The sequence below is a fragment of the Engystomops pustulosus genome, chromosome 7, assembly GCF_040894005.1.
Source record: "Engystomops pustulosus chromosome 7, aEngPut4.maternal, whole genome shotgun sequence".
NCBI lineage: Eukaryota > Metazoa > Chordata > Amphibia > Anura > Leptodactylidae > Engystomops > Engystomops pustulosus.
Genome location: NC_092417.1, coordinates 91802407 through 91908211, shown reverse-complemented (window position 1 = coordinate 91908211; position 105805 = coordinate 91802407). Strand labels below are relative to the sequence as shown.

Sequence of the window (105805 nt, the reverse complement as noted above, 5' to 3'; positions counted from 1 at the left end):
GCAACATATGCAGGATATCAGGCGCACGCTCGTAGTGAATCGTGGCAGAATTCATCCTCGTTGGACATTCCGGACTGGGGATCGCGCAGGGACCGGGTAAGTAAATGTGCCACATTGTGTCATATGTTTGGATGCATCAGTCATTATCTATGACAGCTGGAAACCTCTCAAACTCTTGTCATACTGTCTGTGACTGTAACAGACTGCAGGATGATGTAAAGTGCATTTTTACTATATAATGCATATATTGGAAATTATTACACGAATAATCAGGCCCCATAGGCCAGCGGTCTCCAAATGCCAGGCCATGGCCCAAGACCGGGCTGGGGAACACCCGGTTCCAGGCTGCAGTCTGGCAGTGAAGACCACTTGTATATGGTACTTTATGAACATCGTAGCAGGAAAGCATAAACGTGCATCTGCCTGCACTGCCGAGAAGCTGCAGGGTGAAGTGGAGTGCCGGAGAAGAGTGTTTTCTTTATTTTTATGGGGCCTCTGATGTGTCGCTGCTGGACATGTTACTAGTGAGGGGAGACCACTGCTGGACATTTTATTAAAAAGTAGCAGCTGCATTTCCCACCCACTTTACTCAAGGTCAAGTTTTCCCAGTTTTTTGGTTGTAAAATTCGGTTTACACTTGCATATATGGGTATATTTTTCTTCTCAGTGAAAAGCCCAAAGACAAGGGGACATTATAGGTGTGTGCACGCCTATAGACAAAGGGCTATTATGATTTCATATATAATGTAATAAATTTCTGTAGCCGTCTTCTTATGAAGACATTAAAAGGGGGCTACAGGGGAAAAAAAGGACAGCAGCAGGAAAAGGGGGCATTTGAGTCCAGGGGCTGCAGAAAATGGCACACTATATGGGTTGGGGTTAGATCTGGACTTTTTGCAGAACAAACAATTTTATTTTCCAGGGACCATTATGAGAGGGGTAACTGGAAAGAAAAAAAAAAAAAATTTGGGTGCAGCCGGTCCCCAGATACAAAAAGGTTGGGGAACACTGCTACAGTCACACAAAATGTATGTTTTTGTACGGCCACTCGCTGGAGAGGAGGAGGGGTGAGTGAAATATGGGACTTGTCATATATTTCACCCTTCAAGGTCATGGTGTAGTGAGACAATGTGTGGTCACCGCACAGTGACCAGGCACCAATATGTGGCTGCAAATGGTGTGGCTATATATCAGTTTCCATTACATTCGCGTAAACGAGCCTTTACATAGAGCATGCTCTATCTTTATAGCGGGCATGGAATGGTGAACCATTACCATCTCTGTGGGCAATGTGCAGCAGGATATACATCTCCTTAACATTTTTCTGGCATGAAAGCTTGTCTAAATTTACTAGAGTATAATAAGCATAACATCTTTTTAATCTGATGCAATAAAAGTAACAAACAGAAAAGAGTCCACCCATGGTTAAATAACTAAATATACAAGTTACAGTAAGCCTGTATAGAGGTATAGTCCTCAGTCAAGAAACTTAGCTTACATACAATTATTGCACATTACCCAGAGGAATAACAGAGGACAAGAGACACATACAAAATACATATACAGGCACCACCCGACAAGTGTTCCACTTGCTTCATCAAAACATGAACAATGAAGCTTATTATTACAGCTTTGCTGGCCATTTTGACATTATGAAGAAATCCGACTCAACAAAAGATAGATTTTCAGGTCTCAGTAAAGAATAAATGGATGTTGTTGGCAATTCCTCGTCCCACCACAGCCTCTAAGTCCCTTAGAGAGGCATTTGACAGTTGCTGGATGCTGGGAAAATACTGGAGAAGCTGAAGAGCCTTTACTCGTCCAACACCTGGTATCCTCTGTACAGTCTGCAAAATACTGGCTTCAGAAAGGTGGCAGCGCTTCTTGCTAATAAAAGGGTTGCTGCCTCCTTCTCGGCTACGCTCCTGTACCTGTGGGGAATATTTATTTTTAGTTCCACTGCATTGTTGTCTGGTTTGGTATTTTATACACTTTACCCAGTGACTTTACATTCAGGAATTAGATAGTGCCTGACTCCAAAGACTATGAACACCATCATAGCACTTCAACACTAAAGGAAAAAAGGAGATACTAAAATACTTTGGAGCCTCATAAACCACTCGGCTGTCCTTTACAGCTGATGGTCTAGGTCAGTGATGGCAAAACTATGGCAGTTGCCAGAGGTGGCACTCGGAGCCCTTTCTGTGGGCATCCAAGCCATCACCAGAGGGGACTCCAGGTATCTTCCTGCAGTCCCAGACACCCCAGGACTTGCTGTGCACAGAGCTATTTTAAAGTCCAATGTAACAATAGAAAAAGTAGAAAACAGCTCACCCCAAAGGCGTCCTATTAAGCCTCAGAACGACAGTGTGCACGGAGTCCAAAGGGTATGAGTAAGGACTAGGTTGCGTTAGTCCAAATCGCGTTACCGCAAGCTCTTTTTTTGTTGTGTCTTCCCCTAGTGTATCCATGTTCGTCCTTCTTGCACTTGCAAGTGCTTTTTTAACCTGGATTAAATAAACTCTTTTTTGACAAATTTTAAGCTACCTGGATTTTTCACCTTGCTGGAGTCCCTCAGTTTTTCTATTTTAAAGTGACAGCTCTACCTGGGACTACTGGAGGAGTGGGAAGGTGCGGACAGATCTGGATTATCATTGTAGCTCCTGCTCCAGCCCTGATAATTCTTCCTGTTTATGGGGCCCTGAAGGGAAGCTACAATCATCATCCAAATTTCTCCTATTTTCTGCTTTATTGATGTCCTCAGGATGCTGATATGAATGAAAGCTGTAACAGAGCAGGGAATGTAAATCACTAATTAAATTTCTGTGTCGGCGCTTTGCAATAGATAAGTGGGTCTTGGTTGTAGTTTGGGCACTCTAAAAAGTTCGCCATCACTGGTCTAGGTCCTAAAGGACTAAATCAGACTAAAACAGATAACCGATAATAAAACAGACTAAATCTTTGGCACATATTTTTTAATAATTTTCAGAAGGTATTTACTTACTAAATGAAATATAAGCTGTGCTGCTTCACTCTGACTAGTAACAGGGAGTAATGCCATGCCAAGCTCCAGAACCACAAAGTTCTGTACTGGAGGAAAGTACTGATCACTGATCCGGGTCCTCTCAGCAATAACAACACCTTTCAAGTTGCTGGCCTTGAGAGAAAATAAAAAGGAGAGGCAAGGTGGCGAGTATTTGACATGTGAAGTAGCAGGCGCTTATCCAAAAACATTTTTGGGATGAAATGCGCTTTGACCATTTGGTCACATCAACATGAGGCTACCACCATCAGGCTACAACTAAGAATCCATAGGTTTGAAACGCATCAGACTCATGTATTAGTGATGTCCTAGATTTTAATTTTTCTTTAATAAAATGGATTTTTAACCTCAAAGATTTTCTCTACAAAACTTGTAAGCTGGATTTTTCCTATTCTCAATTTCTGATGACTGCTGGTTCCCCAATCCAGGCATCAGTGCTATCCTCGTGTAAACAATAATTCATCCAAGAGGTGAGCTGAACCTAACACGTTTTTTCTCAATGTACCAGCACAGGAGCTTGTGCTGTTCTCAGGCTTGGGACAACGGAAATGTGGTGCGATTTTCAGTCCGTACGTCATCAGTGTGTAATCCATTGCCTAACCCCATGTTCACAAAATCAGCTTGTGTGTCATCTCTATATCATCATGTGTTGCAAAAAAACAAACAAATACACACTACATGCACCTGTGTGTCATCTGTATATTTCACCCTACAGCCTCCAGACAGAACCATGAAAAACATGTGCATGTGATCTCCCTATACTGTCTCCTTACATAAACAACATGATGAATAAACTAATTTTGACTGGGCGGTAATATAAAGGACTTACTTTTCGAAAGCGGACAAGTCTTCTTTTAAAAGCATTCCCTGACACCAGGTCACTCTCTGATATATACAAGACACAGGCTCGGTTTGACATATGGAAGTCTACTAGCCCCAATCCATCTTCAAACACCAACTTTACTTTTCCTGCAGAAGGAAGATCTAGATTTTCATTGTCATCTGGAAAAGGCTGGGTGACAAACTTTTTTTTAGTAGTAAAGTAGCAGTCATTTTAGAGGTCATTAAAGGGGTTTGCATATGAAAGAATATTCTCAAATTACAATCCCCTAGTGATATATATGTTTACACAATATAGATAACATTTTTAACCCCTTACTTTAGAATTTTAAAATAGAAAGAGCAAAGATAGAAGTGACAAATTATAGTTTATGGCTGTTTACATCGCAGTATAATCATGTATTTAGTGGATAAAAAAAAATTACAGGATAAAAAAAAAAAAAAAAAAAAAAAGAAATGCAAGCAAAAGATACTCGTCCAACATGAGCTGATAACATTTAGCTCTATAAGAGTAGCTACTTGTGTATTTTTTTTTAATTTATCTATTCAACAAAATGATCAAATCATGATATGAATGGACCCTAGATGCTGCTCAGCTCCACCTGCTCTGTAACATGCTGTCTGCAAAGCACAATGGGGTGAATACATCTGGACTGGCACAACGTGGACAAGTCTTCATATTCCCTTCTGGCACATGATGGGACTCCTGAATGATTTCTATAAGAAAGATTCTACACATAACAGAAAGATAAAAATGCTCAGAGCCTCTCCATGCACCAGATATATCTTGCTGTGTTTCCACTTGAAAGCAAACTTTGTTATCCTCAAAGGATACTTACCGTATATGCTCTTTATCTGTATAATGCAGAAATAAAGAATGTACCATTTCATACATCAGGATAATATAATAATCTTTATATTCTGTAACACCATACAAATCATGGGGAACATATACAAATAAAAAACAGTCATATGGAACTATGGGAGTGAGGGTCCTGATCTCAAGCATTAACAGTCTGAGGATGGAAGGGGTGACACAAGAGGTATAAGAGTGTGATCAGCTGCCATCTTACATACCAAGCCCAAGGTCAAAGGGGCTGAAAACAAGCTTGTAGCTTGGCATCTGGTGCTTGCCCGATAACAGACAGGAGGAATGCACAGGGTGGATTAGTTTCATGAGAGTTTCATGCAGCTAGTGAATGTGACAGGCCTGCCCAAAGAGATGGGTTTTAGGAGCTTTGCAATTTGGGTATTAAGCCCATTGCCCACAAGGAAGTCTGATGCATCCAACTTGCATCAAGTGTTAGCTGGAAAGTGCAAGCAGAGCGCTCAGCAACCGGAACTGTACTCAGCGTGTCAGTTCAGTTCTGGTTGCTGTCCAGCAAATACATGATGTTTGTGGGCAATAGGTCTAATAGCCAACCTGCAAAGCTTAAAATGTGCTCCTAAAACGCATCGCTTTCCTTCGTGGGCCTTGGTCTGATGTAGAGCATTCCAGACAAATTGTGTAGCTCTGGAGAAGTCCTGGAGACGTGAGAGGCCCAAATTAAGGAAGAAGAGAATAGTCTAGGATCACTGGCAGATTGAAGAGTGCAGGTTGGGAGACAGACTGAAATGAGAGAAGAGAGGCAGGGAGGTGCAGCATTATAGAGAGCTTTGTGGAGGAGGGTGATCATTAAATTGTTAGAGCAGTCTAAAACGAGAGTGAATCAGTTCAACAATTAGTGTTTTAGGGGTTTCAGTTGTAAGAAAACGACGGATTCTAGAGAGGTTTGAGACACATGCAGCAAGAGATACATATATATACACATATATACACACACACACACACACACACACACTCACCAGCCACTTTATTATGTACACCTGTCCAACTGCTTGTTAACACTTAATTTCTAATCAGCCAATCACATGGCGGCAACTCAGTGCATTTAGGCATGTAGACATGGTCAAGACAATCTCCTGCAGTTCAAACCGAGCATCAGTATGGGGAAGAAAGGTGATTTGAGGGCCTTTGAACATGGCATGGTTGTTGGTGCCAGAAGGGCTGGTCTGAGTATTTCAGAAACTGCTGATCTACTGGGATTTTCACGCACAACCATCTCTAGGGTTTACAGAGAATGGTACTGTTAAAGATATTACACTGGACTCAGACGCCATCTTACATATTGTCGGACATTTTAAAGATTTAGTATCCATTTCATATAACTTTGTGTAGTGATAACTAAGTTTGGGTGTTTCCCTCAGAACACAAAGACTTAGTGCTCACTAGCAGCACCTAGTGGAAGGTATCCAGGCAAGCACCTGGGAAGTTTCAGTATTTGCATGTAGCCAATAGTATCAGACTCCTTTGTGTGCTTACATCCAATAGTGTTACATTTCCTGGGTGAGAACACCCAAATTATAGTTGCTGCTTTCCTAATTACACGCCTTATGTAAAGTGCCTTATGGTTTTCTATAAATGTCGGTCCCTCAATAAAACTTGTCAGTCTTGTTGCTAACTTCCTGCAAGGACAGGTCTTGTCTTTTCTTCAAGTTAGTCAAATTCCAGCGCTGGACACAGACTCATTTAATTTGAAAGTCACCTTACAATGATTAGGGGTTTGAGCCCCAGATATAAATCCATAAGAGTACGAAAAAGAATAAACGTACAGTGAGCGGCAGTTCTGTGGGCGGAAATGCCTTGTTGATGACAGAGGAGAATGGGCAGACTGGTTCTAGCTGATAGAAAGGCAACAGTGACTCAAATCGCCACCCGTTACAACCAAGGTAGGCAGAAGAGCATCTCTGAACGCACAGTACGTCGAACTTTGAGGCAGATGGGCTACAGCAGCAGAAGACCACACCGGGTGCCACTCCTTTCAGCTAAGAACAGGAAACTGAGGCTACAATTTGCACAAGCTCATCGAAATTGGACAGTAGAAGATTGGAAAAACGTTGCCTGGTCTGATGAGTCTCGATTTATTCTGCGACATTCGGATGGTAGGGTCAGAATTTGGCATCAACAACATGAAAGCATGGATCCATCCTGCCTTGTATCAACGGTTCAGGCTGGTGGTGGTGGTGTCATGGTGTGGGGAATATTTTCTTGGCACTCTTTGGGCCCCTTGGTACCAATTGAGCATCGTTGAAACGCCACAGCCTACCTGAGTATTGTGGCTGACCATGTCCATCCCTTTATGACCACAATGTACCCAACATCTGATGGCTACTTTCAGCAGGATAATGCGCCATGTCATAAAGCAGGAATCATCTCATACTGGTTTCTTGAACATGACAATGAGGTCACTGTACTCAAATGGCCTCCACAGTCACCAGATCTCAATCCAATAGAGCATCTTTGGGATGTGGTGGAACGGGAGATTCGCATCATGGATGTGCAGCCAACAAATCTGCGGCAACTGTGCGATGCCATCATGTCAATATGGACCAAAATCTCTGAGGAATGCTTCCAGCACCTTGTTGAATCTATGCCACGAAGAATTGAGGCAGTTCTGAAGGCAAAAGGGGGTCCAGCCCGTTACTAGCATGGTGTACCTAATAAAGTGGCCGGTGAGTGTATACGGCACAAAGGAGAGGTCTACGGCCTGTTGCCTCGGGGCTATGATGATATCACAGACAGATTGAGAGTTCAGGGTTGGGTCAGTTAGTAGATGGTGGAAAGACAAGAAGTTCAGTCTTAGAAAGATTAAAGGGGTTTCCGATAAAAGAAAATTCTCAGATTTCAATCCCCTAGTGATGTTAACACACTAAAGATAAATTGTGAAGCAAGGTTAAAAATTTACTCAGTTTTATTGCTGTTTTAGCTCCTATCACTAAGTGATGGTCAGTGTAAGTTTCCAGAGGATTCTCTAAGCAGACATCAGATTATGATCCATCAATGCTGTGTTCTGACAATGGTTAGATCATCAGGGTACAGGTTTATATACACTTTCATCTGGCTTCTGAACATTGTCCTAACAGACTGACACAGAGAGATTAGACAGATCAGAGATGAGATCCATTAGATCCAAATTGCACACAATTACACTCAGTTCTCTTACATCTCTGCTATTCCACAACACACTAGATCTGCTGTGCCTCCCCAGATAAAGAACAAATCTGTCTGTAGCTTGTAGTTCTCCTCTGGTTGCTGCAGGAAAACAGATTCTGTATCAGTGTGCAGTAGTGAGTGAGCTCTGTCCTGGACTGCAGGGGCCGGAGCTACAGTGCAGGGAGCAGAGAGAAATCTCAGCTCCATGGCTGTCACACACAAATCCAAGATGGCTTCCCCAACACTAAAGTCGGAAGTTACAGGGTCGTGTCTAGGGGCAACTGAAATTGTGCACACCAGGACTGATAGACAGGTCGGACTTATATCTGAGAAATGCTGTATTTTTGTTAACAGTAAATTAGAGAATGAGAATTTAGGAAACTTGTCTTCGTGGGAATACCCCCAAGTTTAAAGCGGACATGTTAGAGACTCGTGGCAGGGCTGATGTTAGGTGCAGATATATACAGCTGGGTATCATCAGCATAGACATGATACTGGAAACCAAATCTGATGCTTTGTCAAATGAGGGCATTATAAAAGGGAAAAGAGAAGTGGACCTAGGACAGAGACCTGAAGAACACCAACAGTAAGAGGGAGGGGGGGGGGGGGGGGTGAAAGATCCACAAAAGGAGACACTGAAAGTGCAGTCAGAGAGACAAGAAGAAAACCCAAGAGTGCAGTGTCCTTCAGGCCAATAGAGCAAAGCATCCTGAGGAGGAGCTGGTGGTCCACAGTATCAAACATCATACTATGGACTTGTACACATGGCGTGTAAGCCAACTGCCAAGATGTAAAACTCTGAACAAGATTGGCCCCTGGAAATGGAGCCGTATGCCTGATCCCATGGACTGCACACATTGCATTTATTACTGCATCATACAGAAATAAGATGCAAGGACTCCCCGTCTGCCAGCTGGTTACAATGTCTGCGCTGCAGGTCGGTTTGCAGACATATTTTTGTATGATGCAGGAACCCTAGTCTAGTATTGATGAGCAGTCCCAAACTATAGGTGAGGCAGCTCTGCCTGACCTGGACATGATGCTTGAGCCAATCAGGCAGCTTTTCGGCACTAGCAACTATGCTTGGAATAGTGATGGGAATTCCGGCTCCTCTTAGTGAGCTGGCTCATTAGGCTCCACTCACTAAGAGCCAGCTCTTCTGGCTCCCTAATAAATATAATAGGGAGCCGCAGGCCTGTCAGTCACCCCACACCACTCTACTTTTAACCCGATTTTATTTTATTGGCTCTGCTCCTGGCCAGTGCACTGTGTTCAGCCCGTGGGTTCAGCCCAGCTTACATGTCTATTACCACAGGTCGGACACGTGTGCAGCCCAGGTCCTGGCCATGTCCATGTTTGAAGCGAGTAAGCGGACTTCACCAGCCAATCACACACGAGCTTACTTCGTTACAGGTGGCTGCACGTTAGAGATATGGAGCCTCCTGTAACATTGCTTCTCATACCTTGTAGAAAATGTGCCAGTTGAGTTCCTCTCCACTTTTCACTCCCAATGACATGCCCATAGGGCACAGCGGACGCCCCAGCCCTGACTGGCGTGCTCTGCGTTGCTGACATTGTTATTGTAGATTGATCAATAGAGACATCCTGAGAGAATGAGAACACATAGGAATCACGTGCAGCTCCTCGCGTATAGAGAATGTCTGTCACGTGGCCTCAGTATTCTGTATCATGTGAGGTGAAATGGTGCCCGGTACTGACCTGCACCGCTGCCTTTCAGTTCTGGTTAAATAACCGCCAATATCACAATGTTAAAGCTGATTGGACACTGGAGCTTCGCTCGCCATAGAACGGCCCAATCATTGTATCGCTCCACATGAATGGGCGGGCTTTCTCGTTTGACGCCCTTGGTAAACTTTTTCTCCGTCAGCAACGCGTCGGGTTTCCAAGGATACCAGTATCCAACAAGATGATTGGTCGGAATGGAAAGGCTGACCAATGCGAGGCGGCCATAATGATGGGGTGTCACTAAGGAAGCGGTCGCTGCAGTGATCGGGGGCTTCTGAGGAGAAGTAACGGGAACTACTGACGAGACAACATGTCGTTCCCGTTCAGGAGACGAGGCGCCAACCAGTTTGTAAGTATCTCCCAGAGCTCTGTCCTGTCAGCTGCCACATGTTATACAGCGCAGGCCACACGTATACTTATAGTGTGTAGTAGAGACTGGTACAGTACATGTAATTCCCATCTATAATGGTGAGGGAAGTGTGGGAAAGATTGGTCGTCACTATCCAGTCCCTCCGCCTCCCACTACCTCGGAATGACATAGTACCAGAAAACCAAGGCGCAAGAACAAGTCCTAGAAGTTGTGCAGAGGCTTCTGGGAGAGGTCATGGCTTTGTTGTAAATACTTGTACAATATAACTTCATTTTATATTATATATATATATATATATATATATATTATAATCTTTGCATGGTACCCTTCCTCTGGCCCCATAGAAATGTATGAAGTGATTGACAGCTGTATATAGTGACACTTTTCCATGTATCCTGACATACGACATCACTTGTGTAATAATTCATTGTCTTCTTGTACCCTTACATGTTCTATGAGTCATAATATTGTGTAATGCCCTCTTATTCCATATATTATGACTTTATTTTCTTTGGTATTGTGCCTCTTCTTCATATTTCCTACCACGTTACATTGCTCATATAATTGCTCTTCCTTTTTCTATCCTGACAGGACTATCATGGCGTTGCGTTACTTGTTGTATCATATAAGAAGAGACTATAGGAGACGATTATACAGGGTGTAACAAAAAAGGTTGGGATGGTGGAATATCTTGTAAAATACACAGATCGAAAAAACTAAAAATATCCAATATGTCCAATATTTTTCAAAAATATATCCAATGATAACAAACTTTTTTTTGCAGATTCCGATACCCCAGGAAAAAATCACATTGATTTTTCAGTTTTGATGACCAATGGTGCTGTAATCGGCAAAACTCTAATTGCATGCAAAACCGTTTATTTCAATAAATACACATCAGATCCAAGATCTGAAAATAGATGTATGCAAAATTTTTCTTAAAGCTATCAAATGTTCCCAAATTTGTTCATGATAGGGAAACTTACTCAAAGATCCAGGCCCCCTTACTGTGGTTATCTTCTTTCATTTGTTATTCATGGCCTCCTTTCTTCTAAAATAAACTTTTAAAATGATGTACAGGTGGTCCCCTACTTAAGGACACTCGACTTACAGCTTGGCCTCTAGTTAAAGACGGACCCCTCGGCCAACTGTGACCTCCGGTGAAGCTCTCTGGATACTTTACTAAGGTCCCAGACTGCAAAAATCAGCTGTAAGGTGTCTGTAATAAAGCTTTATTGATAATCCTTGGTCCCATTAATATTTTCACTAAGTAAGACTTGAGAACAAACCTATGGAACCTTGTATGTAACCCGGGGACTCCCTGCATTTTCAATGAGCAGAGCAGGTTCTGCTAATTGTAAACAGCCTGTGATGCTACAGCACCTAGACTCATTAGCATCATTTTCAAAGTTAATTTTAGAAGAAAGGAGGCCACAGAAGATTAGCACAGTCACAATGCCTGGATCTGAGTAAGCCCCCTGATTTATTCATTCTTGATATTTATGGCCGATTTTCTTTAGAATCAGACTCTGGCACTCCAGCGTGTCAGTGCTAGGGCGCTCTGTCTATGCATAATTTTGCACACCTCATGTGTGCATAAGCATCTGCTGCTTCTTCTTTGGTAGCAGGCTGTGTGATGTTGCTATAGAATTGGCAGAGAGGTGCGTAACGCGAAAGGGAGAGAGGTGCAGATGCTTATGTGCATATGAGGTTTGCTTTTCTTCATGTTTGTAGAGGTTCGCTGCTCTGATGGATTCTATAACTATACATAGAATATGAGGGGAAAACTGTTTTCTAGCATCTCAAACACAAATGCAGAAACACTATAGGTATACCTTTAGTACTATAGGTATAGAAACCAAGCCTACATGTTATCTAGCACTGAAACACTTAGTGAGCTGTTCCCAGAGAAAAGCCTGATATTGAAAGTTCACCCGTTCAGCAAAACTGATCCTCTATATCCAGAAATTGTTAGATATGTGTGGTTACTGCATTGCCACCTACCCAAGTCAGTGTAGACTGTATCTAGCCTTAAAATAATTGGGTCAGACTTGAGGTCATTTATGAAGGAGGATCCGATGTAGGCGATACTGTTTCTAAGAACAAATTCATAGAATTGCGGGCAGCGCAAGAAAAGTTATTCTTGTGCATCCACAAGATTTGCAGAGGGAACCCCTGACGTCACCGGCTCTCGGAATGCTCAGTAGATGGTACCCAAAAGGCAGGGTCGTCATCAGGATATCTGATGGTAGATGTCCTTGAAAGTTGCTCCCGCACCCGCTGGAGGTGGGGTTTTTGAAAAATATTTGACACAAATATATTTTTAGTTTTTAGAACTGATGTGTATTTAGCGAGATATTCCACCGTCACCAGGACAGTAGCACTATACATTGTAAATAAGCATATTTAATAAGACAAGTCTCTTTATATCTAATTGTTTTTTGTTATCTCTTGTTGTTTCATATATACTTAGAAACACATAGCCCATGGCCTCATTCCTGCAGCTACTGTAGCACCCAGATCTGCTGTCCCTCGCACCCCTCCCCCACGTAGCCCAAATCCATCGCCAGAGAGACCGAGGTTGGTGTTATTTATGGAATGTTGCATTAACAAAAAATAGCCTTCAACCATTTTGTTATTTGTATATTTAGATGTTTTTAGGATTGAGATGATGGGACTGAATACTTTTATAGTAACTGTTATGAAAACCAAATTGACCATTTCAAGATTCTCCAAGAGGGCAAAGGTATCTTGCATCTTCAACTTAACTTTTATTGGTATTGAACAAATTTCTGTGGAACAACATTACAAACAACACACTGGGCTACGTTTATCAAAACTAGTGCAGTCTGTACTATGCACAGTTTGCTTGTGGAGTGTGCAGAGTCCGCCAGATTCACCAAAACTGACGCATGGGCGCACATTTACTAAGGTGCTAGTGCCCGTTCTTGATGAATTCTTTGCACTCTGCAGTTTGCACGTAAATGTAGGCCATGGTCTTCATTAATCTGGCACCCCCCCCCCTCCATACACCCACTGCAGCACCAGTACGTAATAGAATGTAAGAAAAGTCCATTCGGCAAGTGTGTTTTGAAGGAAATCCTTACACCTGTGAGCATTTGGTGATCCTCCCCGTCCTCTTGGAAGTTCAAAAGAATACAGCCTCTGCTTCCAGGTTTTTGCAGACAGTGAAAAGATTCAAACAATCCAGCACTTTTTATATGAAAAATTCTTGCTTCTTTATTAAATCATCATCTAAAATCGATCAGCACAAACGGCTACGCGTTTCAAGTGAAAAAACTCAATAATACACAGAAGAGGACAGACACTGCCAGAATCAAAAATTGTCCATGCAACCTAAGCAACATGTATAACAAACACCAGAAAAGATAGATGCATATACTGGACAAATGTACAAATATGAATTTTATTAATCAAAGCAAGACAAGACAAAAAGTACAATAAAAACACTAAAAGGGTACAACAATAATATGTACCCAGCTCTCACGAGTCCAAGAATGACCCAAACCCCCCTGATTCAAAACTGCCCACCAATACAATATATTGGAGTATCAAAACTAGCACAGTAGAGTAAACAGATGCATGAAAACCTGTAGTGAACAAATGTGTGTGAAGGTGTAAAACACGTGCCCTACTGATACAATACCCAGCTAAATCAACCGCATGAGAACGAGTGTTGAGGGTGATGGAGGTGGACAGAGAGCTAGGAGGGTGCAGAACCCCACGCGTATCATCAATGCAAGGTGACTTCCTCAGGGGTAAGTAAAAAAAAAACTCTTCATCATAGTACGTCTGTGTGAAAAGGGGCTAAACAATTTAGAACAGCCCATGTGAAGATTTTATGCTTTTGGAAGCTTATGGTTTAGTAGAGACACACCTGAAATACAGGAAGGAGAGGGGTTCTGTGTCCCAAAGATGAACGTGCTTTGGTCCGAAATGTGCATGTCAATCCAAGAACAAAAGCAAAAGATGCTGGCTGAAGCTGCAAAGAGTGTGTCATTATCCACAATGAAATTAGTACCGCGTGGACATTGGCTGGAAGGCCTCTCTTCCAGGAGGAAGCAATTACTCCAAAAGAAACATAAACAAGGCAGATTAATGTTTGCAAATGCACACACTAGTGCATTTTTAGAGACACGTTCTGTAGTCTGATGAAACTTTATTGAACTGTTTGTCGATAACGGCCATTGTTACATTTGGAGGAAAAATTTGGAGAAGCTTGCAAGCCTGAGAACACCATTCCTACTGTGTAACACTGGGGGTGGCAGTATCATGTTATGAAGAGACCGGTGAACTTCACAAAATAGATGGCATCATGAAGAAAGGACATTTTGTGACAATCTTGAAGTAACATCTCAAGACATCAGCCAGGATATGGGTCTTCCAAATGGACAGTGACCCGAATCTACTTCCAAACTGGTAACAAAGTGGCTTAAAGGATCAATGTTTTGGGTAGCCATCATAAATCCTGATCTTGATCCTATTGAAAATGTATTGGCAAAGCTAAAAAGGCAGTTGTGAGCAAGTGCCTACAATCATGTCTCAATTACACCAGTTCTGTCTGGAGGAATGGTCCCAAATTCCTATCTACAATTGTGAGAAGCTTGTGGAAGGATATAAAAACCATCTGACCCAAGTTATACAGTTTAAGGGCAATGGTACCTAATAATAATGTATGTAAACTTTTGACTAATGAAAATTCCTTAAATTCTCTCTCAATATTCTGGCATTTGGCAAATATAAGTAAGTAATTTTGTGAATCCTAATTACACTTTATATAATGTATGTAATCTTCTGGTTACTGTATGTACCGGATTTGTGTTCCCCCGTTTGGGGGAGATCCATTTTTCTCGGAGATCCATTTTTCTTCTTTCTTTTACTAAATATACGGAGTCTGTATTGGCTCTAGGGAACATCATTTTCAGGCGCTACTAATTGTTATTCACTCAAAAGCGAAAGGTGAGAACCGCTTATGTACACGAATATGGAGAAGTCTCCTTATGACCATTGTACCCGCTTTATCTTCTAGTACTATCCTTTGGAAATGCACTTTTTAATGAGGCTTTAGAAAACACCATGGGGCATGTGCAAGTGATGCTAAATGTTTTCCCTTCAACTGTTAACCTGAGCTGAGGGTGTTACTCACTGCATACTTGTTAGTGGTGCTTTATAGTATATCCTATTATGAGCTGTGTTACAGCTTACTAAGATTCTATTAAAATTACATTTTTCCCCCTTATAAAGAAAGTGCAGAGGATCATCACTTCCGAACTCCACTGAGTAAAAGTCAAGAGAACCTGGCAGAGTCCAATGTAAGCTAAGTCACAGAATACAGCAGGACTCCAGAAAAAAGTGAATTTATACTTGTGGTAATACAAAATCATTCAATGACAATATTCCAAGTTAAAGAGGTATTCCCACGAAGACAAGTTTCTTAAATGTACTCAGGATAACAAATAAACACATTCTGTAATTCTATATTCTTAACAAAAATACAGAATTTAACAGCTATAATTCCAACCTTCCTCTATCAGTTCTGGTGTACACAATTTTTGTTGCCCCTGTACGTGACCCTGGAGATTCTGATTATAGGTTCGGCAGACATCTTGCTCTTCTGTCTGACACTGAGCTCCTCTCTGCTTCCAGCCCTCAGCCTTGCATTCCTTAGACTTGTAAAGAATAGATACATGCTATACTTTTTATCTACCCCAAATTTTAGTAAAATAAACTGCTGTCTTCCTTTGCCTCCAGGTCTGCTCTGGCTGCTGCTATTTTGATGACTTCTTTAACTGGTCGCACAGTTGCGATACCTCAACCACGCCAGAGATCCTATTCTGAGAATGACAGCACTTACATTGAAGAGAGAGATCACATTGAGCCTTATGCTACAGCCAGAGAACTAGGAGTAGAGTAAGTTTGCTTCCATTTTTGTATCTCTAGTATTACTTACTTTATTCCTTATCTCCACTGGTTTCATTTGGTATACATATACGATACATATATATATATATATATATATATATATATATATATATATAAACATTACTATAGCAACATCCAAGTTAAGTATTACTACTTTATTAATTTTAGATGTCCTGGAGCCCATAGTATGACAATTTTATGAAACCTGACAACCCCTTCAAAGGACATCTACCATCAGGATGAAGGATTGTATTGGCTTGTACTGGCTTGGATTGTAATGGCTTTGAATTATGGAAATAAGCCTGGGGGGGCCAATTCGCCAGGCTTCATTAACATCTATAAAGCCTGGAGCCCCTCAGACTCATTTGCATAATTTTTAAAGCTTTTAAAAAAACAGGGCATATCAAGCTAAGAGAAGAGCAGATCCTACCAGAGTGTGCTCGGTTTACGTCCTGCATTCTGGTGTTAGATGACCTTTCACATGATCACTCTTTCCATTAACAGAGGCGCTAATACTCTAGATTTTTTTTTTTTAAAAGGTAGTTTCAGACTTTGATCTAATGTATGTGCTCATCCTCAGCTTTACCCCTGTTCAGATCTGTCCTCAGATCTTTTTGATGTTTTGACCTTTTATTATTTTTTAGACAACACTGGAAGTCCTATGCAAATCGTGAAAACGTGCGCTCGCCAGTCATGTCTTTTGAGTTTCAGGATGATGACACGGAGGAACAGATGTCTGACATTGAGAGGGAAAATACTGAGAAGATGTTTGAGAAGAGAGGTGATGGTGTATCACTAGAACCACTGTATGCTGTTCCTCATAAGGATGTACAGGTAAATCTATATACTATCTATAGCTATGTTGTATCTAAATAGCAGTTAAAGGGATTTTCTTGATTTTTACAAAAAGGGAATGTGGTACTTTGTGTTAGCGATGCACACTCTTCATTTCAGGACCACTGAGGGTCTCCGATGGTTGACAGCTCACAGTCATTAACAGATGGCATATGCGAGTGATACGCCATCTATTTTGATGTTGGAAATCTCTAGTAGCATATGATATCGAGTAGAAAAAGTTGTATGTGGTCTGGTAGAAATTATGATTACATGTACTATTTCTACACTTTCTCTGGTGGAGCTGCATTTAATTTCCACACTTGCTGCTTTGTTTTCTTTTGGGTCCCCCCCCCCCCCAAAAAAAAAAAATTCTCACATCTCAATCCTCTAGTGGTTAACACAATAAAGATCATTTTTAACCCCTTACTTTACAATTTTACTCAGTTTTATTATAATCCATCTAGTTCTGTGGGGTTTACATTATCAGGGTAAAAGACACTTAGACAGAGGCATGACAGACTTTTACACACTTTTAGCTCTGCCACATCTCACAGATATGTGCCTGCCTCCCCCTCCCTCCGGATCACTTATATCCTTGTAGTTTGTAACTTCTCTCTGCTTACGATCTCCTGGCAGGAAGTGATCAGTGAGTATCTGTGAGCTCCGTACAGGGGGCGCAGCTGCAGGCTCAGAGCAGAGACGGACAGAAATCTCAGCAGCACAAAGTCGCACAGAAATCCAAGATGATCGCCACGCGACCATAAGTTAGAAGTTACAGGGTCGTGTCTAGGGGCATCTGAAATTGTTTACAGCAGGACTGATAGAGTCAGTTTGGAATTATATCTGTGAAATGCTGCATTTTTGTTAATAACAGTGAATTTGAGAATGTGTTATTTTGTTATCCTGAATACATAAGTGCTGCTGTTCAGTATTCACTGTGAGTTAACATTGCCCTATAAACATGCATTTTCAGTGTGTCTTTTTTTTTCCATGACCACTAATTAAATGCCAGAGGTCGCATTAACGCCTCACCACGCTTCATAGACGCGCGATGAGGCGCCATTAACCCCCAAAATAATTGCCATGCGTAAAGTTACGCTTGGCAATTATTCCCTGTAGCGTGCAGGCTGAGCGCTCAGCGGGACACGTGACACCGTGATCAGTGTCAGGGCCGCGCCAGAGAGACCCAGAGTGAGAGCACCGGCCCCGGGGGAGACACGTGGGCCGCGAAGATGCTGCTCCCCGTCCTGCTCCAACTCTCCCTGCCCACAGCTGCCTGCGTTTATGTGATCGACGGGACCGGGTGAGTGTGTGCGCAGTGTTCTGTGTGCAGTGTCCTGTGAGTGTAGTGTTTGTAGTGTGCAGTGTTCTGTGAGTGCTGTGCGTGTGTGCAGTGTCCTGTGAGTGCTGTGCGTGTGTGCAGTGTCCTGTGAGTGCTGTGCGTGTGTGCAGTGTTCTGTGAGTGCGGTACTGAGCGGTGAGCATGTGCTGTGCTGTGAGCGTGTGCTGTGTGAGCGTGTGTGTGCGGTGTTCTGTGTGAGTGTGCTATGTGTGCGGTGTATTACTGAAATTTTCATACTCCTCCTCGGGTAAAAATACTCCTCAAAAATGGTGAAAGGAGTATTTTTACCCTTCTTGAAAAATGTTAGTGCAACCTCTGGATCATGCATGCTAAAGGAATTGCTGCTACAAAAAAAGGCTCTGAGACATTTTAGAATTATGATACAAGTTGAAACATAGATCATTATCTAATGGTGGTTTCATTGCTCCAAGATGGAAATATTCTGTGGATGTGATTTACAGATCAAGTTAATGCATTTTGTAATGCTGACTCCATGTATGCAGTGCATGCTTTTGTACTCTGCTGACTAACATGGTTATTGAAGGGATCCTGTCACATGGAAAATGCTGAGTTATCTCCTGGCGGTCTTTTAAAGAGACTAATTTGTACAGTATAATTTGTCACTCAACTATGTCTGCTCTTTCTTTGCTGAGAACACGTTGGGTTGATACTATCCTTGATTGGTCACCGTCATTGATGTTTCCATAATTTTCTTTAAACTTCTATATAAATCTGCTCATTTCCACCTGCTCTAAAACACGCCACAGTGCCCAGAAATATAAGTTAGTTTTATTAGATATTGGATTACTAACTACCGTATTTTCCGGACTACAAGGCGCACATAAAAACCTAAGATTTCCTTAGAAATCCAAAGTGCGCCTTATAGTTTGGTGCGCCCTATGTATTGAGGAGGGCAGTGACTGGAGGAGGGCAGCGGACCCTACTTACATTTGTCCCCGCTACCAGAGACAGCAGATCTCCAGCGGGAACTGCAGACCACGTGGCACGAACAACAGGCGCCATAGCGCGAACCAACTTCTGCTGCGTGGTCTGCAGTTCCCGCTGGAGATCTGCTGTCTACGGTAGCGGGGACCTATGTAAGTAGGGTCCGCTGCCCTCCTCCACCTGAACGGACCCCTTCCCCATCTCCCTGGGGAGACCGCTCACCTCTTGCTGGGTCTGTGGAAAGTCGCTGGTTGCGACCTCTCCGCTCGGGTTGCAAGCCACGCCCCCGGACCTCCTCCACGCCCCGGACCTCCTCCACGCCCCCGGACCTCCTCCACGTCCCCGGACCCTGCGCCTTATAGTCCGGTGCGCATTATATATGGAATTATTCCATATATAAGGCCTGTATTAGTAATGCGCCTTATAGTCCGGTGCGCCTTATCGGCCGGAAAATACGGTATTCATACATGACCAGGGCAAAACCTATAGTTAACCACTGAATAGAGGTGGGGCCGGTTACAAGATGTATAACCAAGTTAGTACAGCATAATAACCTCTAGAGCCGTATACAACACCACAGCCTAGGGCTGAGAATAATACATATAAGCCTATTTTGTCCACCTAAAAAGGGGGACGGGCCCAGGACATGAAATACATAATTCAAATATGATAAAGTATTGCTTTATTGAATTCGACATACAAAAGACATAAAAAAGTATATGGGTACTGATTAAAAGGGCACAGCCACAGATGGTGGTATGCAGAAAAAGGAGTGGCACCACTTGGACACAAAGGGGGAACCACGCATATTATGTTGTCTGGGGCTCAGGCAGATAAAAATAAATGTGTGCCAATATGATTGTAACGTAATGTTAATGCATATATATAAACATATTGCTCTTTGCCCCAAATGTTTTAAAGTAAACAGGGACTCTTACCCATGATTAGGTTGCAGGTTCCCAGGTCCAGGGTGACTCCAGGGGAAAAGTGTTGGAAGGTTTGTACATTTCCTTTAGGTTTCTGTCCTACACATTCTGGGAAGCCAAAACCCGGGCTGGAATACTGGGCTGCTGGACTTTGAACAGATGGGGTGGGTCTCTACTTCATTAGCCACTACAGGTATTTGGGGGGATTGTGGCTAATAACCAGCATCCATGAGGTGGCCTTTAAAAAGGCAGAAGGTGTGCAATGTCTACTGATTGTCCACGTAGGAATTTGTGGCTAAGTTAAATAATAATTGCATGAATTTGAAGTCTCATATCAGAAAATCATGAAAAAAATTCTTGTACCTCTTGATCACCAAAACCCCAACAGGCTGCATTGAAACAAAGACAAGATTCTTGAATATACTCAGGATAACAAAATAATACATTCTCTAATTCACTATTTTTAACAAAAATCCAGCATTTCACATATGTAATTCCAACCTGTCTCTATCTGTTTTGGTATATACAATTTCGGTTGCCCCGGGAGCTGACCGTGAATCTTTTGACTATGGTCAGATTTTTCTCATGAATATCTTCTGAATATCTTGTCTGCACAGTACAGTGCTCTATGCCTCCTGCCCTTCCCCCCTGTATTACAAGACAAGCTTAGACACTTCCTGAAAGCAGCAGTGTGCAGAGACTTGCTGTACAGATAAGATAAGGCCTTTATCCAAGTGAGGGAGGCACTGCGTGGGTTAAAGCTAAAATGTAGCAGAGCTGAAGTGTGTCATTGTGTGTTCTATCCATCTCATGGATCTCCTCTCTCTTTTTCTATGTGTAGTAGAATGTTCAGAAGCTAAATGAAAGTGTAGCTAAACCCTGTACCCTGATAATGTAAGCACATTGTCAGCACACGGCATCTCATAGCAAAGAGGAATCATGAAATGTTTGCTTAGAGAGTCCCCGCCCACACTCTGGAAACAGCCATAAAATAAGGTGTTAAAATGAGCTTTATTGTGTAAACCTCACTAGGGTGTTATAATTTAAAAACTTTCTTTCATGGGCAAACCCCTTTAAGTGCCTGTACGTAGTGAATGCATTTTACCAACTGCTGTTACAGTATATGCAGTTTCCCACTTAGGCATCATGTGTCCCCTAATCATTTTTATGGAACCTGTTTACAAGAGAGTCACTTGACTTACAAATCTTGCGTGGCTTTCTAATGAAAGATAATCTTTAGATTAGGGAAACATGTGGGACAGAAAGCCCTAGAGTCCTATGTCCTTCTGTAGTAATAAGCTAATTATATGGTTGGATACAATGTCCCTGCTGTCTGATTTTTCAAATTCTGCAATTGCTTTTCGTGAAGTTGCACCATTTCTGAAAAGTCTTATCCCTTTTCTTTTAAATTTCTTAAGTGTCTTAAACATATAAAAATGCACAGCAAGGCATTTCAGAAATTGGAAGAAATTGTACCAGAATGGTGTATTTTTAACCCTCTTCTTGTGCGGTCATGCTGAAGATGCTGCTGCTTGTCCAATGCTGTGTCTTCGCACTCGGCATGTGTTTCTTTTTACACTTTTGTAGACTGACAGTATATTGCTTCACAGCTGTGTTAGCGCTTGCTGCAATAGAATCATTAGCATTCACACAAACTTAGCAGACAAACCGTTATCCTGCATTCACAACCCTGTACCTGAGTGCCACCCAATGGTGACATTCTGTCTGTAGTAGGATGCTGGTCACTGCTAGAAAGAAGCCTGCAGGTTCTAAGAGGGAGATTTTAAAGGATATGTCTTTTCTGTCCGTTCCCCAATCTGGCGCAGCAGAAAACTGTCTAGTACTCTCCCCCCAGTGTTTTGAAAAAGGTTGGACTAGAAGTGACCCCCGACACCTGCTAGAACGGTCACTTGACCTCCAACACCTCCATGCCAGCTATAATTTTTAAACTGAGTGGAGGGATGCGCTATAGTAACAACTGGAATACCCCATTTCAAATATACTGATGGCGGTGCTGTTCTACAATAGTAAATGACATTTGTTGTCCGGTTCAGTACAATGTCTCCTTCCAGTTCCGCTGTATCCTAATACTAGGCTCAGCCACAGCAGCTTCTATGTACAGAGACCGGTTAGTGATAGGTGTTGCTTTGCCACGGAGCAAAGTAGAAAACCGGTTATTTTTAACTTTTTTACTCTACCTCATAATTTTACATTGGTAGTTATATATCCTCAAAAATCCCTTTTACAGAATTCAAACTTGATTTTCTTCCAGAGGACACTAACAGCAATGAAACAGGATTCAGAAGAGGGACGATCATCTCCTGATATCAGCAATCAGCCAACAGAGTCAACATTTCACATCAGAGAAGGTATGATGCTGGTCGGGGTCATGCCTGTGTTTGGAGTCTGATTTGTATATAGAGATTGCCAGTGTTTCATGTTTTCAGTCTGATCACCTGTTTGGAGCAGAGTCTATCCTCAGTGGTGGCTACAGACAGCATGTACAGTTGAAACCAGAAGTTTACCAGCTTACCAGTTTACCAGCAGTATATAAAAAGGCAAATATGCATGTTTTTCTCACTTTCTCTCGCCTTATTCAAACTGCCGGTGAGCATTCCTTCCCCCTCCTCCCTCCATCGGCAGAAGAATGGGCACGTTGCGGTGATGTACCGCATGCTCACTATGCCATGACCGGGAGCCATTGCAATCTATGGGGCCGTGATCTTGTCACAAATCATGTGACCAGATCACGGCCCCCAATGCAGCCGTGTGAATGTGCCCTTACATAAAATCAACATAAACTTTTTCCCTTTTAGGTCAATTAGGATTACCAAAATGATTTATGTTTCTGCAAAATCTAAAGTTTACATACATTTCATTAGTGTTTGGTTCCATTGCCTTTAAACTTGGGTCAAATAGTCTCTGATAATTTGTTACCATGTGCTATTGGCACATTGTAATAGATGATCAGTAAAATCCCCACATACAGCCATATCTAGGGTTAAAGTATCCTAGGCGGTCTAAAAAATAGAAAGGAAAAAAAAAAAATTTAAATTGTAATCCCTGACATAAACCTGTTAGTTCAGACAGTTAAGGACATGGTGATACCTATCAAAATATAATAACCATTATTCCTGGTGGTTAAACCCAAAACACCACTTTTGTAATTACCGTAATCCCTTTCTGCCTTCATGTAAGAGCTTATGGACACGAATGTTGATTTGGGACATGTGTCAGGCATTACAAGGACATGGTTCTCATGGCTCTGGGTATGAGCCAACTGCCTGAGCTAGAAATTTTGGAGCAGATCCATTCCTGTTCATGTTTGTACCAAGGGTCCATGTGTGCAAGTACGGGAGGCTCCAACTGTAAAAAAAAAAAAAAAAAAAAAAGATCTAAAAAGTATTTTATTATTTTTAAGCAGCTCTTGTGGCCTTTCCTTTCTGGACTTGCCCTTCCCCTGCAGCTTGTTAATCCAAATAGCAGGCATCATGGAACCATGCAGCTCTGTATATTCGAATAATATTGAACTGAAGTTTAGGAGATCTAATGGAAGGTGTGTGTAGATGGAGAGATAGAATGTATATAGAAGTAAAAAACTGCACTTGGGTTGAAATCCAAAATAAGTGATTGTTTGTATTCCATACTCCATGAAAGTGACAGCTTGAAAAAGGCTTAGTTGCAGCCGAAACACTGCTATCTCTAAGTGTGGAATTTGCAGAGTGCTGTTTTTTCACCTGAGGCCTGACCCTATCTGCTTGCACCTTTTGAGCTAGTATGGCCATGAGTCTTGGTTATAATGTAAGTCTTTCACAACTTGATTTGGGGATCCTTTGCCATATTTCCTTGCAGATCCTCTCCAGTTCCCCTTGGTTGGATGGTGGGCTTTGGTGGACAGTGATTTTTTTTGTAGTGATTTCATTCACTACCGGAACTCTATACGCAAACTTTGGGATGCCGAAATCGTTCTGTCACGGGTGCTCCTTTCGGGTCACAGGCGCACCAGTGTGCCTCTGTGTGCTCCCTCTCGCCGGCAATCTTACTTATCTAGCCACGCTCCAACGACAGCCGCCTCGCCAGTTGTCTGAAATTTAAAGGGACAGCGCACCTCTAATTGGCGCTGGCCATCTGACAACCAATGATTGCTCAACCTCTTCCTGTGACCCCTGCCAGATCTTTGTGTTTCTATGCCTAAGAGAAAGCTGTATTCCAAGCCCTCTGCGATTTTCCTAATTTCCCTCGATTCTGATCCTGATCCTTTGCTGCCTGTCCCTGACCACAAGTTCGCCTTACAATTCTGCACTACGCCTTGGCTGCCACCCGCCAAAAAAATGTCGCGCCTGTGGAACGACCTGGTGGTACCACGCCGCAACCAGTCCAACCTGCTTTGCAGCAGGCTCTGCTGAAGACCGGGTGCCACTTAGAGTCCGGTCCCAGGTGTCAGCTTACGTCATCGTCCGCGGTGGTACAGAGGATCCACTACCTCTGATCCTGACACTTACCGGGGTTGCTGGGCAGTGAGTATATATTTATGTGTATATCGACCCATACATAACCAACACAAGCCTCTTAGTTGGTTAATTTTTACAAGCCTAGACATATATATACCTGAACACAAAACAAAAAAAGGATAATGTAGGGATATATATATGAGAGAGATCTCTGAGATCTATCTCCTATATACCAGTGCATGGAGCTTGTTTCCCAGTGTAATTCTGTCTAGTGACATAAAATCCTCCCATTGACAATGAGTAAGCCCATAGTTTAGTGGGTATGTATTGCTGTATCTCTATGGTAGGTGGAGAGTGGAGGTTGTGAGTTCAAATCTTGTCTGAACTAAGAATTATTTTGCTTAGAAAAGAAGGAAATCGTAGCACATCCAACTGGATAAAAACACTTTATTCTTCATTCTTAAAAAGGCATACATCGGTGTGTAAGTAGGCAATGGAGACCTACGCGTTTCAGCTTATGTAATTTAGAGACTTGTGTCTGGGGAAACCCTGAGGATGTAGAAACACCATGTAAGAATATTTCCCTTTTGACGTGGTCTGTGCTCTGCTGCTTGTCTTCACGATGTCTCCTCTGAGGATTCCCCTGCAGACAAACACTAAGGGGGAGATTTATCATTAGTCCTATGTAGCTTCTTGGCGTATAATTGTTGCAAATTTTTCCACAAACATAGTTTTTTGCATATTTTCTTAGCAAGTCACGCAATGGCGGAAAAAATACACCACAGAGTGTGCAACACCACATTTATCAATTGAGATAAAGAGAACACAAATTTAATTGCAAAACTACACCACATAGGAGGTGGTGCATGTGGGTCCATTGCTATTTCAGGGGGAAGTTTTTGCTCAGTTTTATGTTTGAGGTATCTGAGAATTTCCTGTGCAGAAACATCACAAGAAGGCAGAAATTAGCAGATGTGGAACATACGTGTGACTGGTGCAGTCTATTTGCATAGAGCACACACAACTGACACATTGGAAGGCATTTAACACAGCACATACACCAGACTATAAATCCGACTGTTGGAAACCTGACAGTCTAACACATAGACAACTGTACTGAAAATGACAAAAACCCAGTATTGAACTGTTATGAGTTTGAAATTATCAAACAAGTATTGAGGTTTCGATACATCCCCTAATACCTACACATGCACACATACATATTTCCGTGCATGCACACACACATGGAATCCGGAAACTTTTCAGAACAAACGGGTTGGGGGTGCATAAAGGGATTTAGCAACGTATTGGCTTCACTGCTCTACCTATCCATTTCCTAACTAGCTTCCACAAAATCTATTTGAATGTGAACAGACATCTAAATGCACTGCATTGCAAATTTTAAGTGTTTTACTTACCTCCGCCAGTATCCCTCCATATGATTGCAGGTTTCTGTCTAGAATGTACAACTGTGGGTCTATTGAAGGCCAGAGACGGGGTCTAATAGGCTTCCTTTCTGTAACCAACTTTTTTTTTTTCAAGTTGCTCCTAATGCTACTCTAAGCTGTCACAATCATTCAGTGCAAAAAGGGATACATTGTGCAGTGTCCTAAAACTGCTCGCCTCTGTACAGTAGTGACATTATGCCATTATAAAGTAACCAAAACATGGCTGAGCAAAGTCTACATATAACAGATTTCCAATTAATGTCAGGATTTGTGGTGTTCACAAGCTCCAGGTGCCAAGTAATCTAATCTTTGGCCATCTTCTTAACTTTCATCTAATTAGAAAAGTGAAATTACCATTTTATTTTTTTTAATTCCCAGTCTCAGATCCAATTCTGATCATTAACAGTATTGCAGTTCTGGGGTAACTTAACATAGTGACTATGACAAAGACATGAAAAAGATCAGTCTCTATTCTGGTGTCCGTATTTGTGTGTCTACCGCCAGGCGCCATAGATTTTCCTATTGAGTCTTTTAATTTTTGTTTTCAGAACACCATATTTGCATTTTATGTGCCATTAAAGAGGACCGGTCACCCATAATTTCGGCAGTAGGAGCGGCTTACTAAAGTAAGCCGCTCCTAGTGCTTGAACAAACGCTGCAGTGTTAGAGTGATAGCGTTACCGGAAACCTCCGGTAACGCTATCAAACACTGCGGCGGGGTACAGTGTAATTGTCGGACAGCCCGCAAAGCTGTCTGACGTATTCATGAGGGGGCGGGGCTAGGGGTGGTGCCTGGAGCGCGGCAGCCAATGCCGGCCTATGGGGCAAGCGGGGCGGTCCGGGGAAGAGGCAGCTCCCTGACCCCGCCCCCTCATGAATACGTCGGACAGCTTTGCGAGTGGTCCGATGATTACACTGTACCCTGCCGCAGTGTTTCCGGTAACGCTATCACTCTAACACTGTGGCGTTTGTTCAGGCACTAGGAGCCGCTTATTTTAGTAAGCGGCTCCTGGTGCCGAAAATATGGATGACAGGACCTCTTTAAAGAGAACCCGTCAGGCAAAATAACCCCCCTAAACTAAATATATTTTCATAAACTGCCATTAAAAAGCATTGCCTCTATTCCTTCATTGTCCCTCTATATACTTGTAAACTTAAGCAATGAGGTCCTAAAGCTGTATGCAAATGACCTGTGAAATGTCCCATGAGTCATTATCATATTCAAGCTGTCCAGCTTATTCATGAGTGGGAGGCACAGGCTCACATGTCAGGTACTACTTGTGTAGTTGATGTCTGTTCCTCTCACATGTGTATAGCAGAACATGTCAGGTACCTGTGTAGCTGATGTCTGTGTCTCTGTGTATTAGGAAGGAGAGCATGTCAGCAGATGCAGCACACACTAGCAATGCTTTACTATACACACAGACATGAGCAGGGGGAGGAGAGGGGAGGGGGGACAGGAGTGACATCACTGCCTCTGACCATGTGACCAGCCTCATTTACATAATAAAGATGATTTTGCATTGATTAATGGATGAATTGACTAGATAAAGGCTGGGGTGGATCCTTGTGAGCTGCTCCAACAGGTAGAGGTGACAGGACAAGTGACAGAGACCTGATGACAGGTGTCCTTTAAGAGCTGTATTCCGGAAAGGATGGTAAACCACTAATAAATGGAGCAGTGCCGTCCTGTCATGCCTTTCTATACATAAAGTACATTGGCTTCTCCCTGCATTTGTTGTCACAGAGACTATTATAACTATGAAAAAAAAAAGTTAGAGGATAACAGTAGACCCACACCCTCCTTCATTGGAATCACAGAAGCATTTTTTTTTCTTTTTCTCACCTAAATGTGGAATGTTTACGGGGATACCACCTTTGTATATATTTTAGAATGTAAGGCAGCGGTTCTCAACCTGTGGTTCGCGACCCCAGCGGGGGTCGAACGACCAAACCACAGGGGTCGCGACTCTATTAAGTTTTTGCCGCGATTCGCGGCAAAAACGGAATAAAACATGTGTGCAATAAGCACACATTAACGGAGGACCTGTGGGCTGCTGTATACAGGGGAAGCTGGAGGACCTGTGGTGATGTCATCATCACATGACCCTCTGGCTTCTCCTCTACACAGACTCCCGCGGAACAGACTGTTCTGCTCACAGTGAGGAGAAGCTACAACTTCAAGCAGCAAGGGGGCAGGAAGGGGGGCACTAGACCTGGGGGGCAGGAAGGGGGGCACTAGACCTGGGGGGCAGGAAGAGGGGCACTAGACCTGGGGGGCAGGAAGAGGGGCACTAGACCTGGGGGGCAGGATAGGGGGGCACTAGACCTGGGGGGCAGGATAGGGGGGCACTAGACCTGGGGGGCAGGATAGGGGGGCACTAGACCTGGGGGGCAGGATAGGGGGGCACTAGACCTGGGGGGCACTAGACCTGAGGGGCAGGATAGGGGGGCACTAGACCTGGGGGGCAGGATAGGGGGGCACTAGACCTGGGGGGCAGGATAGGGGGGCACTAGACCTGGGGGGCAGGATAGGGGGGCACTAGACCTGGGGGGCAGGATAGGGGGGCACTAGACCTGGGGGGCAGGATAGGGGGGCACTAGACCTGGGGGGCAGGATAGGGGGGCACTAGACCTGGGGGCAGGAAGGGGGGCACTAGATCTGGGGGCAGGAAGGAGGGCACTAGACCTGGGGGCAGGAAGGAGGGCACTAGACCTGGGGGCAGGAAGGGGGGGCACTAGACCTGGGGGCAGGAAGGGGGGCTCTAGACCTGGGGGCAGGAGGGGGGGCAAAACTGGGGGCAGAGGTGGGGGGGACCAAAACTGGGGGCAGCAGGGGGGCACTACAACTGAAGGCAGAAGGGGGGGCTAGAACTGGGGGCAGCGGGGGGGCTAGAATTGGGGGCAGAAGGGGGGGCAAAACTGGGGGCAGGAGGGGTGACTAGAACTGGGGGCAGGAGGGGTGACTAGAACTGGGGGCAGGATAGGGGGCACTAGACCTGGGGGGCAGGATAGGGGGGCACTAGACCTGGGGGGCAGGATAGGGGGGCACTAGACCTGGGGGGCAGGATAGGGGGGCACTAGACCTGGGGGGCAGGATAGGGGGGCACTAGATCTGGGGGCAGGAAGGAGGGCACTAGACCTGGGGGCAGGAAGGAGGGCACTAGACCTGGGGGCAGGAAGGGGGGGCACTAGACCTGGGGGCAGGAAGGGGGGCTCTAGACCTGGGGGCAGGAGGGGGGGCAAAACTGGGGGCAGAGGTGGGGGGGACCAAAACTGGGGGCAGCAGGGGGGCACTACAACTGAAGGCAGAAGGGGGGGCTAGAACTGGGGGCAGCGGGGGGGCTAGAATTGGGGGCAGAAGGGGGGGCAAAACTGGGGGCAGGAGGGGTGACTAGAACTGGGGGCAGGAGGGGTGACTAGAACTGGGGGCAGGAGGGGGGGAACAAGAACTCGGAGCAGCAAACGGTGGGCAAACTAGAACTGGTGGCAGGAGGGGGTGAAAACTGGTGGAAGGAGGGGGAACTAGAACTGGGGGCAGGAGGGGGGACTAGAACTTGGGGTAGGAGGGAGTAAGGCAGCACTATAGCAGTTATATACTTGTACATAGGGGGCAGTATTATAGTAGGTATATTCTTGTACATATGGGGCAGTATTATAGTAGTTATATTCTTGTATATAGGGGCAGTATTATAGTAGTTATATTCTTGTACACAGGGGGCAGTATTATAGTAGCTATATTCTTGTACATAGGGGGCAGTATTATAGTAGGTATATTCTTGTACATAGGGGCAATATTATAGTAGTTATATTCTTGTACATAGGGGGCAGTATTATAGTAGTTATATTCTTGTACACAGGGGGCAGTATTATAGTAGCTATATTCTTGTACATAGGGGGCAGTATTATAGTAGTTATATTCTTGTACATAGGGGGCAGTATTATAGTAGTTATATTCTTTTACACAGGGGGCAGTATTAAAGTAGCTATATTCTTGTACATAGGGGCAGTATTACAGTAGTTATATTCTTTTAAATAGGGGGCAGTATTATAGTAGTTATATTCTTGTACATAGGGGGCAGTCTTATAGTAGTTATGTTCTTGTACATGGGGAGCAGTATTATAGTAGGTATATTCTTGTACATAGGGGGCAGTATTATAGTAGTTACATTCTTGTACATAGGGGGCGGTATTATAGTAGTTATATTCTTGTACATAGGGGGCAGTATTATAGTAGTTACATTCTTGTACAAAGGGGGCAGTATTATAGTAGTTATATTCTTGTACATAGGGGGCAGTATTATAGTAGCTATATTCTTGTACATAGGGGCAGTATTACAGTAGTTATATTCTTTTAAATAGGGGGCAGTATTATAGTAGTTATATTCTTTTACATAGGGGGCAGTCTTATAGTAGTTATGTTCTTGTACATAGGGGGCAGTATTATAGTAGTTACATTCTTGTACATAGGGAGCAGTATTATAGTAGTTATATTCCTGTACATAGGGGGCGGTATGATAGTAGTTATGTTCTTGTACATAGAGGGCAGTATTATAGTCGTTATATTCTTGTACATGGATTGGGGTCACCGCAACATGAGGAACTGTATTGCGGGATCACAGCTTTAGAAAGGTTGAGAACCACTGCTATAAGGCCCTTTGATCACTTTTTATTGAATGTTTATCTTTTTCAAAATGGTAAAGTGCATTTTTTATTTTCCGTAGGCTAAACGCAGTAAATAACCGTTATTATATTGATAGATCGGACATTTTCAAATGCGGCGATACCTAATGTGTTTATGATTTTTACTGTTTATTTATATTTGTATCAGTTGTAGGGAAAGGGGGTGAGTGATTTGTATTTTTTATACTTTTTTTTTTTTACTATTTTTCAGACCCCCTAGGGTACTTTTAACCCTAGGTTGTCTGATCGATCCTACCATATACCGCCATACTACAGTATAGCATTATATGGGGATTTTCCTCCTCATTCATTACAATGTGCTAATCGCACATTGTAATGAATGAGTTAAAACAAGATAGCTTCGGATCTTGGAAGACCCGAGGCTGTCATGGCGACTGATTGCCACCCCCCGATGACATCACAGGGAGTGACGATCTTGGTCGCTTTTCCGGTGGCAATGGACAGGTTAACACCCACCATCGGTGCTAGCACCGATTGCGGGTGTTACCGGTAAGTCTTTGCTGCGATATGCAGCAAAGACTTACCGGCTATGGAGAGGGCTCGGCCCGTGAGCCCTCTCCATGCACCTGCACCCAACATGTGACGTCCTATTACGTCACATGTTGTGCAGGTTTTAAGATTAACAATGTTTTAACCCTTGACCCGTAATATTTTTGTTTATTAAGGAAGGCCTTCAGGTCTGTCCTGAATATGTATAAAATATCTACCATAACCATCTCCTGCGACAGAGAGTTCCATAGTCTCACTGCTCTTACAGTAAAGAGCCTTTGTCTATGTTGATGGTAGAATCGTCTCTCCTCTAGGTGTAGAGGATGCCCCCTTGTCCTGGTCACAGGCCTAGGTATAAAAAGATCTTTGGAGAGATCCTTGTACTGCCCGTTCAGGTATTTGTACATTGTAATGAGGTCTCCCCTCAGATGCCTTTCTTTTCTAAGCTGAAGGACCCCAGGTTTAGTAATTTGTCATTATATTCAAGTTCGCCCATTCTCTTATTAACCTTGGTTGCTCTTTTCTGCACCTGTTCCAGTTCGACTATATCGTTTTTGAAAAATCTCCCCCATTGATTGGGATTGTCTTAACTTGGGATGTAAACCCAGGTTGACTTTAGAGGATCTTATAATGAAATCTTAAAATATAAGTTAGCTGTGGGGTTGTGTATTTTATAAACAGATTATACAGCATGAATACTTACAGTGTGAATAGTGAGATCAATTCAATGTCTTTATCTGTCATATATAGTCAATATATGATACGGAGGCAAACCTGTTAGTTGTAAACATGAGTACAGTCACACAATGTAAAATGCCTGCTGTATTGATTTTGGTTGCTTGATTTCTGTACAGTTATATATACTGTAATGATATGATACACAATTAACACACTACTGTTTTCTATTTGACTCCAGGTACTACTACCAGCTCAGGGGCACACTATGGGGAGCCCATTGCGCTCCCACTTATGCCAATTTGCTCCTGTGCTGGTGAGATAACTAAAACATCTTCTCTTAGAGTAACTGATGTTTGACTAAATACATTACACTTTGGAAACTATCCATTGATGATTTGGTTTTTGGTGAAGTACACAGGACACATGTGCACATTTTATCTCCGTTCTTAATAAAAACGAAATAGACTTACATTTCCATCACAATTCCATAACGAAAGTATTTCGTTTTTAGACATTCTTAAAAGTAGAACCTTTATACCTTTTTAGCCTTGTATCATAATGCATTATGGCTCAGGGTAATACTGTATGTCTGTTCTTACCTACCTGTAGGCTTAGGATTAGCCATTAAGCTTGCCACACATTTCTTTTTATACATTGTTGTTTGTCCATTGTTTGCCTTCATTGTATATATAATGCTTATCTCTAATAAAGAATGAATTTGATGTATATGTATTCTTTTTGAGTGTTACACCACTTGTCTTCAAATTGTTGGTTTTTGCTTCTACACCCAATTAGGGCTGTCCCTTCTGCCCATATTTATTGGGTTTACTATTTTGGTGTATACTCTAGTATAAGCCAACCCGAGTATAAGCCGAGGTACCTAATTTTAACACAAACTGGCAAAACCTATTGACTTGAGTATACGTCTAGGGTGGGAAAAGCATTGGTCACACCCCCCCCCCCCCAGTATATAGCCTGCCAGCCCCTGCCCCCCAGTGTATAGCCAGCCCCCTGTAGTGTATAGCCATCGCCCCTAGTATATAGCCTGCCAGCCCCCCCCCCCCAGTATATAGCCTGCCAGCCCCCTGCCCTGAGTATGGCAATTATATATGATATTATTGTGTGTGTTTTCTTTTAGAATGTAAAGTTGATGCAGCAATAGAGTCTTCAACTCCTCGTCCTGATTCAGAAGAAAGCAAAAAGGAGACAGAACGTCTGATAAGATCTGGTAATTTAGATTTTATTTGTTACTACTGTAGGGGTACTGGTCAGATGTCAGTAACGTTCAACGTCTCAGTTTTTTTAATCATCCGATTATGGCTGTATACGTAACAGTTTATTTATATGGAGCTACAGTTGGCATCATACACTTCCATGGGGTTATTGTTTACCTTCCTATATCTTTGATTTCTGTAGGACGCTGCATTATGCAACTCCTTCTGGTTGAGGTTGTTTCCATAATATGCCATTAGATGAATGCACCATACCTGGTAAACAAGAAATCTTACAGCCACTAAGTGTAGAGATTCATTACTTGATTGTCTATCTAAAGATCTTACTACAATTCCATCCTCCGACATTGCGCTATACAGAGTAGAAATGGAATTTCTCAGCATGCCATTTAAATTACCCCCACGAAATAAAGACTTCATTAAAAACCATAATTAAAAAGCACTTCTGTTATCAGTAAATAGTTCCTAAATCGGTTTGTAAATATACATGCAACTCACCTTTTTGAGTCCTACACTGAATGAGTCTTGCATATTAAATTTTACTTGCATTGCCCTGCCTCCTTGTTCCTGATTGACCAGTCTCTCTGCTAGGGCAGGATGCTGTGTGGAACATTGAGAGAAACCTCTGTTGCATCATTGGGCACATCCTTGTCATGTGACCAGGTCCTTTACCCAGTTACATTTGCAACATCAACATTTGCAGCCGCACCTCAACTGTATTAAGTGTTAGAGTTCTGGCATGTCTGTTTGGCCAGCAGAGAAGGTCTTTGCATTATAGATCTATATAATGCAGGGGCTCCCGTCCACTGCATTGTGTGCAGCCCATGGGATTGTGCCACCATACGCCGCATTTACATGGGCTGCATGGTGTAAAAGAGCCCTTACTCCTATCTACCTGTCCTGCCTGCCAGCCTTAGCAATTCCCCCATAGCAGCCCCAGGAGCTTTGCTGCCAGCAAGTCCCATGACAATTTATGGAGTGCAGCATAAAAACACATCCTGGGCTTAATTGAATTCTCTTTGGTTAGGGAATAAATGTTAATAATGTTACAGTCATGAACATGTATGTTGTTTTACTATGGTGGTCAGTGTTACAGATATTCTTCCTGTTTTATTACATAATAAAGAATTGCCTGTGTCCGATAATCAGAAGACTCCTCAAAGGCTCAAAAGCCAAGAAAATGACATAAAAAATTCTGCAGCTCTGGAAATGACAAAAAGGAACTTGGAGCTTACCTCTCTAGTGGAGGAGCTGAAGCAGCAAATAAAGACCATGCAGGAGAAGATTAGGAATCTGAAGAAAGAAAAAAAAGGTCTGCAACAAGTGTTGAAAACTTCAAATTCAGAGGGCAAGTATCAAAAGTGGTGAACCTCTATTGAGGGGTATTAATGGAAACTTGTTTGAAAACATGCAGTAAAAATAAAAAAGTTTTTAAAGTATAACTAAACCTTTTTAAAGCAATTTTTTTTACTTTCACAAACAGTTGCAGGTGGTAATTGTAAACTTTGTAATATATTTTGTAAAGGCAGCTTCTTTTTAGCTTAAAGATTAACTTAGAGCTTAATGATTAACTCTTTCCATACCAAAAGAATATTGATTCAGCTCTCTAATGTGATTAGGCTATCCACGGGCTGTTTGTTAACTGCCTGTCAAGGGGTATTTCCATTTCAGCAAATTAATGTTATTGTTTATATAATGAAAAGTTGTACAATTTTCCGAATATACTTTCTGTATCAAACCAACATGGGGAGAGAAAAAGAAATGGACCGCATATCCAAACATCGCACAATGATCTACTGCCGCTTGGCTACATTATATAACGAACTCGAGGTTCTTGGTTACATTTTGATCAAATTGTGTAAGCCCACCAACCACTTCACGGTGACCTCGTTGTATTGGGTCCCTACTCTGTTATGTGCGGAATCACATGGTCCCTGCCGGTGCTGTTCTGCAGCAGCCGTAGATGCCAAGACCCGGTTGCCCCCCAGCACCCATATTGGCAGGCCTAGCCCCCATGGCTTCGGGTCCCAACCCCCACCGCACAACAGAAGCAGCGAATGCCATGCAACTCCCCGATATGTGAACAGGAAAAAAGGCTCACCATGTGTGAACAGGTGTTGAATAGTCACTGTTCCATGTGGTCTTAGTCACTAGCTGAGAGGAAGTAGGCGGCCATTATATGCAGTCTCCTGCTAATTTAAAAACACATGGGTCGAATGGGGCGGAGTGCTGGTACCAGCAAAAAAAAAAAATTTGATACTTTCTGTATCAATTCCTTACGATTTTCTAGATCTCTGCCTGCTGTCCTGCTATAGAAATCTTCTATGGTTACTACCACTGGACAGAAATCTGATCATGGTTACACAGGTGCACAGCAAGTGGGAGATCTAGAAAACCATGAGGAATTGATACTGAGTATATTGGTAAATTGTATAACTTTCCATTATGCAAACTATAACATTTATTTGCTTTAATGGGAACACCCCTTTAACAGGTTCTCTCTCTGTAGCAGAAGAAATGCATGGGAAAAGGGATACAGGACACATTTCAAAATAGCTTTATTATTTGCTAAATATTTTTTATACTATGAAAAATAAAGCAGTGTCAATATGTTCAAATATTTTTCTCCATTGTGAAGTAGTTGCCAATGTTGCTTGGTTGCATTTATTTTTTCAATGATCTATCCTACCACTCATTCTTGAAATATGTACTTGACAACCATAGTTTCACTGTTGACATTTTATTGTTTATACTATACATCATAAAGATGAATCATTGCCGTTGAAGTAAGTGGTGAACTGAATGTTTTAGAAAAAATCTCTATTATGTTATTTTTTATAGGTTACAGGCACTATATAGAAGTGGTAATATTCATCTGCTTAGCAATCAAAAGTTTTCCCTTTTTTTAAAGAGAACCTGTCAGGCAAATGAACCACCCAAAATGAAATATGTTTTAATGAACTGCCATGAGAAAGCATTGCCCCTATCCCTCGACTTGCCTAAACACAAACTGTCAGGTCCAAAATCTGTATGAAAATGACCTGAACTGGGTCCAATAAGTCCAACTTATTCATTAGTGGGAGGCATAGCCACACCTCCAGTGCTTGACTGACAGCCTGTATAATGATGTGACACTTCTGGTGCTGGCTCCTCTATGTGCTTCCTTGTGCTGGTGGCCACGTCCCCTGCAGCCTGTGTGTGTATGAGATACTCCTATACACGTGACTGACAGCCTGTATAATGCTGTGAAACTCGTGGTGCTGGCTCCTCTATGTGCTTACTGGTGCTGGTGGCCACACCCTTGCAGCCTGTGTGTGTATGAGATATTCCTATGCACATGGCTGCAGCTTGTATAATGATGTGACACTCCTGGTGCTGGCTCCTCTATGTGCTTCCTGGTGCTGGCAGCCACACCCCCTGCAGCCTTTGTGTGTATGGTATACTCCTATACACATGACTGACAGCCTTTATAATGATGTGACACTCCTGGTGCTGACTCCTCTATGTGCTCCCTGTGTGTATTAGATCCTCCTATACACATGACTGCATCCTGTAAGAGCTGACATGCTGTTATTCCTACTTGTGTAGCTGATGTCTGTGCTGCCTGTAAGAGACACAAACACTAGTAATGTGTTACTATACATTACACACAGACCTGAGCATGGGGAGGAGAGGGGAGGGTAACAGGGGGGATATCTTTCTCTCTCCAAGTACCCAGCCTCATTTACTTAATACAGAAAAGATGATTTTGGAATGATTAATTTATGAATTAGCTAGATAAAGGCTGGGATGGAATCCTTGTGAGCTGCTCCAGCAGGTAGTGGTGACATAGACCTGATGACATTAGTCATCTAATTTGTTTGGTACATGGATTCAAAAGAGAGGAGACCCCACTGGAGTTGCTATTCTAACCTTATCTTTCCTGAACAGAGTAGAATGGAGATGTTATAAGTGGGAGCCTCACCACCGTATGTGGTGGTAATATGCGGTCATGGTGTGGCAGAATGGTTAGGGGCAAATACAGTGTATCCTGATAATAAATAGAACATCAAAGGGGGCATACCCTGCCCAACTGCCCCCTTTGATGCCCCCAACTGCATCTACTCCTCCCCATGTCCCATGCTTCTTCTCATCATGTCATGTGACCAGGGGGACATCTTCACAGTTCCTTTAGCTTTCTTACATTATATAACTGTACACCATGCATATATCTGACCACATAGCAGTATTATGGCATGATTACAGCATGACTCTGTAATCCCCACATGTCTACTCCTCCCCATCCTGCATGGGCAGATGTTACCCTGGTCACATGACATGAAGCCGCTAATGATGTAACAGAGCTCTAACTCGACGTTCCATTTAGCAGCAGTTCTGTAAGATGTGTCAATCAGGAATCAGGAGGCAGAGTAACTCATGAGTACGCAGGACTTCATTGGACTCAAGTAGTGACATTGGACTCATGTCAGGTGAGCTGATTTTTAACATTGCAGCCATGGAACTATTTAGGTATAAGGACAATGCTTTTAATGATAGTTTTTAATGAAGTATTTATTTTGGTGGGCTAATTTGTATGACAGGATTTCTTAAAATATCACACTACAAATATTCTATTAATTTACAAAATACATAGAGAACACAACTACACACATGTATGTGTATACAATATAATCTAACACTACAGCAGCTCCTGGATATACCCTGAAGCAGGTGTCACATCCAGTACCTGACCGTATACATGTACATATAGAGACTCATGCACAATAGCATCTGTATATCTACTCCTCCAATACACGTGAAGAACACAGATCCACGTGTGAATGGGATACGGCTACAGGTTGTACATGTAGTTACGCTAATATATACACACTCACTGTAGACACTTAGTTATGTATATATGGTAAAACACATAACACCTGGAATATCTATAGGTACACGTATAAAGTCTACTATATTATAATAAGTACTATGTTATAATTACTCTTATAAAATTATATACTTACACAGAAAGTACACACAATATATAACCTGTTCCTTATGTTCCTTAAGTGCTGCTCATCCAGGTGGGGGTCAGGAAGCAGGAGACTGATTTCTGGTTCTTCAACCTTAAATATCCCTATGTGTAGTCCCTGCCCACCCCCCTATAACTCCACCCTAAGACCCTCTCAGGATAGACCCCAGTAGTGTGCAGGGAATCTCACACCTGGTTCATGGTTCTTACTGTTCAAAGCCTTTTAAAATGTTAATAAGCAATGGCTTTGGTAAACACACATCTCACCACAGAATATCAGTGCCTGATATCAGTATATACTGTATCCATTTACACATTAGAAAAAAAATTGTTTTTGCAAATGCCAGAAAAAAAAAGTATTGAAAAATATGCATGCAACAATTTTAGAAGAATTCCAAAAATGATTGGAAACTATTTCGTTATGTTCATTTTATGTCTCTTTGTTACTTAGTTGAGACGGCGGAGCTGGTTTCCCTTAGAGCGCAGGCACAAGAATTGGTAGATGAGAATGATTCTTTAAAAACTATGGTCCATCAACTGAATGTGGAGCTGAGCCGCTATCAAACAAAGTATCGCCCTCTATCCCAGGAAGAGGTAACTTAAAAACCTTCTTCCTTAACTTATACCCATAGTTTCAGAAAGTTGTTGATGAATGTGTTCATGTCAGAAGTTTTGTTTGGTTTTGCTGACTCTGGTGTGTGAAGTCAGCTTATTCTCTGCCACTCAGTCTCTTATACAGTCATCAAACACTAGCAGGAAGAGGACCTGCTGAGAGTTTAGCAGCTTGGATCACACAGGAATCTCTGGAAACTGCAGCTATTTGTATGAACATATTTGTATATGTGTCTGTGTTCGGGTAAGTTAACGGCAGTGGCGTAACTAGGAGAGTGTTCCCCAGGCGGTTGCATCCCAACGTGCTGCATATTACCTTCCATCACTGTCGTTCCTGCATTAACATCCCCTCCCATATCCTCTCTCTCATTCTCCCTCCCCCTGATGATGTTGGCTCGCGCTGCAAGCTATTCTCACGCTCGCGCAATAAGCCCTCTCGCTGAGAAGTGAGGCAGTTTGCGGATTTTATAAGGGGGTAGGGGCCCCTATTCAAAAGGCTACCATGTGGCCCTGCCTCTCCTAGTTATGCCACTGCCTGCAATTTTAGCACTAAGTGGACAAGTTGAAAAACTGCAGGGGCATAGCTATCCCTGTAGCACAAGGACCAGTGTCACAGTCCAGTAACATATGTTAACAAAAATTGAGACAAACTAATAATCCATTTCTTGACACATAATATTGAACCTGTAATTAAAAAAAAATGCAAGTAAATTTGCTCTCTGGATGCTTTACTTTATTCCCAGGCTGCAATGATCAGCTGTAAGGTGTCTGTAATTATATTTTATTGATAATCCTTAATAAATCCATTGATAAACTTTGAAAATCGAATTCTCACAGGGACAATAAAAAAAGTTATGTCTGAATTATTAAATTACAGAAAAGGGTAAAGGCAGACACAATGAATCTATTATCAGATCTACTTCTGATAGTAGATTCCTCATGGTAGGTTTCCTTTGAAAGGAATTCACAATCTACTTATAAGCTAAGGGACTGTTTAATGTTTTATAAAATGACAAGATGCCAAATATGTGGTTAGTCTCACAGGTTCCCTGGTCCTTCTTCCTTTTTCCATTAATGGATCTTTTTTCTGGGTTAATTTGTACCCCAAAACAGGCCTACAAGCCTATGTGGTACCAATATACAAAAAAGGATCAAAAAGCGATCCTGGAAACTACATACCCGTGAGTCTAACTTCTGTGGTGGGAAAAATATTTGAGAGGTTTGTTAGAAATGCTATCCTGGAGTATCTCACTGTGCACAACCTTATAACCCAGCGTCAGCATGGGTTTATGAGAGATCGGTCCTGTCAGACTAATCTGATTGGTTTCTACGAGGAGGTAAGTTCAAGACTAGATCTGGGGGTGCTGTGGATGTTGTATATCTGGACTTTTCAAAGGCATTTGACACCATGCCACATAAAAGGTTGGTATATAAAATGAGACTGCTGGGAATAGGGGAAAATCTGTGTATTTGGGTAAGTAATTGGCTTAGTGATAGAAAACATTGGATTGACGTTACCAGTGGAGTGCCACAGTGGTCAGTATTGGGGCCACTTCTTTTTAATATTTTTATTAATGTTCTTGTAGTGGGTTTACACAGTCAAGTTTTAATATTTGCAGATGATACTTAGCTGTGTAAAGTAATTAATACTGAGGTCGATAGTTTAGCATTGCAGAGGGATTTGTGGAAGCTTGAGAAATGGTTGATGAGGTTTAATGTAGATAAATGTAAAGTTATGCACTTGGGCCATGGAAACAAAAAGTATAATTATGTTCTAAACAGTCAATTACTTGGTAAAACTGGAGCTGAAAAGGACTTGGGGGTATTGGTGGATGGTAAACTTAATTTTAGTGACCAGAGCCAGGCGGCTGCTGCTATAGCAAATAAAATTATGGGATGTAGAATACACTGACAGATTACAAAATTTGGGATTATTCAGTTTAGAAAAAAGACGACTGAGGGGACACCTCATTACAATGTACAAACACCTGAACGGACAGTACAAGGATCTCTCCAAATATCTTTTTGTACCTAGGCCTGTGGCCAGAACAAGGGGGCATCCTCTACGCCTACAGGAGAGGCGATTTTACCATCAACATAGACAAAGGTTCTTTACTGTAAGAGCAGTGAGACTGTGGAACTCTCTGCCGCAGGAGGTTGTTATGGCGGACTTTATGTACATGTTCAAGAGAGGCCTGGATGACTTTCTGGAGAGCAAAAATATCACAGGTTATGGGGAAAAAACATTTACCATATATTCCGGCGTATAAGACGACTTTTGAAGACAGAAAAATCTTCTGTCTTGTCTGGGGTCGTCTTATACGCCGGTAATCCCGACCGCCCGCCGTGTATTCACGCATGGAGAGGGCTCACGGGCTGAGCCCTCTCCATAGCCGGTAAGTCTTTGCTGCATAATAACCGGTGTTTTCACAGCGATGGCTGCCGGCAAAGCTGCCGGCAGCCTCAAAAAGATAGCGGCGCATGGGCGCATACTCACCCTCCGGTGGCCCCGAAGTCTGCGCGGCTCGTCTTCTTTCTTCTGCTGGGTGCCGCCATGTTTTTCCCCGGGGCGGCACCTAGTATGACGTCAGCAGCGGCGCGTCATACTAGGCGCCTGCCGGGGAAGATCAATGGCGGCGCCCAGCAGAAGAAAGAAGACGGCGCGGAACACTGAAGAAAAGCCGCGCATCGGTGGAGCAGCGCAGCACATCGGGGCCACCGGAGGGTGAGTATATAAGTTTTTATTTTTTTTTTAATGCTGGGCTGGGCTGTGCTGTATACTACTGGGGGCAGTGCTGTATACTACTGGGGGCTGTGCTGTAATGGTAATGTTGTTGTTGTATGCCTTATGTTTATGAGCGACAGTTTTCCTGCTATATACCTGCATGTCATAAGAATTTAAATTAAAAAAAGGACCATGTTAAATTCAAATCTGTTTTTTTTTAATTTTTACCGGTGTTTTGTATGCGTTGGAAAAGGGGTAGTCTTATACGGCGAATATATCTTAAACTCTATATTTTAAACAGGAAAGTAGGGGGGTCGTCTTATACGCCGGAATATACGGTATTTAATTCTTAAAGTTTGGACTTGATGGACTTTGTGTCTTTTTCCAGCCTTATATACTATGATACTATGATACAATTATGTGTTTTAGGCTTTTTACTAGCACAGATTACAGAGGTAAATTGTATTTTTCTCAATAGTCTTAATGTTTTATCCCTTCTTTCACTTTCTAAATGCTGTGCTGATAATGGAAATAAAAGTACATAGTAAGCTGCAGAGTGAAGTTGTTATTTAAGTCGTCTGCAAAAGAGATGCAGCTTTTTTTCCTTGTCTCTTAGTGACGCATAATGCTCACTGAACTGTGTTTGAGTCTTCCCTATCTGTAAGCTGTGTACGTCAGCAGGCCACCTTCTAATACATTCTGACAGCAGATTCCACATTGGTATCCCTGTGAGACGTTACTCCACACTAAGAACATTTCAGTCCATTTTCCAACTTACTGCAAGAATGAGTTATGACTTGGGATTTTGACATAATTTATAAAGATTTATTTGTGCCAAGAAATGTTTTTGGCATTGGAAACAAATTCAGTATGCCTTGGAGAAGAGGCTCAGTAAATTTGGCTTCTTTATTTCCACAGATGACATTTACTTTTTAGTCCATTTGCACCTGATAGAGGTGCAGATTGTTCTAGTAGTGCATTCATCTTCACATCTTTATATTAAATGTAGCTTCCATTTTCATGGCCTCTATTCTTATTGATTCTAAACTACTTTTTAAAAAAATATATATATTGAATTTGGGATTTGTGTAGTTTTAACTATATGAATATTGCTGCAAACTACACAATTCTTCTAATCAAGTCCCTAGACTATATACAATAAATGACTTGGTAACTCTATTGTTTTGATCAAAAATTGCACGCATTAGTGAAATTGGGTGCAGTTTTCTTCCCTTATAGCAGTGATGGCGAACCTTCTGGATACAGAGTGCCCAAACTACAACCAAAACCCACTTTCATGTTGCAAAGTGCCAACACGACTATTTAAGCAGTAACTTATTCACCTCTGCTGTATTACAAATTTCAATCATATTGGCGTCCTGAGGACACCAATACAATAGAAAGCAGGAGACATCTGGGTTGTAGCTTCCCCCTAGGGTCCCCTGAAGAGGAAGAATCAGGGGACCCAAAGCAGGAGCTCCAATGACAATCCATCTCTGCCCACACCTTCTTGCTCCTCCTGTAGTCCTGGCAGACAAGTAGGTGTCACTTTAAAATAGCGCTGAGCTCGGCACGTCCTGGGCTATCTTGGACTGCAGGAGGAAGCCTTGAGTCCTATCTGGTAAATTCTGTGCTGGGTGCCCAAAGAAAGGGCTCCGAGTGCCACCTCTGGCACCCGTGCCATAGGTTCGCCACCACTGCCTTATAGTAATCATTAAAGGTTTTTCCCAGCCATCGTTTTACATTATTGGCTGGGCCAGAAGTGGCCAAAGAAGCTGGAATAGTTGTGTCACATCTTAATATACTTGGTGAAAGTATTAAGAGATGAAGTGGATGTCTAGAAGTGGGAATGGGGAGCAAGAGTATAGTAAATAGCTCCACCATGCCCTAGTCCCACCAGCTCCATCAAGCCTTAGATGATTTCTTTTACACACTTCAATAACTTCATTTTTCCTTTTTTGTCATATTTCAGAATGTGAGAATCAGTGGGTTACCCCCAAGAGGACCTCCACCTCCATGGCTTGTAAGTTTTAGATACAGTAAGATTTGATACTTTGGATGCACCAAATTTATGAATGATAATGCCTATGGGGGGGAATTTATTAATTCTGGCACATTGTGCACCATGCACGTCATGCTGGTTATACTAAAAGGCTGCGGTTGCACCCGTAGCATAGTGTAGAATTAGTCTGCATCTGATGATAACTTTACATCTTCTAATTTGCTAACCTTATACATCAACTTCACACCGCATGTAGAGTTGGATTATTTATTGAATTAGTTTGTCTTTTCAGTTGGCCACAATACAGATTCTGATCAGAATTGGGAAACCAATGTAATCTCTTTTTACACACTCATTGTATAATATAAACATACTCTACTCTTAAAAAGTCCAGGATATTAAGCTTTCAGATTAAATTTATGTAAAATGTTCACGCTGCAGTGATCTAATATCAAAGTAGGACATTTAGGTAGAAGCCACAATGGTGATTTTCTCATTTCAAACTATTTATTGCTACAAAAGCCAACACCAGCGCTGGGTATACCCCCAAAAAATGTCAATGTCTCAATAACTTAACTTATGTGGTTTTGAGTATCAATTACAGGTTCACAATGATGTCTCATGCTGTTCACAAATTGACTATTTGTTACCGATGCATGGCATCCCACTGTTCTTGTGACATCACAAGGTTCCTTTGTCAAATCTCAATAATGAATATTACATCGCAAGGCCCATTACATTATAATTCTCATTTGTAACAATATATTGCATCATAGTATGCCATTGTGACCTCATAAATGAGCTTTGAACAAGAACAAATTATGGCTAAGTGTGTATTAAAATAAAAGCAATTATTCTAGGCTTTCAAATTGTGGTTAAGTACCGTAAACATTCTGTAGCTGTAAGGCCCAAACTAAGTTATGTTCTTAACTAATTAAAGGGGCTATATTTTCATAGGTTCAGTCTTTTAGCTTGCATATTACATTTTATTAATTTATTTGAGACTTTGAGCAGATATTTCTAAAAAAATTATTTTCTTTGCAGCTGGATATAAAATATTTATCACCATTGCTACTTGCATATGAAGACCGAATAAATGAGAAGGATAATTTGATTGAGGCATTTGAGGTAAGCTTTGAGTTGCATGAATTTAACTTGGAGGGAGGGAACCTGTCAGTGTGATTTGGGACAGTAAACGCCCCACCCCACCCCCCGCCCCCTGGCCCACTACAAAAAACAAACAAATATATATAATTATCCAGATCTGGAGGTTTCTGCGCAGTGATGTACTGAAACTGCTGTGGCTTAACTGCACATGAGCTGGCGGTATGGTGACTGCACAATGAAACCAGTGTTTACTACTTCAGCTTCACTGAATCACTGCACATGAGAGCTCAAACAAGAACACTAAACCACAGGTCTATAGCAGCCGAAAGTTACCAACTATAAAGCTGCTTTCACACAGCTGTTGTAATAATAATTCCTTTATTTATATAGCGCGCACACAGATCCTGTCCCTGTCCCCAATGGGGCTCACAATCTAATCAACCATGGGAGGAAACCGGACAAACATACAAACTCTTTGCAGCTGTTGACCCTGGAACTTGAACCCAGGTCCGTAGCACTGCAAGTCTGTAATGCTAGCCACCGTGCCACCCTACCGGATCTATGCCCCCTTAGATGGCTATGGTGCCCGGCGGTACATTGACCACACATATGAGGCAGCTAGCTGTACCTTACACAGAAAAAAGATAGAGCATGCTTTATCTTTTTCCAGGTGCCATGCTTCGCTATGGAGATGGGAGGGGTGAGCAGTGTTTTCCTCCAACACGCTGCTGTATTTAGCCCGGGGCGAGCATATGGCTGTGTGAAAGAGGCTTTACATAGCCATTGGCCCAGGGTCCTGCATAAATCAACACTGCTGATAGCCTGAGTTGTTACAGTTTTACAAATAATAGCTGATCAGCCAGCAGACAGAGTAAGCTGGAGGTCAGCTTTTACTACCACTACACAGACCTCCACAATAAATAATTCACGATGTCTACACAGCACTACACTTACAGCTGTATATCAAGATGACCGTGATTGTTTATTGTTGTATGAATTGAGAAGAAATATATTCAAAAGCAGTTGGCACCTTGTTCATATGAAACAAGTATACATGTCTGACTCTACACAAGAGCATTATGTGCACTGTCAGGTAGCCCTAAATATAATCATATAATAGAGCCACGCCTATAATATCCCCTTCATACCCACCTGACACACCCGCCAGCTAACAATATAATCTCCCCTCTTGTATTTGCCAAGCACAGCCACTACCTGGTGACACCCCAAGTATCAAATCCAGGATTATAGGTACTAGATGTCTGTGAAAATCTCAATCCCTATGTATTTCTAAACAGTATCTTGGGTGTTGTGCTCCAACATTTTAGCAAATAAAAATAAGTTATCTTTTACTTTCCCTCTTTTTTTTCATCCTTTATCCCTTTGAATACATTAACTGTAAAGTGTTTTTCAGAAAGATAGTTTGTAATTTGGATGGTAAGACTATAATTTACCATATGTTGTCAAGCAATTTTAAACATCTTCAATGAAATTTTAGACATCAGTTCTTTTTTATAGGAGATTCGAAAGTCTTATTATTATTATATATATATACATATATATATATATTTTTTTATTTTTTTTTTAGAAACCAGGACAAAGCACCCCATTTATAAATCTCCACCTCTCAAACAATTCAAAACGGCTTAACCCCTTAACGACCAGGCCCTACTTTGTCTTTGAGTTAAAATTTTTTACTCCCCACCTTCAAAAATTCATAACCTTTTATTTAATTATTTTTCCATGTACAGAGCTGTGTGAGGGCTTCTTTTCTGCGTAAAAAAATTGCACTTCATAGTGACGGTACTTAAAGAGCTATTCCCATGTGGACATTCACATTAATTCATTTGCTATATATAAACATTTCTTCAATTGGATGTTATTTTAAAAAAATGTTCCTGTGTGAAGATAATTTCTCATAAATGTAGTCATGTTGTCTACATGACTGTTGTCTCGGATACGACCACTTCACATTTTGGCAGCGGTGGCCAGACATGCCCTGCTGAGCCCTGCCTGCCTACGTAGCTTCAGCGATCATTACCACAGGACGGCTGTGGGACCTGCAGTAACTCACAGACATCTCATATACAAAAGCTTTTTGTCCAGCATAGGTCCCTTAAAAACACGACACAGTCTTGTTTTTAAGGGACCAAATGACTACATTTATGAGAAATTATCTTCACACAGGAACATTTTTTTAATAACATCTATTCGAAGAAATGTTTACATATGGCAGATTAATTAAAGTGTAACCGTCATTTCAAAAAGCTTTTGATATGTTGTAGGGCAGGTCATTTTAAGCCCTTTTGCAACTGGATTAGTTACCCAAATCTTGCTCCTTCCTCTTGTATTCTGCAGACTTCCCATAGATGTCAGTGATCTCTCATATGGCTGTTACTATGGACATTCCAACAGGAGACACGCCCCCTCCCCCTCCCTCCAATCAGCTGTTACCTCATGTGTCCCTGCACACAGCTAATTACCTCATGGCTCAGTGCTGCAGCAGTCATGTGTCATTACTTCAGCACTGTCATGTGCAGGGAGAAGTCCTCACTTTCCCTACACTTATAAACACATAATCCACACAGACGAGAATACCTCTTTAATATTCCATGCTGTGTACTGGGAAGCGGGGCATATTCATAGTATCATAGTTTATACGGTTGAAAAAAGACACTTGTCCATCAAGTTCAACCAAGAAAGGGAAGGGATTGATTCTTGTGGGCTCGTATCTTAGGCTTTCACCGTTCACCCCAAATGGCATGATTTCTTTACTCTTTATTGTTTGGGTTGGTACAATCATGGGGATACCAAATTTATACAGGTTTATAAGGTATTCATGCAAAAATTAAAACCTCCTGTACAAATTGTTATTATATTTTGATAGATCTGACATTTTGGGATGCAACGATACCTAACATGTTTATGATTTTTACTGTTTATTTATATCCATTCTAGTGAAAGGATAGTGATTTAAATTTTTTTTTTTTTTTTTCATTTTTATTATTGTTTTCAATATTTTTCTGGCCCCTTAGGGTACTTAAACCCTAGGTTGTCTGATCCTACCATATACTGCCATACTTTAGTATAGTATACTATGGCAGATAATTTTACACATCATCTATTACAATGTGCAAATTGCACATTGTAATACATGGGTTAAATCGAGACTTCCTCGGGTCTTTGTATGACCCGAGGCTGTCACAGCAACAGATCTTCATGCTCTGATGACGTCACGCTCACTGGCAATGGAGAAGGCTCAGCTTGTGAGCCCTCGCCAAACGCCTGCAGATGACTCATAACGTAGTAATACGTCACGCGTTGTTAATTTTCAGAAATTAGTGAATGTTCAGAAGCTAAATAAAAGTGTAGATAAACTTGTACCCTAATAATATATCAACATTGTCAGCAAACAGCATCTCACTGCACTAGAGTTATAGAAGCTGATCAATGATATTTATTGTGTAAACCTCACTGGGGGATTCACAATTGAGAACTATTTTTCGTGGGAAAGCCTCTTCAAGTTAAGCTTTTTAACCCTTTAATCTTGTTCAAATGTACAAATCTCAAAACTTGTTGCACAGTTTCTCCTGGGTTTCTCTCTTCCACGTGTGGATATTACCTGTTGTAATGGCATACAGCAGTGCATAGAAGGGCAGGGGGACCATTGAGATTTTGGAGGGCAGATTTTGATAAAATATTTTTATAGTGTCATGACATATTTGAAAACGCCACTGATTTGGAACTTAATTCACTTTGACTCATGTACGTGAAAAAAAAAAAACATTTTTCCCCAAAGAACATTTCTTTAGACGTAAATATTTAACTCCTTTTTTAAGGAGTTAAAGAAGAAAATACACCTCATAGTTTATTACGCTATTTGTTCCGAATACTGAAATACCTCATGCGGTATTGAATGATGCCATGGTTCAGAAGATATAGCCACGTGAGGTTTGCCAATGTCATGAATCAATACATGTGCTATCTGTATGTGGTCCTTGTCCCCATGGGGCTCACAACCTAAACAACCTACCAGTATGTTTTGAAGTGTTAGAGGAAACCGGAGGACCTGGAAGAAACCCACACAAACATGGAGAGAACATACAAACTCTTTGCAGATGTTGACCTGGGTTGGACTCGAACCCAGGACTTCAGTGCTGCAAGGCAGAAGTGCTACCCACTCAGTCACCGTGCTGCCCTATATGATTTATTTAGCCGCTTGGCAGTCATGAAGGGGTTAATGTCACAATGCCACTTGTAATTAACCAAACATCTTAGGGATGGCCAAAGTATCAGGTTTCTTCCACTGCTTTAAGAAAATACAAGGAGTTCTAGCAGTTCCAAGATGACAGCAGGCAGAGTTGAACTTCCTTCCCATTGTCTTAGAGGAGGAACTTACAACTGAGCATGTGCAGCACAGTTTCATGCTTTGTAATGAAGGGCCTTGGAAAAGCATTAACCTAGTACTGTACATATAAATTCTAGAACAGCTTCCTCCTCTTCACTGACTTTTATAAATAAGCACCTTGGATTAATTGAACATAAAATATATATTTATTAACACTTCTAAACTTACAATGAAAGTTAAATCAATACAATATTAATACGAGATTTTATTTTAAAGCTGGAGTCTGATTCAATAGATTTCCATCGATTCTGAATTCAGTAACTCTGTTTAACTAGAGATGTGGAGTAATTTTTTTTTCTTCTTAGGAAGAAATGAACACATTCAAATTAAGAGTCAAAGAAGTGATAGAAGAGAATGAAAACTTGCACCAATGTTTGAAAAAGGACAGACGCGTATCTAATAAAGAGTGGTAATTTATTAAATATATACCGTATATCTATTAAAATATATAAAATTAAAAAGTGTGCATACATATGTATAAAATGTATATACAGAACTATTATAAAAATAATATATTTGAACATGTATGACATTATGTAATGGTGAAATATACCAACAATGTTATGGAAATTTGCTTTGAATTCTCAACTTAAGCCGTCCTTTCCCTTTTTCCCTTTAATATGTTTGTTTTGTTTAAGGGTTGTTTAAAATCAACTTTTCAAATTATGCTCAGAGCCCCTCCGTGCTCCACACTCACAGGCTGTTTCATTGTCTCACTCCTGCTCCTGCTCAGCACACCTCTGTTCCATTATCTGAGGTAATCTCATTTCAGTAAAATAAGTCCTGTCACACAGTGCTCCTGCACAGTGTAACAACCTTTCTACAGCACATAGGGGCTCTTGGAACCACCCAGTAGCCCTTCAGTCTCATTAGCATAATTCTAAAAGTTGATTTTTGAGGGTAGGATACTCTGGCTAACAAATCAATCACCGGATCTATGAGTAACTGTCACTGATTTATCCATGCTTTACTTCGATGGTAGATTTCCTTTAACAAAACAAAATATTAAAGAAAAAGGAAAGGATGATACAAGGCTTAAGTGGAGAGTTCAAAGCAAATTTACATTGCATTGTAGGTATTTGTCACCATTGTTCATAGATCCAGGCACTATTGATGCAAAGGTACCTGGTTTGTCATGATTGACTTTTATGGTAGATTTCATTTAAGCTGATTTTTTAATGTGATTTTAGGGAACAACTTCAAGCTCAATATAAACTTCTTATGGAGGAGAAAAGAATTTTAACAGAACAGATACAGGTCCAAGAAGTGAAAAGCCAAGAAACTTGCTCCAAATATGTCCAGGAAGGTGAGATTATTTGGGTTGTTAAACTGGGGTAGGATGTTTTTCATGTAAAAGCATGGATATCACTGACATGTTGAAGGCTATTCGGGGTAGATGTGCGTTTATGTTGCATATGAACAGAAAATTGAGAACTTTAACCTGCTGTATCTGTGTAGTAAAATAACCTCATAAGCAAAAATGAAATTTTGAAGCAAAAACAGCATATTTACTAATACCTTTTATAAGGTAGGCAAAGTAAGTTTAGATGCACCAGATTTAAGTTTGTTCCAACTGTTAGTTGGTGGCTCACTGACTGCTAAAAGTCACCACCCTCGTGCTTGAGCATCTAAAACATTTTTGGCACAAAATAAGCCAGCATTCATGTCATCTGCATTCTATCTTTAACCCCCCTTAAAAAATAATTGCCATGCAAATTCACCCAAAATCTGTCATTGCTCAAAGCGGTCCGGCGTATTTAAGAGGGGGCCGGATTAGGGGTGGTAACTGACGCATGACGCTCGGCAGTCACCGCCGCCCTATGGAGTGAGTGGGGCGGTCTGGGGAAGAGGCAGCACCTTTGACTGCCCCCTCATGAATACGCTGGACCGCTTTGAGCGTGGTCTGGCGTTTCTAGTGTACATCGATGCAGTGTCTGCTAGCCGTATCGGAGGTTTCCGATAACGCTAGCAGGGGAATACTGCTGGGACTGTTGTAGCACTAGGAGCTGCTTCTAGTGCCGTTTTTAAGGGTGACAGGTCCTCTAAGTTTTCTTGTGCTGCTCAATATCCACAAATTACAATTTAACAGCATTCTGTGGGTCAATAGTCTTAGAAAATAAAAACCTATAGATATGTAGCATTTGCCGTGTTGCTACTTTTGCACCAATCCAGAGCGAAAGCCTGTTTTTGCAGGACTTTTTTTTATTGGCGTAAGTTTTGTATACTTTTATTTATATACGGTATACAAATTTTTTTTTTTTTCCAAAACATATTTTCTATTGATTCTTATTATTTTAAAGGGGATCACAGTAACAAACACAGTTTACAAAATTGCTTTGTTTACAACTTGTCTATCCAAGTAACATTCCTTGCTAAACAAGTTGCACTTCAAGGTACACACACAAGGGAAAGTAGGGAAGGGATAGATAAGAGGGACGATCTTGCATATCTTTAAATATTGCTGTGGTGGGATCTGCTGCCCTTAGCAATTTACAGCCGGGCTTGGCATGCTGAGAGCAGATAACATCTCTCACCCTCCAATATGTAGGGGGCCTATATCTCTTTACAGGTACCAAATGTTTAAACGGAAAGGAGTCATAATCTGTTTGATCTCCTCTCTCTGGCCTTGCCTATGAGCTTTCCCCATTTGGCAAAGAAGGTTTTGGCTTTCAGCTCTCTTTGGATTAAGGCGTAGCATTTCATAGTCTGTTGCATTTTCAAGTGGTCAATAAGCTCCGTCTTGCTTGGGGGAGAGGCTTGCTGTAAGAGGCATCTTTTTGCTATCAATAGTGTCGCTATGGGAAACTGGCCTGCCTCCGGAGGGGTTAGAAACAGCAGTTGGCGAGGGGCCAGCGGAAGCTCCACATCCCAGAATTCTTTTACCACTTCACCTGATTCCAGAAGTCTTATGACTGTGGACATTGTTTCATGCAGTGGAAGGTATCTGCCCCTGTGAGATTACACTTCTGACACGCCAAGATCCTTCTAGGGGCTTCTGGGTGAGGGGGGATATTAAAAGCATGCTCTGTGTATGAAATGGTAATGTGTCTCCCTCCATTGTTTGCTAGTTACTCTTCTACTTACTCTTGGATGAGAGCGCACGGCTACGAGGAGCTGCGCGCCGAAGATGTCAGGGTAGGAGGAACAAAGAGTCTACTGGGGCGTGGAGTAGCCGCGATGTGTAGCCTCATGTCCGGCTACTACACGTCCCAGTAGGCGTTTTCAAAAATTTACATATTAGGGAACTAAAGAATTTTAAAAATTAGCGGGGACGTAAGGATTAGCTCTAAAAAAAGCTATCCTCACATCCTCTACATGCACCTACTACCCGTAATATCTTTTATAGGTAAATTCGTTGTGGTAGGTTCCGTATAAATGACGTACTATCATTCCTCTCTTATGCGGGGACTTAAAGGGAAATCTACCATTTGATGTCATGCATTATGAACCAAACCTACCTTGAGAATGCTGTAGCTACACTGACACAGGCATGTATCTTGTTTAATCCCTGTGCTGAGTGGTTTTGCTGAAAAACCATTTTAACATACAGGACCTTGGGAAAGCTGGATTGCCTTCAACCTGCCATTGATAAACACATTACATAGAGCTTTCTGAACAGTCTAGACAGGACTAATCAACCTGAGCTGGATCACTCTTACACAGCAATTGGGGGATGGTGCAGCATTTGATAACTTCTGCCTCTCAGGGATAAAACAGTGATTACATCATTGTCTGGTGCAGTGCATAACTAATGTGAGGAAAAGTGTGAGCCAAGCAAAGGAGCGATAGAGCTTCATTATCATTCCTTTTATAATTGTTTTTTTTTCTGCAAAACCACTCAGATCAGGGATTTAACAAGCTATATTCCTGCATCAGTGTAGCTACAGCATTCTCAAGGTGGGTTTGGTCCATAATGCATGAAATAAAATGGTAAATTTTCTTTAAGCCCCTTTACATTCCACGATACGATGCACATATTGGGGCAGATTTACTTACCCGGTCCGTTCACGTTCGCGATCCAGCCCCGATTCGGGTCCGCTGAAGTTCCCTGAAATGCACTGAAGTTCACGATCCTATCCTGGATGAAGGTGAGTGCAAGCTCCGCGACACAATTTCCTTTTTTAAATGCGACGGTTTTTCCGAATCCGTCGGGTTTTCGTTCGGCCACGCCCCCCAATTTCCGTCACGTGCATGCCGATGCGCCACAATCCGATCGCGTGCGCCAAAATCCCGGGGCAATTCAGGTACAATCGGCGCAAATCGGAAATATTCGGGTAAGACGGCGGGAAAACGCGAATCGGGCCCTTAGTAAATGACCCCCATTGTGCGCTTAGGGCCCCATTTGGAGCGAGAGCACCCCACACCAGCAATAATTTTATGCAAAAGGATTCATGCTCAGATTACTTCAATAAATTAGGAAAAAGGAATTAGGAAAGAAGGGGGAGGATCAGAGACCGGCAGGGGAATACAAAGAAAAAACCTTTCTTGAAAACCTTTCAGGGTAGATAACCAAATTCATTCTTGACTGCCTAAGCGTTTGAATGCTAACACTAAGTCTCAGATAGAGAGCCCCCCCTCACCTCTTTACAACTCTCTATCTAGAGACTCTTGACTTCTCTTTTTTCCACTCACGCAAAGCACTCACTGGCCCCCCTGGTTTACCCAGGTAGGCCACCATCTTACTACTCCTCCTTCTCATTTGTACAGGCCCTTCATTCCCCCTAGGGTTCGCAGCTTACTTTCTACTTATTACAAACGACATAAACTAAAGTCCATCAGACCTGAAAAATGAACAAGGTAACATGTAATGTCTCTCCTCAAGAAATGGAACAACTGTACTGTTTCAGCAGGGTAGGCCCCAGGATAGTCGTCTACATCACCTCCTACTGACTTGGGAACCATTCTCTATTTACAGCCCTTAATCGACAATTCGGTTGCTCTTAACACATGTCAGTCCTGGGTATTTTGGCCTTGTTGCTGGCTCTGTCCTTTTGCTCTCTGGGGCAGCGGCCAATCCTGTTGGGCTGCTCTTTGACATCGTTGATTCCTCCTCCCAGGGGGGTAGCGCTGCTGATTGCAATACATTCCCCTGCGTGATGAATTCATCAGCCTTTGCCAGGGAGGTGAAAGACATTGCGGTGCCATCTGCATGAAAATGCGTAGTGTTGCTGGGTACTGCAAGGTGAACATAAGTTTGGCCTGGAACATCTGGGAGCACGTAGCACGTAGATTTTCTCCTTGCCTAGTCACATCCGCCAAGTAGTCACTAAAGATAAGTGTTTTAGTCCCATTTCAGTCCAGGGGATGATTTCGCTCTGAAGGCCTTTAAAGATCTTATTTTTATCTACAAAGTTCAGGTATTTTACAATAACTTACCTTGCTCTCAGGGTTGCCTCTCCTTAATTAGGTCGTTGTCTCTCCTGGGCCCCATTCTTCCAACTCACACAACTGATGGAGATCTTGGGGCACATTTACTTACCTGGTCAGCGGCATTCCCGGAAAATGCACTCTAAGAACGTGCGTCCTATATCCCACAGACTGCACCATCTAATTGAGTTCCATATCAGACATAACTGCAGCACTTTATGATCTTTTATTGCAAAAATATCTGTTTAGCCTATAATTCATTTGGTGACCTAAGTCTGGACTGAATAAATGGTTTCTCATAGCTGAACTTTATTTGCTAAAAAGAAACAGGAACATATGTCTCTAGGTTAGCGTTGCTTCTTGGTGAGCAACTGCAGAATGTACAATCTCTTATCATGCGCTGCCAAACAGATTTTATAAGGTTAATGTACCTTTAAGTCATAAATCTAAGTTAACTGCAGTAGAGAGACTTCAAGTGTTGTGATATTGATTCTATAACAGATTATTACACAGCTTGCATGTAGATGCTTAAAGCTTGTTTATAATAGTCTCATCCATCTTCAGCTCCAGCTTATTACTTGTGGCCGCCTAAGGAAATAAAATTTAAATAGACATTTGCATTGCAGGCCCCTGCTATTGATAACAAATGCATTACAGGAATTATGCAGAGATGTGACCTTGTCATGTATAACACAGCATTTGCCATAGATTACCATAAATATTCTCCTTGTTCGTAGTCTCCCAATTAACGAAGCAGCTAATGGTGTTGGAATCTACAAAGAAGAGTCAAGAGGAAGAATTGTTAGAATTTCAGAAGCAGCAGGAAGTTTTACGCTCCAAGTACAATGAGCTGAAAGCTAACTTGGAAAGCAGAGTCACTGCTGAGGAACACGTTGCCATGGTGAACGAATTAAAAAGGTACAGTGCCTCACCTGTGTAATGAGCAATAGCGTCCCATCAGTGTCTTGCATCCTCTGAAATGATTCCTCTGTAATATCTGCACATTTGATTGCAAAGATCCACGTTTTAAAATTGTCTGTTCAAGTATCCTTGGCACATATTGGCTTTCTTTCTTCCCTATATATTCCTAGTCATTAGTGCAAGAATCTTTCAGTTTGTTAGCACAAAATGTCTGCATCTTTTTTTTTGGTTCTGTTCTTTTAAGCTGCTCTTTAACAAGTTCCCATTACAATCTCCCTAATGTCTCCCCTTTGGTGTGTCTGATCATATGGAGAACTATGCAGCAGAATTACATCTGCAGAGTATTCTTTATCAACTTCTTTCAATCAACTGTACAATCAGTGGAGGGGGAAATCAAGAAGGTGAAAATCCAAAGTGTTCATATTAATAAAACCATTTGTTTTTATCCATTGTGAACCAGAAATACCTCGAGAATGCTGTTGGGAACAACGCAGTGATGACGTATTCTCGGCTTATGCTGGGCAGGACAAGGCTGAAGCCATGCATAATTAGGTTGAGGAGAAGCACCATGCCAGCCACAGGAGCGATAGAGCCTCATTATCCTCATTTTAAAAACCACTCGGTTCAGGGATTGAACAGGATTGGTTTCTGCATCAGTGTAGCTACTGAGTTCTCAAGGTATATTTGGTTCATAATGTATAGAAGCAAATGGTAGATTTCCTTTGAGAAAGGGAGAGCACTTGATAAAGCAGTCCTCACAACTCTAGATGTCACAGATGTCATGTGGACAGGGCAGATTTCCTCCACCTAATATGGACTTGCGATTACATAGCCGTATTCTGGAGAGAAGTAGTTTCTCTGCTGTCTGATATCCTGAATAAACAGGTCCCTACCTCGCCGGCCCTATGCCCGTTGGGAATTACCCAGGAGGATGACTGGTCCCATTATGAAGCTATTTTCTTGAAGGAAGCTCTGTTTTTGGCCCGTAAGGCCATTGCTATACGCTGGATCGCTCTCCTACTGTCTCTCAGTGGAAGAAACTAGTTAATCTGACTTACGAGAATATAGTTTACAAACACCGCGGCTGCCCGGATAAGTTCCGAAAAGTGTGGGGCTCTTGGTGCTCTTCCCCAGATACCCTTTTTAATGTTCGCAGTCTGAGAGAGTCTCTTGCCCCTTTTCAGTGAGTGCATTACTCGATGGAGGTTATATTATTATAATTTTACATATTACAGTTGGGCACCCTTCCTGCACTCCTCTGTGCACTGTCAACAGGAGGGATTCCTGGCTCTCCAGAAATAGGGTGGTGGGTTACCTTGTTGCCTAACCATTGTTACTACCTTTTCTTTACCTTTACCTTTTTTGTAAAGATGTTATCACACATGACAAATGATTGTGTAAAGATATATGTTGTTTTATCTGATGTACCTCAGCTAATGATCCTTGTTTTGTGATGTTGCACAGTTTCATTTCTGTGCCAATAAAGCGATTAAAAAAAAAAAAAATCCTCACAATAGCAGCGGCCATGAGAAGTGGCTTGAGAGGAGAGGATTTGATCATGTAAACATTCTGAGTGAGTGGGGGATTTAAGTCTATTCAAGTCTTATCCTCCATCCTTTGGGATCAACTCCAACACCTAAAGAAATGCATGACCCACAATAATGTTGCTGGGTAATACGGTAGCATTAAACTAAATTTTATTTGAAAATTTTTTTTTACATTTTTTTCACATTGTAGTCTATGGGAGAGTGAAAATCTACCTAAGATCCGCAAACAAATTTTTTTTGAATAGTTAGCTCACCGAAATGTAAATATACTGTTGTCCACTATGGAATGCAGGGAGAGGAGGAGGATCCATGTTGGCTTCGGTTTGCAGTCAGGAAGAAAAAGGAATCTCCAGTACAATTTGTTAGAAAAATATAAAAACTTCACTGTATTTAGACATGATAAAAACTAGAGATAAACCATAGAAAAAGATCTGCACTTTTTGAGCCATGTTTCTGGCTGTTAGTCATGATCCATCTGCATAACACAAATCTGCATGACAATCTGCAACATGTGCAGAATACCCTAAGATTCCTTTCTCAGTCCTAGGATAGCAGAAATATGTGCTTTGACTCATTCAACTCTTAACCCCTTTATGACATGTATCATACTACTACTTCAAATGACGGCTGCCGGGGTATGAAAAGGGCTAACGGGCTGAGCCTTAACCATACAAGGTTGGCGTTTGCTGCATATTGCAGAAAGCACCCACTGGTAACACTGCCGGTTGGCGCTGGCACTGATTGTGGGTGTTAACCCTTTAAATACCTCTGGAAAAGCTGCCAGGGGGATTTAAATCCTGGCGGCCCAAGCCATCTTGGGTTAGATTGGCGCCCTTGTGACTTCCTGTTGCAATGACAGCCTTAGGTCTTCTGAAGACCCAAGTCTGTCTGGTTTTAACCTATTCATTCATTACAATGTGTAATTTGCATTCATTGTAATGAATGTAGTATGGCAGTATATGGTAGGCTCAATCAGACATCCTAGGGTTAAAGTACCTCGGGGGTCTGAAAAATAGCATAAAAATTATTTTTTTTAAAAATGATGTATTTAAAAAACCTTAAAATTAAAATCGCCCCTTTCCCTAGAGGTCATATCAATATAAATAAATAGTAAAAATCATAAACATGTTGGGTATCGTCGCATCCCAAAATGTCTAATCTATCAAAATATAATACAGGCGGTCCCCTACTTAAGAACACCTGAGTTACATACGACCCCTAGTTACAAACGGACCTCTGGATGTTGGCAATTTACTGTACTTTAGTTTTAGGCTACAATAAACACCTATAGCAGTTATCAGAGGTGTCTGCAATGAAGCTTTATTGTTAATCCTGGTTCTAATGACAATCCAACATTTTTAAAATCCAATTGTCATAGAGACCAAAAAAAATTTGGCTGGGGTTACAATGATAAAGTATACAGTTCCGACTTACATACAAATTCAACTTAAGAACAAACCTACAGTCCCTATCTTGTATGTAACCCGGGGACTGCCTGTATGCGTTTTCACTGCATTTCCCTATAATGGAAAATAGCACTCAAAGTTGAAAATACCACTTTTTTCCATTTTGAAAAATACTTAAAAAAAAGTGATCAAAAGGCAAGACAGTCCTAAAAATTGTAACATTGAAAACGTCATCAAAAGTCGGAAAAAAATTATCCCACCCAAAACTCCGTACACCGAAGTATGAAAAAGTTATTAGTGCCAAAAGATGGCAAAATGAAGATTTTTTTTTTTGTACAGGAGGTTTTAATTTTCGTAAATGTATGAAAACATTATAAAACCTATACAAATTTGGTATCCCCGTGATTGCAGCGACCCAATGAATGAAGTAGACATGTTATTTGAGGCCCACAATGAAAGCGGTAAAATACAAGCCCACAAGTATACTGCGCAAATGCAGTTTTTTTTTCAATACTATCATTGCATATGGATTTTTTTTCCCACTTCCCAATACATGGCATGGAATATTAAATACCATCACTATAAAGTGCAATTTGTTACGCAGAAAACAAGCCCTCATACAGCTCTTTACATGGGATAAAAAAAAAGTTATGGATTTTTGAAGGTAGGGAGTAAAAAAATGGAAACGCAAAAATGAAAAAGGACCTTGGCGTTAAGGGGTTAAAGGGAGTCTACCAACTCACCCACCAGTATAACCACTTCACAAGCTTTGTTAACATTTTTTTCAATGATCTGTTATTTTAGAGAAAATTTATTTTTAGCTTCTTGCACTGTGATCATGTTTGCTTGTGCACCTGTTTCCAGCGAATCTTAATAACACAATTACCTTTCAGAAAAAAGATGTACGGTACATAGAAAACCTGTGCATTAGCAGATACCGCACTAATCTGAGCAAAATTAAATTTTCTATAAAATGACAGATTGTTGGAAAACTGGATGGATACAGATGGAAAACATAGAAAGTGCATTCATTACACATTGTTGTTTTTACTTGTGGGTGAGTGGGTGACATGGTAGACTCCCTTTGAAAACAACATGAATGCAGACGCTTACCTATTTTCTGTTGTAAACCACCTTGTTTGACAATATTAACCCAAAAAACTTTTGGGTTATAGGACTGTTGCAGAGTAATATTTCACATATCCTCATACTCAAGATACATGTTGCTTGCAGGGAATCAAGTGTTTGTTTTTTTCAGATCTAAAATGTGTTTATTTATGGCAGCCAACTTCAGCAACAGCAGGAGAATGGAAAAAGTCATATGAATGATCTAATGGGAAAAATCACGGCTCTGCAGGCGGAAAAAAAGGCTTTACTTCTCCAGAGGAATGACTTATTAGCAGACAACAAGATACTTGAGGCTGAAATGGAGTCTGTCAAAAAATCTAACAGGTTAGAATTGTTTATGATCAGCCAAAGATTTATTATTTAAATAATTTTATGCCATCTCCTCAATGTTGGATTAAAGAGGCACTTCAAATAGGACCAATTCTGTCAGGCCTAGTGGACTTTCTGAAGCTGTGATGCGTATAACAAATCATATTTATGTAAACTGTCTACAATATAAACTGACAAAAGGAAAAAGTTCTTTTGCAAAAAGTAGTTCCAGCACTTGAGTGGAGGGAGGGGGCTGCAGAAAAAAGGGGCACCATAAAGTCTGGCTACAAAAAAGGGGGCAGCTGCAGGAAAGGAGGCATTTTAGATTGGGGCCAGCCAGAAATGGGACATTATAGTAGTTATATATGTATTTTTGGGTCACAGTGCTAAGGGGGGTTACCCAACCCCGTCTTCGGATACAAAAAGGTGTGGGCTCATTTTTTTTTTTAAAGGCTAATTTGTCTTTTGTCCATCTTGTGATAACATGGTTGCTTGTTCTCTTTGTTCTTCACATACATTCTGAAATGTATACCAAAGTTTTTATGCATGCAGTGAATGTAGTACATTGTGTACATAATGCTAAAATTATATCATCACATGCAGCTTCACAGCCCATGGAACAAGTTATTGTATTCATGAATTCAGCACTTAGTAACCTTACAATTAGGAATTTTAGGATGAATTTCCTCATGTGAATAAGTATTCATAAATGAATAATGTAAAACACTGTGTACGTGTTCTTCAGGAAGCTGCAGAGGAGGGTCGGCCAGCTGAAGCAGCACTTAGAGGACGCAATGGAGAAGGAGGTGACTGCACATCAGTATCTGGCCAATCTAATTACACTGGCTGAAAGCATCGCTGGTGAAAGAGACACGCTCATGAATCTGGTGTGTATTAAAAAGGAGCACAGCGTTCTACAAAGACATTGTCCACTATTAGGAAAACATAGTTGTTTTTTTTAACGGAATCAAAAGAAGGCTAAGGAGCAGCACCGCGTTGAAAGAGAAAAACTCGGGTGCAGGTCTTCGCAACATGGTCCGATACTGGCCCGTACATCCAAGGGAAAATGATAATGAAGCAGCACTCCGCAGATGTAATAAAGTGAATTTATCCCACCTTCATGATGCGACGTTTCGCATATTCAATCAAGACATTCTCATGCTTGAGAATGTCTTGATTGAATAGACGAAACGTCGCATCATGAAGGTGGAATAAATTCACTTTATTACAACTACGAGTGCTGCTTCATTATCATTTTCCCTTGGTTGTTTTTTTTTAATATATAACATAAAATGAGTTAGTCATGTCTATTGGTTTTCTTGGTGCTTCAGCTCACTTCTATTGAAGGGAACCTGACTGTGAATCTGTAAGTTGCATCCCAGTCATCAAACTGTGCCACTGTACACTGCTGTTCTGTGAAGTAAGCAGGAATTATTTAGCCCTGGCAATTTAACAAATTGCACATTATCTTTGTACATGATTTTACTATTGATTAGAAATCCCCACTTGGGGTTGGCCACTTTGTTAATGTTTTAATATATAGTGGGGACATGTTATTAAACAACTTACCAATATATTTTAAAAGAAAGTTTTGCACCATTTTCATGGCATCGGGTACCACAGAAGCCCTCGTTCAGATATGCCTTCTGCTCCTGTCCATTAGATGGCAGGAGATGGAGGGCTGTGTGATCATACACTCCCATGCCATTCAGTCCTCTGCACCATCCTGTAAGCTATCTGTGCAGTGATCTCCTTTCCATGTTACACAGCTTGTCAGTGCCATATCACAAGGCTCTTATCAGAAGTTGTGTGCAGCTCTGCCTGAACTGAGCAGACAATACATTGCTTTAGCTTTTGGTTTGATCTGTTCTTCACTGTGGGATGTTCTCCTCTCCCTCTGCTTATCAAAGCTGAAGTAGTGCAGTTACTGACAAAATTAGACCATTCCACTCCATTGTGTTTTGAGATTCTCAAAGGGTTACCAATCTTCCTAAAAGCTGTTTCTAATAGTTTGAGGGGTGCACTTTTGAAAATGGGGTTATATATAGGGGGTTTCTAATATTTATATATTTCAAATCTCATTAAAGGGAACCTGTCAGGAGAAATCGATCCTATAAACCACTACCACTATGTTGTGAAGTGGTGGCATCATCCAGAAAATCACCTTTCAAAAGAGATATAAATTGGCTGTATAAAGTAACAGAGCAGGAAAGCTAAACACTGTAGTCAAGCTCTCCCTCTGTTGTGAGCCTCATAACTGGCATTCCAAACAGATTTTCTAAATGATGCCACCACACTAGACTATGAAAGGAACATAATCTTGGGAGGTGTTTTCATCTGCTTCACAAAATACTGCTAGTGGTTTATAAGGTCAATTTCTGCTGACTGGTTCCCTATAAAAACAAAAATAATCCCCAAAAGCTTCTATTATGAAATTTTCTTAAACATCTGGAAAATTGCTGTTCGATTTGTAAGCCGTCTAACGTCATATGCAGTTGGAGTGCATTTATAAATGGGGAAAACGTAAAGCAGACATATAGAAAATGTAACTATTGCCAATCAAAATGAGTTATATGTCAGAAAAGCAGGGAATTTTGGATTTTGAAAAAATTAATTATGCAGAAAAAATTTTTATAAATGCAAATAATAAATGCCAGCCCAGCCTGCCCCCAGTAGTATACAGCCAGCCCAACACTAAAAAAAAAAACTTATATACTCACCCTCAGGCGGCCCCGATGCGCAGCGCAGCTCCTCTTCTGCGCCTGCCTTCTTTCTTTGGTAACATCCTGCAGGGCACAGTATTTGCAATATTTGTGCTGAACTGTATTGTAACTGTATTGTCTCAGTCCCATCATCTATTGTTTAATACAAGCATAATCACACATTGCTTTGGACAATATTTTACTTTTTTTGGTTGGAATGGAATTATTTTAAAGCATTCCTGGTATATACAGCATATAACATATGCTATGAATTTATTTACATTTATTAGAATTATAGACAAGCGGCGTGCTCCGTTCAGCCTGTATGATGGATCATATTTACTTAGTCTGGTTCAGTTTATTTAAGGATCTGGGAGATGGACGGTACAGGCTGTGTCTTTGATAAAACGGAAAAGTGAACATGTCTGATAGATTCTGGCATTGCAGATGGCAAGCAGCAACTCTCTGCCCTGATCCTCAGCAATCTTAGTGACATTCCGCATGGAGAACTTGATGTGTTCTGATGTCTGTGTGTTCATATCTAATTTAAGGTTACCTAGAAGCTAAAACATTTTCCCTGAGGATCTCTTGCAAACATAAAGGGCTTGGAATGCACTGCTCAGATGCTGATATTATAAATGTATATTATTATAAATATATATGAAGCCTTAGTATTATCATGTATAGATCATGTGTACACTGATCTTTTATATTCCGTCCTGATGGAAAATGAGTCATGTGTGAGTTGTATATATATCGGATGCATAGGTACCGGGTAGATATTTTTCTTTTTCCAAAATACTAAAAATTAACTATAACGTCATTCAATAAGCCAATTCAAGAGTCACTGGCACTGGTTTCTTCCTAATATAGAAAGACTAATGATATGCTCAGCCCGGGGTGCTGCTGTTAAAACAGTATTTTCTACCTACAATACTGACAAACAAATTACAGTATAGGATATAGTTACCACGCTCCTCCTTTATCTAAAGTACCAACTACCTTATCTTCTATTTGACTCCGGATGTTAGTCACTTCATTTGCTGTATTCTTTAGTAGTCGTCCACTGTGTCCTTCAGATCTCTGTATGTTAATACACTTCGTCCCGTGTAACCCTGGACAGTGGTTACTTACAGGAGCGCATAGGGGTTACACAGTGTGTTGTAGTCCGGTTGATGTCACCACTAGCTACAGATAGTTAATTGAGACAAAAAAAACTTTCGGAAATTCTTTGGAATAGAACAAGTTAAAGGGGTATTCTCATCTGGGCATTCACAGTTTCTTTAATCTGCCATTTATAAACCGTTCTTAAATTAGATGTTATAAAAAAAAAAATTACCTCTGTGAAGATAAATTCTCATAAATGTAGTCATATGCTCCCTTAGAAACAAGAATGACTCCTTAGATATGACCGCCTCTGCTGGAGTGATTTGCACAAAGAAACAAAAGGTTTTTGTATATATGAAATGTTCGGGAGTTACTGCATGTCCCACAGCCGTCCTTTGGTAATGATTGCAGAATCCAGGAGGTCAGGCAGGACTTAATAGCGCATGTCTGGCCACCGCTGCCAAAATGTGAGGTGGTCGTATCTGAGGAAGCCATCTCGTTTCTAAGGGTCAACATGACTACATTTATGAGAAATTATCTTCACACAGGAACATTTTTTTTAAGAACATCCAATTGGGTGATCTCCCAGCAGTCAGCTGATGGCTCAGTTAATCCCGCCTCTTTATAACATATTCTCCCCTAACCAGAATCCATGCCTCTATTTATTATGGTAAACAGAAGATTGGGTAGATTTAAAGGAAACCTACCACTTAAAAGTGGTAGGTTTATACACATATACATGGCACCAGCTCAGGGTGAGCTGGTGCCAGAGCATATTTTTGTTAGGGGAACAAAGCCCCTAACGCAGAATTATATTAACTTATAACTCGGTGCACCGCACTTGGGTAGGCGCACCATGCGCGCGCCGGATTCTAAAGTGCTGGAGAGCCGGTGACGTCACCGAGCTCTCCGGCACACGCGCGCCTTCGCAACTTAGCACGGGGAAACAGGCTGTGCTAAGTTGCGCAGGCGCGCCTGTGTCGGAGAGCTGGGTGACGTCACCGGCTCTCCAGCACTTTAGAATCCGGCGCACACACGGGCGCGCGCATGGCGCAGCGTGCCCAAGTGCGGTGCACCGAGTTATAAGTTAATATAACTTATAATTCTGCGATAGGGGCTTTGTTCCCCTAACAAAAATATGCTCTGGCACCAGCTCACCCTGAGCTGGTGTCTTGTATATGTGTATAAACCTACCACTTTTAAGTGGTAGGTTTCCTTTAAGCAACTGAACGGAGACTCCCTATAATATATTTAATAGGAAGATCCAGCTCACTAAGAAGAACCAGACTGCCCATCACTAGTTACTACGAGGAAAAACTTGTCAGAAATCATTTGTTGCTGATCTTTGTAGTTTCTTGGGGTGGTTTAGGCATGTTTGTGCCTTGCCTTGTACCACACTGCAGCAGTTGAGTTACTAATAATCTAATGCTGAATGGAGTAATGGCCAGAGACCTGTGCAGGTCCTGTAACTCAGAAATTGTGCTATTGTCAAGTGAAAATGGTCTTCAATGCCTGACTCATGGCCACGAATTGCGCCTTTTTTTCCACTAATACCACCGCCATGCCAAGTGGCCAAGAGGGGCACGGCCGGCAGTCTCCTAATGTCTCCGGTGGGTGCTGAGGTTGCCGCAGTCTATGACTTTTACTACTGAAAGTTTGCAGGCTGTTGTCAACGCCGCCGACAGTGCCCCTTCCCCCCTTCACGCACCACCAAAAGAATAATAATTCCTTTATTTATATAGCGCACACAGATTACGCATCGCTGCACAGAGCTTGCGACATCAGTCCCTGTCCCCAATGGGGCTCACAATCTATTTAACCTACCAATATGTTTTGGAGTGTGGGAGGGAACTGGAGGACCCGGAGGAAACCCACGCAAACACGGAGAGATCATACATACTCTTTGCAGATGTTGACCCTGGGACTTGAACTCAGAGCTGCAAGGCTGTAATGCTAATCACTAAGCCACCGTGCTGCCCATAAAGAAAATACATTCCAAAGAATGATGCATGTTATTACATTGAATAGCAAATAAGAAAGTGTGTTGAAAAAAACCTGCATTTTTATTGTGACAAGGAAACAATGATAATAAATGTTAAGTTGTTCCCTATGGTAAGCAGCCAAACTTCTATTGTAACTTCACAAAGAAAGGCCAAGTGAAAGTACGTACTTGTTCTTAACTAGTTTGCAATGTTTTAAATAATCTGTTAAAATAATTATGGCTCATATCAATCTTATGAAAATCTTTTAGACTAAAGGATTGGAGACTGAAAACCACGGAGTTCTTTCTAGGATGATGGAAGGAAGTGTGCGATTGGGACGATTGGAAGAGATGGTAAAGGTATGAAGTTTTTACATTGTTCCAATGTTGGGATCGGAGAACCTGCAGGGAACTCTAAAGTAGTTCAGACAGAGATCACTTATTTTAATCACCACTTTAAATGAACTAACCCTTTTCTCTTTTTGGTAGAAGAGATGCTGAAAGGAAAGCATTACAAGCTAGCTCCAAAGTCTCCCTACATGTATAAGCTGCATTATGTATGGAAGCTTAGTTCCCTGTGTGTTACGGAGAAAATTTAGTTTTTGCCTTCAAATGAGTTTCTTGGTGTGCATTGAGCATGCCCGTTTCTTGGTGTGCACTGGGCATGCCTGTACCTTGCCTATTTCTACAATTATCAGTGCCATCGCATCTAAAGCTACCTTTACATGAACGTTGCTTCACATAGCTGGGCAGGCATACTGGAGAGGAGGAGGGGTGACCACTCCCCTATCCATAGAAAATAATGCCACACCTGCTCTATCTTTTGTGTGGGCAAGGCATGGAACGGTGAGCACACATAGCCATCTTTGGGGGACGTATATCCAGCCCCAAATTTGCTATCCTACGTGTCCCTGAGGGTCATAATATGGACGCACTTGTGGGCACCTCAATACCCAGTTTACTGAAAAGCTCATGCGCATCAAGAATTTTCCTTAAAATTACAAAAAGTGTTTAAAATGGCTTATTGGGGATGTTTTTACTTTTGCAAATTACTTTGAGTAGTTGCAGGTAAAGGGAATTCTACAAATGTATTTATAGGGTTTTTTTTTTATCACAGGGTTTTAAATGACAAATATGCAAATTAGCCTGAGCACCTCACGGCTCCTCTGCTACTTAATTTATGCACACACCACTCTCTCTGGACAGAAAGCCGGTGACGTCATCTGGCTGTCTGGAAATCTTTAGCATGGATTCCTTGCGCAGCCGCACTGGAAACTTTCAGGCTGTGCAAGGTAAAAGATCTTGTGTATGCCCACATGATGTCACTGGCTGTCTGGCCACAGCAAGCGGAGGGAGGGGTCAATATTAATGAATCAGGGTGCATGCATAAATTAAGTAGCAGGGAGCCTGAGGGCATATTTTTTGCATATTTTTGAAACGTTATCTGCATCATACAGAGTCTCTTGATTAAGCTGAATATTGGCTAATCATCCCCTAGCGGTAACGAGCATAAATTATAGGTCAGTCTTCCACCGATAAACTGGTCTAGATTTCCTTGAACGTTTGGCTTGCTTTTTGCAAATGGGTGTGCTTTTGCTGCATTTAAGCACCCTTCTATAGCTGCTGTCACATGTTGTATATTAATTGCATTTGCAAAAGCAATTGAAGTGCAACAGGGAGGCGTTTCTCCCAATCGTAGATGCGTTTACACTGAAACGCTTGCGATTAGGTACAACCACCTCATGTTTTTCATGGAAATGTACACAAAACACGTGTTCCTGAACACAAGCATTAGAGTGTAATGACATCTGTGCTTGTGAGAAACTCACCCCCACTGCCTTTGAATTGCATTTTATTACACACAGCAAATCCTAAATACGCACAGTAGTATGTTTCTTTTTCTCCTACAATCTGGTGCAATGTAGGACAATGCAATGTTGTGTGTTTAATCCTACTTCTCATAAGGCTGTTAGAGAGAAATTCTGTTCTGCTTAACCATTCTCCGTGGATAATAGGCTGCAAATGGGGATATAACGTCATGCCTTCTTATTTTATCTTGCGGCAGCTCCCACACAGTTTACTGACAGTCCCAGAATTCCAAAAGTGAGTGACTCACCTAGCAGAGAACATTGGGACTGTTGAAGCTGTCCGAACCATACAAATCTGTGGGTGCATTTCTCATAGGAGTAGCTGATTAAAGAAGGGGGAAAAATATCTTCTTACAAATATTGATGGCAGACTTGAGGAAACCACCCTGACATGGCACGATGGAGAATCTATCCTGATACTATATTTCTTACTACTGACATCCACTTCTTATTAATAATTGTTATGAGCGCTCTGCCGAGCTTTGTATCTCTTTATTGGTATAGATACCAGTGGTAAAAGTACATTTTGAGTATTTTTTTTTTTTTTTTAAGTAGAAAATCTCTTCGACATTAACAATTTGTTAAAGGACACCTGTCATCAGGTCTAAGTCACTATTTCTGTCACCACTACCTGTTAGAGGAGCTCACAAGGATCCTATCCCAGCCTTTTTCTAGTCAATTCATACATTAATCATTTCAAAATCATCTTTTCTTTATTATGTAAATGAGGCTGGTCACATGGTCAGAGGCAGTGATGTCACTCCTGTTACCCCTCCTCTCTCCCCCCCTGCTCATGTCTGTGTGTAGTGTATAGTAAAGCATTGCTGGTGTGTGCTGCATCTGCTGACATGCTCTCCCTCCTAATATACAGAGACACAGACATCAACTACACAAGTAGTACCTGACATGTTCTTCTATAACATGGCTGCCTGGAGCTTTTGTATCTCTCCTATACACACACTAGCAAGCACATCATTATATAGCCTCACGGTATTATACAGGCTGTCAGTCAAGCACTGGGGGTGTGGCTGTACCTCCAACTCATGAATAAGCCGGACAGATTGAATATGCTAATGACTCATTGGACATTTCACAGGTCATTTGCATACAGCTTTAGGACCTCATTGCTTAGGTTTACAGGCATGTAGAGGGACAATGAAGGGATAGAGGCAATGCTTTCTAATGGCAGTTTATGAAAATATATTTAGTTTAGGGGGTTATTTTGCCTGACGGGTTCTCTTTAATTGGAGTCTTTGACATGACTGTGTGTAACCATGACTTGTGATCATGGACTGCCCTCAATAGCAGCAGCAATCTCTCTCCCAGTCTCAGGCTGTATTCACATAAGTTCCCCATAGACAGCAATTGGCGCACAGAGCGACAGGACATGGACATGTCCCATCTTTCCTTACGTTATGACGCCGAGAGAGCCATGCATCGCAATCCATCATGGGGAACGTATACCCGCCGGGCTACGTTTGAAAGTAGCCTCACTCTGGTGTAGGAGATGTATAAAATGTGCAACAACTGGGGAGTATCTCAAGTTCCCATGGGTTATAGAGATCAAAAGGGCTGCTTTTGAAATATGTTATGTTTACCAATTTTGGAGGTTTTTTTGCAAGTTGAAATAACCACTTTTTTTCAGCCCCTTATCTTCGCACCCATTTTCCACGTTAATGCCCAGACTATTCAATAGGTTTTTTTCTTCAATGCCTCATAAAAGCTAACACGGCATGGAAAATTAAATATGGATGCCAGAAAGTACTGTTTGCTACATAGAAAACAAGACCTCATACATCTCCGTACACGAAACCTAAAAAAATTATACATTTTTGACGGAAGGGAGCAAAAATGGAAAAGTAAAATGGAAAGTGGCAGCTCCTTATAAACAAGGGACTGTATTTACGCTGTTGGGACTGGCCCTGTAGCATTAATAATTAATGGACAGAACATTTAAAGGTAGATTTCCTTTTTTTTAAAAAAAATCATAAAAACTGTCAACGACATTATCCAACTATTCCAAAATTGTCCAAACGATTTGGGGAATCAGTGTATGAAACACTCATACAAAAAAAATAGATGAGAAAATATAGACATTATTATTATTTCTATTATTTTCATTAATAAGAATAATATTATTATTCAGAATATGAATCGGAACACTCTAGCGCAGCGATGGCGAACCTATGGCACGCGTGCCACAGACGGCACGCAAAGCCATTTCTGTTGGCACGCGTACCGTCGCCGGTAAGCCTCTGCCCGCTGCCCGTAAAAATTTGTCTATGCGAGCGGCGGAACTACGCGCCGCTCCATAGATAGAACCGCAGAGTTTTTGCGCATGCGCGGTAACTTGGGAAGCGCTGAAAGTTTCAGTCGCTCCCATAGAATCCGCGCATGCACAGTAATTATCCCGGGCCGCTCCGCTCTGCTCCCTCCCGGTTCGCTTCGCTCTGCTCTGTCCCGGTCGGCTCCCTCTGTCCCGTTCCGTAGCCCTCCGCTCTGTAGCCCCCCTCTCCACCGCTCCGTAGCCCCCCTCTCCTCCGCTCCGTAGCCCCCCTCTCCTCCGCTCCGTGGCCCCCCTCTCTTCCGCTCCGTAGCCCCCCTCTCCTCCGCTCCAGGTGGGAGTGGAGAATGCATACAGCGTAACCTGCATGCATTCCTGGAGAACCTTCCTGTAGAATAAAAGAAAATAAAGTAAGTTTATCTGTGTATATGTATGTAATGAGTATATGTATGTAATGAGTATATGAATGTGTATATGTGATGTGTATATGTATGTGATGTGTATATGTAGGTGTTTATGTATGTGATGTGTATATGACGGTGTTTATATGTGTATACATATATATATATATATATATATATATATATATATATATATATATATATATATATTCTGTATGTATTTTATACTACTTGGCGATAAGCTGTATGCATTTTATACTACATGGCGGCATTCTGTATGCATTTTATACTATATTACGTATATGGGGGGGCGTCTCTCTATGGCTCGTTTTCTCAATTAAAACCTTGTTATTCTAGTTAAATTTTTGTGTTGGCACTTCACTTCAAGTCAGAAGGGTTTGGGTTGCATTTTGGGCACTCGGCCTCTAAAAGGTTCGCCATCACTGCTCTAGCGTATTGGACAACAATCAAACATGGCTACAGTAAACTCCAGTAATTTGGATACTTTGAGCATCTTGGGAGCTCTTTGAATGGAAGAACTACTTCTGCGACTGAAGCAGTCATTTAACCCTTAAAGAGGTTACTAAAGGCCAAGTGTGGCTGGCTGATGAGGGACTCGCTGCAATATACACTTGAGGGTACACTAATGTGTCATTTCATGTACTGATAATAACAGTTCACTATTTTCTATTTTTTTTTAAAAAAGCCAATGCGTAATTTTTCTATGCTAAAATTTGATTAGAATCTTACATTTTGGGGTACATTAACTCCTGGGGACAGGGGAATGACAATTATACTTCTTTTTAGCAGCGGTTAAGTTGTTTAGGCGTACAACTATATGGGTTGGGGAGTAATGGATATATGGTGTGAGGAAAAGATGTTCTTATCTCTTTTTTTGTTGCGTAAGAATTATTACTGCAGCATCAAGCTCTTTGTGCGTTTTGTTACTATTAATATGATAAAATGAAGGGGCTCTATTGACATAAATTACTTGACAGTGCCTGGAACATGGATATGACCTGTGAGTCTGTTGCCATGGCAATGTCCTGCGCACATATAATACTCTGCAAGCTGTAATAAGCCCATAAAATGTAAACTTTGACCATGAAATTAGATATATGGAAGTCGTTGGGTTCATATTGTAGTGAGGTGCCTCAATATTTTTGCAATGGTTTCTTGATTTGTTGATAAAAGTTGAAAACTTCATTAGGGAGAATAATGCATCAGAGTTCCTCTACAAATATTGTCCAATGGTGGAAGATACTTTAAGGACAAATCTGTCCACGTTCTCACAGGTGCACGACTCGTTGTATCACAGAGAGTTGTCAAGGCTGTGTGCTATAACAAGCTGTGCACCTATGCGACATCACATGACCAGGGACAAATTTGTGTCAATTTGAAGTAAATATAGAAGTTATAAATATAAAAAATATATAATTAATGCAGCAAGCAGAAGTCTAGAAAACTGTAAGGAATTGATACAGAAACTTTAACTTTTAAAACCAGGGAGCATCCCAGTAGGTAAAACCTTAGTACCGTAATGGCAAATGCTAGTGATTGAGTAGAGGTAAGCTATAGAATCGGAGAAAAGCTGTTAAGTATGTATAGAAAAAAAAAGGCTGTGCCTCACCTAGAGGCTTTATTAATGGAGACCTAATTATTATAAACCACATCAGTTCTGGTCACCTGCAGAGCAAATGCCAGGGAAAAAACATTAAGGCAAAGGAAAGTGTTTATTTACTAATTAGGTTTTCTAATGAATGTTTGATGCAGTCACTAATAGGCAGCGCAAAGGAGTTGCTTGGTGTGGGCACATGTACAGCTTCTTTTCATCAGTGTTAGATGAGGAGCCTTTTGTAATGGACAATGAAGTGCCTGGGATTGCAGTAAACCCACCGCCCTCTTCTATTGAGGATGCTGCAGCATTAACCATAATCTACAATGACGTCCTCTCTGTCTCTGGGGACAGCTGTGATAGACTTTACCAGTTCATCTTTTTTTTGTCTGTAAATGAGAGTCCTTGAGATGATTACCACACTGAAGATCCCAGGCTTTGTCCGTATTGGATAAAATTACATTGTTCTTTTTTTATTCTAGTAAGAGCAGAAGGCACTAACTAATTAAGGTTATTAAAGGTGATGAACTCCATGTGATATGTGTTGGCTATCTCCCAACACATTTATGTGGCCTATAAATAGGAGGTAAAATCTACCTGTAAATACTGTTTGCATGCATGAGGGTGAGGTCACATGTATCACTTTGATTCCTTTTGGAAGCGGATTTAAAGCGCATGGAGTCTGGCCATGGCCGATCGCATATGCGTATCTTTGGAAACCTATGCGATCAGTAACCAGCACTCAGTGTCCTGCATTTAAACAATACAAGACAGTGGGTGCTGGCTACCAATCACATGCATTTCCTCAGAAACTTATATGGTAATCAAATAGTTACATGTGACCGCACCCTTAAGGAGATGACAAGCAGGTAAGTTCATTTTGATTTGTAAACCTGGTTTACTTGGACCATGGGTGGCCTGCACTTAGCCTAATTTAGAGAACAGAGTTGACTAAGCACCCTTAAATGAGTATTCTCATTTCAGAAAGTAATGGATATGTTTGAAAAATGAAAAGTTACCAAAAGTATATTGGAAATTGTATATAAATTTGTGACTGTTTTCTAGATCTCCGTTTGCTATCATTCTATAGGACATTGTTCACTTTCAGTGGGGAGAAATCTGACTATGGTCATGCATGTGCACGGCTCTTGGTAGTCTTTGTGTACCTGTTGTGTGCTTGTTTTAAGTGTGTTTATTCTATTTTCCCCATATATTATTTGTATATTTTGTTTGTACTTTCTAAATAAAATTGGTTAATTTTTTGCTAGTCTGTTGCATCCAACTGCTTCCTTGTTTGTTCACAGTTGCATGGCTCGTTATAACATACCAGAGATGTTATAGATCTGGATACTCTCTATGATACTAACCAGTTGGGCACCTGTATGACTGTGGTCAGATTTCTGTCCACTGGAAATGAACAATGTCCTATAGAATGACAGCAAGCAGAGATCTGGAAAACCATGAGGAATTGATATAGAAAGTATATTGGAAAATTTTATAATTTTTCAGCATACAAACACTTAACATGAATTTGCTGAAGTGGAATACCCATTTAAACCTATTCCTCCTGTACTTTTGGCTATAAACTGAAGACAGACTAAGGGAAGTTTGTCTGACGATGGCTGTTACACCTGGGGACAGGACACACCTTCTCATTTCACACCTTCAGTGTGAAACAACTGAAAATATGTCTCATATTCTAGGTTCTTCAGAGTATCCATCTTTTGCTTTGATAACTGCTTTGCACACTTTTGGCATTCTCTTGATGAGCTTCAAGAGGTAATCACCTGAAATGATCTTCCAACAGTCTTGAAGGAGTTTCCAAAGATGCTTAACACTTGTTGGCCTTTTGCCTTCACTCTGCGGTCTAGCTCACCCCAAACCATCTCGATTGGGTTCAGGTCTGGTGACTGTGGAGGCCAGGTCATCTGGCGTAGCACCCCATCATTCTCCTCCTTGGTCAAATAGCCCTTGCACAGCCTGGAGGTGTGTTTTTTGGGCCATTGTCCTGTTAGAAAATAAATGATGGTCCAACAAATACAAACCGGATGGAATAGTATGCTGCCACAAAATGCTGTGTTAACCATGCTGGTTCAGTATACCTTCAATAACATACAATAAATCCCCAATAGTGTCACCAGCAAAGCCCCCACCCCACATACCATCACACCACCTCTGCCATGCTTTACAGTGGGAACCAGGCATGTAGAATCCATTTATTCACCTTTTCTTCAACGCTTAAAGACACAGTGGCTGGAACCAAAGATCTCAAATTTAGACTCATCAGACCATAGCACAGATTTCCACTGGTCTAATGTCCATTCCTTGTGTTCTTTGGCCCAAACAAGTCTCTTCTGCTCGTTGCCTGTCCATAGCAGTGATTTCCTAGCAGCTATTTTACCATGAAGGCTGCTGCACACAGTCTCCTCTGACCAGATGTTGTAGCGATGTGTCTGCTGCTAGAACTCTGTGTCACATTGACCTGGTCTCTGATCTGAACTGCTGTTACCCTGCAATTTCTGAGGCTGGTGACTCGGATGAACTTATCTTCCACAGCAGAAGTGACTCTTGGTCTTCCCTTCCTGGGGCCTTCCTCATGTGAGACAATTTCTTAGCAGTACTTGATGGGTTTTGCAACTGCACTTGGGGACACTGTCAAAGTTTTCCCAATTTTTCGGACTGACTAACCTTCATTTCCTAAAGTAATGATGGCCACTCGTTTTTCTTAGCTGCTTTTTTTCTAGTCATAATACAAATTGTAACAGTCTATTCAGTAGGACCATCAGCTGTGTATCCACCTGACTTCTGCACAACATAACTGATGGACCCAACCCCATTTATAAGGCAAGAAATCCCACTCAATCAACCTGACAGGGCACCTGTGGTGTGAACACCTTTTGTGGTGACTACCTCTTGAAGTTCATCAAGAGAATGCCAAGAGTGTGCAAAGCAGTAATCAAAGCAAAATCGAAGAACCTAGAATATAACACATATTTTCAGTTTCACACAAGTGTATAATTCCACATATGTTAATTCATAGTTTGGATGCATAGTTTGTGTATCTACAATTTTTATAGTCAGGAAAATACAGAAAACTCTTTGAATGAGGAGGTAGTGTATCTACAGCAGTAACTGAGCTGTTCAGTTTTTTTACTCTGCATGTGCATTTAACTTCCAATCAGCATGTTTGTTTAAGGGTGGATTCACATTTGGTGTTATTTTCGCATTTGTGATTTTTCACTGAACCCATTTTGGCTGATGAACACTTACAGATTGTTTTTGTCTTACTGACTTCAGTGATTTTTCACTGATGCTTTGCGTTCAAAAACTGAATTGTGAAACTGCCCATTGAAAAGACTAGTTTTTTTCACTGATCAGGGGTCAGTTTAGAACCTGTTCTTATTGTGTTCTCTGACAACATTGGATCAGTGGGAAAAAAAATTGAAGTGTTAAAAAGCCCATTGGGTCATTAAGGCATCAGTGAAAAATCAGGAAGAGAAAACCAATCTGTATGTGTCCATAAGCCAAAATGGGTTCACATCACTGAATTGAAAAAAACACCAATGTGAAACCACCCTAACTCATGCCAATTGCACCTTTTTAGAGAGATATTGGTGACCTGTTCAATACCTAGTTCACCCACGTTAGAAGTGCAGGAGAATACTTCGTTTTTTCTCTTATTTGAATACACCCGCTTGGGTGAGCATCTGCAGCACGCCTGTCCTGATTGCCAAGGATCTGCAGCAAGTGTTACACATATGTTTTTTACCCTATGTATACCCTCATCTCTTTAGGTTTTTTTAACCCCTCATCTCTATCCCTACTTTTTACTATGCATTTTAAGTTTCACCCACCGTTTCTTTGTTGCCACTTCCCATTGTTCTCTATGCCTTTGCCTATTACATTGTTGTTGCTCCCTACTTATTGATTTATACCTTTCCTATTTCTATATTGCTCTTACCTCTTCAAAAAAAAAGGAGCCCTAATTTTTCCATTAGCTCTACCACATGTGCAGAGCTAACATTAATATTGCAGTTCTATATAAAAAAAAAAAAAGTAGTTAAATCTGATTACTCTACCAGACCTTGTTGTAGCTGAAGGGATCCAACATTTGTATCCTTTACTATATTGTAACATCACTAACTATGAACATCAGGTGCTTGGGATATCCATATTAGAACTTGCATGCAATTATACATATAAACAAACAATTTCCATGTGACAAGATGTTTACAAGACTTTTACTGGGTTGTACTGTAGATTCCGCTTAATCCACATTTGAGTAGGGTTCATAGTACATCTTATGTTTGCAGTCTTTTCCAATTAACAAAACATGGGAGCCATTTTGAAAAAAAATCCATTACCTAGATCTACTTCTACAATGGTAGATTGAGGTAATCTCTTAATGCTCACTCTCAACATTTGTCAACTTCTTGAGGAGCAGTCACACATCCCTTGGCACAGGCACTGGCAGAAGCCATAGACCAGGCACACAGTTAAACTAGAGGGTACAAGGCTAACGCAAACAATCCCAAGCGTCACTTTCTGAATTACCAACAGATAAATCCCAAGTGGTAAGGAACCAAAGTAAAAAAACCCAAGGAGCCAGACCAGTATCCGAGGGACATGGTTGCACAGTTTGGAGAATAGGTCATGATCTATTTGACCATGAGAACTTATCGAGGTTGAATCCAGACTGTTTTCTGCATAGAAGTCTGAGATGGTATTTTGACTAGGCGTCCTGGTGGAGTCTCTTTGAACTTCCATAATTGTAATTACTAGGCAGTTGGAGGATCCATGAGAGGGACTTGAAGATGATAGGTTTTTGGGTGTTAAGACCACTTCATTACTGTCTGATTTGCATATTGTTTTCTCCACTAACCGTGACAAGATATTTGTGTCATCTGGAAGGCCAGCAACTTCCTCTTCCTGGAGTTCAGTCTCATTGCGACAAAATGGGCAGCTTATACATGGAGCACCTCCTGTTATATTGAGGATTTTAGACAGACATCTGGTACAAACTCTGTGAAGGCAGTCTAAGATCTTGGGCTTACGACTATGAGTGTTGAATCTCTGGTAGCATATCTTACATTCCAGCTCATCCGCTGATGATACTTCCTCCATGCTCATCTTTTACTGTTGCAAAAAGCTGAGAATAAGAATGACAAAATGTTAAGTTTTGCAGTGTTTCCAGAATTTGGCTAAATGCTTTCTGTGTATACACAAAACCAGGAACTAACTTCAGGCAGCAGCAGGCATTGTATTGACTGTACTCCAGTCAATTGGGAGCAACTGGGGTATGATGGACCACCAAATAACCCAGATATATTATTGTGTCTGCGCCAGGTTTTTTATCCAAGTTTTGCATGAAAAAAGTCTTTGGACCAGCTTAACCGCTGGCAAAACATTTTAGACACTTGCGCAACCACGAGTTTCCACTTTAAACTGCCTTTACATAAATTTTGTGTATCAGGTATTTATTGTCTTACCATTATTGTTTACTCCATTCTGAATTAATTAATTGTCTGGGGTTCAGCATTATTATTCATTGTCTTGTATGCATCTACATTATTATTTACATTTACCCACACCTTTATGTAACTTTAGAACCAGGTGGACCGGTATTTCTCACTGGATGTACGTTGGGTGAGTGTAGGTGCTCAGCAGAAACAGACTGGCTGTTAACACTGTTTATGTGACGGCAAGGGGCAAGTGACACGCAGGAGGGCTGCCATGTCCTGGGTTTTGTTTTGTTTTTTTGTCAGGTGTTTATTAAAGAATAAAAACACATGCATGTAGTGCTATGAAATTGCAGCTAGCTAACTGCCCCCAGAGAGGTTTATTGTGCATGGTCACGATGCAGTGAGCATTTTTAGTTTGACTGCTCGGCTCATCCCTACCATCAGGCCACAAACTTGATTGCAGCCCATTTTGTTTTTTATGCTATATATTATTTTTGTTGAGCTTGATCCTAGTACTGTATGTATGTACTCTACATGAGATGCATATATAACACACTAAGACACACTCAACTCTGCTACATCACCTAATCAATAAAAAACAATGAGCACTGCTTTGCTCGCCATCCCCCTCGGAACAAGCCCAACCATAGTCAGGAGTTTATGGTCGTATTACGAAATGCTCTATTTTTGTTACTAACATCGAATTAGAGAATGCGTTATTTTGTTACATTTAAGAATCTTTTCTCTTGAGGGAATTCCCCTTTAACCCCCTACTGACATGTGACGTAATACTACGTCACATGCCTGGTGCGGGTGCATGATCGTGGGTGTTTTTCCTGCCAATTGCCGCCGGCAGCTGCAAAAAGATGGCGGCATAATGGGCACCGCCATCTTGCTGAGGTTTGTTGTCTTCATGACGTCTTCGTGGGGGGGCGGCGATCCATCACCATGAAAGCCTTGGTCTTCCGAAGACCCGAAGCTGCTAGGTGTTAACCCTCTCGTTACAATGTGCTATCAGCACATTGTAATGAATGAGGAGAAAAATCCCCATATACTGCCATACTGAAGTATGGCAGTATATGGTATTGATCGATCAGACAACCTAGGGATAAAGTACCCTAGGGAGTCTGAAAAATAGTAAAAATAAAAATAAAAAAAGTTAAAAAAAATAATTAGTATACAAAAACATAAAAATTCAAATCACCACTCTTTCCCTAGAACTGATATAAATATAAATAAACAGGAAAAATCATAAACACATTAGTTATCGACGCGTCCGAAAATGCCTGATATATTAAAATATAATAACCTTTTTTCACTGCGTTTAACCCCGTAATGGAAAATAGCGCCCAAAGTCGAAAATGGCACTTTTTTCCATTTTAAAAAAATATAAAAAGTGATCAAAAGGTGGTATAGTCCTAAAAATGCTAACATTGTAAACGTCATCAAAAGTCGCAAATGACGACACCTCCCAAAGCTCCGTACACCAAAGTATAAAAAAGTTATTAGCGGCAGAAGATGGCAAAATCCCAAATCCCATTATAAAACCTATACAAATTTGGTATCCCCATAATCGTACCGACCCAAAGAATTTGGGGCGTACAGTGAAATCTGTAAAATCCAAGCCCACAAGAATAAGAACCAAATGCATTTTTTTCTCCAATTTCACTGCATTTGGACATTTTTTCCTGCTTCCCAGTACACGGCATGGAATATTACACACCACCATTTTGAAGTATAATTTCTTACACAGAAAATAATCTGTAACATAGCTCTGTACATGGAAAAATAAAAAAGTTATAGATTTTTGAAGGTGGGGAGTGAAAAATTAAAACACTAAAACGAAAAAGGGCATCGTCTGGAAGGGGTTAAGTGTAAATTAGTAAATCCAGTACTAGCATCAGCATCTTACTTTGCAACACTTTTTATAAATGTGCTCTATTGTACATTGAGCCCCATATTATTCATGAACCAGAAAGTCTTTAATGAACCTTTGTTGTAGGTCCTGTTGTAGCTAGGGCTTAGTATATGGGAGGTATCCGTTCACTTTTACTTACTGTCAATGGAATCCATCCGCTTGTCAGTAGATTCTACCCTAATTGTGTAAAGAGATGCATTCCTTTGTGTTTATGTAAAGAGTTCTATGTGACAGAACTGGAGCCTGGGTTCTACATTTATCTGAGATTTTTTGTACTTTAATCTATAAGTAACTCAACCTTCCCTACAAATGGTTATGTAACCGAGAGAATATAATGGCTCAATTACCTCTGATCTCAGAGGATGTTAGAATGACACCAAATCCCTGATCGCCCATCATTCCAAATCATATTCCACTTACATATAGTAGAAAAACCCTCAGTACTGGGTATGAATAACTTGGGGTTTGTTTTACCATCAAAAAGCTCACACATTCAGTATTTGCAGTTTTTGGACTGCAGCTCAAATCTCTGTCAATCTATCCCTGGCTTACTGTTATTTAGTTGATTTTTCAACAGATCTGCAATGCGGTGTCCATGTGAGTGGCTAACTTGCAGTGGCTACTAATCAATACTAACAGCGTCATGTCGTGTAGTAACACACACTTGGAACATGCAAGTTGCCTTTAGTTGTTGGCACTGCAGTCATTCTCACTAGGAGAAAGCTGAGCAAAAAATAGTGAATACACCATCTTTGTTACGGTAATACCAAACCTGCAAGAAAAACGTGGGCCACTGCAAGAAAATCTTTGTTTTGTTTATACACATTTTTATTGAATGTAATAAATAGAGGAAAATAAATGCAGCGATACACATGGGGGTCAACCCAGAGTTCCTGACAAAGCATATGTCACAAAATAGAAAAAGGCTCAGTCATATTCAGGAAGTAGTAGTAGTTATATGCAGTATATTAGCAGATGAGTTGTGCCATGACTGTAGTTTAATAGGGCAAGCACCACCACATGATACAGTTATACAAGAGCACAAGATAGACTGTGTAAAAGAAAAAGCTTAAGTGGTCTAAGTAATGTCTCAGGAAGATTCCGTAATGGGGACACCCTGACACACGTTTCTGCTCCAAAGGACCATGTTTTAAATGATTTTAATAAAGCTCTATAATATTATAAGCTTTTCTTGTAGTGGACCACATTTTTCTTGTAGGTTTGGTATAATGTATCAGCGGCCATTTCCTCAGTAGTGATGTCTATTAAGTTACCTTTAGTATGGTCTACACTATTTGGTTTGCAGTAACACTGGGCTTGCATACAAAAAATACATTTATATGGTTCTCTTTCTATTAATAGCAGGATTTTATATAACCAGACCCGGGAGAAGGGTTTGTCATTTACTTTAATATAGTGATCGCATTTACAGTATCATAAATTCTGTACCAGAGTTATATTTCCGACTCTTTCCGTTTATATGACTAGATTCACCCCACAATAAGGGGGTGATCTGTGTCTTTAGTCTCTTCCAACACATGCAAATAGATTCTTTATTTTGTAAAAGGCTACAGCCCTCGTGTAGACATGATGGCAGCAGGGCACTTGCGGGCTGTCACTAGCAATCCTCAAGCTTGTCACAATAATGATACGCTGCTTGCAATGACGTCCTAGGTCTCTGCTGTGCGACTTTATCAGTGTGATTAATGCAAGGAAGAGTCACAGCAAGCTCAGACACAGGATAGGGATGCTTTATGGCATTCTCTATTTACAGATGAGGAAGAGAGCAACTTTCCATGATCAACACGTCACCACTAGGAGAACCAAAATGTAATTTAGCATTAATTATTATTGAGATGTTTATGTGGATCTAAATAGGAAGGCTGACTTATTAGTATGGAAAGAGGAAATGCATCCAGCGTGGAAAAGCCATTGCCTTCATTAAAATGCAAACTTTATCCATGTCATAAAACCGCTGATTTCATAACAGACAACATTAACAGAATAAAAGCCTCAGCCTCCAAGCCTACGGGTTTCTAGTGTCGTCCAACACTCTTACTCATGGCTAGATTTGTGGTCCTGTAATGGGTCGTATCACACACCTATCTCACAACCGTCAGACGCCCTACAAATCTAGCCATGAGTAAGAGTGTCAGACACTAGAAACGCGTCGGCTTGGAGGCTGACGCTTTTATCCTGTTGATGTTGTCCATTATGAAATAAGTGGTTTTATGCTATGGATAAATTGTTTTGGAATAATGTTTGCATTTTAATGAATACAACAGCTTTCCACGCTTGATCCATTTCCTCTTTCCATATGGATTGCAGAGATGTTTTATTGGCACATTCTTGCATGCTACTGGGATAATATGAGATTATATTCAGTACAATATGTAATGGTTCATGCATATGATCCAGTCTTTACCAACGTTAACAATAAGATTGGACTCTGTGGTTGGGTCTTCTATGTGCACCACTAACACTAGATATGCCCCATGACTTACCCGGACTAGCTGCATTATTCTGACAAGGCCACTGACTGAAGTATTGATGTGTCAACAAACAAACCTGATCTACTTTGAATGGGCATTTTAGTCAGGACTCTCACTTTTTCTTGTACGTATCCAGTCAGTGTTTACTCTGCTTTTTACTTAAAAAAAAAAAAAATCACATAAACTTGATCCAAATCACATACTGTAAATGTAAAAATTATAGGCTGCTCCTAAGTACTGGGTGGGGGGGGGGGGGGGGTAAAATGTGGGTTCTGGACTATTGCTCTATGTGCCTACAAGTAGACTGGTGATGTTCATTACTCAAAGTTGGCTCATGATGAGGAAAGGGGCAAGCAACATGGTAACAGTGACCCGGTAATCATATCATCTATCGGTGACAGTCCATAGATGATTTACGGTATACGTCACTTGTTCCTTTTAATCTCTTTACAACATAAATGCATATAAAGGTGTTAGTCACTAAATTATGAGACATGACAGATGGTCTATTATTTGAATCCTATGGGAACTCTTCTTACAGGCAGTCAAGGGCATTGCTTTGCAAAGACATTCATTAATATTAATTTCCACTGATATAATATTTGACCATGATTCATCCATTATTAATACACAGGAAGATTGAACGTGTGCATTAGCTGTATGACAAATGTTCTTCAAGAGAGAATGAATTAGCAGCATAATTTGTACTCTCACAAGTGCCTCTGATGACAGACTGCTATTAGCAGTGCCGGGTATCACTAAATAGTATCAGTGTTGGATAATTAAAGCTGCTATCAGCTAGCAAGCAGCTCATCTAGATGTGTGAAAGTCTGTGTCCTGCAAATCACAGAAAGCATTGGATTAGGTTCTAATTGCCTATTTATTGTTTACCGCAGTCATATCCAAAGAGGCTGCCAGATTAAAAGCTATTGACTGGACCCAGCTATTGACTGGACCCAGCATAAATGAATTGCCTATAGGTTAAATATTTGATATGCTGTTATGTTTCTTTAAATGATATGTCCATATTTACAAGGGTTTTTTGTTTTTTTACTCCTGGGATGCATTTAAAATAGGCAATGAAGCAAAAGCGACCTTCACTGCTGTGATTAAAAGTCTTCCAGAATTTTCTGTGAAAGCTACCTATTTAGAATCCATGATTACAGGCGGTCCCCAAGTTACATACAAGATAGGGTCTGTAGGTTTGTTCTTAAGTTGAATTTGTATGTAAGTCGGAACTGTATATTTTATCATTGTAATCCCAGCCAGAACTTTTTTGGTCTCTACAACAATTGGATTTTAAAAATGTTGGGTTGTCATAAGAATGAATATTAACACTAAAGCTTCATTACAGACGCCTGTGATAACTGTTACAGCTGATCATTGTAGCCTGGGACTAAAGTACAATAAATTACCAATATCCAGAGGTCCGTTTGTAACTAGGGGTCGTATGTAAGTCGAGTGTTCTTAAGTAGGGGACCGCCTGTAATCAAATTACAACAAACCATGTGAAGTGTGTTCTTTTTAGTCTTATTGTTTTGTAATTTAGGTCTACATAAGACCTGTAGATACAAAACAGGAAGAGATTTATAGTCACAGCTCTTTTGTAAAGTTGCTTTAAATTTCATTTTGGATGTATTGACGTTGTAAAGGTGTACAAGGCTTTTGAGACCTCTAGCAGAGGACAATTAAAGGGAGGGTTGGATTACACTGTAGGGCCTGTTGATCAGTCCTGCTTTTTAGTTGTAAATTCTACTACAAAGCAAATTCTATTGATAGGGTTAATAGTGACTATTATTGAGTAGATTTACTTTTTTCTCCATATACTTCACCATTTCTACCCTTCCTTTAGGACCTAACATTTATTAAACGATAGTGACTCAATTGATTTATTTTTTAAGTCTCCTACAAGCCCCATAATGCTTGCATGTATCTCTTTCTGTTTATTCCTACCACAAGTGTTTTATTTATCACCTCTCTGCTGTTACATACTACTTCTAAATACCATGAACTCCAGCTTAGCAGTCAGTAGCTGCCCAATTCCAGACTGATCTCACTGCTGGTATTAGGAAGGGAAGATAAAAAGATCTTCTATTGCACTCTTTGTGGAATAATGTTGCTACCCCTCTCCTCTCAGAGTGGTGTGAATACGGATGTGTTCTTTTCTCTTTGCACAATCTACCAGGGTTAATTTCATAGCAACCCCTTTTGGTCCCCAATGTTATCATCTGCTCAGAGGGTGCGCCAATAACGTTTCAGGAGTCAAAAACTTCCTATACTAGTCAACCCTATTTGTTCACTAGCCTTTGGGAACAGGCAATGTTCTTTTGAGGAATCCCAAGCCTCCCTGTAAACTTTAGTTAGTACTGATCAAGGAAAGCCCCTTGCAAGGAATCTCCCTTTTTTAGATTGGGATGCAAATTCCTCTCGTGAACTGCAGTTCCTTTATAACAGTTATTCTTTATTCTTTGGGTGAACCAGTGTCTGAATTGACCCTCCAAAGTCTTAATAAGATTGAGGGAGCAGGATTCATTTCAGTAGTAAAATGGAGGTCTTAACAATTGCAGTTAAGGGCACTCAGAGGGCTATTGCTGATGTCCAACACTCCATCTCATCTGTAAAGACCATGGTTTCCTCCCATCAGCTAAGATACAGATTTGCATATGTGGGGGTCACCAGACTCCCTATTTCTATACCCCCTACCTGGTGTAAGAGGCAGCCCTCAAAGAGGAAAATAATTTGCTCTAGGATGAAGAACAAATTGAGATAACTGCATAACCATTGACAATGAAAGAATTAATGGCCCTTTACCCAAGTTAGAGCAGAATTGAAGAATACAACGTTTCCACATAAAGGCTAGCCAACTTTAACTCATGGAATTGACTCTGACTCCGTAGAATATGTTGCTACCTTGATGGTCACATTGTGAATACGCTCCAGGGCCACCAGAGCTTTTTTCTCATTTCCCTGACTAAATTATTGTTTCTAGGTGTCATGGAACCGGAGATATTCATGTTCAAAGTGAGAATTAAGATTAACTTAATCGTCATGTGATCTCTAATTGGCAATTGTTTATGGATAGTTGGAGATCACATGACCCTCCACCTGCAGCCATTTTATGGACAGTCATGTCTGGCTGCTGAGGTAAAAGACGGAAGGCTTCGCTTTACATTTTAAGAAACCAGTACAGAACTATTAACACTTTTCGCGACCCAGAGCGAACTATATCATCCTCATGCTGCAAATGGTATAAGGAGAGCGCTCACGAGCTGAGCTCTCTCCATACACAGCGGGTTTCAGCAAAAAAATGCAAAAACCACAACACCCACAGCTCTGTACACTGAAATATGAAATAGTTATTAGCGCCAGAACATGGCAAAATGAAGAATTTTGCTTGTGGGGTTCCTCTTTTTTCTTCTCTTTGCTGTAATAGCCGGCAGAGGCGCGTCCATGCAATCTGCCGGCCGGCGCACACTATGATGCCGGCTCCTCTTCTTTAGCCCGCAGAGTCACATCCATCCGGTGCACCAGCCGGCAGATCGCATGGACGCGACTTTGGGGGCTACAGAAGAGGAGCCGCCGGGAGCCGCATCTAGGATCGGGAGCTGGAGGGTGAGGATTAAGTTTATTTTTTTATTGACTCGTGTATAAGCGGAGGTGACGTTTTTCAGCACATTTTTTTGTGCTAAAAAACTCGGCTTATACACTAGTATATACGGTAATATAATTCATATGCTGTGTGTATTGAATTATGTAGGTATATTGTGGCATATGCAGAACTACCTTGGTGATCTCCAGAATAAGAGCAAGAGTGCATCTGCTTTTAGAGTACTGAACGTTGTTACCCAGCTTTAAAGGAATTTTCAGGTTTTGCAGAAAACATCACATTTGCAGGTAAATTTATGAAAAAGTGAAACGTACCCCTCAGGAGGGCTCCTGCAGCGGCTGTCTGTTCCCCATCCCTGGGAATGACAGGGAGAAACAAAGATTGCTGAGGAATACCCTCCAGAGGGTTAAGTATTAGCTCCCTTTCAATAACTTTTTACGGCCTTTAACAACAGGCCAATTTTTGGTGGAAAAAACACAAGGTTGGCTTTATTGGATGTCACCCAAAAAAGGACTTAATAAATAGCCAGTTTTTTAATCTGTCTAAAAGTATATCCTCAAATATACACATTTTTAGGGGTCAGAATGTTACAAGTTCCTCTGTCCACATGTCTTGGTCCAAAACGAATAACAGGCTAAATGTCTATGACCCAAGCACTAGATGTGGTCTGCCTTCTAGATCACAGCCCACTTGTAGTGTGCACTCTACTAGTGAATTTGATGTTATATAGGGCAAGCTTTGCTGCCATTAATAAAATATATTCAGGGATTGTGTCTATGTATACAGAGGAGTTCTCTTCATCTTCAGAATCATGAACCCCAAATGTATTGTTTAGACAAAGCTTCACCATCTATATCTCTATGTAAGAGGCAATTTGTGTCAAATATTGTAGGAGGGATTATGGAGAATTTATGGGGGAATAAAATTATGTAAGGCTGACGTACCTGACTTTAGGGGGTCAGCAAAGCATCACTGAGCATCAGCTGGGAAAGCCCGGGATGGTGCCAGGTTGTTGCAGTCATCCTGCCAGTAAGATCCACATGATAATTCTTACTGCTTACAGGTGTACAGAAAGAAAGCATCAAGCACTGTGCAAGGCATCACTCACAAGCTGACACAGCAGGAGGAAGACTTTGCAGGAAAGACTGCCCAGTACCAGCGAGAAATGAAGTATCTCCGCTGGCTGCTTAAAGACAAGCAGCAAACCCTCAGTGAAGTCTTGCAGCAGAAAAGGTAAGTCGCTGAGAGAACAAAACAAACCAATTAGATGTGACTGGTAGGAGGAGGAGAGCAGCTGCATTCTTTTTCATTGAAGTCCCATCTGCTGTGGATATGTATGCAGAAAATGGAGGCTTCCCTCCCTTCCATCACCACCTATAAAGAAATTCTTCTTTCCAAAGATAATGATCAAGTAGCGAGAGCAGAAGGTGCCTTCTTCACTGAGGACACTGCGGCTCTTTTTGCATGGATGAGTCTACGGTAACCCAGTGCTTGTATCACACATCCTGCCTGTTCATCTTACCGATAGGATGATAGTGCTACTAATGCTTGTTAGATATGAAGCATTACAAGGGGAAGTGACTTCATGGGAAATAGGGAGCAGTTAATTGGTTGATTGATTCCAACGTTAAAGTGGACTGTATCTGATCTTACTGCTCATTTCATTTCTATGGAATATTTTTTTTTTCTTGTTGCAAAAGGAGAAATAGCTTTTATATACATTTTCTGTTGTCTTGCATTTTCCAGACTTTGTTTGGTCTTGCGGTCAAAATGCCAGGAGCATGAACTGCCTGTTGGCTGATATGCCAGATTTAATTAAAATGCTGATGAGCGTGCTTGAGGTTAAAAGTCTCTCTACGTTCACCACCATTCTTTTTTTTTATTGTCCCAAAGTTTTAAAATTCAAGATGAAACAAATATTTTAAATTTTTCTTTTAAAAAAGCAAACACAAATTATGTAGTCAGTAGAATTGAGTGAAGTTAAAGGACAGCTACCACCTGGTTGAAAGACTGTGTGCAAATGAGCCTGAGGGGCTCCAGGTTACATTAATGCCTATGGAGCCTGGAGCCCGTCAGGCTCATTTGCATACAGTTATTCATCCTGGTGGTAGCTGTCCTTTAAATGCATTTTTATTTAGCATAAATTGGCTGGGATGTCAGTCAGAGCAGGCAATAAATGTGATAATGAAAACAAAAATAGGGAGCATGACAAGTTTGATACACTTGCCTGTGTATTTTTTTGTTGTTTTTTTACTGTTACTTATTACCGGGCGGGTAATAAGCCACATCATATAGTGTCATGCTAGATAAGGTTGGAAAAGACTGATCCATCAGTGTCCAGAGGAAAGCAAAAAACCCCTATATTGCTGATGCCAACTGGCCCATAGGCTGTCAGCATAAAATCCCATTAGTGTGCATATGGAAGAGGGATAGGTTACTAAGCCACATCATGTAGTAGCATAGATGTTGACCTAGAGGAAGGAAAAAACTGTTGTTCCATAGTACGGAAGAATTCCTACCATATCTCTATAATGTATTTTGCATTAGCAATCATAACATTTTATATTCTCTCTGGGCTCACAGTAAAGTAACCCTTTCTATGACAATATCTTTCCTGTAGTTTGATGTCCCCCATTATTATCGTTTCAGGTCTAGCTGTAAAAAGATTGTTAGAAAGATCTTTGTGCTGCCCATTCAGATATTTGTATATTTTTATTGTTTATGCGACCTCACACCAGAGGTCACATAAACGCGTGATGAGGCGCAATTACACCCCAAAATAATTGCCATGCATAAAAGTACGCTTGGAAATTATTCCCTGTAGCGTGCAGGCTGAGTGGTTTAGTGAGTGTGCCGTGTGTGTAGTAAATGTGCAGTGAAGATGATTTTGTATAAATGTATAAATACAGCTAGGAGTTAAATATTTGTATTACAGAAAATGTAATACTTTTCCTCGGCTACAAATACTCCCCAAAAATAGTAAGAGGAGTATCGTTACCCTTCTGTAAAAATGTTAGTGCAACCTCTGGGTCACACCATAAACTGAATAACTCCATCTATCATTTATTCTTATCTACCTATTAGCACACTGAAATTGGGTGCTCTTTACTGCAGCTGTTCCTTATATACTAGTCCCCATAATTGCCATTTTTACTCCAGTATAAGTCGACCAGAATATAAGATGAGGCACCTAATTATACCACAAAAAATGTGAGTATAAGCCTAGGTTGAGAAATGCAGCATCTATAGAAATAGATACCAATAAAATTACATTAGACATAGCATTTCCGCCTTTCCCCTCAGTAATCCATTACATGGGCCCCTTAATTCATTAAATGTGCCCCCTCAGTAATCCATTAGAACAGTGATTTTCAACCTTTTTTGAGCCGCGGCACACTTTTTATACTTATAAAAACCTGGGGCACACCACCAACCAAAATAGCACAAAATGACACTAAAACAGTCATATTATACATATGGTTAATAATATAGATTCTAAATTTATTTTACTCAGTGTGAAACCTGGGCCGATAAACACAAAAGGGATATCCTGGCAGGAATGGTGGAAAGACACACACGGAGCTCGTCCTCAACAGTTCTCAGTTTCTCCCTGTTTTTAGTATATGGTGCTGATTATTATGTGGCTCATACACTGTAAAATAAAGGGGTACAATGAGAAGTACTAAGGCCATGAGGCCAGACTACAAGTGCCAGCTCATATACTCAGCATATGAGCTGGTACTTGTAGTACTCCAGCCTCATGACTATAGTATTTCCCAATTTACATTTCTCATTGTTATATGCAGTATACTGATGGAGTACTAAAAGTACCAGCTCATATGCTGAGTATTCTGCCAACAGTTCATATACTCAGGTAAAAGCTCATATAGTCAGCATTATTGGTGGGCATTACCTTGGTGGTAGGCAAAAGCGAGAGTCTCTCCGCTCTCAGGATGATGCGGCGGCCTTGGTGACGTCATTTTGTCGCTCGAGGTTCAAAGCTTGTGCATGTGTTATTGTACACGTCTCCTACATTGTAAGAAGCCGTGACTGCGCATCCCTGCGCATTGCCGGGAAACAAAGCACAGGGGGCACCATAGTTTGGGGAACTTTCCCCGTGGCACCCCAGACCATGTGTCGCGGCACACTGGTTGAAAATCACTGCATTAGAAGACCGAAGCCCCCTCAATAATCCATTAAAAGACCGGGCCAATTATGTAATTCATTAGACAGGCCCCCTACTCTGTAATCCATTCAACAGCCCCCCATTTAGTAATCCATTCGACTGGCCGCCTCCTTAGTAATCCATTCGACAGGCCCCCACTTAGTAATCCATTCGACAGGCATCCTCTTTAGTAATCCATTCGACAGGCCCCCTCCTCAGTAATCCATTAGATGGATTTATTAGACAGCCCCACCTCTTTGTAATCCTTTTGATAGGGTCCCCTTCCCTGTCCATCTATATTGACCTACCCTCCCCCTAATGAATTTTTAGTCCCAGGAAATGGGCAGCATAAGAAAGCAATAAACTTAGTACTCAGCAATTGGGTGTCAGCCTATGCCTCTTCATGATGCAGAAGTGCAGTGACAGCATTGCACTCCTGTGTCTTAAAGAGGCCACATTTCCGAGGCATGTCCCCAGCTGCAGAATTATAGATGTGCATGTAAGTGCTTACCTTATATACTCGAGTATAAGCCTAGTTTTTCAGCACAAAAAATGTGCTGAAAACCCCAAACTCGGCTTATACTCGAGTCAAAAAAATAAATCAAAACTCACCTTTCCGGCACCTTTCCCCGTAGATCTTCTGTGTGATCCATCCGCTACAATGGTATTGTTGTGCTGCACAACGGGGGGGGGGGGGGTTATATACAGTGGGGCAGGGCCTATCAGGCTATATACACTGGGGCAGGGGCTGGCAGGCTATATACACTGGGGCAGGGGCTGGCAGGCTATATACACTGGGGCAGGGGCTGGCAGGCTATATACTGGGGAGGCTGTGACCAATGCATTTCCCATCCCCGGCTTATACTCGAGTCAATAGATTTTCCCATTTTTTTGGTAAAATTAGGGGCCTCGGCTTATACTCGGGTCGGCTTATACTCGAGTATATACGGTACTTACTGAAACCCAGGACTGGCTCATCGGTGGAGCTACTGGAACTCCCAGAATTGCGGGGGTGGAGTTTGTGTGTCAAGAGAGCCAATGATAATCTGGCCCTGAGTGGGACCCTCAGTCTTCCAGCATAAAGGTGTGGTAAAAGAAGTCGCCTTATGCTCTAGTATTTATGGTGTAAGCAGTATTCCATTTGTGGCCTGACTAGTGATTTGCATAAGGGCAAAGCTATATGTTTATAATTATTTAATTTTCCTTGGCACTAGTTGTCTGTCTTTGGTCCGTAAAACTAAACTTTCTGTTCACCAATACCCACAAGAATTTTTCTGCTGCAGCTTTAACAAATGTTTTACTGTTTAAAACAAGATTGGAGTTTTTGTTTGTACAACCTTACATTTATTTACATAAAAATCCATCTGCCATTTCTCCACCCATGCCTGGAGCTTCCACAAATCCCTATGTAATATAATTCTATCCTCCTGTTTGTTGATTAATTTACAGAGTTTAGTATCAACTGCAAATTCCTAAATTTTACAGTGGAAACTTTCAATTGGGTCGTTTATGGGGCCACCCCTATGGTAACTGTAACCCAATATGAGACTACACCATTAATGGTAATCATCTATTTTCAATCAATCCACCAATTTTTACCCAATTACACATATATTTCCCCTAGTTTCATTCATGTCATTCACTTATCTATTTCAGTGTTGATCTGCCCAGGGGATCTAATATCTGACCGTACCTTCTAAATGTTAATTAAATGTGGGTCTACTCACAGATGAGTAATGGTTCACATTTTTGGCTTGAGTCCCAGAGCTTTCTCTTTGTGAGAGACAGGTTTAGTTGTCAGTATAGTTTCACAAGACTGAATTTGACAGGATCCATAGTGCCCAAGATGTGTTCTAGATGATGCAAACTAATCCACATGATATTAGGAGTGCATACCTCTGGGTCCATTCTCGAAGCAGGGTCTTAGACCTTATTATTTAATTGTAGACGTCTACACTGGAAGCCAGCCATGATAGAGACAGCGTTGACTATGTGTGGGGGTAGGAATAGCTAAATTGCTTTATGGCTTGATACAATGTATAGCATACCAGTGTTTGTAGACCTCCCTGTCCACAATGGCGGAGTATGTGAATAAAATATCAAATACAGGCAGTCCCCAGGTTACATACAATATAGGGTCTGTAGGTTTGTTCTTAAGTTGAGTTTGTATGTAAGTCGGAACTGTATATTTTATCATTGTAATCCCAGCCAGAACTTTTTTTTCTCTGTGACAATTGGATTTTAAAAATGTTGGGTTGTCATAAGAATCAATATTAACACTAAAGCTTCATTACAGACACATTTGATAACTGTTATAGCTGTTTATTGTAGATTAGAAAAAGAGGTGTATCTGCAAAGGAACGTTTATTGAAAGCTTAGGGCACATGGGTGGACACATCGGGCTTACCATGAGCTCAGTTGAAGATTTTTCCCATTAGCACATTGGTTTAATATTTTGAAATTTGCTTCTCCACATAGGGGAGAGCAATGATGGTGAGATGACATGAGCTATGCATGTCCTTCAGGGGGAGGGTTGGAGTGTTCGGGAGGAGGATGTTTTCATTGTATCTTAAAGAAATCTGTATCTAAAAGAAATTATTTTTACAGCACCATACATATATTCAACAAAATCGTTAGACCGAGCTGTTCTGTTCAAAAATGTCTGTAAAGATTTTATAAACTGTGATTAAATGGAAATGTAAATAATCATACTATTATGCAGTTTTTACAATATTTTGTCCATATAGTGCACATGAGATAAAGGGGTAGATATCTAAAAGCTACTAGATAAATAGCTGAGTTAATTTTGGATATAGCTAGATGGATACTTTACTATCGTATAGTTACCAAATATTGATAGTTGCCAAATTTGATACATAGCCATACGTAATTAATGGTTAGATAATGGCTGTACAGGCTGTCCCAGGCACCCGATTTACAGACAAACCACTCAGCCCACTGCGACCTCTGGTGAAGCTCTCTGGATGCTTTACTTTAGTCACAGGTTATAATGATCAGCTGTAAGGTGTCTGTAATGAAGTTTTAATGATAATCCTTGTTCCCAAGACAACACAGCATTTTAAAAATCCAATTGTCACTGGGGCAAAAACATTTTTTGTCTGGAGTTACAATTCTAAGATATACAGTTCGACTTGCATACAAATTCAACTTAAGAACAAAAGAACATATCCTTATTGTAACCATAGGACTGCATGTGTTGATGGATTTAGAAATATATATGGTACTATTGTGTACCATGATTTTTTTGCTGGTATGTGAATAGGATGATTGAGCATCACTGGTCAACAATCATCTCTTCTCATTCTGTCCTGTTCCATAGTCTTTAGTTTCCTTCAAAATTAGAATTTTATTTTTTATTAAACAAAGATTCTTCGGAGAAGAAGAATATAATGAAACCGATCTGAACCTGATCCCTTGTAATTATGTTTTCCCCCAGACAAAGGCTCATTTCTATGTACATTCATACAGTGTAATAAATACCTGAAGCTCTCATTTATTTTCCTCTTCATATTTATCATTCTGGCATTTAAACACAATTCCATCTATTTATGTTGCCAAATTAGGGTTGTATGAGTAGAGACAGTGTTCCCTGTAAACCTTTGTAAATAGTAAGAGGAGAGAGCCAGATGGATCTTAAAATGCGATGCATTGGGTGCTTTGGGATTGAATGATCGCAATGATCTAAGTGTTTTCTTATAGGCTCCAGGTATCCTTTTACTCTTTTCATCTAGCAGTGTGTTTGCACTTTAATCAAAATGACGTTCCATTGTCGCTACTTAATCACAGACAGCATTGTAACTAGTCACTTTTTGCGGTTGTTTTTTTTATCCATGCACATATGTCTATGATTGCAAAATTGTATAGAAGACAAACTTCCAGGGGCAACGCTTATATTGCGCATGCTCCAAGAAGGTGACATCAGAGGCTATAGAAAGCGCTTTGTAGCGCAAAACGGCCCATCGCTTTGCCGCATGTCATACACCTATTTGATGCCTGTAACATATCTCTGCTGAGCACCTCCGGTTTCCAACTACTGCAGTTGGTGCCAGTTAGAACTCCACATATGGTTACATTTGGAGAGGCTTACGTATGGGAGCAGTGCCAGTGCCACTTTCTCTCCTGTGATTAACTAGTAAGAGGTGCAGACACTGCACTATTCCCTCTTAACCGGCTGAAAAAGAACTTTATCAAATTAAGATTTGGTATACATGGTCGCATAAAATCTGGGTCCAGCACCTTGATGAATAATGCCTGTGTCCAAGTTGATTCAGGGCAGTGGAAGGATTAAAGTTTCTATTCCAGGTGATCTGCAGTAGTTAAAGGTATACAGATAAAAATTTCGTGGTGGTCTACAATAACGCTAAGGTTAATGTCAATAACCTTCATGTCACTGATGGTAAGAAAGTTTTATGATATTATTTTTGGTAGTCTAGGAGGCATTGAAGTAGTAAAGTAAGAATCCCATATCTCTGATGGCTAAATGTAGTAAAAGATCAATGGCTGTCCAATAAAGTCAGTTTAAAGCAGAACAATGCCCATATTGTGTTCGCCTTTTTATTTCCAGAGTTATGGCATTTTCTCTTCTGCAGCAACTTGTCAAAAATCTTTCTGACCAGCAGTGAAGTTGGCAGAGACTAACCTCTTCCTGTATCTGCTCTGAAGTGGAGTAAAATTTAGGTTCCCTCACTTCCCATCATACATTGTGTATTACCACAAGTAAATCCACTGAACACTGAATAGTGTATGTACAGGATCCATATGGGGACTAGCCTGGCAGCTTTTATGATGAGGAGAATTGAACATGTAATAAGTAGTAGAAAGCAGCAGTGAAACGGTTACATCAAGTGTATAGTATGTGCTGTGTGAGCGCTGAGGGTTAACAGCTCTTTGAGATGCATATAGTGTCTGGAGAGCAGATGGTGGGGGAAGGTCTGTAGGGGGTTTATGACTGCATGAGGTGCAGAGACTACAGACTGGGATGGAGGGACTGATAGGGATCAGGGAAGATCTTGTACCCCACTATTCTGTATAGGAGACAACAAAATCGGCTCTGCTGCTACACTCAGAGAACACTGTCACATGACCTCCCCCTCCTACCTCCTCTGTGAGTAGCAGCCCCTCCCCTCTTTTAGTCTGCATTTCTAAACAACTTGACAGAATCATGAGAGGACGATTCAATCAATAGAAGAAAATAAAGAAGCACCCACCGAAGTTCAGAGTTCCTGGTTTGTATCTTTATTCATGAGGCAACAGATCAGGCTAGACACATGCCTTGTCACAGGAATCATGAGAGAAATGATTCATGAGAGACGCAGCTATTGGAGAACCAGGCTAAACTGAGAAGGATAGAAAATGCAAACTGTTGGACATAGGGAATCAAAATAAAAGACAACGTTGTTCTATATCCCATGCGCTATTGATTTGTGAAAAAATGTTGCAGTTGCACTTTAAGTCTATGGTGGTCACTTACTAAGGCCCCGAATCGCTATTTTTTGTCGGGTTTCCAGAAAATTATCTATTTGCGCCGAAATGGCCCGGGTTTTTGGCGCATGCGATCGGATTGTGGCGCATCGGCGCCGGCATGCACGCGATGGAAATCGGGGGCGTGGCTGCCGGAAAACCAGCGGAATTTTTTTAAAAAATGTGTTGCTTGACACGCGCTTACCTGCACCCAAGATAGGACGGTGAACTCCAGTGGACTTCAGCGCGGCATCGACACCTGGTGGACTTCAGCGCAGCAGCGACACCTGGTGGACTTCAGCGCAGCAACGACACCTGGTGGACATCGGCCGCACTACCTTAGTGAATCGCCGAATCCTTGAGTGAGAATGCACCGCTGGATCGCGAATGGACCTGGTAAGTAAATCTCCCCTATGTCTCCAATATTGTCCTTGGTATAAGTGGAGCCTGGCACAGCTCGTTGTTTCTTCCCAGAACTGTCCAAAGAGATAAGTGCAGAAACAGGATAGGAGAGGACTGTGCAGTTCTAAATACCTTGCTCCACAGTTCTTCATATAATCATAGTATATAAGGCCAGAAAAAGAAAAAGAAGTCCAACCTTTAAGAATTAAATAAATGTTTTATCCCCATAACCCCTGATATTTTTTTCTCTCCAGAAAGTCATCCAGGCCTCTCTTGAACATGTACATAGAGTCCGCCATAACAACCTCCTGCGACAGAGAGTTCCACAGTCTCACTGCTCTTACAGTAAAGAACCTTTGTCTATGGTGATGGTAAAATCGTCTCTCTTCTAGGTGTAGAGGATGCCCCCTTGTCCTGGTCACAGGCCGAGGTATAAAAAGATCTTTGGAGAGATCCTTGTACTGTCCGTTCAGGTATTTGTACATTGTAATGAGGTCTCCCCTCAGCCGTCTTTTTTCTAAACTGAATAATCTCACATTTTGTAATCTGTCATTGAATTTTAGTCCCCCCATTCCCCTAATAATCTTGGTTGCTCTTCTCTGCACCCATTCCAGTTCTACTATGTCCTTTTTATACACTGGTATATAAAAATATATATAAACTGTACACAATATTCCATGTGTGGTCTGACCAGGGATTTGTTTAAGGGCAAAACTATGTCCTTATCATGAGAATCTATTCCTCTCTTGATACATCCCATGATTTTATTTGCTTTAGCAGCAGCCACCTGGCTCTGGTCACTAAAATTAAGTTTACCATCCACCAATACCCCCAAGTCCTTTTCAGCTCCAGTTTTACCAAGTAATTGACTGTTTAGAACATTATTATACTTTTTTGTTTCCATGGCCGAAGTGCATAACTTTACATTTATCTACATTAAACCTCATCAACCATTTCTCTGCCCACTCCTCAAGCTTCCACAAATCCCTCTGTAATGCTGAACTCGACCTCAGTATTTTTTTACTTTACACAGCTTAGTATCATCTGCAAATATTGAAACTTGACTGTGTTAACCCAGTACAAGGTCATTATGCAGCAGTCCTGTGGAACATAACCAGTCCTCAGGGAATCTTCCAATATTAAAAATAATGGTCTGTCTATAACGGTACATAGTTCAGAACCTGGGGGTGTACGCCGTCTGGCCCCCGGTGATTTAGCTATCTTAGTGGTTGCGAGGCAGCGCCGTACCTCTTCCTGCTTTAAACTGTTGACATTCCAAAGAGAATTTACAAAGAGAATTTACCTAGGAAAATCCCCTGGTGAAAAGCACAAAGAGGAATGATGTAAAGACAGACGAGAAGGCGACATTCAGTAGATTGGCCCTTTCCTCATCTCCTTCCACCATGACCCCGATGTTGTTCCTAAGAGGGCCCGCACCCTCAGTTTTTAGTTTTTTATCATTTATATACTTGAAAAATAATTTGGGATTATTTTTGCTCTCCCTGGCAATATTTCTCTCAGTCTCGTTTTGCTTATTGCTTTCCTTAAATGGCAACATTGGCTTTTTCTTGTTACTCTTATGCTTTTTCCCATATGATATGTGTTTCTCACTGGGGGGAAGGGGGAGGGGCTTTTGTATTTGAGAACATTGTCCCAGTCTATGCCTATAAGGTCTTCCCTTAGTTGCTGAAAATTTGCCCTCCTGAAGTTTAGAGTATTGGTTGCCCCTTCCCTAACGCTCTTAGTAAAGCATAATACAAAATCAATGATATTATGATCATCAATCATATTATTGACCATCCATTTCACTTATCAGCATTTCCTCTGTTGCCTCCATTATATTTGGAGTCTTATAACAAACCCCTAGTTATATTTTATTATTCTTTTTCCCTCTTCTATTCTCCACCCATAGGGACTCCACATTTGCATTTGTGTCTCCATTGTCATCTCGCAGGACCGGCTTGAGGCAAAAATTCACATATAAACAAACCCCTCCCCCTTTTTATTTATACGATCCTTTCTAAAAAAAAGACTATAACCATCTATAGTAACAGACCAGTCATAGCTACTGTCCAGCCATGCCTCGCTGATACCCACTATATCATATTTGCGCTCCAACATTAAGAGTTCCAGTTCCTCCATTTTATTTGTGAGGCTTGTGGCATTTGTGTACATGCACTTTATATGGTTTTCCCTATCCCCATTCCTTTTATTCTTATTCCCCAATCTCATTCCAGCCCCCCTTCTTCCCCCTTGGACTATGACTCTTCCCAGCTCTCTATTTATACTGTCTATTTGCCCTGCACAAGTGTAGTTGCCCTCCCCCCAGGTCTCTAGTTTAAACACTCCTCCAACCTTCTAGCCATTTTTCCCCCAAAACAGCTGCACCCTCCCCATTGAGGTGCAGCCCATCCCTACTGTAGAGCCTGTAGCCGACAGAAAAGTCAGCCCAGTTCTCCATTAACCCAAAACCCTCCTTCCTACACCAACTTTTGAGCCACTTATTTTTTTTAAATCAGATCGTGTTTATTAAATACTCCAACACATTTTCTAGTTTACAACAATGTGAACAAAACTTAACAACACCTTCTCAGTTCCTACCTCCCTCCCCTTATGCCCAACCCTCCCATTCCCCGGTACTGCCGTACAGAAGTCCACTTCATAGTGTGATGACGAAGCACAAAGTCCATTCAAGGGTTTGGATGTTTACAAACAGATAACCCTATATTCTCCCCTAACTATCCACTCTTTCCACAGTCATACAGCACTTACACACAAGAGTATTGTTGATCTTTTTGGTCATGTTTAGTACAAATATAGTATGATCATCACAGGAGGACAGAGGGAGACAGTAGAAACCTAGAGGGAAGACACGGTGTAGCAATCCAAGGGTCCCCCATATTGTATCAAACTTGGCTTTCCTTTTCCAATATACTCCTTTGTCTAATCTAATTATATCATTCAGGCACTCCTTCAGCTCTTTAATCGTTTTGAGCCACTCATTTACCTCCCTGATCTCCCGCTGCCTTTCTGGTGTGGCATGTGGTACAGGGAGTATTTCGGAGAAAACTAACTTTGAGGTCCTTGCCCTGAACTTATGGCCTAAATCCCTGAAATAATTTTTAAGGACCTTCCACCTACCTCTTACTTTGTCATTAGTACCAATGTGGATCATGACCGCTGGTTCCTCACCAGCCCCTCCCAGTAATCTGTCAACCCAATCCGCAACATTTTCACTGCATTTGTAATTTTTTTCCCGCTTCCCAGTACACTGCATGGAATACTGTCACTATGAAGTGCAATTTGTTACGCAGAAAACAAGCCCTTACACAGCTCTTTGTATGGAAAATAAAAAAGTTATGGATTTTTGATGCAGTTAGCGAGAGTGATAGGCCTGATGCTTGAGATGCTAAAAATATCAGACAAGAATCAATGATTTTCTTTTCCTTGACCCAAATAGAGTTAATAAAATCTGAACCATTAGATATAGGCGCCCCAAAATGAAGTATCTGTAAAGTGCATTTCATCCCACATAAAATAAACCTTCTATCCACTACCAAACAAATAAAAATGTTATAGCCCGTACAATGTGATAAAGCAAATCTGTTTTGAATGGCGTTCCTTCCCTTCAATGCCCTGTCCAGTACAGGTTGTCACCACATATGAATGATCTTTTTTTTTTTTTTTTTTTTTTTTTACTGTTCCATTTTAGCTACTCTACCCAGTACTGTACAGAAATCTCAGAAATAAAGAACATGCGGGAGAGAATTCATAAACACTAGCATTTTGAACACCAGACTCAGTAAATACAATCGCCAGCAGGGGGCACTCTAAGAGGCTCTGGTCTTTTAGCGCAGTGATTTTCAACCAGTGTGCTGCAACACATGGTCGGGTGTGCCGCGGGGAAAGTTCCCCAAACTATGGTGCCCCCTGTGCTTTGTTTCGCGATGCACAGTCACAGCTTCTTACAATGTAGGAGACGTGTATAACGGAGCGGAAGAACTCGAGGCAGCATCAGAAGCAGAAGAGGACCTATGGGGCTATATACAGCAGGGGCTGGCTATATACTATGGGCCGGCAGGCTGTATACTGCACGGGGCTGGCAGGTTATATACTGGGACGCTGTGATCAATGCATTTCCCACCCTCTGCTTATACTCGATTCATTAGGTTTTCACAGTTTTTTATGTGTTAAAATTGGGTACCTCGGCTTATACTCGGGTCGGCTTATACTGGAGTATATGTAGTAGATTTTCTAAATAAAAAAGTAGTTGACAGGGCATCTTGGTATTCTTTTTTTTATTAAAATCTTTCTGCCAACTACCAACCCCTATGCAATAAACACTAGTGAAATCTACTTGAAAGTCGCATAACATGTCACAGAAGCAAATATCATTTTATCTTCGATGTATTGAGTGACGATATCCTAGTGTCCCATAAGTAAAGATGTGCACAGTACTTCAATAACTCTTTAATTGGCCCTGCCCTTCTGGGGAAATGATCAATTGAAATAAATTATACCCAGCACTACATCTAGTACTCTGCTACACATTGATACAGTCTAGGTCTTGCAGAGAACCAAAGGACATCAAAAATGTATTTTGATGCAATGTTAATAAGAAATAGACTACCCATAATGCTGCCTGGCTGCTGATTGTGAACATTCATTGTAGAAGTAATTTGGTAATTGCCCAGAACACAAACTGCTTAGATGTTACTGTAGATATGAAGCAAATTACTGTTCCCTTGTTCCTCGTCCTGATAGAAAATCACAACAAGTACACTGCGTTCTTTTCTGTATCCTTCAACATGTCATCCAGCAGAAGAATACAAGTGCAAGCGGCTGAGCACAAATTATTATTTACTCACAAAGTGACAGAGGTTCTCCCATCCATCAAATTCCATAGATGTCAGTAGTACAAATGAGAGGTAACATAATGGGGGTCATTTACTAAGGGCCCGATTCGCGTTTTCCCGACGTGTTACCCGAATATTTCCGATTTGCGCCGCTTGTACATGAATTGCCCCGGGTTTTTGGCGCACGCGATCGGATTGTGGCGCATCGGGCCGGCATGCGCGCGACAGAAATCGGGGGGGCGTGGCCGAACGAAAACCCGACGTATTCGGAAAAACCGCTGCATTTAAAAACCGAAAATGTGTCGCTTGGGGAGCGCTCACCTTCACCTTCTATGGGATGGTGCATTCCGGGGCGTTAAGATTATTTTCGGCGCTGCAGCGCCACCTGGTGGACGGCGGAGGAACTACCATCTTAAATCCCAGCCGGACCCGAATCCTGTGCAGAGAACGCGCCGCTGGATCGCGAATGGGCCGGGTAAGTAAATGTGCCCCAATGTCTGCTCTTTCTCCACTGCTATGAAGCAGATAACCATTGCTAGTATGGTAGACTTGTACCATGTTAGACATAGAGAAGAAGAGTGAAGAAATCAGGCGATACCTTTTTGAGGCTAAGTATATTTGATGGTGATCTTTCGAGAATACTGTTTCTTTTTGTCAGACATGATGAAACAGAAAATTCACAGCATTTTATATACACCCGGCAGTGATCATCAAAGGATATTTTAACAAACTTTAACAGAATGATGCATACACCACTGGACATGGACTGCTCACCCTGTAAGCCTGATTGTTCTTTCAGCTCTATTTCTGAAACCATAAGATATGTTTCTTTTTCTTTCAGACAAGTGGAAGAACAGCTAGAAGTCATCTGGGAGTCAGCGGCCAATGACAATAAAGAACTGAAAGCGCTTTTACACAATGCCCTAAAGCAGAAAAACCTAGGATGCAGTGACTCTTTTCTTCGGCAGGACTCTGGCAATGGTTATGGGTTCAGTTACTGTGATATGAACTCCTTGTCACACACAGATGACCCAGTTTAATAGTCCGAGAAAAGTAACTTTTATATATATTTTTTTAATCTTGTTTATGAAATATTCTGCAAACGGTTTGCCACTACATTTTACTTAAATTTTATTTTATCGATCTGTAGGGAAGCTTATGGTGACCATTACAGTTCTCAATAGTAAAAACGGACAATTAGTCGCCAGGTCAAAATATAATCAAGTAGATAAAGTTTTTTAAAGGTTTCTTTTTCTAACGGATTAGGGATTTAAATGGTGAGAAGCCATCTTCTTCAGATCCAGACACCAGCCGACTGCTGGAGGACTGGCATTCACCAAGGTTTTATTGTACATTATAGTTTTCTTCCATCTTTCCTTAACTGTAGCAACTTTGTTACATTTAAAACTGGACCGTGGTGATTATTGGTTCCTATAGTAGATTAATAGCTGGGACCAGTTTAAGGCTACGTTTGCTCCTCCCCTTTTCCTTCCGTCGTAAGGATACATTAGGAGGATTCCTGACATATGCTTACAATAAAGGGATACATCATATCCCACTGTTTGCTTTGTACAATTTGGCTTTTCTCTTATATGCCCAGTTACATCCCCCAAGACACACTCCGCACACGTTCAGCGGAGGCAAGAGATGGAGGTCATACAGTTACATCCGTAGTAATGATCTATTAATGGCTAGTAACGATCTCCGCTGAGCGTATGCTGCTGCTTCCATTAGGAAGCAAGCTGAAAAAGCATGGTCTGTTGCGCTTTTTCCCACAGTATGTTACGTTTACTAAGCAGATGGAGGAAAAGGATTCCTTTGTTGTTCAGTTTGGACACACTTGGCATGTACATTAGGAAATTGTTAATAAAACAATAAAAACATACTGTACGTCTATTAGATCAGTTTAAAAATCTGTTTATTTTAATGGCTTCTGTTCCAGTCTGTTTGCATCTATTCCATATTCCAAGCTTTTAGTTAATATTTTGTCTACCAGTTTACAGTAGAGAAGTGTAGAAACCATATGTATGTGCTGCTTATAAGGATTGATCCTAAGTAGAGATGAGCGAACATGCTCGTCCGAGCTTGATGCTCGGTCGAGCATTAGGGTACTCGAAACTGCTCGTTACTCGGACGAATACTTCGCCCGCTCGAGAAAATGGCAGCTCCCGCCGTTTTGCTTTTTGGCGGCCAGAAACAGAGCCAATCACAAGCCAGGAGACTCTGCACTCCACCCAGCATGACGTGGTACCCTTACACGTCGATAGCAGTGGTTGGCTGGCCAGATCAGGTGACCCTGGGATAGACTAGCCGCTGCCCGCGCTGCTCGGATCATTCTGTGTCTGGATGCCGCTAGGGAGAGAGCTGCTGCTGGTCAGGGAAAGCGTTAGGGTGTTCTATTAGCTTACTGTTAGGCAGGAGTGATTCTCAAAGAACCCAACAGCCCTTCTTAGGGCTACAATAACGTTCTACTTTTTTTATTTTAATTTGCATCTATTACCATTTTGTGAGGAATTAGCAGGGGGACTTGCTACCGTTGTGTTTAGCTCTTAGTGGCACACATATCCATAGCAAAGACCGAAGTGGGAAAATTCAGTAGGGGTTGGATTTCTATTAGGCACTAACTCAGTGTCATCTCATCTGGCATAGTAGTGTGCTTCCTTTGATACTTGGCTAGAAAATAGCCATAGGAGAATACAAACAGCTTCTTGAAGCCTACAGTAGCGTTCTATATATTTGATTTCTGGTTGATCTGCTGGTGGCTGTAGTTTCTGCAGTGCATGTACTTGCCAATTCTGAGCAATTTGTAGTGAGACTTGCGACCGCTGTGTTCTGCGCTTAGTGGCGCACATATCCATAGCAAAGGCCGAAGTGGGAAAATTCAGTAGGGGTTGGATTTCTATTAGGCAATAACTCAGTGTCATCTCATCTGGCATAGTAGTGTGCTTCCTTTGATACTTGGCTAGAAAATAGCCATAGGAGAATACAAACAGCTTCTTGAAGCCTACAGTAGCGTTCTATATATTTGATTTCTGGTTGATCTGCTGGTGGCTGTAGTTTCTGCAGTGCATGTACTTGCCAATTCTGAGCAATTTGTAGTGAGACTTGCGACCGCTGTGTTCTGCGCTTAGTGGCGCACATATCCATAGCAAAGGCCGAAGTGGGAAAATTCAGTAGGGGTTGGATTTCTATTAGGCAATAACTCAGTGTCATCTCATCTGGCATAGTAGTGTGCTTCCTTTGATACTTGGCTAGAAAATAGCCATAGGAGAATACAAACAGCTTCTTGAAGCCTACAGTAGCGTTCTATATATTTGATTTCTGGTTGATCTGCTGGTGGCTGTAGTTTCTGCAGTGCATGTACTTGCCAATTCTGAGCAATTTGTAGTGAGACTTGCGACCGCTGTGTTCTGCGCTTAGTGGCGCACATATCCATAGCAAAGGCCGAAGTGGCAAAATTCAGTAGGGGTTGGATTTCTATTAGGCAATAACTCAGTGTCATCTCATCTGGCATAGTAGTGTGCTTCCTTTGATACTTGGCTAGAAAATAGCCATAGGAGAATACAAACAGCTTCTTGAAGCCTACAGTAGCGTTCTATATATTTGATTTCTGGTTGATCTGCTGGTGGCTGTAGTTTCTGCAGTGCATGTACTTGCCAATTCTGAGCAATTTGTAGTGAGACTTGCGACCGCTGTGTTCTGCGCTTAAAGGCGCACATATCCATAGCAAAGGCCGAAGTGGGAAAATTCAGTAGGGGTTGGATTTCTATTAGGCAATAACTCAGTGTCATCTCATCTGGCATAGTAGTGTGCTTCCTTTGATACTTGGCTAGAAAATAGCCATAGGAGAATACAAACAGCTTCTTGAAGCCTACAGTAGCGTTCTATATATTTGATTTCTGGATGATCTGCTGGTGGCTGTAGTTTCTGCAGTGCATGTACTTGCCAATTCTGAGCAATTTGTAGTGAGACTTGCGACCGCTGTGTTCTGCGCTTAGTGGCGCACATATCCATAGCAAAGGCCGAAGTGGGAAAATTCAGTAGGGGTTGGATTTCTATTAGGCAATAACTCAGTGTCATCTCATCTGGCATAGTAGTGTGCTTCCTTTGATACTTGGCTAGAAAATAGCCATAGGAGAATACAAACAGCTTCTTGAAGCCTACAGTAGCGTTCTATATATTTGATTTCTGGTTGATCTGCTGGTGGCTGTAGTTTCTGCAGTGCATGTACTTGCCAATTCTGAGCAATTTGTAGTGAGACTTGCGACCGCTGTGTTCTGCGCTTAGTGGCGCACATATCCATAGCAAAGGCCGAAGTGGCAAAATTCAGTAGGGGTTGGATTTCTATTAGGCAATAACTCAGTGTCATCTCATCTGGCATAGTAGTGTGCTTCCTTTGATACTTGGCTAGAAAATAGCCATAGGAGAATACAAACAGCTTCTTGAAGCCTACAGTAGCGTTCTATATATTTGATTTCTGGTTGATCTGCTGGTGGCTGTAGTTTCTGCAGTGCATGTACTTGCCAATTCTGAGCAATTTGTAGTGAGACTTGCGACCGCTGTGTTCTGCGCTTAGTGGCGCACATATCCATAGCAAAGGCCGAAGTGGGAAAATTCAGTAGGGGTTGGATTTCTATTAGGCAATAACTCAGTGTCATCTCATCTGGCATAGTAGTGTGCTTCCTTTGATACTTGGCTAGAAAATAGCCATAGGAGAATACAAACAGCTTCTTGAAGCCTACAGTAGCGTTCTATATATTTGATTTCTGGTTGATCTGCTGGTGGCTGTAGTTTCTGCAGTGCATGTACTTGCCAATTCTGAGCAATTTGTAGTGAGACTTGCGACCGCTGTGTTCTGCGCTTAGTGGCGCACATATCCATAGCAAAGGCCGAAGTGGCAAAATTCAGTAGGGGTTGGATTTCTATTAGGCACTAACTCAGTGTCATCTCATCTGGCATAGTAGTGTGCTTCCTTTGATACTTGGCTAGAAAATAGCCATAGCAATAGGATAGGATTGTTTGGTTTTAAAAACTCAAAAAAAAAAAAAAAACACAAAAAAACACAAAAAAAACCAAAAAGAAGTAAAAAAAAAAAAAAAGTTATAACTCTCATTTTAAAAATGTTTAACCCGAGGGCTAGGGGTAGAGGACGAGGGCGGGGACGTGGGCGTCCAACTACTGCAGGGGTCAGAGGCCGTGGTCTTGGGCGGGGTGAGACACCACCTGCTGATGAGGGAGCAGGGGAACGCCGCAGAGCTACACTCCCTAGGTTCATGTCTGAAGTTACTGGGACTCGTGGTAGAGCACTGTTGAGGCCAGAACAGTGCGAACAGGTGATGTCGTGGATTGCTGACAATGCTTCGAGCAATTTGTCCACCACCAGTCAGTCTTCCACGCAGTCCACCCATGTCACCGAAATCCCCACTCCTCCAGCTCCTGCACCTCAGCCTCCTCCCCCCCAGTCTGCCCCCTCCCAGGAAAATTTGCCATTTGAACCGGCATACTCTGAGGAACTGTTTTCTGGACCCTTCCCACAGTCACAAACCACTTGTCCGGTTGCTGCTGAGCAATTTTCCGATGCCCAGGTTTTCCACCAGTCACAGTCTGTGGGTGATGATGACCTTCTTGACGTAGTGGAAGTGTGTAAAGAGGTGTCCGACGATGAGGAGACACGGTTGTCAGACAGTGGGGAAGTTGTTGTCAGGGCAGGAAGTCCGAGGGGGGAGCAGACTGAGGGATCGGAGGATGATGAGGTGACAGACCCAAGCTGGGTTGAGAGGCCGGGTGAACACAGTGCTTCTGAGACGGAGGAGAGTCCTCGACCTGAACAGGTTGGAAGAGGCAGTGGTGGGGCCAGACGGAGAGGCAGGGCCAGAGCTGGTGCATCAGCGCCA

At 41.4% G+C, this 105805-nt stretch overlaps 3 protein-coding genes across 5 annotated transcripts; 1 reads left to right on the top strand and 2 right to left on the bottom strand.

Moving 5' to 3' along the window:
• Window positions 1–1358: 1358 nt before the first annotated feature.
• FAAP24 (FA core complex associated protein 24) lies at window positions 1359–9645 on the bottom strand. Its single transcript, XM_072117234.1, has 4 exons — window positions 9380–9645; window positions 3873–4012; window positions 3005–3157; window positions 1359–1931 (listed from the first exon to the last, which is right to left on the bottom strand). Exons 1-4 carry the CDS (start codon window positions 9489–9491, stop codon window positions 1686–1688), a joined length of 651 nt encoding a protein of 216 aa, XP_071973335.1. The 5' UTR covers window positions 9492–9645; the 3' UTR covers window positions 1359–1685.
• Window positions 9646–9703: 58 nt separating this feature from the next.
• CEP89 (centrosomal protein 89) lies at window positions 9704–101972 on the top strand. Of its 3 annotated transcripts, XM_072117229.1 has the most exons (18): window positions 9706–10011; window positions 12506–12612; window positions 15805–15963; window positions 16620–16809; window positions 22298–22394; window positions 32934–33023; window positions 34154–34375; window positions 38490–38632; window positions 43348–43398; window positions 44422–44505; window positions 49198–49301; window positions 50083–50198; window positions 54997–55177; window positions 59418–59585; window positions 60316–60457; window positions 65631–65720; window positions 86071–86240; window positions 100753–101972. In XM_072117229.1, the coding sequence occupies exons 1-18, from the start codon at window positions 9973–9975 to the stop codon at window positions 100949–100951; spliced, it is 2352 nt and encodes a 783-aa protein (XP_071973330.1). In that variant the 5' UTR covers window positions 9706–9972; the 3' UTR covers window positions 100952–101972. The 3 variants fall into 3 exon arrangements, with proteins under 3 accessions (XP_071973333.1, XP_071973332.1, XP_071973330.1); XM_072117232.1 differs by lacking the exon at window positions 86071–86240 and having other exon boundaries at window positions 9704–10011; window positions 100753–100944; XM_072117231.1 differs by lacking the exon at window positions 12506–12612 and having other exon boundaries at window positions 9705–10011.
• On the bottom strand, window positions 75756–86086 carry LOC140070575 (E3 ubiquitin-protein ligase RNF182-like). Its single transcript, XM_072117233.1, has 2 exons — window positions 85952–86086; window positions 75756–76677 (listed from the first exon to the last, which is right to left on the bottom strand). Exon 2 carries the CDS (start codon window positions 76656–76658, stop codon window positions 75954–75956), a length of 705 nt encoding a protein of 234 aa, XP_071973334.1. The 5' UTR covers window positions 76659–76677; window positions 85952–86086; the 3' UTR covers window positions 75756–75953.
• Window positions 101973–105805: the final 3833 nt, after the last annotated feature.

Bases quoted from the DNA above. Each gene is read 5' to 3' on its own strand.
- FAAP24 (XM_072117234.1), bottom strand. From the start codon at position 9,491: ATGTCAGCAACGCAGAGCACGCCAGTCAGGGCTGGGGCGTCCGCTGTG. The intron at 4,013-9,379 runs GTATGAGAAGCA...TTCCTTCTGCAG, and splicing joins ACTGGCACATTTTCTACAAG to GAAAAGTAAAGTTGGTGTTT. The intron at 3,158-3,872 runs GTAAGTCCTTTA...TTTTCTCTCAAG, and splicing joins GACTTGTCCGCTTTCGAAAA to GCCAGCAACTTGAAAGGTGT.
- CEP89 (XM_072117229.1), top strand. From the start codon at position 9,973: ATGTCGTTCCCGTTCAGGAGACGAGGCGCCAACCAGTTT. The intron at 22,395-32,933 runs GTATGATGCTGG...GTTTTCTTTTAG, and splicing joins AACATTTCACATCAGAGAAG to AATGTAAAGTTGATGCAGCA. The intron at 49,302-50,082 runs GTAATTTATTAA...ATGTGATTTTAG, and splicing joins CGCGTATCTAATAAAGAGTG to GGAACAACTTCAAGCTCAAT.
- LOC140070575 (XM_072117233.1), bottom strand. From the start codon at position 76,658: ATGAGCATGGAGGAAGTATCATCAGCGGATGAGCTGGAATGTAAGATA.